Genomic DNA, 127937 nt, shown 5'->3' on the forward strand with positions numbered 1-127937 from the left:
ATGGTGGCACGGCTGGGAACTTTATATCATCCACTGCACCAAAGGTTTTATTTGATGTAGCTGGCATTTTTAGTCTGTAGTCATTGTGGGTAGTACGAAATTCAAAACCATTTAAAATGGCAACAAACTCACCCATACCAACTGTTCTTATGTGATTAGCATGATCATGTATGTTGGCAATATTCAATCCATTATGAGTATTAGAAAAATAATTTTTAGCTCCGGCTAAAAAATTGAAATAATAAACTGATAATTGAAATAATTTATGCTACAAAACTATTCATGTTAAATAACAATAGGTAACGCATATATTAAATAACAATAGAATATATTACATAGAATAACAAAGGGTCATGCATAGAATTAACAAGAAAAGAAACACAAAGCTCTTAAAAACACAAAAGGAAAAACTGCTTATCACAAAAATACAAATTAATCTTAAACAACTAACTATGTATTGAGCGAATTTGCTTGATTCCAGAAATGCCGTCTGAACGTGTTTTTTCCTCTTCGTTAAACTGTTGAAGCTGTACTTGTCTTTCAATCATATTTAGGTCTCCTTTGAGGCGTCCAACGATTCGGTCGTTTACAGTTAGATCTGTATAGTTGTTTGTTGCATTATCAACCCAATTAGATAAGCCGTCAATAAAGTTAGCCTTCATACCGATGTTGTCTACAAAATTGTTTAAATAAAGTTCTTCATTCTTCAAGTAGTCCACAAAACTAGAGAAATTTTTCAGAAAACCGTCCTTGTTTTTCTGTTCCGTCACTCTGACAGATTTAGTTTTCCAGATTTCATTTTCTGCGGGCTGCTGTGTGTTTTTGTTGTCTTTAATATTTTTATCGAAGTCAGTTGTCTTGTTACGTTCCCTAACGTTTAAGTTGTCGTAAAACGGTCTTATCTTTTGGTTGTAGTAATTTAAAACGTCATATCTGATAGAAACAAGATCTGAAAATTGTTTTTTGGTATCATTTTCAAGACGACTAAGAGACTCAATTAACACATCCAACTGTTTTCCTAGATCCTCCACTTCATCAGCATTTGCCCCATATATCAATAAGGTGAGTATGATTACAAGCATCTGAAGATAATAGGGTATAAATAAAATTTAAAAAAAATTTAAGTTGTACCTCAAAAAAAGCTGTTTTACTTCCTATATATTTATAAACCTTCTTATATATTTATAAACCTTCCTATATATTTATAAACCTTCCTATATATTTATAAACCTTCCTATATATTTATAAACCTTCCTATATATTTATAAACCTTCCTATATATTTATAAACCTTCCTATATATTTATAAACCTTCGTACATCGTGATACCTTTTTTTAAATCTTCCTACACATAAGAAATTTTTTTATGTAGAAATTGAACTTAAAATACTTAATACATTAAAATAGATGAGCTGTCTGTTTATATCAACTTCAAAAAATTTATGAATGATTCTCTTTGCTCATAAAATATATTTAAAGGGTTTATTTTCAATAGCAAGATTAAAGAGCGATGATAGAAAGACATTTAATGTCTAAATGTGATTATTAAATCAAAAAGTGGCCTATTCTTTAAAATCCTGTAATGGTTTAGAAGCAGAATATAATAAGATTAATCTCTTTATTGTCTGAATTCAACACCTTCATTGGAATGAAGGAGAGTTTTTTAGTGTGACAATCTGTCATCATTCTTTAACTCCCGCTGTTAAGTTAGGTATATTGCATAAGATTGCAAATCGTAATTTTTAAGAACTCCAAGATAAAAACGTATTTTTCATTTTGTTAAAAAAAAAAATAAAGATAAAATAATAATAATAACAAACGGGAAAAACCAACAAACTTTGGTAATAAATAATAATTAAGTTATAACTAAATATATTATGTCATTTAACTGCAAAAAAAGTCTTTCCGAATGTAAAAACGTTTTTCCTATGAGCCTATAGTAAAATTATAAATTAGTATTCAGCTTGATGCGACTGTTAGTTAACAGCATCTTATTCAGGCGAAGATTATTATTGCAATGCGGACCGTTCCTCGCCACATTTTTGTTTCATGAAAAAACAAATCTTAAGTTATGTCCGCAAGCACGTACGGCAAGATAAATACGCACGAGTTAAAATTTGTTAAATCTCTGTTAAGTGACGTTCACTTTTCCATATTTGGCAGTTAAAATTTTTTTTTAACCAGGATTTTAAAAAAGTTAAATTTAAAAAAAAAAAAGTCTTTTTATCAACCTAAGAGTTTTATACAACTTCTTAGAGGTTTTCAAGAGTTATGTGAAACTCTCAATGATTTCCAAAAATTTCCATTACTGTTAAGGTTTAATTGATGATTCCCTTTTGTTTTGTCAGAGAAGCAATCGATTGCAGTTACGTTTTTTCAAGCATATGACATTTTAAACTCATGCTTAACACATAAATCTTGAGATATATTTTATCTTGATACAAGGACCATTTTTTGATTTATCCATCAAAGAAAAAGAAGCAACCATGTGCACAGCTCAACTATAAGAAAATCTCTATCCAGACCATTTAATTGAAGAATTTAAGAATTTAAGAATTTAAGAAGTAGTTCTCTTTCAGAGTTGCATAATCTCTACTTAAAAATTTTTTTAAATGATTTAGAAATCTTTTTGAATAATAATTTAATAACTTAACAGGGTTTATTTTTTTTAAATTTTTGAAAATGAGTTTAAAAAAAGATTTTATTGAAAAGCGATTCTTTAAACTCATTTCTCATATCACATATATAATATCTTATATTATTCTTTATTTACTTTTCTTCCTATCTTTGATAGCATTACAGTTGCGACTCATTCCGAGGGGCTATTAATATCAACAATCTACAACTATACATTTATTCTTAAATTAAAGATGTTTGGCTTTGATCAAGTAATATAAGGTTACATACTTGCATGTAAGAATGACAACTGAGCAATTTCGCTGGTAACTTTTATTCTAACATGAAGGAAAATCAAAATCATTGACCGTCGAAAATGGAGTTTAAGCGGATTTAATCAGCGATGAGAAAAATTTCTTACAATAAATTGACATTTGTGGCATGCAAAACTTTAAAATTAATTTAAAAAGAATCTATAGGCTGTATTTTGCTTTGCATTATTTCTCTTATACTTTTATTGATATCGGAACTATTTTTTTTTTCAACCGCTTTAAAACTTTCATTTTTATATTTAATTTGAACATGTTCCAGTCGATTACTTTTATTTTGATTTGTATACAAACAGTTCAATGTATCCACGGCTTTAAAAATAAATGCAGATATAAATTTTGTAATAAAAGGAAGAATATACGAAGGTCTGAAAAAGAAAGTTCCTCGAGTTTTATTCAAATGACTACAAAGTAATAATTTCTAAATTTGGTTAGTTACACGTCTCAGTATGTATATGTACTATAAAGAACTGATATAAGCTATCAATTTCTATAAAACATCTTATAATGGAAGGCCAGATGCATTATTCTAATGAACAATATAAACATAAAAATGACTTTTTTTAAATGTGAGGTATTTAGTATCAAGAAAAGATATTTATAAATTCTTTATAACATTTAATAATACCTATTTTAGCTATCTAGATAAATGATAAGGAAAATAACGGTTAGTAAATAAATATATTCCCGTCCATAAATTTTTAAGCTAAAAATTTGATTGTTGGTAGATATCCATGTCAGTACATGTTAAATTTTTTTCCAATCATATCTTCCACCCATAATAAGTACAAATCAGGATGTTAATTTCTAGTTGTTTACAAATTAGGACACATGAATATGTTAAACAAGTGCTTTATGTGATTGATAAAATTTTATCTGTAAACTTTTTATGTTTATATGTAATTTGTACCTGTATTCTTTTGGTCATAAAACTGTTTTAAAATATAAAATGTTATTTAGAAATTAGAAAAGTTACTTAGAAAAATATGATTTTCCTGCCATGAGTTTGAGTACTTCAATTCAATCCCAACGCAGCTATGGATCAACCTCTGGTAGAGGTGTTATGCTGTCTGTAAATAATTCAGATTTGTTTGTTCATAAGGTTGAATCTTCTGATACACTACAAGGATTAGCTATTAAGTATGGCGTAAAAGTGAGTAATATTTTTGTTTTATATCCTCTTTTGCATAAAATTTTTTGCTTTAATAAAGTATAATTGATTTAAAAGAAAAATTTTTTTACTTTACACATGCAAACCAGTAATTCTTGTTTAATTATAAAATTAATGTGTAAAAAATTTATTTTAGTTCATAAGTAAACCTCCCCCCCCCCCCCTCAGTTGGGATTTAAGGTGCTATTACACCAGCTCTCTTTACATGAATACTTCTTTTTGTCATGTATGTATCTATCTATTAAATATTTATGTATGCATTTATGATGTATATATGTGTGTAATACATAGTTTCTTTGGATTTTCATTTATCCACAGCTGCTTCATCTTTATTTTATCAAAAGTGCAAAAAGTTGTTTTCAATTTTTGCATTACTTATCTGTTCAGTTGTTTAAAATAAAATAGATAATAAAAAAATAAAAAAAGTTTTAGCAATTGTTAAAAATACCATGTTCCTAAAATTTTATTATTACATAATTTTGTTACTATATGTATGTTTTTAGATGTAATATTATATTTTTGCTTTTTCGACTAATTCTTCTTTAGATAGAAGAGTTAAAAAGAGTGAACAAGCTTTGGACAAATGAGTTTCTGCATCTTAAAGAAACTTTGGTCATTCCCTGTTCATCATCCTTAAAATGTAAATATGCAAGAGAATTATCTTTAAACAATGACTCTTTGTGCCAAGGTACTTCTAATAAAAATGAACTTAATCATAACAATATGCAGAGTGGCAATGTTAGCCACAATCAGTTGGAGTTTACCAATTCTAATCAAAGTTCTGATTTTAAATCTTTTGTTGGAATGTTATCAAAGATTGATGATCAAATAAATTTGCACAAGAAAAAGTAAGTAAATTTAGTTCTTTACATCATTAAAAAAATTATGGTTCATAACAAAACTAATTTAAACACGTCATTTTCTAAAAAACAAAAGATTGTTAAAATTAAAGTATAATTAGATAGTTCCAATGCAAATGTAATAAAATTTCTAAAGGTCCTACTTGGACAAATTTTACTAAAACTTTGACTAAATGTTGTTGTCTGAATACTCTCAAGATGCCTAATTCACTTGGTATGGAATGACCCATTAAGCTGTTAGTATCATCATAATCCATGCTTTTTTTTTATGCAGCTATATTGCTTATAATTTGTTTTCTTTTTTATGGAAACAGTACTACTCATTTAAATATTTTAGTTCTCTTATCCTCATATAACTAAGATTGTCTATTTAAAGAGCTGCATCTGAAAGTGCAGGTGAAATTTCCAGATTTAACTAAATGGAGGAAACAATCAATTGTCAAATAATTTTTCCCAATAAAAAAATGTAAGTAGAAATTCTCATAAAAAGCTATAATAAAAAAATCCACAATATCATTATTGTTAGGAATGTGTCATTGTTTATAAATGCTATTGTTAAGAATGTGTTGTTGTTTGCATGCAGTTTAGTATTGCTTTATGGCCTGGTATATGCACCTTGTATTATTTACTAAAAAAAATATTTATAGCTATTGCATTAAGATGGTTTTCCTTTTGTAGAAAATTTTCTAAACAAAGAAAAAGAATTTTATTATATTTTGTTTATTTTTCAATTGCACTGGAAATAAGATCTGTAACTGAAAGTTCAATGCTTTTAAAACTTTCTTGATTTCTTGTTAACACATTTAAACTAAGCTACCGTGCTGAAGTTTACAAGATGGAATGACTGAAAAAGTGATTTCAGTAGTGTGTATGAACTTATCACCTAGAAGTTGATAGGTTTTCTTTTGAATTATATTGGTAACTGAATCATATCAGGAAAAACCATACCTAACATTGAAAATGATTGCAAACTAAACAATCCTGTTAATAACTCATTTTTTTCATAACACTAGAATTAACTTTTCATTAAATTTCTCATCACCAGGTTGTCCTAGAATCTAAAGCTTTAGTTACTGTCCACTTAGACAGTAAAACCATTACTGGTCATCACATTGGAATTATTACAACTTACATACAAAAAATTATAATAGTTTAATGTTACAATTTACTGCCATAGTTTCTTTAATTTTAAAATGTAAAGCCTTTAAAATGCTGCAGTCATTTCTGGATGGGACATATTGTTTACCTAATTGGCTCCTGTAAAAAGTGTCTCAAAAGACCAATTTTTTATGAGATGTAAAATATAGAAATTTAAGTTTAATGTTTCTTAGCAAGATTCGCTATTATTTTGACTTATTGCAAGATTTATGTTTACTTTATCATTGTTAATGCAAGCAAATACATAGCCGTCCAGACTCTGACTAACATCATTTATTTCATTAGGTAGATATATTCCTATTTCTCTGCACTAGCTCTAGTTGCAATCTTTTTGCATTCCATTTTCAAAAATCTTCAAGTAGTAAACTAGTATTTAATTTTATTAGTTAATAAAAATAGCTAATAATTAGTGTGTAGCATACCCAAAAAATGAAAAATAGTATAGCGGTAAGTTATACTTATGTGTAAACATATTGCAATATTTATATAGATGTGCATACACACACACACACACACACACACACACACGCACACACACACATATTTGAGTCCCTTTACTGTGTTCAACTAATTTTATTTTAATTATTGTGTTATAGGATAGTATAAATTTTTAGTCTAATTAAATAACAATTGCTATTTGGTTCATTTCTCAACAAAAGTGCTTTCTTTTAAACCACTCAATGTTTCAAATAAAGCAAAAAGCCATGATGAAAACAGAAAAGCATGCTGTCTGTGTTTTTAAAAGGGTAACACAGAAATAACTGACTTTTTGATGGAGTGTTGTCAAAAAGTGGAACAAGAAGAAACAAAGAAAAAAATGCCCCTCTTTTCCTCATGTCTGATTACCAAATGACAAAAGTTCATCCAACAGCAAGACAGTCAACATGAATGCTTGATTTGTTGTGTGGAAAAGATTAAACTGAACAGAACTATTCTAGTTAGTATAAAACAAGTGGTTCAGCCAAAAGAACAAGGACTTTTTGAGAAATGGTGTACAATATGCTTTTCAATAATTGGTAAAGGCCTTCACTTTTGCAACAAAGGAAGGGTTTGACAGAATTTGCTTCAAGTAGATATGTTACAGCTAAAAGGATGCTTTAGTGGTTTTACTGCTTTAGTGATTTTAAACAATGCTTCATCAACTCATTAAACAGATTTGTCTTAATCAATTGTAAGGAAGATATTTTCTAGTAGCTGCTGGTAATCTTTTTTTTTTTTTAATTGGAATTTTTGTAAAATTTGTGAAAGGTTAAATTTGACTTTCAATATAAAGTTGTATTCATCAAGAACTTGACAAAAGTATAAAATTTCAACCTTATAAAAATATAAAATTGCCATTTCATTTTTTAAAGAGACTTCAAAAGTTTGGGAGCTATTCTCTGCTACACTGGTGTAGTGCAGCACCCGCCTCAACTGCTCAACCTCTTATCCATATTTAAAGACATACTAAATTGTCAAATTGTGTTGTGAATTAGCAGGTATTGATGGATTCTTAACTTAGATTGCATAATGACTTCATTTATGTAGCCTCAATTTTCTACCAAATATTTCTAAATTAAGAACCAAATGAAGATTAAAAAGAAAATGTCAAACCAAGTGCTTGAAAAGTTAAATGTAGAAAAATTCATTGTCATGTGACATGAAGTTTCCCAAAACTATTTGTGTAATTATTAATAAAGTTATTAATAAAAATAATTATTTGTCTCCTTGAACTTTGTGTACTGTAGAGTCAAAAAATTTTCATCAGAGTGGCTTTCAAGCAGAATTTAAGGCTACAGGAGCCACGCTCATTTTCCAAATTTCCAAAGCCAGATTTCCAAGGCTCATTGCTTCAGCTATATCCCTGAGCCTATTGCTTTAGCTATTAGTAAAAAGATATGCTTGTTTCGGAAGAAATTTTTATATCTGTCAGCATTTTCAATATAAGAATGATTGTGTAAATGCTAAAAGAAAATCAAGGGGTCTCATGAATTGTGTACAGTTAGTAAAGATTAATAAAGAAAAAGGGTGTCATTCAAAAGCACTAAACAAACCTGCACATCAAAATGCACCATTAACAGACAACAACAGTGTGGGTTTTTCATAACACATTTACCAATCAATTCTTCCGGTGATTTTAGAATAAAGTGTGATGTACTGTCTTTGGTTGTAAAGTACATAAAGCATAAAAATTATTAAACATTTAATAGTCATCCACAAAAATATTTAGAGAAATGTGAATGCGTTTTCTACATAAGTTTTCATATATAATTATCTATTTTTTTAATAATATTCCTATTTAAAGAAAAAATTTGAACAGTGTCTTTCAGTTCATTCTCAAGAGTTCACCCATCACCCGGATATTCGAGTGTATCTGAAGTATCTCTAAAAAAGTTGTTTGCCAGCAATCTTTGTTTTTTTTTTTCAAATTGCTTATTATATGATCGAAACCAATGAAAGAATCTGATTTTTTTATTTTTTTTTAATGGAAAAAATGAACATAAACAAGTTTTATAGACCAGGCTCTGATTCTAGTGATGTTTTAGTACTAAGGCTGTATTAATTTAATTTTTTGTTGTTTTGTGATGAAAATGAATTATTGGTTTACTTTATTTGTTGTGGTTTTTTTATACCTTTTTGTTTAATATATATATTTATTTTTCTAATTATAGCAAACAATAAAGGTTTTTTTTTTTTTTACCTAGATACCAATCATCAACTCTTGACCATCTCCCTTCTGTCACATTTGATAGTTATCAACATTTGCAAGCTCATATGTCACCTACAAGATCAATGTCGCCTCTCGAGCAAGGCATTTGAAGGTTAAGAGAGCATTTTCGAACTCTTGTAAATCCTTTTCCCCTTGTAATATTTCTGTACATTTTCTTTAATTGAAATCCTTTTTTCTTTAAACTTTTCTTTAAAAAATTGGGTGAATTTACAGAGTTTGTAGTTGGCCATTTTTTTATGCAAAAAAAAGGTTTCTTTTTTTTTTACAATAACAAAATCTCATGTATTTTTAATATTTATTTTAAAATATTTTGTTTTGAGCTTTTTTTGAATTCTAAATTAAAGTTGCTGGTTTCTAAAATCATTATTTTTTATTTACATAATTTGTAAGTTTCTCATAAATTAGATAAATACTATATATAAATAGTTATGATGAAATGTTTATTGTGTATAAAATAACTGTCAATTTTCCAAATTGATGCCATTGGCATTTTTTATTGAAAATGTGAGCAGTTATTTAAAAATGCTGTAAAATTAGAATTTTTTTCAAAGGCATGTAAAGTAAATGACAAGAATTAATATATTTCATCTTTGTTATCTTTTTTTTTTGGTACTAAAAAGATTTTGGCCTCAAATTTAGCATTATCTATATTATTTTCAATTTACTTCTATAATTATCTTTTTTTTATACCTCTTTTTTGTATGCATCTTTACCAGAAACAGATTGTTTCAAAGAAAAACCTAAAATACTTTGAATATGTTTGGTGAAAAAGCCTTTGAACTTATAAAAGAACTTAAAAGAGCAGCTAATGGCAATTTATCAATGTATAATGTAAGTTTTAGTGCACCCATGCAGTAGTTTAATGGATTGGTATGTTATTGGTATTTATGTTCTATGGTTTACTTTATGTAAGTTTTATGTACAGTATTAAGATCAGTTAAAGCGTTTATATATATATATATATATATATATATATATATATATATATATATATATATATATATATATATATATATATATATATATATGTATGTATGTGTATATGTATATATACATATATATATATATACATGCATATATATTCACACACACACACATTTCACTGGCCTTCATTTAGTTTATTTAGTATATTTTACTTTTTATAGGAGTTTTTTTCTTTTCTCTTTAGAAGAGGAAAAAAAAAGAAAACTCCTATAAAAAGTATGGTTGTGGTTGCTGAGTTTTCTATATTCTTTTTTCAGCTTTATCTGGTTTACTTATTTATGATTGAGCAACCACCCTAAAATTCCCACTAGTCTTGATGCTGTATAGTAGACAATATATATATATATATATCTGTATTCTATTTGATTTTAACAGCTTTTTTAAATTTTATTAATTTTCCAACTTTGGTTAATAATTGTTTAGAAAATTTGAACTTATAAATAAGTTGTTTTTTTTAAATTTATTTGGGTAACATTCCTATTTGCTGAATAATTCATTTTAATGTTTTTGATTCTTACAGGAAGATGTGGTGAGACAAGTGTTAAATGAAATGAGAGTGCTGTTTGAAGAGAATCAAAAAGAAGTGTATATGACTTTTTTTTTCAAATACCATTTTATTGTGTTGTTAGGATGTTTTTTCAAATTTCTGTGTCAAGGTGAAGAATTCAAAAATGTAATGCCATAAGAATTGCCATCCCATGATTCACAGCTAAAAATACTGGTTATTATTTTCTAGATATTTCCAAGATTTTTGCAAGTTTTTCTTATGTTAGTAGTTCACATTTCGGAGGAAAAAATATTTCATAAATAAATACATATTTATCCTTGCTTTTCTATACTTACAAAGCATTGAACTTACCTCATGTAATTTGAAAAAATTGAATTTTTTGCACTAACAACTAGATTGTAAAAATAAACCTACCAGAAATTTGCTATTAAACAAATTTAATGATAGAATAAAAATCTAGTATCACACAGCTGTGTTTTTCTCATATTAAAATTTATTGGAAATAAATTTTTTTTTTTTTTTTTTTTTTTTTTGCTATTTATGTTTGTATTGATAAAGTAGTCAAAAAAATATTTGTACAGTTCTCGATACTCTACTCAACTTCCATAAAACTAATTGAAAGTTTGACAATTCATTTTACCAATGACATAGCAGTTTAATCTACTTTGTAACACTTGATAACTAATTTTTTTGCTTAATTATCACTTTAATTGATAAATACTACTGAGTATTCATGATGCTTAACTAAAAAAACGGTTTTAATATTTAGAAATAGTATTTTAGTTGCTAAAAATCATCAAATTTTAACTTAAACTATTTCAAATTTCAATTCCCATGTAAATGGGTCAAAGAGCAGTGTCAGAAAGTATCAAATGGCAAATTGTTGAACTGGTCAAATCATAGAACCCAAGCAAAATAGACAACTTGTGAAAGATAGTGCAAAAAACATTGAAAAATCTGGTAGCTGACAGGTGAAGTCCTCAACATGCTTTGTTGTGAAAAACCATTGAAGCTTATAAAAGTAGTATATTTAGAACTAGCAGAGAAAATCCTAAGATCAGCAAAAAAAAAAGCAGCTCAAATATTCAACAAATCCTTTTCTTATCAAAAGACTAGCAGAGAACTCATAAAAAGAAGGTTAGCAAAAAAAGTATTGCATCTTACATTGCAAGAAGAAAGCCTATCTTGTCAATCATGAGTTAATTCAAAAAACAATTGTGCAAACAGTAATTGCATTGGGAAGCAGAAGGTTGTTGAAAAAGTGATTAGAAACAATGAGTCAAGTTTTCAGGTCATAAACTGCAAAGGAAGAATCTACATTAAAAGATTTGCAACTGAGAAATATTGCAAGTACTATTTACAAGCAAGGCAACATGATAGTGGAGACTCATTAGGCATATTGGGATGATTTTCCTACAAGGGCCTTGGTGTGTGATGTGTGTGAGGTAGTATGTGTGAGGTGTATAATAGCCTGATCAACCAATATACCTACAAAAAAGCACTAGAATCCTGTTTGATCCCATCAATAAGGTAATTTTATAGCAGAAGCAAGCAATACATCTTCACATACACAGCACATAATAAAACACACTGGTTAAACACAAAGAAGATCAATTTGTTGTTTTGGTATCCTAGATCACCAGATCTCAACCCAATCAAAAGTATTTGGTCATTGATTAGCACTCAATTGAAAAACCGTAAAATTAATCAACTGAGCATTTGAAGCAACTTTTAAATGAGTATTGGTTAAAGGTGCAATGTAAGATTTGCATGAAGTTGGTTGAATCAATGCAGAACAGAGTTCTTCTTTCCTATTAAGAAAAAGGAGGACACTAAGTATTTGTTTGTTTTTTGTTAACTTTTTGTTTTTAACCTTAACTCTATTAAACTTTTATGCAATTCATTTTTTGATTATATAATTAGCTTTTTGTAATTACTTTTTTTTAACTATTATATCTTATTAGTATTAATTGTATACCTAAGTGATTTCTCTTTTAAAAATTAAAAAAAAAATGAATTAAATTCTTTTTTCCTGAATTTTTTAAATCAAAAAAAATAATAATAATAATAATAACATTAGGATAAAACTTTTATACATTTCTGCATCTCAATTTAAATTTATTAAATATCTAATTTGAACAACCAAAAAATCTGAATGTCACTCTGTTCATGAATGTCAAGCTAGGATATTGGCTCCTATGAAGAGAGTGATGTTCTTCTGGTCTGGTACTCATGAACCAAAATTGTTTTTTTTTTTTTTTTACTTTGCAAACTTGTTTTACATGCTCTTTTTCATTTGCTGCTGCTATATTTTTGAGGTGGTTTCTATGGAACTTTATTTTTAATGACCTTTTTAGAGCAGCATCAGTGGAAGGTGAGGAAGGTTTGTTTTCAGGCGTACAATTGCGTCATGCTTGTCTTGAACGAAACAAAAGATGCTTATTAGCCTACATGTAAAGTTCAGTTTCCTTTTACATTTATCATTTAGGCAATTATATTTTAACAGTCTGTTGAACAAGTTTATGAATGTTTTTGCAACAAAATCTAGATTTTACTTACAAGCTTTTAGCACAAATTTTGTTAGGGACTAAACAATTATTAGTATTGGATAAAAATACCATAGTTTGATAATTATTAGTTATGCAAGTAAATTTCTAGACCAAAAAGACTTATGCAAGTAAAAAATGTAAGAAAATAATTAGACGGGTTTATTTGGTTTAGTTACAATCGCATGATGCAGTTGAAAACAATGAGGTGGGAAATTGGTAGCGTGCTTCCAGCAGAAGTCAAAATGAACTTGTGTGAGCAAGAGGTTCACAGTTATTATTATTCATATTTTTAGAAACAAAATATTTTAATAATTATTTCTTTTTTTATTTTCATTATTTGACTGTTAAAGTGTTTGATTTGAAAAAAGTAGTTTATTCTTTTCTTCAGTGAAATTCCATCAGTAAAAGGAATTTTTTTTTTATAACAAGTTCACCAGAAAAAATGGCAGGGTGACAAGTTTTCACTTTTGAGATATATCATTTTTTAAGTTTAAAGCCAAGAAAATGTTGAATACTTAAGCAAAAAAAGTAGATCATATATATGTAATGTAATTTAATGTAATGTAATGTATGCATTTACTTACATCATGACTTTAGTCCAAAATTAAGGTTTCATTCAAATGATAAAATCTTATTTCTCTAATAATAAGTGACACCTTAAAAACACACTACTTTTGAAATTCTCTTTGTTTTAAACATAAAACATAAAATCATTTAACTTTTTAGTCCTTAACATCAATATCAAAATTTTATTTTTATATATAACATCATTTGTCCTGACTTTGTGTCCAGTTGTTGGAAATTTGACAAGGGCCAGTTGTTGTTATAAACTTATCTCTTATATTCTGATGGCAGATTGTTAGCTTTTTTTAAAACAATTTTTTTCTTTTCTTTTAAAAGAAGGATATCATGGCTTTTGAGTAAAGCAAAAACGCTTGGTCTGAATAGAATTTTGATATTGACCATCAAAATGATACGCTTTCTATTGCAACTCATCACAACATAAGAAAATGTATTTATGATAAATTTTATTGCAGCTAAAGGAAAATACTACTTTCTTTTATTGTAATTATAAAATTTTTGTTGCCAAATTGAAATTACAGATTAACTAGTAATTTTTCTGTGAACTCTGCAAAGCTTATACTTTTAGAGTATTGTGTTGCAACTTACCCCGTTCACTGTTGCAACCTGTCCCAATACGGGGTAAGTTGCAACATCTTTTTTTTCATTTTTATTTCACTATTGCGGAATAACTAAGTTTTATATTATATTTATCAATGATGGGTTAATATGTCACTAAGATCTATTTTATAACCCTGAAAACAAAATTTCAAAAATATTAAAGTACAATAAATTTCAAAAATATAAATGTACTCCTACTGCACAAGTGTACAAAGTTGAAAAAAATACTTTGGTGTGTCCTGAGAAAGCCATTTATATGGGGTGAAAGAACAATGCTATCAAGTTCCCAAGAAAAAATTGAAATTAGACATCTGTGAAAGTAGTTTCAATTTTAAGTTTATTCATTTTTACACACAAATTTTTTTCGATTTTTCGAAAAAATAAGTTTTTTAAAATTTTGCATCTTCACAACATACAGTAACATAATCTTATCATTATAAATAACACATATTCTGGATAAGCATACAATTGCATAATATGAAATATTTTTCTTCTTTTTGAAATTGATTTTTGTAGCATTAACTTATTGTTTTTGAAAATGCTTTTGAAAGCAATTAAACTTCTCAGCTGCTTACATCTGAAACTTGGTCATAACAATTAATAATTTTCTTGAGGCACCTAGTTTCTTTCTCTTTTTTTTTTTTTTTTTTCTTTTTTTTTTTCACTTTTTTAAGAAAAACGGCCACTACTTTTAATTTATTTTTCGCAAGCTATTTATTTATTTGGATTCTTTCAATAACTTTTGATGTGATGTGACCCCCTGAATCTTTACCTTACAAATTCTAGTTTTTTTAAAACGATTTTTTTATTGTTTCAAATCTTAACATTAAATCTTTTAGTGAATAGGTTCGTACCTGTATCAGTTTAAAACAACAAATAGTGTAAAGTTTTGAGGCATAATTTCTGAACAATTAAAAGAGTATGTAACTTTTTGCCTGGACTCACCCACCCAGTCTGGTCCAGAAGTAGGTCAACCAGGGTTGTAAAAAAAAAAAAAAAAAAAAAAAAATGGGTGAGATGCAAATTTATTTTAAGATGTTTTGAAAAACTTTAGTGTTTTTTAGAAAAAATTTTTTTGTTAAAAAGCTTTAAATTTTTTAAATCCTCTCGGAAAAATATTTTCTTTAACATAGTGTCACTGCCAACATTCAGTTATCAGGTACTTTAGTAATTGGTTTTATAGCGTTTAATGTTTGCTGAGTCATTTGTTTGCAGGGTTTTTATTTAAAAAAAAAAAGAACCTTTACAAAAACTCTCGAAGAGAAATTTGAGCACTAAAAGATTTTAAAAAGTACCTAAAACCTCACCTACCAAATATGTTAATTTAGATTCAATGGTTTTCAACTTACAGCAAATTGTTCACAAACTACATGATGACAGTTGCTGGTACTGGCATCGACCTTACACAGGTTGGCTATCGATTGTTTTCTGGAGATAATTTCTTACAAGTTTAACTTAAGTCATAATTGTATACGCAAAATGAATAAAAAATTAAAAGGTTTTTTTTAATTAATTTTGGTTACCGTTGTCTTATATCATTCCATAAAGTTCACATGCAGTTCGTAAGTATTACAAACTGTTTGTGATTCCCCCTCAAACCCCCCCCCCCCCCCTTATTTAAAGTCACGGTCAGCAGTTTTTTATGTGAAATCGTAGAGATGGAGATCTCTACGATTTCACATAAAAAATCGGTTTTTTTGTTATTACTGTTGTTGCTTTTATAAATCTTTATTTTAGAACATGGTTCCTCCTAAATCATTATTTATAGAGGTATGGCCGATCTTTTTGCGTTCATTTTTGCTGCACTCTTTAATCCTCTGATTAACTTTTTCTTTAAATTCTTAACCTTAAGGTGCGTTGTCTAACGGATTACGGTGAATTGGTTACTGAAGATGGCACTGTGGTGCTTCTTAAAAAAAATAGCCAGGTAAAAGTTTTCGCGGTAAATATCTTGAAAATATTACCTCTGTAATACCACTGTATTACCACTTGAAATTATTTACATTTTCTAAATGAAAGTTAACACATGTTAGTAATTTCTTATCATTATTTTACTCATGTGTATAGATATATTTATGTATGTATTTATATTTATGTATGTTATAATAGCACTTTCTGCCGACATCTCAGTGTGAACATCTTATACGTCAAGGAATATTGGAGCACATAATGTCGTGATAAACATTTGTCTACACATTTGAATGCAAAAACAAATGGCTCCATTTTTATTGAACGCATCCAATGTTTACGCAGTTTTTTAGCATATAGGTTCTTTAAATTGAATATCTAACGAAAAATGAAGTGGCTAATAATACAAAAACATAACTTGGCTGCAGTGTGAAATAAATGCATTTGAAATAAGCATGGAGGTAAATCATTTGGGGGACGGGTTCAGAGGGTATAAACCCCTCCGCTCGCACACACTTTTATAGGTGGGGCGGTCACATGTAAAGTGTTGTGTGCTATTTTATTCTGTGAATTGTTTGATGTTTAAAATGATGTTCAAGAACTTTTTTTTTTTAATTCTTATTAGAATCCCTTCTTAGTAACTTGTTGACTAATTTTTCAATCCAACTGAGTCAGTACATCAATACAAAACATACGTCTTTGTACTTTTCTCGAATGAAGCTACAACTGATTCCCGCCATCTTTGAAATAAGGTTTATTACTTTGCAGATGCCAAACTCAAGATTTCTATATCTAATATAACCTGAAAAAACGAAGTTCGGCGCTTGTTTTTTTCGTTTTTTGACTAATAAAGCACCAGCAACTATATCAGCCATTTGAAATAAATCGAGTTTAGAATAAGTTATGTTTAGATATACAAAGTTACAAAATTCAAGTAAAAAAAAAATTACGGTAGCTCACATATACCTTATGCTATTTTGTTTTAACCTTTCAAAAACATTCCGCAGAACTGCTATTCGACGAGAGTCTCTAAATTTAGTATTATTAGTTTTAAATAACAAATTTATGTATAAAAATAGAATTGTCATACCAAACGTCATGCTGATTTAAAAGCATAGTGTTTTATCTTGATAAACTTCAGAAAATTCTATTTATTTTAAAATTGGTGCAGAAATTGGTATTATTTGTTAAAAAAAAAAAGAAAAAAAAAAATGAATTTTTTTGTTTAAAACTGAAAAGCCAGACGCCAATTTTCTATTTTGAATACAGAGTGATTCACACAGTCACTTACTACGACATTCACACACACTAGTATTTTATTTTAAATATAGTTAACACGAATTGTTGGTTACTTGGTAAATCAGCTCAATGTCCAAATGAGTACACCAGGTGTAGTCATCAATAGGCTTATCGATAACTCAATCAAAGTGATTATTACCGTTAATTTAATCGATGTAATTATTATTCGTTGATTTCATCGAATAATAATTACATCGATTAAATTAACGGTAATTTCATTTTTTTTTTAATTAATTTAATACTGACTTCTTACCGCTCTTTAAAAGTTGGCCTTAATTATCTTTTAAGTAGAATCGTTTAAATTCAAAGTGATGACCAGGTAGTTAACGATATTCAAAGTGATGACCAGGTAGTTAACGATATTCAAAGTGATGACCAGATTTGTTAAACAATTTTTATGTTACATTTAATGGAAATATTTAATCCAGTCTTTAAACATTTTTGTTTATTTAAATCTTTTTTGATTCTGGGCCACTGAAATTCTTAAAAACCATCGTCTCGGTAAAATACATACAAATTTTTCATTATGGATAATAGTTTATCTAACAGGATTATACCCAGTTAGGGCCCCATCAAATATCTCCACGGAGATCTCCATCTCTACAATTTCACATAAAAAAAACTGCTGTCCGTGGCTTTAAATAAGGGGGCTTGAGTCACAAAACGGTCCAATTTAATTGAAAAAAATATAATTTATTAATTATAAAAAATTTTATATAATTATTTATAATTTAATAATAATAAGTAGCTTCCCATATAGCCGTGTGTATTCGTTAATATTGTAGCTTACCATACATTCATGGTAAGCTACAATATTATTGAATTATAGATTACCTGGTTAGACTAAAATAATCTTTTTGAGTAGAGACGTTAATTTAAACTAGAATTTCTACCCCCTGTTAAGACGACTTAATACAAAATGCAAATTATCCTTAAGATTCAGATATTTGTATAAAACGAGTTCAAAGTTACTAAAAACATATTTTGGCCTCATTAAAATCGCCATTTGGCCCTTCATCGAGTCATAAAACAGAGAATGATAAACTACAACCCGTTATAAACCTGTTATAAATTGCTGCAAAATATCACATCAACGTTCTTATTTCGAATTTTTTTACTTTATATACAATGTCGTGTTTAAAGCCACAGTAAGTATAAAATAATGTCATATTTAATAATTTAATATTACAAAACTTTTAACACCATTATGACAAAGATTTATAAAAATAGAATAATGTATATATAATATCGAATTTGAAAACTTTTAATGCTATATCGGGTGCTTTTTTTTTTTTGAAGACCGTGACGTATTCAGAGGAAAGCAACAAACTTGCTCGCTCAAAAAAACTGTTAAATACGCTTAAAATAAGGTTCTTGATGTCTAATGCAAAGAGGATATGCTAAAGCAAAGAGGATATGCTTTCTCACAAAAAGAAAAATTTCTTGCTAGAACGCGAAAGAACTTTAACTATGACAAGTTATAAAGATGAAGTGCATTAGAATTTGAGTAACGCTTTTAACCGCAATTGTTTGCTTTATCAGAGTTTAATTGCTCGTTTGTTTCAACCGTTAGCAGATCTTAAATTTCCAGAGCCTAATTTCCACTATAAGTATCACCTCAACGAGCTAAAAAAAGAAATTAGAAAACGAATTAAATTATAAAATATTTTAAAACGGTAAGGCTGTTTTGAATTACGAAATAATAAAAATTACCCAGGAACGATAGACTGACGTTCAAATTCATCCAGCGGGAGTTCGATATCAAAGGTCGTCTTAACAGAGTTGTTTATATCGCCGCTACTTGGATTAACTAAAAGAAACTTTTCGTCTGAAAAATTGGCAAGCGATTCGCAAATTTAAATATTCAAGGTAAAAAAAAAAGAACTTCGGACTTTTCGAATTTTTTTTTCACAAGAAAAATAAACTCAAAAAAAAATTATAAAATTGAAATAACGAACCTTTAAGAGGCAGATCACAAGTCTCACTTGAAATTTTTGTCGAAGGAGAAAGAACTGACACAGAACAAGCATCTTCGAAGGAAGCCATTTGCTCTAGATTGCATGTAATGGATACTGGATCATCGTCACGTTTTTCACACAAATTATTACAGTTACTTTGTAGTAAAACCGGGCTTATAGTGCTTATTTTATATTCAAAATCGTTACATGTCATATCCGTTGTTTGATTTAATAAGTCTGTATTTATCATTGCATTTTCCAGCGATAATTCACTTGTTGAGGTGAACTTCTCTTCTAAAGAAGATAAATCCCCAGGATTTTTTATTTCAGCAGAAAAACTACAAACTTCTAGTTGCAGAGATGAAGAAAGAGTTTTCTCTAAAGCATTGTTGTGACCAACACTTCTCATATAAATAAAATCATCTTCTAATTGGCTACCGTTTTCTAAACTATAATTTCCGTTGGTAAAAGATGAACTGAGCCTTTCCTCCGCTGAGAGTTGGATACTCTCGTGTGAAGTATTTGTGACTAATGATACTTGCGTTTGATTAAGATCTTCGGCCTTTGTGTTATCAAAAACAGCATGCATTTCGGTACTTTTAATTTCCAGTTGCTCTTTAGAGTTGTTTCGTTTTAATTGCAGATCGATGCTGGCAACGTTGGTTGCAATTTTGTTGGCCACACCTGCAGCATGATTACCCAGTGTATCTAGTATCTTTGTAACTGAAAATCTTGACTCTCGTTTTGCAACCTGGTCATATGGCTTTGTTGATACAGAGTTAGTTTGTACTTTTGAAACTGGATTTATAACTGCAGAAGAGTTAGCTTGCGTCAAACTTACAGGTATTTCCAGAGAAGGCGTTAATGGATGGTTAAGCTGTTCATCAAAGATATCTTCTTTAACAACAGGACTAAAAGGTATAATAGGTTGTTTTAATTCTTCTGGGTGGAAAATATCTTTACCTAGAATATTGGTCAGACTATAATTGGAGTCTGAAGACTGAAGATCAACTGACGATGACACTACTAAAGGTGAACAAAGTTGCTTGTTGCGATGACAATAGTTATAAATATCAACCAATACTGTTTGAATTACTGACTCCATTCCCTAAACACAATAAATGAAATATCAAACACGTAAATGTAATTGAAAAATAATAATAAAAAACTTAATTGAATAAGAAAACTCAGAAAAAAAAAAAAGAATTGCAACTATAAATTAATAAAGTTTTACAAGAAAAAAAAAAGGGATTTATTTTTGTTATAATTACAACTAAAGAATTACACAAATACAAACCGGTTCTTTCTTTATAGCTTTATCAAGGTCAAGCTTAATTAGAGATTGATTGACTTTTAGTGCCATTGAGAATGCCATTAAACCTGCCACTTGCAACTCATTACCTCTCAGATCAATTCTAGTCAAAGTTAAACTATCAGCCAAGACTTCAGCTAATGCAACTGCACCTTTAGTTGTAAAAAAATGTTTTTATTATTTACACATTAAACTTTTTGAATACAAAGTGTGTAGAATACTGGTGACTACAGTGTAGAATGAAAATCTATTCACATAAACAGTTTAAAACAGAGCCTAAACACTTCAGTATAAATTAAATGATACTTTAAAGTTACATTTAAAGTTAAAATATTTTTGAATAATCAAACTGAACAAACAAATAATTTTGATTAATTTCAACGTGTTTACACGAGACTGCCTAAACTTTCTACTTGATAGATCACCATTAAGAGAATCTGCAGCATCCAAGTTCTCAAACTAAGTTTCTATGAAGAGTATATTTAAATCTTTTTGAAATCACCATTAAAATACATAAACAACAACTTTTTATTACCTTCACTTCCAATTTTAGTATTTAAGAGTCCAACTTTTCTAAGTGATTTATTTTTGATTAAACCATGCTTCAGCTTTTGCATTCCAAGATCACCTATACGATTTTGCCCAAGATTCAAAGCTTTCAATGATCTTGTTTTGATCTAACAAAAACAAAAAATAAAAAATAAAAAAATAAATTGTATGTGTAAATATAAGTTGATTTTTCATTGATTTTATTTCCTTTGTAACTAGTTTTTTTGTGTTTTATTAAACAGCCTTTAAAGTATTGAATACCTGGATATATTTTCTACCATTTTTTATGTAAAGTAAAAGAAATTTGTTTAAACAAATACATTTAAAAAATTTATAACATTTTCCGTTTTTAGCCATAAGCTTTTTCTGTCTTTTAGTTGACAAATGAATTCCCCTAAGGGAGAAATCAATTTTGCACAGGTAAAGATGTTTCTTTTGAAGTATCCATTAATCCACCCCTTCTTTGATGTCTTCATAAAGATTGAAGTGATTAAGAATCTATTGAAATAAATAGTAGTCTGATAGCACAATTTTCAGTGAATATGATGGGTAAGGTGACACATCCAACTTAAGCAGTTATACTTGTTCTTTAACCCACCAATTTGTGCTCTAGCATTAAGTTGAAAGATCACCTTGTCATGTCTGTTGACGTATTCAAGACATTTTTCTTTTAATACTTGGCTTAAATTGACTAACTGTTCTTGATGTTTCGATGTTTAAGTAGCTCATAATACACCACCCCTTTTTTGATCTTATGATGTAAACAGCATAACCTTACACACATGAACATTCCTTTACCATTGATAAGGATGGCTGACCAGGTTTTCTTTTTTTTTAGGGTCATCACAATGAAGCCATTTCTCAAGACTTCCTTTCATGTCTTTAAAGAAAGAATTTGTACACTGAAACTGCTTTTGAATGTCTCTTTCTTTCGAGTCAATTTCCAAGCTTCAGTTTACAATACTTGCTTACAGTTGACTCTTCAACACTTAAAGACTTTGACTGCTTTTTAAGTTTTTGGAAGGATCTTCAACATGTATTGATTCCAATTTTTCATCTTCAAACATTTTTGGTGCCCCAGTGCATTATTTTTCTTTTTCAAAATCGGGAGTCAAAAAATCGTAAAAAGATTGTTTCTGAACCGTTGGACCCTTTCTCTACAACTTCTTTAGGATGAAGTACATGATAGGTTCCATTTGTTTGCTTTAAACCTTGTTACTATTACAAAACATTTTAATGAAAACTCTTTTTTTATTAAAAGGGTTTATAAAAGGTTTTTTCTTCATATCAATTTATAAAATCAGTAATAATATACTTTTTTTGTGGATATCTTACATGCACATACAAGTTAATTATAAAGTTTGAATCCAATATATTAACAAATTCTTCCCTAAAAAGGGTGGCACAAAAGTTTCTACACAATAAAAAACTCAGCTGCATTTCATTAACCAAAACATCTCTGTAAACAGTGATTATTATATTAAAAGTATTTTACTAGTTTATAAACAAGCTATGAATTATAAAAGTTATTTCTAGTGCATAAAAATGCAACTTGACACAAGACGGTAGAAAGTGCCATTCATCAAAGACTGCAATGGTACTGATTAATGAGAATCTCACAAATGTTTGGACAGATTGGCCAAGAAACTCTCGAGACCTAAATCCTCTGGAAAATTGCTGGTCTTATTTAAAGGATAAGGTATATAAAGAACCTTGAGTTCTAACAAAGGACCAGCTAATTTCCAGGATTAAAAATGAATGGGAGTACATATTGGCTTGATATATCCAAATTTTGTGTGAATGTTTTTGTCATAGAACTTTGACTGCTGAACAAATAATGGCTATCATACAGGTTGTTAACATACTCAAGACTTTGTTTTATTATGATCATGAAAGCAGATTAAATTTTACTGTTTCATAATTTTCAAAAATATCTGAATTTTAAGTTCTAGACGTAAGTGTGTAGAAACTTTTGGGTCACCCTGCATTTTTATTATCAAGACACTATTCATAGCTGAGCACTTTAATCTTTTTTTAAATCCCATTTTCATTTTGGCTTTTCAATGGTTATTTTCATTTATCATATTTTTTTAATGATGATATCTTAATTTACTAAGACTACTTCAGTAAATCTACTGAGTCAGTCAACTTTTTGATCAATACAAACAGTTGTTGTAATAACGGTTCTGCTGTTCCTTTTAACAAAAATAAATTTTAAAAATTCACCAAGCCTTCTGAAAGATAACTCATAGCTTCATGAGTTAATCCAGTGTTCCAAATGATTAACGAACACAACCCACCACCAAAAGGTTGATCAGCTTGATCTGATAGCCCATTGCTAATATGTGCCAGACCAATATCCTAAGCAAGAATAATATGAATAAAGAACAACATTTTTAAATATTTGATGACTATAACTAAATATAAAACATAATGATTGTAAGTAAAAACGGAAAAATAAAAGAAATACATTTTACTTTAAAAATCAGTTAAAATACTTTCTTCAAACAAAATTACGCCTTTTTAAAGAAATCCCTAACAAATTTATTCAAAAAGAAGAGAACTCTAAATTTTGTATACACTCTTAGACTTTGCATACACTCTTAGACTTTTTACACACTCTTAGACTTGGCTGAATGGGGTAAAACAGAAACTACTTTCTGAAATAAAATTCTTCTCCGTAATAAAACTATTACTAATTACTTATTCTAAACATGCATTCTTAGTAGTGCAATCTGAGTATTAGACTACTTGTCCAATAGAGTGAGTTGATATATTTTTAGAGAGTATATGGCTGGTCCTCTTCCATTTTAACTTAAATAAACAGCAAACGGAGGCCTTCTCTTGAATTTTTCTTCGTTTCCACCAATACTAATTCAGTTGCTTAGCTTTAAAAAATTATTAAATATTCTGATTTTTTTTACATATTCTGGTAAAATCTTTACACTTTATTACCATGTCAAGCTAATGTTGTTAATGATGTTATTGACGCTTCTTTCAAGAAGAAAAAAAAAAATATCACTGTTGGACTATCATAATACTACAACAGACTCTATAAACAATATTCAGCTTCTTTTAATTTCAATGTAACTTCTTTTTTGTAATTTTTTTCAAATTCAAAAAAACAAAAAAAAAAAACACAGTGAAACAGAAAGCTTAACAGAAAGTTAAAAAATATCGCTCTAATGTATTTTAACAATAATTTTGTCACTATTTTTTTCACTTCTATAGAAATGTAAAACAATAAAATTATTACAATTAGATTTTAAGATATAATATACTTTTTAGCATATTTATATGTGATGTTTGTATTATCCTTAGAACAATTGATTTCTTCTTTAATAAATGGTTGATCATTAGTTAAAAGTATTTATTTACTTTTAAAATATCTTACTCTTATTTGATTATTTCGAATATCTAACAACTGTAAGGTAGTATTATATGTAAGCATGGCACCAAGTGGAGGACCATCACTTGAAGTTAAATCATTATCACCAATGTATAACTCCTCCAATATGTGATTGTACTTCATAGCAGTAGCTAAATAATCATTAATTTGTTGAGAGGTATTAATGCCAGAAACTACAAATTAAAGACTTAAAAAACAAAGCACTTACATTTGTAAATATAAAAAAAATTCACATAACATTTCCTATAAACATAGGACCAGAAGTATAAAATACTAACTCAGAATAAGTAGAGGCCTTCCAGAAAGAAACACCCCTTCCAAATGTAAAACTTTAAGGTAAGGATCAGCTTTAAGACATCTACCAAAACATGCCATAGTTACATCTGTCAGTAATGTCCTTCTAGCATCTAAATATGTTAAGCATGGTGTCTTCCTTAACATACGACACAATGTTTGCCAACCCCGAACTCCAATTTTAGGGTTACAGGCTATGTTTAGTTTACAAGTGGAGCGGTAGAACTCAATCATTTCAATTAATGCAGAAGCTCCCTTAAAATTAAAAATATTTAATCTATACAACTTTCATAACATGAATTTATAAAACTTGAAAAAACATAAATTAAATTTTTTTACTCAATTTAAAGTCTTTAGGAGAAAAAAAGAAAAATATTTAACTAAACTTTTTACTTTATTCAACCAAAATTCAAAGTTTCAGAAAATTAAATGCAACTTAAATCACCAAGAAAAAATATAAGATGAAGTCTTCGTGACTTAAAAAGATAAAACTTTAACTGTTACCTCTGGTTATGAGCAAGATGGATATGAATTTTTAAAAATTACCCAATTTTTTTAGAATTCACATCCAGAATTCTTTTTTTTAGTAAAATTTACTTCTAGACCAATTGACACATGCATTAAGCATTCTATATTTTTTAGGGACATTTATTTCTAGACTAATTGACACATGCATTAAGCATTCCATTTTAGATGTTATGTATCTTACATAAATTGCAATATTAATTTGAAAAAAGTCTATCATTTCTGTAGAGACCACTTCAAATTTCATTGCTAATATGGCAAATACTAATGCAAATGTAGTTATTGCATTTTTTGGTAACAATAATTACATGAATATTAAAATAATTAAAGTAAAAAAAGACATTTGATGGAATATGAAAAGTTAGCAGGAAGTTAGTACCTCTTCTTCAAGACCGCAATTCTCAATATCTAAGTTTTCATACTGCACTCTTCGAAATATTGATTCTAGTGCTTCACACGATTTACTATCTAGCCGAGAACCTGAATAAATTAAAAGCTCTAAAAATGTTATTTACACATACAATTAAACATTTATAGCATTAAATCAATAACTAAAATTGGTAAAATAAGAAATATTTAATATAAATAAGAAATTTGAAATTAAAAGAGATTTCACAAAAGTATGACTGTGGCTTATTGTAGCAGATGCTCAATTTATAAAATCAAATGGCAGATTAATGGAGTATTTACTTGCTGACAATAGTATAATACCTTCTTCAAAATAAAAATTTACAAACTGAATATACAAGCCAAAGAAAAAGTTTAGGAGTAATTAAAAATACAAAACTGATAAAATTTTGCAATAAACTGTGATTTTACTAAAAAGAAGAGTTGATTCAGGATTACAGTCAACACAAAGATCTTTTATGAAGGCTTAAAAATTGTATTAACTCTAGTACTGCTAAAGTTAAGTGCAAGCTATTTTTATAACTTTGTTAGTTAAAGACTTTGACAAGTAAATCCACAATTGTTCCAAAGGTCCTTACAATAAAATTATTACTATAAAAACTTAATATCTATAGGCAGTTTAGACAAGTTAATAATCTATAGGTAGTTTAGACAAGTTAGCTTGAATGTTTGTGCAATGGTAGTAAGATTTAAATGCAATAAAATTTTTTAAAAAAAGATTTTTTTTTTTGGAAAATAAAAAAAAAAAAAAAGCTCTAATATAGAAACAACAAAAAAAACAAAAAAAACAAACCGAGCAGTTAAAATATTGTTTTTTTAAAGATTTATAGAACTCATAGGGGCAAACATTTTGGTTTGACTGTTTTAGCCAAATTTAGCTTCTTGAATAAAGAAGATGCTGATAGAAAGATGTTGCTGAAATATGAAAGACGTGAATTTTCTAAGGATATATAAAATGTAAAGGTGCATAATAAATTTTGCACCTTTACATTTAATAAATTCTTGGATACACATGAAACAAACATTTTTTAAAAAACTTAATTTTTTAAAAGGTTTTTATCCTGAACTTCTTTTATTTATGAAGTTTACTTTGAATTTTATTAAGCAATAATTTTAGAATAACAAAGTGTAAAACAAACCTCTAAGTACTAATGTTCCAGCTCGCTGTGAAAGATCAGGAATATCCTACATTAGAATAACAGATCCATTTAACATAACACTATGATGAAAATCACTATGATAAAAATCAATATGATAAAAATCAATATGATAAAAATCAATATGATAAAAATCAATATGATAAAAATCAATATGATAAAAATCAATATGATAAAAATCAATATGATAAAAATCAATATGATAAAAATCAATATGATAAAAATCAATATGATAAAAATCAATATGATAAAAATCAATATGATAAAAATCACTATGATAAAAATCAATATGATAAAAATACACAACATCCAACATTTCAAAGGATGCAAGGGAAAATTACTTTTTACAGATATTTCTATGTTGTTGACTGCATATAATAAAAGTTCACAAACACTAAACATTGTATACCTTCTTTAGCAAAAGCTAGTAATCAGAAAAAAAAGACAGTTGACTGAGGCACCAATTAGAATTATCAGATAGTTGCTGCCTGAATTCAAGGTCAATAAAATTTTTCAGTTTATTTCAATCTTATGGATACTTTTATCTTAAATATAAACAAGACCAAGCTACTGTCTGCATAACAGAAGGATGGCAAAATTTTATATATATATATATATATATATATATATATATATATATATATATATATATATATATATATATATATATATATATATATATATATATATATATATATATATATGTTTCCCAGAATCCTGGTAGAACTTTTTGTAAAAACTTACAAGTTTTGGAAAATTTTTAATTCAAAATAGAAATTTTTCTCAATTATAATTATTAATAATTGTCTTACATAAAATAAATGTTATAGATCTTTGATGAACTTCCTTTATTACTCGAAAATATGTGATTAATTTAACAATCAAATTTATTTTATCTAGCACAATTAATTTTGTGGATGTCTGAACCTGGTCACAATGTCATTCAAATACAATGTTTTACAGACACTCTGTACCTGTTGGGCTGTCTTCATCTCACTGATAATGATGTAAGCAATCAGAAGAAATCATTAACAAGCTATTAAAACATTAATATCTAGATGATGTCTTACTTTGAAGTGAAGAAATCAATAATGATATGACAACAAGAACACACACCTTCATGAGAGGGGAATATTGGTCCTTTTTTTTTATCCTGAAAATCAAAGGGGAGTTGGTAGGAAGATATTCTGCTGGAATATTTATGAATTTTCCTCCCAGCATCAGATTTTTCCATTTGATTTGTCTGCAAAATCAAATGCATAAATGACTACTCTGAAAAAAGTATGAATCTTGACCAGGACTTCTTACTGTGCATTTAAATTGAAAGCCCCCCTGGCAAATCATCATGGTGGTGGCTAAGAAGAGCAGGAAGCAGACAGTTGAAGAACCATATAAATAAGTTATGAATCTCTGTGTATTGATTGGAGTGTTAAATCTCAATTTACAATAATGCCAAAAAATATAAAAGTTTTTTTCAAACTTTTATGTATGAAATTTTGTAATACCAGATAGTCAAACAAATACTGCTCCATTTAATCTTTATGATTAAACAAAAGTTTTTATTTTAAAACATTGTTTTTTTCAAATTTTATTTCAAACTTACTTGGAAAATAATTATAAAAAATGGAAACCTAGATGAAGCTCTTCCCAAAAGTTTAGACATCTAAAATTGTGTTAACTATACATATCAATAGAATTGATTGCATAACCAGAAAAAAAACCTAATTCATTTGCTGAAAAAGCAACTATTTACCCAAGTTCAATAAACCTATAAAAAAATACATAATAACTATCATTATTTACTAAAAGAAAATAGTTACATGAAAGCTGTAGAAAAACTTATTAAAAAGTTATTTTGATTGGTTAGAAAAAGGGCTATAAGTATGTAAACATTATTTTTTGTTAATATATCTTTGTTAATAACAAAAATAAAGAAAAAAGGTATTAATTTAGGGTTTTTTATTTTTTAATAGTGAATTTCATAAAGATATTAAATTTTAAAAAATTTACAAAATACTATAAACATTAAAAATACATAGACTCAATAAAATGGTTACACATCTCAACTGGTACTCTATACTAGATTTCCTTTGCCAATTTTTTGAGGCTGTAATTTGAACCATTTACCAATTCAGTCTATTCATCCCCAGATGTTATCTATAGGGTTCAAATCAGGTGAATATGGTGGTCAAGTCATTGCTACAATATTGTTTTCTTCAAACCATTCCTTTGTGTAATATGCAGTATGATCTGTAGCACCATCTTGCTGAAACTTCTAACATATAATCTAGAGCTGATTCTACTGGAATATGTTAGGCACATACCAATACCTTTGTAATTAAAACATAACCAGATACCAATAGAGCCTCTCCCTTTATATGTTATATGAATGGCTCATGAAAAGTACCACTCCAGGTATGTCTAACATACCTGGAGTGGTACTTTTCATGAGCCATTCTTTTAACTGAAAAATTAAATTTAAGGTTATCAAGCTCAAAATTACTTTCATCACTTCAAATTACTTTTTTTCATTCTTCAATCATCCAATACCTTATCCATCGTTTCTTATTTCTTATCCATCGTTTCTTATTTCTTATCCATCGTTTCTTATTTCACAACACCATTTGAATCTTCTTTTATTTACCATATGACCTTAGCAATGGTTTTTTGAAAGCAGAATAAACATTTGACATATTCTAGCTTGTATTGAATTAAGTGGTGATTTTTTTTGTAAGTTTGTTTAGGATCCTTTCTAACTGATGTAAAAATGAAACTGTCATCTTGCCTACTTGTTGCCAAAGGTCTAGCCAAACCTTGACTTTTCTCTGGCACCATGAAAAACCTCATAAATTAACCTTGGTGGTTCTAATGTATTTTTTTGAAACTCAAATAAGTTCAGCTATTTTTTGATTGCTCTTGGTACCTTCTTTTAGATGAGCAATTATTTTCTATCTTTGTTCCTCAGTTATTTGTTTTTTAACCATTTTAGTACTTTTTAACAGCAAAACTAACTTACCTTTTGTTAAATATTTGAAAAATGATAAAATAACTCAAATAATTTGATTGTTATACCTAGGTTTAGTTTTCATTTATAAATACATCAAAAATCATATCATTTAATTAATTTAAAAAAAAAGTGTGAAAAGATTGAAAGTAATGGAGACATGAGGTTTTTTAGAAAGTGTACCTTAACTTTTGAACAATGTAGGAAGCAGATTATTTAACAACATTATTTTGTTAAATTAGTATAGGAAAACACATAAGATATAGCTTGTTAAGTCTCTAAAAAATATTTAAACTTCCTTAATTAACTATAATTTAAATTGACTGATTACTTAAATGATTTAACTAAATTTACTTTAATTAACTCTTATTGAAAATAATGAGTGTGCCTAAACTTTTGAAAACTACTGTAGTATTTTTAACAGCTTTTAACTGGCAATGATAAAAAAGGTCTGTATAACTTTAGCTATTTTAAGGGTATGAAACATCTAAATCAAAAAAAAAAAAGGTACCTGAATCTGTTTTAATACTTTATCTAGTGGTTTGCACCGTAGTTTTTGACAAGTGTTGCGATAGAATGATACAACTTCAGTATGAGAAGGTGTACGTACTATAAAGAAAAAATTTACTAAACTAATTGACTAACAAAAATATTTTCAATGTTACAACTTAGTCCAAACAGCTTAAAGCTGAACCCAATAAAATAATAACAAGAAAATAAATGTATATATTTTTTAAATAGTTAAATGTTTTCGAACAAAGTGTTATGATTCATTTTGGTTAGAGAAATAGGACATGCTCCCCACAATAGTTTGCTTTGCCATTCAAAAAAAAAGATATTGAAATTTTGCAGTAATAATTAAAAACCAAACATTTTCTAAATATTTCCAAATATAAAGCTGAGTTTCATTAAAAATTCTTTTAATTTTCACAAAGTAAACTTGCTTTGTAAAATTTTTAACAGAAAATTATATTCACTACCGTAGACTTCTTTACAAAGTTAGGAAAATTATAAAATCAATAATTGTAATTTAAAAAAATTCTTAAAAAGACCTAACTAGCTGTAATAAAATTTGTAAACAACATTTTATATTTTTAATATAGTCTGAGTTTTTTTGTCAACATAAAAGTAGATATTATTTTTATATTTCTTCAATTTAACCCATCTGAAATAATTTAAAAACTACAAACATAATACTATGAATAAAATTCTATTCAAAGTTCAAGAAGAAATGTTATTGAAAAGAACATATACTAAACACTAAATAATTTTAAAAATCGTCTATTTTATGTCTTAAAATTAGTTTACAGAAAACTTTTTTCTTTAATATTTTGTTGTACTTGATAAAAATGTTGTCTATACTTCATTTATTATTTATCATTTTTAAGATAACTAAGAAATCATAAGAAAAAGATGATTTACCTTAGATTTGTAGACCTGCTGGCAGTATTTGAATATTAGGTAATTTTACTTTGATGGTATAGCATCAAATAGTTAAAACTGTATCATCAAAGTGATGGTACAATATTTACCCTTTTTAGGTCAGTTGATTAGTTTTCACTATAATCTAAGGTTAAATACTTAGTTTTACGTATCTATATATATATATATATATATTATTTACATGCATTTTTTAAGTATTTTGAGCTTAAGTTTTTTTATTATATATAAATTAAATTTGTTTTACATAATTGCAATTTTCTTACCATTAAGCCATGGATCATAAGGTTCAATATATTCTGATACAAGTTTTTCTCCTTCTAAAAAAACTATTTTTTTTGTTTTACTTCCAAGATTATTTTTTTCAATTTCATCACCATTATTTTCCCAGTTATGAGATTTTGTTGACTTTAAACAAGAAACTAATCTATGCTTTCCACTTTTTTTTTCAGTTATATTTTTAAATTGCTGCAAATTTGTATTGCTGCAATTTGGCATAGTTTTTACAGTTACATTTTCTGCTGAAGTCAGTGTAGTTGATACTTCATTTTCAACTGGATTCATATCATTGCATATTGAATTAAACATCTCACTATGGTCTTGGCTATTACATGAGCTTTGAAGTTTATCAACTTTATCATTATCGTTACTTGTTAATTCTTCTAAACTAACATGATTTTCATGACTTTCAGGAAAATAACTAACTTCATCCGTATCAAAACTAGTACTATCATCTTCAGTGAATGGATGTTTCTTAGTCAAGCCATTTGAATTATCACATTCTCCAACTTTCTTCGTAATAGAAACCCCACTGTCGGATACATCATTTCCTAAAAACTCGCTATTTTTTTTGCTACAACACGGAGGACGATCCAATGCTAATTCCTCTTTACCAGCTTCTAATGCAAGGTCGAAGTTTTCCATTTAAAAAATATACAAAACGAACTCTATATATTTAAGATTAGGATACCCATTTTAATACAACTCCTTGTAATTGCGAAGTAATTTCTACATATATATATAGCGTTACATATATATTTACGAGGATATGTAACAGCTAGGCTGTCATGTTATTCTTTAACTGAGTTATGAGAAGAACTGGGTTCTACATCAAGACCGTCGGCAATCGCTCAAAGAGGAAAAAGGTAAGCATTAATTTCTTTTGTGTAAATTGTTTTTCATACCAAAATGTTATTTTTTGATATTATTTTACACGTTTATTTTCCTATAGTTACGCATTCTTTAATGCAACAATAAAAACGTTAAATTATATTAAAGTTAATTAAAATTTTATCCAGATTTTTCCAAGTGCAGTATTTTTGAAAGATTTTGTTTTATTCATGACAGTTCAGTGCTTTTTTTTGATACATAGTGTTCGGTCGGTTTTTTTCTCTACCCATAATCATAATTTCAGTGATATATACTGAATACAATCAATATTATCATATAGCGCAAATCACGTCAAAATTACATCATAAGCTACAAATCACATCAAAAATAAGAAGAAAAAAAATCAAAAAAGCTTTTAAAAAGACATACAAAAAAAGGCATCGCTTTATGAGCGTAGGAAGTTTTTTGAGCACTAAATGTCTGTATCGGCCATTCCGCTTTACTTTTAATATGCATGTACGAAATTGCAGCAAAAGATTGGAAAACTAAACTCAAATAAAAATGATCAAGTTCTTGTTTTAAGGCTGATGGCATTTTTCTTAAACAAGTTATTCAGTAAATAAAATCGAAAGCTCACACCACAGAAATTACCACTCCAGCGGAACGTTTACATGTAAAAAAATTCTGTCGGAAATAAATACTGTGGACCAACTAGTGCAAGAATATTTTTCAAGGTTAAAAAATTCATTTATAAACTTAAAATTTTCATCTTATATCTGTCTAATTTAAAATTACCGAATCTGTAAAACTAAAAAAGTTTAAAAAAAAAACTGTAAAACTAAAAAAGTTTAAAAAAAAAAACAACACCAACCACCCCATTCCTGCCCCATTCTCTATTTCCTCTTTAAATGTTAGCTAAATTTAGTAATGTTGAGAATTCAAGCTTTATATATATATACGAAAGCTTCAGGGGAAAAACGATGACCTTCCAAATTTCCCTGAGAAAAATTGCACTTGTCCCATCTAGTAGAATTTTTTGTCGCCTTTCAGAGTATCGTATTGCGAAAGGGAAAAAACAATGGCAGTCCCACAAAAAATGCGTTTTAAAATTGCCCATCTCATCCCTTTACAGCGTGGCGTCATACGTTGTCACTCTTTAATTTTTTTTACTGTAAGTTATTGTTTAAATTAGTATTAATTGAACGTTAATATATATTATTTTGAATTTTATTGATTAAAAGAAATTTAAGAATGATAAATACACGTTATTACCGTTTAAAATGAACTAGTGGACCTTATTCTACAAAGTCTATATCTCGGAGTAGTTATTTTATACGCACTTAACATACGCACACGTTTTTATCAGTTGTGAAAGTTTCTTTTGCTCATATCTTGAAATGAGATTTTTCGTTAACTCGTCGTTTTTCCCCTGGACCCTTCATATATATATATATATATATATATATATATATATATATATATATATATATATATATATATATATATATATATATATATATATAAAATATTATTTCTCTTTGCGAGGAAATAGAGCAAGAATTACATTTGGTAATGTTTTATATTCTGTACGTAACCACAAAGTGTTTATGTTTGTAAAAGATAACGCAGCAGAAATTTTAATTTAGGTTTTTTTACTGTTTACATTTAGTTTTCCTCTTATTATTTGGGATTAAGAAGATTTTGTTGAGACAAATGTTTATATAAATTACTGTTCTTGTGCCAAACTAAAAATATTTCTGACCCCCGTATTTTTCGTGCTCCTTGTATCAACTGCATTCTTGCAAGAATAAATTTAAAGTTGTTTTTTTTTCAAACAACATGTTATTCTAATAACCTTTTTGTGTTCAATTTAAACATTAGATATGTACATTATATATTCTGTATGTTTTACTTTTATGCACTTTGGTATAAATTAAGATGACCATCAACAAAGAATATTGATGAAAAGGAGCCCGGTACACATATGCAAAAAAAATACTGAACGTCATACTCACCATCTCAGTGTTAAAAGCTATCACTGTTAACAATATTATTCAACGATCTTGTAACAGAATTTTTTTATGCATGCTTTTGAAGAAATTATCTCTAATAATAACAGTATAGGACAAGGGTTGCGTCAGTCTTACAGTAAGTATTTACATTGCGTTATGCGAGTTTTGGACCTGTGAACTTTTATTTTTAATAACCGTAAAATTATGTTGCTGGAATAGATATCAATGTGGAGTTTGTCTCACTTCGTTTATTTTTCATCAAAATTTTTCCATGACTTAGCATTGAAAGTAATTATGCTATAGCTGTGTGAATAAGTACTATAATTATGTTTTTTTATAACTTTATGAAATTGTTAAGTAAACTTTTTTCTTTCTTCAAAACTAGAATAAAAAAAAATAATTTTAAAGTAACTTTTGCCTCAAATTTTTCATTACTTAGTAAATCTTTCATGATATCAAGCCATAGTGTACAGGCCTGTCCACCGTGCGGATAAACTCATAAACTGGAAGCGAGTTTTTTAAATAGAAAAAAATAAATTTATCAAAAATATGCACAATATATATATATATATATATATATATCGCTAAACAATGTAGTAATCAAATTAAATACCCCAGAAACCAGAAACAAATATTTGTTGTTTTCAGGTCTCGAAGAACACAAATTACAATAGTTTTTAAAGAATATATTTAACTATATGGTTTCTGTTCTTATTTAGTTGGTATGATTCAGATGTAAGCATCAGCAGATTTCATAAAGAAGAAATGGACATATTTTCAGCTACTTTACGAAACATAATACAGCAACATATTACCCATTGATTTACCGAACAACCAGGCACTGTTAATCCCCTACAATTCATTTCCTCAGTAAAATCTCTGAGTTTTGTATAAAAAATGTTCTAGCCGTTTGAATCTTCATCATTTTAAACGATATATCCAGCTAATCATAGTCGTTTTAAAATCTATAGAAAATATACTTTCCAATTCTGGTAGGTTATTAAATATAACACTTTTCTTCATTTAAGTAAAAACAATGATTCTGGTTTGAGTTTTCTAAACTGCTTCTCTAAAGAATCGGTTGTAAATGTTCCAAGCAAAACATATTTATGATTTGTAGAGAAGAGGAACTTTGACAACTATAACAAGTTTTAAGGAATATCTTTGTGAAACATTTAAAGCGAACTTTTTTTGGTCCTCTAAACAAAGTTGCCATCATAAAAACTCAAAAAACAGTATTAACAAGAACACTTAGATTTTTAACTACTTCTCCAAAACTTTTTCCCCCATACAACAGCAATATAGCCTTAAAAAAAAAAAAAAGAATGCAATTTTTATGTCTTTTTATCCTCATGAACAGATTTCAATTTTGTTGTTAGTCTTGTTCATGTTGTAATGCAAGGAAGTTATATGTTTTCTCTGAGACAATTGGATTTAGCACGTGAAATTGAAGTACTCAAATTCTTTTGCCATTGTTTCAACAGAATACTTTTTATCGATCAGAAGAGAATCTTTTGTTGAAACGTCTCCAACAGGCCAGTGCCTTTCACAAATATTGTCTCTATAACTGCCAACCACTATTTTCTTTCTTCTAGTGTTCAATGAAAACGAAAAGTTTGGAAATAAGGCTTTGAAAAAAAAAATCAACGGCTTGATACTTCATAAAAGTGTTATAAGCATAAGGGCAGTTTTTTTAATCAAGGAAATCAGGCTTTAATAAGAAAACTATAGATATTTAAACTATAGATATTTAGATACCTTCTCCTCCTCAATGAAGTAAAAACTAAGTTTGTGTAAAAAGTTGTGTTTGTGTTTTTTTTATTTACACTTTTTTTAAAAAACTTAAAAACCTTTTTTTTTTATAATGTCTTAAGGACCTCAAGTTGATGCACGACTTCTAAGTAGACACCCGTAGAGAAATGAAATTTAAAAGAGGAGTGTTTGGGGATCAATTTAAAAAAGTCTCTTTTTTTAAATGATGTTAAACCATCAGTTTTTCCCATCTTTCTAACTTCCAGCACTGTAAAAGTATCTTACAATTATTTTAGCGCCCTACAAATTTTGATTCGTATTTCATTAAATCTGCAAAAATCTTCATCAAATCTAAATGATGAAGATTTGTCTTTAGTTTGTAAATCTACTGTCCAAAGTAAATAAACATGAAACAAAAATTACGTGCAACAATTTATTAAAAAAAAAGTTATACTTTAGTTTATGCATGGTTTATGGCATAAATTATAGTATAATTTTAGGTGTAGCATAACTTATTGTATAACTTTTAAAGTATCATAGTTCTTAAATGTAAAAAAGAAATTTTAATATGATGGTATACATACAAATATATTCTACCTGCTTTTGCAATACAAATCTATTATCAAACCCGTATAATAATGAATAAACAGCAGTCATTTCTGGTATATACACGAACAAAAGTTATTATTTTGTAACATTCATAGCGAAAATAATCACCTGACCCCTAACGGAGGATTCTAACCTTTTTGTTAAATAGTTAGAATTGATTGCATGTTAGATATTAAAAAATATATTTGAGTTAAACAAATAGATTATATATTGAGAACTTTAAAGAAAAGACCATATTATATATATTTTGTATCAGAAGTTAGCATATTGTTATTATTAGCATTTAGAATTTATCATTAAAGCTGTAAACATAGTTACTGATACATACACCAAACTGATCCACAAAATAAATAGTTACACCAATACACTCCCTCCCCCCTCCCAACACACACCCCCATACTCACTCACACATACACACACACAATAAGATCAAAAAAAAAACAAACATAAATAAATGCACACACACTACTTCCCACACATAAAAGAAAAATATAAATAAACAACAACCACGAAATTGTGCAGGCACGAGGAGAAGATCAATTTGTAATCTTTTAATATAGAACAATTTTTTTTTAAATTTTTTATGATTTTAAGATTTTTCTTTAGTTTTTAACAATTCAAGGTATCATTTCATTTCGTTAACTTTTTGAAGTTGATTAGAGCTTTTCGAAAGTAAAACACCAAGTAGAAAAAAAACTGAAAAATTATTTGTAATTTAACAACAGTTATTAAACGACACTTATTAGCCAAGTAATTTGATTTATTCAAAGCTTGCGCATCATTGTATCAAAAATTAGCTTATTAAAAAGATCAATCAGATCATAAAAAACGCAAAGTTCCAAAATTTCAAAAACTAAGTTAAAGTTTCTACTCTGCTTTTCCTTTTTGGGCAAGTTATTTGGAGGACCTCTACTTTAACTAAGCCCAACACGTAGCAGCCAAGCAGGGTACATTCTGGTATGCTAGCGGACCACAAGTTAGGTAACCAGTGGAATGGCATACTTTTCTTAAGCCAGGCCTTAATGTTATTTTGGGTAGTGGGCGGGTGCTTAGTCCAGTCGGAATGCATAATATTTTTCTTATGCCTAGAAGTCCATCCGGAGTTTGTTGCTGTTTGTGTTCACCCCAAGTCCCATTTTAAAGAAGTGTGGTGACATGGCATTAGCCTCACTGTTAACACCCAGGAGTTCAAAAACGGGGAACTTAGTGTCCATAACTATGTCTACATCTTCTGGTCTTCTACATACTAAGTGGTCAATTCTCCTGTTCAACTTCTAATGCTGGCCGAAGTTCTTCTCAAAGAACTTGATCAAGCCTGATCAAGTTTCTTGCTTGAAGTTGTTTAGCACTGCGGTGGCTTTTAACTTGCGTGTCTCCTTCATAACTTCTGTCAGGAGGTGACCAGTTCAACGGAATAGGACTTCAATCCCAAGTCTTTTGTGACTGTTTTGGGGTAGGATTTAAAATAAAGATTCATTTATTTAGCAATGGCGCGCATGAACTTGGCTGGATTTTGGTTAATTTGTTCAGCGTCTATGATGACACGTATCATTTCTTTTCAACATGAGTCCTCTTGTCTAGTAACAGTTCAGGCAGGCTAGTATTCAAATTTTACTTAATGTAAAATGTTACTTAATTCAAAGTTTACTTAATGTAAAACCAAACGTGTCGAAATTTTATATCCGTGAACATAAAATTAGTATCTGTAATTTTGAAATAGTCTAAAATGTATATATCAAACTAATAGGAGTAGTTTTTAATTTTCAAGATAAAAAAAATCGGCATTTATTTTGATTTTTGAGTTTATTTTTTTAGAAGTTGATCGTTTAATGCAAGTGCGGGGGAAGATAGTGCAAAACTATCTTCTTAATAGCAAATTATAAATATAATCCAAACGAAAAGTAATATCAATGTCAAAATACCCAGAAATTAATATCCACTCTCTGACTATATTCTACTTTTTCAAATTGATAGATTACAATACATACAAATAACTTAATTTACAAAAATATAAATTACAATGCATGTAAATAACTTAATTTTTAAAAAAATAAATAACAATGCATGTAAAATAACATTAATAATGACTAAAGAACGTAAGAAAGTTTTTAAAACGAAAAAAAAAGAAAAAAAGTAAAACGATCGCTATTAAATTTTTTGGAAATATTTACTATAATAACACAAAAATTACAAACTTAAAGTTCTGCGAACATTAAGTATAAATTAAACGCTGATACGCAATGATCACAATTAAAGTTGTCAGTCATTTTCCTCAACACTAGTACATTCGCCTGGTTTCTCCATGTCCCCAACGCCATTTCTCTAACCCAATTTATGCAATTAACGCTGATTTGAAATTATTATAAAGCGCGCCAAATTAATTTCTTTGTAAAACATAGAGTAGCTGTTATTTTAGTACAGAACTTATAAATAAGTAATGTAACAATACTGTAAACATATAGTTGCATAAATTGTAACTTAATGCGTAAAAAATTTAAATAGATACAACAAATTTACGTATTGAACTTAAGAGAACGCAGAGTATCGAGCCAGAAAATTAAAATGTTCATAAAGTTTTAATTTTACCGTGAGCTATTTTTCGTGCCAATGACACGTTTTTTTGACTACATAGCCTCACCAAAAAATATTAGGTTTTTAATATTCTGTACGTGAAAGTAGATAAAGTATCTCAAATATTGTATAAATAAGCATTAAAGTTGTTATCAGATGTCAGTTTATTACTATATTTGGTTGTATTCAGTTGCGATAAAGACCATGTTGAATCAACAAAAAAGAAAAAGGTGCTCATGTGCAGCATCATTCAAATTAAAAGTGATTCAAAGAGCTGAGGAAAACAACAACAGATCTGCTGGAAGAGAATTTGATGTGGATGAACGACAAGTCAGGGATTGGAGGAAGCAAAAACACATCCTTGAAGACATTCCGAGAACAAAAAAAGCTTGCCGACCAAAAGAGATCAAGTTAACTGATCTCGAAAAAGACTTCAATGACTGAGATAGTCAAGAAATCATTCCAAAAATGTGGCATCAGAAATGCAATGGTTGGAACTGAGGATGATTTCATCTATGAATATGATGTTGACACCAAGGAGCCAAGTGATGACAAGAATGATGCTGATAAGAATGATTTGTATGCTGATGATATTGACAACTTTGGATTTAAACTTCTACTTGGTTCTGATAAATAAAATATGTTCAAATGTTTTTTTTTATTTTTATACCTCTGACTAAACTCATACTGCGGTTCATGTAACGGTCACTCAAAAAATTAACTTTTTTAACCAAAACTTTGGGGTGCGGTTAATACATGAGTATATACGTTAGCATTAAATCTAGAGTTCCAGGACTTAACAGCAGTACAGTAAGTGTAGCTTAACGCGTAAAGTTTTCAAATTCGTTTTTTTTTTTTTTTTTTTTTTTACCATTTCAAAGTTTAGGAGTATGTGAAAGCAAAGTTGATTATTGCTTTGTACTGTACTATTAAGGCCTGGAACTCTAAAAATGATTCCCTAACGAATTAGCTTTATGACAGTTTCGCTAGATGGCAGAACTAGTAACGTTTTAAATGCATGGGATCGTTCTACCCTAAAGGTTCGTTTTACACTATACTTGCCCGCTTGATTTGTCAATTGGTTCCAAACAAACTTTTAAATTCAAAACCTCTTTTTTTTTGTCAGGTTCATACATCTGAGCGCTGGAGCGCTCAGATGTATAAACCTAAATCCGGACAGCGCGCTGTCCGGATTAAACCAAAAAGAGTAACTAAGAAAATCACGATCCGGAATTTCACACTAATCACAATAACAAAAGAAAGAATTTGCAGGAAAACAAACTCGCAATTTTTTTTTTACATATCAATAAGCGGTCAGTCACCCCCACTTATTGATATGTAAAAAAAAATAAACTATGATCTGGCTCACTGTAATAGAAAACGGAATGAGATCCTGTCCTTCGTTTCCAGGAACCGTTTTCCGTTTTGCGAATTTAATTGCTTTCGCTCCATTTGGATTCTTTAAAGGAGAAAAAACATAACTATAAACAACTGTAAAATCACTATGTTAAACGAATCAAGGAAATTACAAAAATTTGCGGTGGTCAAACTCTTCAATTATATCTGGAGTTTAATGGCTGCTAAACCAAATCTAATAATTAATTATTTAAATTTTCATTAAAATTTATCTTTAAATATTTGAATCGCAAATGATTTGGGGTAAAGTGAGTAAAGTATAGAGATCTTATAAAATCCGAGAATACTTGGTTCCCTAAATTGGATCTGATGTTTTGATGTAACTATTAACTTGATCTGGTATCAGTCATGCCTAACTCTGAGATCTGTCTTTTTTTTTCTAACAATCTTTAATATGGGTTATGTATAAAATGTCATATTACTCATGAATATATTAGGCTTAATATTCTAAATGCTTTTCAGAAATTAACACATTTTGTAAAATACCAATTTTTATGATTTTTTTTTTTGTTTTTGCATAAATAATATTAGATAGCATATATAAAAATGGTATCAAACTCAGCTACTAAAGTGACTTCAACTTCAAGTACTAAACGAAAGCGCCCAAAAAAAACTGAGATGTCTGTCAAAAGACGTCGCATTACTTTTAAGGATTATACTAGCAGTGATAACAGTGCTGGTGATGGTGATGAAAGTGACATGTCTGATGAGTTTGAAATTGATTGGGAAAAATTGGAGGAAGTGTTAGAAGAAAATGCTGCCAAGGCTAATTTAACTGCTATTAATGTTAAAAGTATTCTACGTGTAAGCTTATCCATTTGCTATAATTATCTTTTCTTAATTTTAAAAAAATATAAAAATGTTTATAATAATTTAGCAAAAGTTGAAACTAATCACTATATTGAGCTATGGTTTATTTTCTACATAATTTTAAAATTAAACCTTTTTACCAAGTTAAAGTCTATAGCCCAATTTTTTAAATTAACTGCCAGGCTATTATTTTTATATAAGTTTGTCAATAATAAATTAAAACAAAAAATGAATGAAGTTTTACATAACACATTTAAAAAAGAGTAATAAATACCTATTTTAGATATTTTCTAATAAAGATAAAAATATCTTCACTATCATTAGCTTTACTAGCTTGTTTAGCATTTAAAATACCTCTTTTAAACCTTTACAAATTGTAAGTTATACAATTAGTTAACTTTATAAGTTTTTGGGTTACTTTTAGCATGTTTTATCTGATAAGAGGGTTATTGAGTATGCACAAAATGCAGCAGAAAACACATCCAATGAATTTGTAAGTAAAACAAAGCTGACTCGGTCTAAGGCAAAGCTAATTGGTCAAAGCCCACTTTGTTTACCTGGTATGCAAGTAAATGAACCAACAGTGAGTAATTATTTAGGTTTTTGTTTGAATTAAGCATTTTAATAATTTTGAAGTTTATCTTTGTTTTGAATCATAGCTACACTTTAGCATCTTGCTAAATAGTTTTTGAAAATACAATTTAGTTTTTGGACTTAAAGTTCCCAGAAACATCTTCATCCGATGAAGAATATAAACCTCAAGATGATGGTGATGATAACTTATCTCAAGCTAGTGAAGAAGAGTCGCTCTATAGTGATGCCACTTTAGATTCATGCTCTCCACGCCATAAAGCATCTACACCACTCCCAATTGTAAATGAAGAAATCTTAGATAATGGTAATGTGATTGATAGTTCTGAGATCATAAAAGATTGTCTAAAAAAAGATGAAAAGAATGTTTTTAAAATTCCTGCAGTCCCTATTCAATCTGCAATGCATTCTTCAAATTTTGAGCAACAGATTGCACTAAGAACACGCTCAAAATGTCCAATGCCAGATATTGAGGTTCAAGAGATTGAAGCAATGTTTCAGCCTCCAGATTCTGATGTCTTAGATTTTTCTCCACAAGACAAAGATGATCCTGATGAAATTATTTGGAAAAATTGGCTTGCAGATTTTATGAAGCCATTAAAAGCCTTAAATGATACAAATGATGAACAAGATGAAGATTTTAATTACATGGCTGCTGATGCTGATAATGAAGATAATGAGGTATGAACTTAAAAAATTACCTGTTTATATGTTAAACACATTCTTTCAAAATAATCTTTTAATTATAAATGAGTACCACTGCATCAGGATCTAATACTCTTTTCCCTTTTGAATTGTTATGCAAAGTTTAAATAAACAATATTTTAGATGGAGGAAGAAATGCGCAATGATAAAGCCACTCGTGTTACTCAAAAAGAACTACAAGAGCTCTTTAATGAATTATTGCTGGGATATTCTCAACAAAATTTGAAAGATGATTTTAACTCTGAAGAGACTCTCAATTCCAATAAGTTGTTGTGAGTCTGTAACTAAAGTCTAAAATTATTTTTTTCTTGTGTGTTTATATAAACTATAAAAATGATTAATGTTTTAGAGAAAATGATATGGCTCCCATTTCAATAACAGAAGCCACAGAAGTTTTGTATATAACATTTGAACAGCGACAACATATACTTGCTCAAATGCAACAGGTATTTTTAAAAAAGGTTAATATGGTATATTTTTCAGATATATTTAAAGTCGATAAATATAAGCATGTTTTTTTAATTATTTCTCAATAAAAAATCAAATGAACTGAAAGAATTTTTTCAGGACAAAATTTCTTCAGAAATCTGGCAAAATTTCTATAGAAATTTAGGATTATATATTATTTTAGAGAGATTAAGATTCATAGAATTCATGTTTTTTTGAAATATTACAGAACTTCTTGTTCTGATATAGTATACTTTATGTTGATTAATTTATAAATCAATATAGGATGTTTTGTATCTAGAGACTCAATAAATGCTTTGAAATTTAGTTGACTTTATATACTTAGGGGTAAATCATAATAAAAAATGTCCAATACGTTAAAGAATCTTTATATAGAATTTTTTTACTATAAAGTAATGATCAGTTTTTAATTTCATAAATTTTTCTTTTTTATGAACTTTTTTTTTTCTTTTTCTAAGCATGTTCAATTATTGACTCAGATCTACATGCTCTCTTGCACGCGCGATTCCTTAAGAAATGAAACTCTAATTTGCAAACAATATATTGAAGAATTGGCTTTATTTCATGAAAAGGCTGTTGAGAATTCAAAAAACAATGTGGGTCATGTTCGTGCAGATTTATCATCCTTTTGTGCCCCTGGCATTCTTGATGCTTATAGGTTAACTTTTATTTCTATCTTTTTCTAAAAAGCATTGACTGTTTAGTATTAACTGTTTTTGAAATTAGGATCATAAAGACTAAGTTACTTTTGTAGTATTTTTAACAGTTTTCATAATAGTTTGTTAAACTTTTTACACAGATAAAGCCTGTTTTTCATACTCAGAACAAATTTTCATTAAAAATTTTTTTTTTTGCAGACTGAAAGAAATAAACTTTTCAAAAGAAATTAGAACATTTTGTTAGAAATACTTATAAGTTGTATTTTGACCTGCTCTATGAAGTTTTGGATTTTTATAAATCATTTTTAAACAGTTTGTTGAAAGTGTATTTTTAATGGAAACTGTGTGAGATATTTTACATATAAATATTATTTATTACTTTAGAATCATAGCAAGTTTAGATATATCAACAATTGAACCACCAGAAATTTATCCAAAATCAAAGCATACTCGCTGTCAGATCAGTAGAACAATTGCTGGAATACTTTGCAAGGAACCTTATTTTGCTACTTTTGTTGAACTTCTACCTGCAATAGGTATGTGTGAACGAAAGAGGCAAAAGAATCATTTTGGATTTCCATCAAACCGCCTAAAGTTTTCCAAGTTTGAAGATCATCTTTTAGCTTTGGGTCTAGAGCAATTTAAACAGCGTGGTAAATATGAATTAATAGCAGAGCATCTATTACCTACAAAGACACCTGGTCAGTTAAGATGTCGTGTGAAAAATCTTTTAAGTAGAAATGAAATTTCTAATCCAGTTGCAGTTCTCTATCGGGATGACTATTTGCCAGATTTGAAAGTAAAAGACTCAATCAAAGTACCAAGAGGTTGATATTTCTTTTATTAAATTTTTTAATTTAACAAATAAGTTTTTGTATTTTTTTCACCTAGAGCAAGTATGCAAAATGTTTATCTTTTCAGAAATATCAACAATAGCTCTTGTAAAACTTCCCAGAAGAATATGGGAGGGAAGATTAGTACCACGATGGTTTAATAGTAATTGGCGTAAGTTTTACTTGGATATGGTAGAGGATGAAAAGAAAAAAGAAGTTATTGAAACAGAAAATGGGTATAGAAAAATTCTTCCAAAAGTCCCAATTGGTTCACAGGTAGTTCAGATTTGTACCAAGGTTTAACAATTTTTGTTAAGTCACCAAGTTCTTTTATATTAATTCCAGTTTGAAGGTTATGTGTTCATAGTGTGAATTTGAAGTCATTAAAAAAGTTTAAATGATTCTTTAGTCTATCTAAATATTGTTATTAATTCAAATTCTGCAAAAGATCAACTACATTAGTTTAATTGTACAACTAGAACAACAAAGGCTGAAATTATTTTCCGGATTTAATAAACTACAAGAAATAAATGGTTACATTTTTATTTTGTTTTATTTTTAAGTAGTTTTTTTTTTATAGTTTTAGTTTGTTGTTTAGAATACATTTAACAAAGTTACCTCATTCAATCTGGTAAAACCTTTAACTAATTCATGCGATGCAAGCTTGTTTGCTAAAAATGTTGTAAATGACAATAATGGTTCTTATATCTTGGGTTTTATAAAAGCTTCACCACAAAGAGATGATCCAAAAGCAGGTAAAAGTCTCGTAAATGGTGAACCTGAATCCCTTATTTCTTCTGTTTCTACATGTTTGAAATCATGCTTAAATTCTCCCTCTGATTTGATTAAAACTAATATTAGTACAAGACTCAGTTTGGATCAATCTAAATCAAAAGATGATTCTAAAACTTGCAATCATTTAAATATTGTAAGTGAGCCTTCACAAATTAGAGAATTGTTGCCATCAAAATCGTCAAATACCCGAACTTGTTTGAAGACACCAGAAAAAAAATGTTCAGACAATAATTTACAAACTCCAGAAAAGTTTGGAGATAATTCTGGAAAAGTCTGTTTTAAAAAGCATCCACTAGCCTACCCAGATTTCAGCTTACAAACTCCACAAAAATGTGACATATTTACTCCTCAAAAAGTTATAAATTTTAATTCGGAAAATTCTGATTTATCACAGTTCTACCTTGATTCTGAAACTTCAATGAAAGTTGATAATGAATCTCCAGCAAAAATCAATAAAACTTTCGAAGAAAAATTAGATGTTGAAGTAAGTAGTAGAAAAACAAGTTCTGATTCTATATTTACTAATAGTGCACAACCTATAGATTTAAATTGTCCTCAAAGTAATATGTCAACTCCAGATAATAGTACACACAGTCCATGTTATGGTACATACACTCCTAGTTGCAATGTGCATATTTCAATTAATGAAGTAAATCATCCAGCTAACAGTTTGTTCACTCAAGAAAATGATCCGTATGATCCTGATAACAGTACATCTTGTATAAACAATCAAGCAGAACATGATGGTGTTAATTTAAACACAAATAATAGTACCCATTTTGAAATTTCAAAAAATGAACCAGACAAAGCTTTTCCAAAAAATGCTGCTTCATCTGTTAATACTTGTTCTTTACAAAATGCTGATAAAGTCTATCCACAGTTTGTAAAAGAGTCAGAGAATGGTAATGTAGGACTTTCACCTATCAACACATGCTCCTCTAGTAGCTCTGTTAGTCTAAATGATAAAGAAGTAGCTGATATTTTACAAACTGCAAATTTGTGTGTAAAACAGAGTGTTTCTCAAAACAAACAAAAGGATGTAAAAGAAAAACCAAGAAAACGTAAGTTAAAGGAAGTATTCAATTTTAATGAAAAACTTAGTGAAAAAGCAAAAGATTTGGCATATATATATTTCAAAAGAGTGAAAGAAACTTTAATAGGAAAACCTGATATCGTGTCAGAGTTTTACCTTGTAATGCATAAGCTAGATACCAAGGAGTTAAACAGACTAGATGCATATTATCGTATTTCTGAACTCTTTGTTGACTATCCTGAGTTAGTTGACAATTTCACAGGATTTCTTGAACAACATGAAGCACGCCATGTTGGAAAGGTATTTTCTAGATTTTTTACTTTATTATCAAAAAATAAAAAAGATTTTTGGTATTAAAATGATGTGTTTTTCTATGAATGTAAAACTTAATAAATTCAATCACTGTTTATATTTATTTAACAAAATATTTTTTTTAAGTACAGCATTTTGGAATAGTAGAATTGCTTTAGTTTTAGTATTTTTATATCTATTTTAAATGATTTTAGTTTTTGGAATGGCTCTCATTTGAACGAGTACTTCGATTTCAGCTATGTTGTGAACAAGCTTTTGTTAGCCAACCAGGTTGGTATAATAAAATCATTCAAAAAATTGTTGATGTCACTGAAATTTCTGGAAATTCAAAATATATAGTTGAAACAGTTACTCCCATGTTTAAAGGAAATACAACTCTTATTCATCAGTTTATAAAGATGTTCCCAGATCTTTCACCACCGCCTTTGTAAGTTGACTTTTTAAACTTTTTAATGAAAAAAACTATTTTTATCTCAAAACAAAGGCTAGGTTTTTTAGGAGCCTAGAAAAAGATTAGTTTTTAAAAAAAGTTTATATTTAGTGAGATTATTTCATTTTGTATATGTATGTATGTATGTATGTATGTATGTATGTATGTATGTATGTATGTATGTATGTATGTATGTATGTATGTATGTATGTATGTATGTATGTATGTATGTATGCATGTATGTATGTATGTATGTATTATATACTTATTAAGCATGGAGTTAAACAGATTTTGACAACCTAATAGAATGTTTTTCTAAGTATTCTGGATGACATTCCATAACTCTTTCTAATTTTTTAGTTTTTCTAATTTTTTAGTACTATAAACAGTTTCTTTTACATTCTTTTTACATTCTTTCTTATTAACAGCTTCTTGTCCTAAAAGTTTTCCAATTAGATTGAAATCAGGTTGCTGTGCAGGCCACCAATCCATAACTATGATCCTTTTCTCCACAATTCAACTTTCACTCTGCAGTTGATATGCTTTGGGTCATTGTTCTGCATATAAACCCATTAAGTGGCACATCTTCTGCATAGGCCATGATGTTGTTTGTAATATTTTGAGATAAATTTTTTGAGATAAGTTTTTGATCCATAACTCCATCAACTAAATAGATCAGTCCTATGCCATAAGAAAAGCAAGCCCAAATATTTACTTTTGCTACACCATTTTTAACAGTTTTTTAGAATGTATTGCAGTTGCTAAGAGTTAAGTGGTTTACATATATCCTTACATATATCCTATATCCACTTGACCCAAATAAAAATATTTTGCTCTCATCACACCACAAAATATTGTCATTTTCAAGCAGGGAAATCACATAACTTTTTACAAAATGAAATCTTGCTACCACATGCCTTTTTTTCAAAAGGGGAACTTTTCGTGATCTTCTGGTAACAATTTTACTTTTTACCAACCACCTACGTTCTGTTCTTGAAGAAATATTTAAATAAAATCTTAAATTTTTTTTAACATGGTGGAAAGTTACAAAAGGGTTGACAACAGCAGCACATTTTATTAATCTGTCTTTATGTTCACTCATTTTTCTTTTTCAGCCTCTTGTTTTAGCTACAATTTTCCATTTTAAAGCATTTTTAATCATTGGTGAACAACCCAATCTCTCATGAATAAATGCATATGCTTTTTCTTTTTGTTTTATAGCACTAAAATTAATCTTACCTTTAACTAATACTGCTAAAAACAAATAAACAGCTAATGTAAACACAATAGGAAATAACAGATATATCATAACCAGGAAAACTAAATTTGTTCATATGTAAAATTTGGGACTTCCCCGAAGAAAAATTTTTTCTCAAAAAAAAAGTTTGAACAGTGTTATAAATGGTTTTTGTTCCTAATATTTGTATTACTTTTACACCTAAATCTCAGAAATTTAAATAAAATTGTCATAAATAATTATTTTACTAGTCACAAAATTTTGACCTCAACTACACACACACAGATATATATATATATATATATATATATATATATATATATATATATATATATATATATATATATATATATATATATATATATATATATATATGTATATATATGTATATATATGTGTGTGTATGTGTGTATGTAAATATTTTATATATATATAATGTTTTATTTATTCAGTTATGATGATGATTTTGAAGTCATTGACTTTGCTGCTGTGGCAAGTGGCGCAAAAGATATAGATGATTTTGAAGAGATTTTATATCATCCTGAGGTGGAGGAAAATGTCGTATTGCAAGATGATGTTAAGTGCAAAAAAAGAAATAAAAAAAGTTTGTCTAAATTTTTAAATAATAAATCAAATATCAATGTTACTGCTCGGAAACTGAGTCAACTTGCAAGGAAAAAGAAAAATGAACGTAATCATGAAAGAAAAAAAGTTGAAAAAATGAATTCTTTAAATGAAATCAATCTTGAAGAAAATATTGTATCTGAGGAAGATGTTGTTGAACAAAAATCACAAGCAACAACACCATCAAAATGTAAATCACCAAATTGCAAAGAAATGGGAATAGATATTCAAAGTTGTGAAAACTTGCACCATCAAACCAGTAACAAGTATGAAAACAAAAATCAACAGATTTCAAATGAACTATGCTCAAACCTATCTCCTCAAGATGTTCACTTTGAAATTATATCATCTGTGATTAATGAGGTTATTGAGATTTCATCTGATGATATCTTACAACATTCACCTAGTCCTGTGATGGAAAATGATGCACTTGAAAAAGCTACTTTGCAAAGGACAGATAGTCCAATACCAACTTGTCAGCTAAATAAATGTGAAAAATTTTCTCAAAAGCCAAAATCAGTTAAAAGAAGACTTAATAAAAGTGAGCTTATTACTCTTAGTAATGAAACTGACTTGAAGAAAACTGACTTACATGTTCCCAATACACAGTCTCCAATATCTGAAAATATTGTAGACAAAGATTTGGTGACTCAAAGACTTTTGAAAACAGATGATGAAGAGAAAACCTCTGTTGCTCAAAACAAGCTGACGTTTGAGAACAAAGAACGAATACCAATGCTTCCAAATGTCTTCAATGAAAATAGAAGTTCAGTTGTTCCATGTCTCTTAACAGTTGGTAGTGACATTAAAAACCCATCAGCTCTAAATTTCTTGACAATAATTGATGAAAAGAAAAATGAAGTAGTTAAAAGCTTTGCAGAAGTTGATAATGGCAGCTTTGATTGTGAATCGTGTGAATTAACCTTTCCAGATCCTTTACATTGTGAAACAAAGTCATATGATGATCTGACTTTTGATGGAAAAATTACACCCTTAAGAAGATTAGGAAAGTTTGATTTAGTGACTCTTGAGACTGGTAGAAATGAAGAAAGTTTTGAGAAGTCATCAAATGAGTTGATTAGCTACTCAATTCCAATGCATACTGAAAATAATAATACTGTTCTTCCAATAAAACTTTCTCAGGAGTTATGTAAAGATGCTTACAATCCTACAAGCAATTTAGACTCCCTCTCTTCTGAGAAAAAATCTTCTCTGCAAAATGTTTCAGAAAATAAACCTATCGCTGATGAAAGTCATCAAGTCACAATTGATAGTCAATATTCTCACAGCATACCTGATAGTGTAGCAAAAGAATGCATTGGTTGGAATAAGTAGGGTGAAATTTATTTTAATATTTTGTTTTCAGCATTAGGTACTTGAAGTTAATTTAACTATTAAAAAAAGGCAGCTTGGTTCACAAATGTTAGTTAATGTAAATGATTAGGCAACTTAAATCGGGCATTTGTTGACATAATCAGCTATTTACCTAGAAATTGTGAATTTTATATTAGTTATTTCTTTTGCTGTAAAATTCAATTTACTGTTTTAACAAAATCATATCTAGAGAAGAAGACATGGTTATCTTAACCACATTAAGGATGCTAGGAAACAATGAAGATGCCTTTAGAAAAATTACTCAAGATTTACAGTCAAAAACAGATAAACAAGTATATCAAGATTCTCTTAATTATTTGTTTTTAATTTTATATTCATGTGTGCATATTAATATATACACACATGCACATATTATTTATATTAATTTGTTTTCTTTTATCAACTATAAAGCGTAAGTGAAAAAATCACTTTTAACAAATTTATAACAACAATTGTTGAAAAGTTTACAAAATAAACAACAAGTTATGATCATAGAAATAGTACATCAAACAAAAAAATAGTGCTGTATAAAAATCTACATCAAAACATAATTGACATTAATATTTTGTTGGGTAGTCCTTATTCTTTATTACTTCAGCACAACTTAATGGCATACTGTTAACAAGTCTTTGACATTAATTGACGGTATTGGCACTCCAGACTCAGACTTAGAGGATTTTTTATCTAGTAAAGCCACCTCAATATCTATATTTTTGTTTTAAAAGGTTATGTCATCAGTTTTTTAGCTTACTTTGAGTAAAACAATATTTACAAGAGAAGAAAAGAAAAAAAAACGAAAATTTTATGTTATACAAGAGTTTAAGTAAATCGGTTAATTATGATCAAAAGTTCATTTAAAATGCCATTTAAAATGCCTTAAGACTATAAAGACATAATATTATATACTATTATTATGGATAATTTTAACTTAAAAGAGTACACACATTAGACGGTTCTCGCCAGTTTCTCCAAACTCTTGCACTGTAAACTTTATTTTTCTGTCCCTAAGAATTTTTATGTTATCTTATTTTTAAATAATTTGTGTATTTACTTGATTGTTATTTGTAATGAAATTATGTAGGAATGTGTAATAATATTTAAGGAATGTTGCAGCTTTCATATTAACCATTGAGTATTCAACTTGTGGTTGTTTTTTCCTAAAGGTTATATCAAAAGATCAACTAACTGATCTAAGCAAAGTCTTAATACACAATAAATTCAGTTGATTTTTGTAGCGTATTGGAATAAAATTTCAATTATTATATCTGAAGGTAGTTAGGAGATGTATTTCCATCATTAAGTACCACGTAAAATCATGCGCTCAAGGCTAAACTCCTGAAAAAAATGAAAGCAATTGAGCTTTAACTAGATTACTGTAGTTTTTGTGAATAATTCTTTTCTAATATATTTTTTAATTATCTAATTTATAACTTATTATAGATTATTTGATCTAAATGGATTAAATATAAAAGGGAAATAGAAATTGTGGAAGATAAAAAGAAATGAAAAGTCTTCAGATCAAAGAAAAGCAAACTTTTTATGATAAATAAAGTTAAAACAGTTGTTACAGATAAATATTCCATTGAAAGTATACAAATTGCTTTGAATTTTGAATTTTAATTTTCTATTCAAGCCCTCAACTCCCTATGGAAATGGATAGTCTTTAACACATAATACTGAAAAGTCTGCAATTCTTTCATGCCCTCTTAACAAGATTCAATATAAGGAGAGTTGTGAAGAGGGAACCTTTGAATGCATTTTAAGTTTTGTCAAAACACCTTGGATCAAAGGAGAATTTCAAGTAACATCAGATAAAAATATTTTCAAGAACTTCATGAAGATGGACAAGAAGTATTCAGATTTGAATAGAAAAAAATACAGCTAAAATACAAAGCAAATGAAGAGGATTTTACTGCTTTTTTGAAAAGCTGTTTTGAATTGGTTTTCATATGCTGGAATTTTTTTAAACATAGAAACAAAGATCAGTGAGATATGATCTGTGTAAATGAAGACACCAACTCTCACTCCTTTAGTTGATGAATTTTCTTATCTAATGTTCTCAATGATAGGGTTGGATGATAAGAGAGTGAGAGATTGGTTATTATTTCCATCTCACAGTATTTATTGGTACTCGCAGTCCATCAATTTAAAATTTTCAACACTTTGTGCATAGATGTTAAAAAGAAAGTGAAAAGCAGAACCGACTACTAACTGTAGACAAAGGTTAACTCTCAGAGTTCCAGGTGAAAGAAGAAATAGGATTACCAAAAAAAAAACTATAAAAAAACGTGATGTCACTCAGCAAACTGAAAAAATAGAAGTTTTGGACTAAGGATTAAATGAAGTTTTTACTCTTTTAAATTGTACTTTTGAAAATTTTCTTAAATGGTAAATTTCTTGAGTTCAATACGTTGTCTTTTACTTTGTTTACAGTAACTGTGATAGCTCTTATATGTTTGATAGGTTATTTGAAAACCTAACATTTTTACAACTAAATGAATTTTGACTATGTAAAAAAATTAAGCAATTTATTTAACCTTTTTTGCATAACATAAAATTTACTTATTTTTCCTCTTGTAAATATTTTTTTATTCAAAGTAAGTTAAAATTCTGAAGACGTACCCTTTTAAAATAAAAATATTGATAAGAAATGACCAAGGAATAAAAAAAAAATGTTTTCATTTCAACTCCCCTCAAACTACCTAAATTCACTGTATTTTTGCAATTTTGAAGTACAAAATTTTAACATTATTGCTCTTGAGGGGGGCATAAAAGTCATTAAATCGATCTGAAAAAAATTATAAGTTTTAAGATATTTGCTCTCACTTAAGCTGAGTATGTGCTAGAATTTTTAAAACTTATTTGACTCCTCCTCAGCATGCTTTTGTACACCACTCAAATCCATGTTAGTGACACAGAAAATTATTTTATTTTTTTTAGTATTTGTCATCAAGAACAAAATCGAGGTCTCAATAATTCTCAGGGAGCTTTTTACACTTTGGTTGGGGTGCTCTTCTCTGTGGTTCATATAAAAAAAAGCCTCTTAGATTTTTTGTAACATCTAAGTTGGTATGTTTTTAAAAATAGCACTGATGTATTGATGGGTGCAACCAAATGATCTGGTGACGCGTTTTTAAGAACAATTGGAATGATGATAGAATTTATTTTTTAACTTTGATATGTACCTTTGTTTGCTATTTTAACTATCAGTTCCTGGTTTCCTCTTACGATTACCATTTTCTCTAAGAATCCTAATTGAATGAAAAACAGACTTTTCATTGTATCTGATTGCTACAAAATGGCCACAAATTTGCTTGCTAGATAAATGAGAATTACTTTGATAAAACTTGTACAACTCCTCTTTAACATTATCAAATTTTGCCATTATAAAATAAAAGAACCAAAATAGATTATATTTTTTTTTTTTTTTATCAAAATTTTATAAAATCAAATTTTCAACAAAAAAAAATTTAAAAAAAGATATAGAATTTATTAATAAATTTATTTTAACATTTGTTTTAGATTAAAACCCGAATAGATTTTCTTATGCAAATGTTAAATGAACTTGCTTCCAACCAAGAAGATTCCTGTCAAGAAGATTCCAGTCGAGAAGATTCTAGTCAATCATTGAGTGTAGATAGTGATAATTCTAATTCAAGCTGACAATATCCATTTTTTCTAATGTTTTTTTTCTACATTAAATAAAAAACGAAAATTATAACCTATATATATATTGTATATATAACATATATGTACAAATCTTGTTTGAATATTTTTTAGTTATATTATTTATTAATGTAAATATAAGTTGTTTTTTTTTGACCTTTGCAATCTTTATTACCGTTTTCAATTTTTGGTTTCAAATTTATGGTTTTTTAAACTGTTTCAGACTAAAAGCTGTTTTAAAAATCATATTTCTAGATCAAATCAATATTTCATAATCTAGCTTTATGGCTGTATGTAGAGCAAGGCAGTTTTTGCCTCAATCTAAGAACATGAACAGACATTTTTATGCCTGGCTTATTGAAGTTTTTAACAGGTATGTGAATTATTACTGGATATTAATTTTAATAAATTTTTTATCTAAAAATACCCAGTACTTTGAAAATACCGCCTTTTAAATTGGGAGCAAACAAACATTGACGGAATCCAGTTCAAACTTTTAACATTGCATGAATGTGTTGTCGTATTTAAAAAAAGACTTCATGTAACGCTGCTATTTTGAATCATTTATCAATAAAAAAAAAATCCTAGAAAAAAAGTGTAAATCCAAAAATATATATTATAATAAGTATTTCCTAAAAGTTTTTATTGAGAGCCTAAAGAAATATTTGTTTATGCTCGACATCGATTTCCTTTACCTAAGTAGCCCCAAACTAGACCCTTGAACATTAAAATCGGCCTATAAATACTATTTTTAAGACAAATTAAATATAAATTTTTATATTGAAGGTTTGGTGTCTATACTCATACACTAATTTTGTTTTTTTTCGTATTGTTTTTGAATTTTTTTTTTCGTTTTGTCTTTGTTCTTCATGAATTTTGTACAGTTGTGGTACGCATGTGTAACATAAATATCAGGTAATAAACAATCGCAACTGTAAGATCTCATAGTAATGTGAGTAATTTAATAAAGAAGTAGAAATATTATCATTTCACTAATCAGTAATTTAATTGGTGAAATGATAACGATTCTACTTCTTGTTAAAAAGAATTTTTCGCTGGTTTTAAAAAAATTTTTACCAACTAAAAGTTTTATATTTTGCCAGCAAATTTTTGATATTCACTTTTAGCTATCCTTCTCAAAATTGTTTTAAAGTGAATTTACAAAAGACCTAAGTTAAGACCCAAGTTACACAAGACCTAGTTTACGGGATTGAGAACTTTTTCATAAAACCACGCCACATATATACATATTTGTCTTGTAGTATACATATGTATACTACAAGACAAATACGTATATTAAAAGCAGTTATCGCCAAACACTCCTTAGCACACGAAGTGTTTATGAAAACACCTTAGTGTTGAAGAAAGAAAAAATAGTGTCGCGTTTGAACAAATACAAAGAAGAGAGCAATAAATAAAACTAAAAATAATAGTAAAAAAAATAAACAAACCAAGATGAAACATCGAATGGGCTCAAAATTTTCAGGCCGGATATAAAATTAGCAATAACTCGAGAAATATTTCACAAATTAATTCCAAATTTTTTCATGTTGAAGTTTATTGTGTCATTTAAAGTTTTTAATCAGTTTGTACAGATTTCAAAGGAGGCTCAGAAGGTAATCGAGTTTTTTTGAGAGTAGGTGCCATCATGGCCTGGATCTTGCTTTCAGTGATCTTTTTTTATGTTGCTGTACATTTTTGCTTAAATTCTTAGTCATTTTTCGCTGATTTGTTGCTTTTCAACAAGATTTCTTTTACAAGTGCCCAGTAACTCTTGATTACGCGCTGTTCAGGGCAGTTTGGAGGATTGGCATCTTTCGGGACAATTTCGATGTCATTTTGATTGTGCGAATTGCTTTTAGTTCTCCATCAATTAATCGCTTTAGAATTTTTTTCTTGCTGTAAATCTTTAAACTCTTGAGTGCTTTTCTAACAAGGAAACGACTGCATTCGAACTTATTGGCGAGACCTTTTTTTGGATGGCATGGATTTCTTTTATTGAGCGGGTGATCGAATTCACTTTGTTTTTGTCAACAAAGCCTTTCTTTCTTCAACAAAGCGTCTCTTTTTTGTTTGAGCCTCCTTGTATCTGCTCAATGTCTCCAACTGAAGATTTAGCGGGTTTTGACAATTTTGCAATTTTTGAATGTGAGTAGTTTGGTTTTGAAGAAAAGTTTTCAAAAGTTTTACTCATTTAGGACTAATGAAATGAGAGTATAAGTAAAACACCAATACAATTAAATATATGTATATAGAGCGTCATTATAGGAAAAATTTGAAGTTAATTCGTTAAGTATTTCTCCAGTTATTGCTAATTACATCCAACCAGAATGTTTTGAGCCTAATCGATATTAACAAATTTTAGAAGAAAAAAAATCCACAAAGTGAAATTACTTTGGTTTTGTAAAACTTGTCTTTTTTAAAACACGCCATGTTGTTGTCATCCATAAAAAAAAAAAATTTTGCCTCGATTTTATAAGTTCTTAAATAGAATATAAAATTTGTTTCCGATAAGGGCTTCTAATAATCTCTCGTCGTTTCTCCCAAACATCACGTGATCAATAAGCATGTTTAAAATCTCTATATCTGAAACCAAGTTTAAACCTAGTTTACACCATACTACAAGAGTAGCTGAAAATTTACCCTTTCAATTCTACTTTTACATTAAAACACAAAATCTTTACAATTTTCTCAGAAAATTATAAGCATCGACTTACAGCCTAATGAAATGAACAAAGTTCTAAACTGATTCTCTCGTTTCTAAGAACTAATATTCGTGCGTGTTTAATGGAAAAGGAAATTGACATTTTTATCTTTAAATTTCAGTTGTTGAATGGATGGCATATATTTTAATCTGTTGAATGGCATATATTTTAAGCTGTTGAATGGCATATACTTTAAGCTGTTTCTGCCATTTGTTTTCTAAGGTCTCTTAAAACTTTCGTCACACAAAAGGATATTTAAAAGCTCAAGTTTTTTTTTTCTTATTTGCAAAACAAAGGCATCCACGTTTCGGTAGCTACTTGTCTTTTTATTTTAGTCCTGATGAGGAAAGAATTAAGCAGTTTGGTCCTGACAGGTTAGGCTTGCATAAAACAATCTTCTCACATTTTTGAAATGCGTAATTCATATTTCTAAAGAGAAAGCAAACGTTTAGAGTTGCTGCAGAATGGATCATTCGTAATGGTGGCAGGGTGAAGTTTGAATCAAGTATCACCTGGTCGACAAGCTATTCAACTCTGCCAAACAGTTTCAATAAATTAGTTGCCATCGATGGAAGTAATATAGCACTCACCTCAAACGGCTTAAATCACCTTAGTAAGGATCTTCTAGATTTGTATCCAAATCATTTGAAAGAAATTAAAATTCAGTGAAAGAAAATTTTTATAATATAAAAAAATAAAAAAATTATGATACAAAGCATGCCAATTTACATATTACTGTATATAAACTTTCTAGAAGGTCTTAAGCGTTTGAGCGAACTGCTGTTGAAAAATTGCCGCCATATAACGGACATTGAAAATCTTGAAGAAATTTCTGACAGCTTAAGGCACCTGGACATAAGTTATTGCGAGAACATTTGTGACATAACTCCAATTACAAAGCTCAGGTATCGCCTGAAATCATAAATTGAGTTTAAAATTCTTCAAAAGCGTAAAAAAAATTTTTATTTGATTTTTAATATCACTTCAATTTTAGTTATATGAAAATATCAAGAGAGAAATGAAATCTTATTTCGATTTTTTTTATTTAGAAACCTGGAGTTTTTAGATATTTCTCAAACCTTAACTGGTTCAAAGAGAAATGAGGCCATCAATCGACTGAAGTTAGAACTACCATTGTGTAAAATTATTTATTAATTATTTATCTTATTAAACGATATTTCTTATGTTAACCAGAGTTATATATCGAAAACTTGTATAGATAAAGCCAGGTTATGGCGTTTGCATAATCAGTAGGGGTGGGAGTTAGGGTTAGTTTTAGTCTGACTAAAATTAGCCGACTAACTTTTTAGTGTAACTAAATTTAGTCGACTAACAATTTAGTCTAACTAAATTTAGTCGACTAACATTTTAGTCTAACTAAAATTAGTTGACTAAAACATGATTTAGTGCTAAAAAAGACTGAATAACCTATGCCATGTAATTATATGAACATAATATGAATTATGACAAATAAATCAATTTAAAGACATTTATCAAAATTTATTGTTTCTAAGAAATTTAAAATACGAAATATAATTTGTGACAATTAGGTAATAAAAATGTTTTGTTTGTACCTAATATTGCCCCAAATTTTCTTTTATTGAATTAAATAAAAATTGGTTTGTTAGCAGAACAACTCCGTCAAAAACAGCTGACATTTTATACCGAAAGCATGATAAGTTATTATCATTTTAGTAACAATTTTTAAAAGAAAAACAAAATTGAAAGTTGAACAAGATATATATTTAATTACACAATATAGAAATAATAAAAAAAACATTAATTGCCTAACTGTTTCAAACTTATTGTTGTCACTGTAAATATCTGCGCTTTTATGAATGTAGAACGAAATAAATTACGTATTGTTTCCTCAAAAAATCATTGCAGGTGTTGTATAAAAAAATCATTGCAGGTGTTGTATAAAGGAAATTCGAAAAAATACTTCTGCACGTTACACACCTTTCAAAAACGTGGCATTATCTTTTTTTATAAATTGATTTCACGTGTGTTTTATAATTAGAAATTGAAAAAATCCAGATCTGAACTGCTTTTCATTGAAATTTTAAACAAGTACTTAATAAAAAGGGGGAACTAATTAGATAAGTTTAATTACAAAATTCCAAGTGTATATGTCGCAAACCTTTCTCCAAAAACCTGAAAAACTATGAAAATCGACGCTTGAAATAGAAGCCTTGCAGATAAAAATTGTAACTTACAGTAATTTGTAATTAAAAAACATGGCGCTCAAACCACTTCACAAGTAACGCATAATAAGATTTTTAAAAAAGCATTTTTTGGATAATAGTAACAATATATTTTTCGCAAATTTAAAATTTAGTCGACTAAATTTAGTTTGACTAAAAAGTTAGTCGAGTAATTTTAGTTAGACTAAAAAGTTAGTCGGCTAATTTTAGTTACACTAAAAGTTAGTCGACTAATTTTAGTTTGACTGAAATGTTAGTCGACTAAATTTAGTAACAGTTTTTTTAGTTAAGTTAGTTACAGTTTTTAGTTTTGGTCACAGCACTAATAATCAGTTAAAATTTACCGAAGTACACATCAATGAACACAGAGAATTGGTGAAATATTCTGTGCACTGATGAAAATATTTAAAAAACATCTAAAAATAAGTGATCCACAAGCTTTTTTTATCACTGCTACAAATACGGTAGGAAAGAAGCCCAGAGTAAATCTAGTTTTATAATTGTTCAGAAACTTGCAATATTTTAAATTTTTCATTTACACAGTTTCTTCTATGGAAAGCAAAATATATCAGTAGAATTGGAAGTTTATTCTGCACAAAATAGTATTTGAACATTTTTTCTCTAAAACTTTACAATACCTAAGATAAGAACCCAAAAATTCTAAAGTATTTTTAAACTGTTTTTCACAACTTATCTATTCAAGAAAAAATAGAAAGTAAATTAAACATTTTTTTTTTTTTTTTGCTTTTTCTTTGAAAAAAATTCTAATCATATTTAGATTTTTTTTACTTTGACATATGCTTCGATTTATTAGTTCGATTTATTAGTTCGCTTTTTCTAAGAGTGACTCAAATTAACACGGATTCTCTCTATATATAGCTTCTAGTTTGAACATAATATGTTAAAGTTTATGTCTAGCCTGAACATAATATGTTTAAACTATAATATGTCTAGTTTGATGTTGATATGTCTAGTTTGAACATAATATGTTCAAACCGGAAGCCATATGTAAAAGTTTGAACGCTTGGCTTGAAAATTATTCAAGCCAAACATTTTAATTTCTGACAGTTTTTGGTTCAAACTCGATTTTTTTTCTCTCTAAGAGTTCGAATTTAATGCAAGTATTAAAACTAACATTTTTAATAGTTTAAAGCAAAAAGCAATAATTAAACTTAAATATTTTTTAAATTGTGACTTTTTTAGACAGTTTTTGGTCCTATTGATTTTTTCACTGTGCTCTCCTGAGACCGCCGGGGTAAATTTTGGTTTACTCTAATTTTTTTAATTTAATTATTAATATTGGGTTTAGATAAGTATTTTAAAGTAATTTTTAAAATCTAAACTAACTTTTAAACATAATTTTTTTGCAAAATTAGTTTTTACCTAAAATAACATATGGAGGGGGAGGGGGTTATATGAGGAGGGCGGGGATTTTTTTCAAAATTTATAGGGGTATTACACTTCTAAAACAATTTTTGTTACAAAAAATACAACTTTAAAATGAAAAAATGAGATCTTTTATGATAAAATTAAGATAAATTCTAGATTAACAATATAACATCAAGGTAATAAATGTAGCAGTTTAACATGAAATACTGAAATTCCTTATAAAATAATTCAATCATTTCAAAGTTCACAATAATTAAAAATTTTAAAAAATGAGAGAAAAGGACTACTTGAAACTGTTTATACCAAACTCAATCACACTTTTCTTAAGCTGTTTTGCATAATCATTGTGTTCCAAACGACGCTTGTATCGCTTCCATACTTGATAGCGATAGTGGTGAGCACTTTCTCCTGCCTGCTCGGCATATACACCAAGCCCAAACTGACTATGCTGAAGAAAAGGAACAAGATGACATACTAAAATATGAACTTTCCAGCTAATATTTAATTGGTAGTTAAACTTTTCCAGAAGATGAAGCTGCAGATTTTTGAAAGCTTTTTTAAAATCTAAAACTGATTCAGCAATAGATTCTCCAATAAACATGCTAAAACCTTTTGTTTTAATAATTGAAAACTTTCTAAGACAGTTAACTACAGGTTGGAGAAATATCATATTTGGTAATATAGAGGCTGCACTTAAAAGGTCAACTTCTAAATTATCTAATTTATCTAAAAGTCTCTGTGAATTATTATCATCCAAACCAGTTCCGTGGTAACCTCTAAAGATTATATAATTCGACTTAAGCCACGAATCAAAATCAGGCCACAATGTAATTAACATTTTTACAAACATAGAAGTAATACCAATTAGAATGTGTAACTCTGGTGGAGGAATGAGATGTTCTACTAAAGTTTCTAGAGGTTCATCAAGATACACAACTCTAGGAGAAATACAGTTTTAAAATTCCATCATGTGATTCTTTTTACATCCATCTTCAATGAACTTGTTGTAGTTGGTATCAATTGAACCTAAGGTTCTTTTTTTTCCGCTCTCAAGAGTACTTTCCCCTTCACACCAGAGACATCCATACTTGCCGCTGTGACTGCTTAAACCAAATAAAGAGTTACCACATTTTAGATCAAATGCTATTGAATATTTTACATCACTCAGAGCTAGTGGTTTCAATAGTTTGCTAAGATTACCATTATGCTTTGAAACATCTTCAACTAAAGCCAAAACCAATGATTTTTTTACACCACAATCATCAAGACTTTCTGAAGTTGTATATTTACATAGTGGGTCAAAAACATTTATAACGCATTTAAGAAAACCTTGTCCACCATCAATGGAAATCCTAGCAATAGTGCTATAAGGATTCAAACTTCTTTCATTAATCATATAAAGAATTAAATCAGAAGTATCTTTTAAAAATACCAAACTCCGACTTATCTCTTCATCCCCTGAAATAAATGATTCAGTTTTGACATCATAAAAATCTGAAAATACATTATGCAGCTCCTCTATCTGAGTTGATATATTAGGTTCTAACATTTTCTTCCCTAAATTTTGTCGCATATGTTTACAAAGTAGTTTAGTCTTTCTTTTACTCAGGTTTAGAGTATTAGAGATTTCCATTATAGTTTCAAGACATAACTTTTTAGCGGATGCTCTGCTGCATTTATTATCAGGTGTGCCAACAACAACAAGAAGATTGTTTCCAAAGGTTTTTTAAGGAAACTTGTCTCCAGATTTAATATGGTCTCTTTTCATTTTTATTTTGAGAATCCCAGAAGCAACTTGTTCACTGGATACATTTCCAAGACCTTCAAGCCAACATAATTAGGTTTTTTACAGCTTCACTTTTAAAGCAAAAGTGAGAAATTCCTTTGCCTAAATAGAAATTTAAAGTAGAAACAACTCTGATATTATTATATTTGTAAAACATAAAAATAATACACTAATATTTAATAAGTCTATCATAGACTATGCCTTGACTAGCATAGACTCTATGCTAAATTAAATTTTTTTTTTTAATAATTGAAGAAATAGTTTATTAACTAAAATATATAAGTTATACAATATTTTTAATTTGTTTAAAGAAATCATACCTATTGTAGAAAAGCAAGAAGGACATATCTTTTTAACAATTTTATCAATGATATCTTGATTATTTGTTGTGATCTGCTCAGATATTTCACTAATATTAGATGATCTTCTGAGTTTTTGTCTGTTTATTTGAGATATTTTCTCAATCCAATCATTTAATTTTGATGTTTCACCCCTGTTCAATGCATATAAATTCGTTTTGCAAGAATTAAAAATGTTTTTTGGACAACACTCTTTTTCTACATTATATTCTCTCCAAATCAAATTTTGAATGTGAAGTTGTAATGCGGGAGTTACTTTAATAAGTTTATGTGATCCTTTTCCAAAGGAAATAAAGCAACATGCACAAATTAGACATTTTTCGTCGGCCATTTTGACAAAAAAATGCAAGTTTTATATGATCCCTTTTAACTGTAATAATAATTTTTTTCATCTGTATTGCAACATTTTGTACCAAATAGAATAGATAACACAATCATAAAATGACGCAATTTATTTTAGACATTTTAATTAATTAAATCTAAAATTTCTATGTTTAAAAGTTAGTTTAGATTTTAAAAATTATTTCAAAATACTTTGTTTAACCCATTAATAGTAAATAAACAAAAAAATTTAGAGTAAACCAAAATTTACCCTGGCGGTCTCAGGAATGCACAGTGTTTTTCATTAATCAAGTAAAACTTAAAATTTAAACAACAAACCGAAAATGGTGACAAATGTTTTTTTTATCGTTGTTGGTTACTTTTAATTTGCTTCAATCATTAAAATAAAAAAATAACCCGAGTTATGTAGCTTTTTTAAATGTGTTAAACACATAATTATAACCTTGCTGATGGTGATTAAAGAAATTTAAATCAGAGATTCGAAATTTTATACAACGTTTTAATGTTTTAAAATCGCGTGTTTTCATAGCACAAAGCATTTATGTTTTTAAACAAGAGCAAGATGTCGGTAGCCGGACAAAAAATTTTTATAAAAAGATAATATATATTTACATAATTTTATTGTACGAGTTTTTTTTCTTTTTATTTTAGTTTTTCACTAGTTTATTTTACGAGAATTTTACGAGCTGATGATTCTGGTGACCATAGCGAAAAGTTTTTATGATAAATTATTGCTTGTATTAAAAGAGTTCGTATTATTTGATGTTTTCTTATTAATATAACATGCACTTTTATACACCATATCAACTTTCAAGTTTTATATAATTTATAGTCATCAAGCGAATTGAAAAAATACTGGCCCAGTGAACAGTTCAGTTTTTCGTTGTAGACAAAAAATCAAAAAGCTTTTAACGAAATAAATTAAAAGGTATCACGTGAATAATAATCAATAAAAAAAGTAACTCGGTTTGGTTATATAAGCGAAATACGTTTTAATATTTGGTATTTTTTTTTTTTTTTTAATTTCTAGCGATGTACTTGTTTCATTTAAATGTACGTTTACCCACGAATTTGAAATACAAAAAGTTGCCCTACTCTCCATCAGAGGATTATTGTTCAAGAAAAGAAACCAATGAAAAGAAACCAATGTAAATAAAACCATTTTCGATATATCGTTAAACCCGCCAGGTGTGAAAAGTTTTGTGTTCATTCACACGTTTAATTTTTGCAGCAGAGTAAAAAGAGTTGGAGAAGACTTGGTGCATAAAAGTAATGGGGGCAGTCGCGTAACTTTAATTGTTATTATCAATTAAAGGTACGTGAAATTAAATTTCACGTACCTTTAATTGATAATAACAGTGGTGTTTATATTAGAGTATTTTGGATGCAGTTGGTGGGTAACTATACCATGAGTATAATGCTAGAGTCTAGCAACTTAAACGGATTGAAGGACCCTCCAAAAGATTTTTTCAAGTAAGGCAGTTTAATCTTAAGTTTTTACAAGTTTTCTTGTGTTTAGGTGCGATAACTGCTGCAAGTTATATACTACACATTTACATTTTGTATTTTAACGATAGCGGTGTTTGTTATCAAAGTAATTCCATGTCATTTAAGGTTTGCTAGAAAAGCTCCGCTTAATTTAAAAGAATTTACGTTTTGCACGATTATTATTATTTTATCAGCAGACGAAAACATAACATTAATTAACAAACGATTGAAAGATTTAAACATTGGAATTAACGAGGGATTGCCATTTCGAAATTAGGCAGAATTAAACCCTGGTATTGACTTTAGCTAATCCCAGAATCCCGGATTAAATTTCAGGACTTTGGTATTTTCGATTAATAATAAATATGATAGTAAAGTTATGTTAAAAAATTATAAAATTAAAGATAAATGAAAAAAAATACAGCTAAGGATTCAGAAGTTGTTTAATAACGGAATTAGATGTCTTAGGTTTAGGTCTTCATCGTAAAAATGGTCAACTAAATCAACTTTAAAAGGCCAAACAAGCTTAAATAAGCTTAAATGTATTTTTTTAACTTCATTAGGCCATGCCCTTTTACCATTTTGGGTACTGGTCGCAAATTCTTTTTTGACAGTATGCTGTTCAAAGAGACTTTGGAAATGGTTTTTATGATTTTATTCTCTAAAAATTCAGATTTTATTTGCAAGGTGACTTACACATGTATATACCCGTTTAAAAGTTTTGATGATCAACGATTTTATGATAAAGATTTTAATCAAACTGAGTTTCTTAATTACATTAAAGATGTCATTTTAAAACCTTCAATGAGAAATAACGACAGTGTATTGCATATTAACTTTGGATTACACATAATAAAAAGTATTAGCATGAGTCAAGCGGAAGTGTTGTTGGATGTGTTCACTTTTTATTAGAAGGGTTTCCTAAGAATATATGGAAAACTACAACTCCAACATATTTAGAAAAATTAATTCATGAGTTAAAAGGATTTATTTAGAACAATATCTGATAAAGGAGAAGATATTTTAAAACTATTTTATAGAACATTAAAATTTTGATAAGTTAATCTGAATTAATTGTAACCTACTTCATATACTTCAATGGTGACTTTTTATAGAAGGCGATACAATAGAACTCTTAGTGCGTAAAAAAATGAGCGAAGCACATGTTCCTGTCCTGGATGTCTATTGGATGGCTACATTCTTATCCTAACGGGCCTAATGATGCAGTGAATTATCTTAATCGTGTATTTTCTGCTGCTGAAGACTTTTTATTAGAATTTTTTTCCTAATTTTTTGTACAAGTATTTAGATTATATACAATATGTTATGTATAATTGATAATTTACTTAAACTACGTGTAATCACCATTCATGGTCTGCAAAAAATACAAAAAACTGCTTAATTTTTTCATAAGGCTAAAAATATTTTGTACACATTCAGCAGTTTTACGCAGCCAAGTATATCAATATTGAACTTAATTCAAAATAATTACAACCGTGCGTTATTTTAAGTATAGAATATATAATTGCTTTAGTAGGGACTGTGCGCTCTAACAGGATCGCTGGATGCAAAATGTTAACTGAAAAACATATGAAAAATAAAGGAAAAGGCTCAATTGGAATAAGAACTTGTCAAAATAATGGGGTTGAGCTTCGTGCAATTAAGAAGTTTGATAACAGATCTATTAATATCCTAATTACCTATGAATCAGCAGTTTGGACAACTTAAGTAAAAAGATGGGATAAAAAAAAAAGGAGATCTTTGCTGATTGCCCCTCTACTATTGTCATAGATAACAAATGCATGGGAGGCATCTATCTCTTAGATGGATTATTGAGCTACTATCGTATTGCTGTTCCTTCAAAAAAAGTGGTATCATCGGCTATCTAGCATTTCCTTGATGCTTCAGTAGTCCATGCATGGATTTTGTATAGAAAAAAATTAGCAAACGATAAAAAGAAAATATCATTAAAATCTTTCAAATTATCAATTGCTGAATCCATGATAATGCAAGGGAAAAAGTCTATTAGAAAGGACGACCTTCAACATCAGTAGATCTGAAATATAATGCGAAAAAAAAAGAGGTCCTGCAAAGCCAATTCCAAACAAATTTATTCAAAATGATGCGTACGAACATCGGCCAGAGCTTACAGATAAGAAAGAGAAACGTAGGTATCCTGGTTGTAATGGCTTCCCTAAGGTAAAGTGCCCCAAGTGTGATGTCCGTCTCTGTTTTACGCCAACATCCAACTGTTGTAAGACTTTTCATGAACCCTAGATTTTTAATAGATTTCTCTAAATTAAAATAAAATCAGAAAGAATAAAAAAATCAGTTTTTCATGTAAAACAATTTTATTTCAGAGAAAAAAAAAATTTGTTTTTGTACTTTATGCCGTTGTTAAGCAACAAAAACCCAAATCGGACAAAAAAAAAGATAAAACAAATGATTTTTTTTAATTTCATTTTTATATTAGGATCATAAGTGACTAAAGTTCACAAAAGATTTTTTTTTACACAACAGGAAATTAAAATGGGCTGTAAGAGGTTAAAATGCCAAAAATACTTGGCAAAGATTCTTCAGATTAGTTTAGAAATGCAAAGAACTTTTCCTGCGTGTTTAAATTCAATACAAATAAAGTCTGTTTACGTTTACGTGGTATTCACTTTGGGTATTTTTTTTTTCATTTAGAAATTATTAGAAATCGGATTAGAACACCTTTTTATTCATCTGTCTTCAAATTGTGCGTACACTTTCAAGAATCATTTATCATTCTAGTTGTCATCGACAGAATGGCAGATAACCCTCGCTTCTAAAACATGCTGGAGTAAGTACTTCGGGGTTCTATTGTCTATATAAAGGACTGTAGATCAGTTTAAATACATTAAAATAGTAGTGGTTTTTAAAAGCTTTCTGGTCTGTTTTTTTGATTCAATAAGTTGGTTCGAAAATACCTTAAGATAAGTTTCACTATTTCTCTGGCGGATTGGAGTCCGTGGAAAAAATCTTTGCCTTTTAATTCGATTTATTTTTCTAGATGTTTGTAAGACTGATAGTTCTGATCAGTACCTTCATAGTTTCGTTCATCAGTTTTGCAAGAGGTAAACAAGCGTTGTCGTGCTAAAAAATCGCATTTTCGTGCTGTGAACCTTAACAATTTCATTTGAGAAGCTTTTAAAAAATTAAATGCGTTAGTTTTGGCTGCCAAAACTATAGAAATTGACGCGGTTTGAAATTGAAGCAAATTTTATGCAGTATATTCAAAATTTTATCTAATCCTATTTATTGAAAGAAGACCTGCTGCTAACTAAAGTTTTATTTCCTATTTATTTTTACATAAGTTTAGAAGCTAGGTAAAACCTTATATTTTTGGAACATTCAAATTATAAGATTTGCCTGAAAATTATAGAACAAATGTAATTGCATTCGCAATATACACTAGCGTACAAAATTTTTTCGGTTTTTCCACACTTTAATAATTTTTGGTATTTCAATCCATTTATTCATTAATATTAACTATTTCACTTAACAGAATGATTTTTTCGTGTTATTTATTTTTTGATATATTGAGTTTTATAATAACTCGAACTTCAGTTCACTGCAGATGAATTGAAGTTCGAGTTATTTGGTGTTAAAAGGTGTCTAAATATCCAATGAATGGTCGGAAAACTTGTGAAAAATAACTTTGAATTATACGGTGAAAGATGGTGGAATTCATGTGACAATTCGCACTGATTTTGAGGAAGGAAAGGTCCGCTACCTTTCCTTCCAATTTTGTAAAAGTAACATCAATAGTGGAAAAAAATTCGTATCATAGTATTTTAACTTAAACCAAACAGACCCAAAAAGCCCTCAAAATGTATTATCTTTATAGTACATTTTATCTTTTATTAATACCCTTAACAAAAAATTTATGCACGTGTATAGCTTTATTTCATAAAAGTATATATTGGTTTTGTGAAAAAGGAAATATTGCATCTTCTAAAAAGTCTAGAAATACTATTTTAATTGATACATTCAAAAAAACTAAGAAATTTCTAAAATGAACATGAAACTCATTTTACCTGAACAGTACTCAGTTGTAGTTAGACCAAATTCTGGTAATGACTTCCCAAAAACTTTTTCACAGAGGTAAACTGAATTAAATCCATGTTTTTCTCGCGAAGAAAAAGAATCTTTGGAAAGTTGTAAAGAATGGAAAATGTTTAAAAGAAAACATTTAGAATTTTTTTTTTTTTAATATACATTTCAATGTTAACTAGCAATCAGCCATTTTATACCACTCATAAGAAATAAAACACTAACAAATACTGAAAGATACTAATAATGGATTAAGAAAACTAATTATGGATCAAGAAAATATAATAACTGTTTAAGTTATGCAGTCAAACATGGTGGAGGTCATGTGGCAATTCGTGGTGATTTTGAGGAAAGAAAGGTAGCGGATTTCGTAAAAATAAATCAACAGTGGAAAAGAACAGTTCTTGTTTATAAAAAGCAATTCTTTATTAAAACAGAAAACAAAGGCAACTGTTTACTAAAAAACACGTTGAAGGCTGCATTTAATTTACGTTTTTGTATTAGCTCAAGCATTTTCTCAAACTAGCTGAGTAAAGTAAAACAGGTGAATGCGAATCGCTCTTGTGAGAGTGATTTAGCCGTACATAAGTTCTCATTTGTTGTAGAAAAGTCGGACCATATGAAGTTACTTAATCATCGTGCAGTTTCTAATATTTGCATACTTTGGTGTGGCAATCAACATTTAACTATACAACTAATGCAGTTAGGCATTCTAAAACTAAATATAGTAAGATGCACTCCTAAAAAGGTTTATCAGTGTAGCTAGTGCAATATTACTATTTTTTAAAACTCCATATACTTTTTAAAAATGTTTGTAAACAAAAAAAAAAAAAAAAAAAACTGAACTGATCGTTTATTAACTTAATTAAATCTACTTGTGTTGATACAAAATTAATTTTTTCTTCAGTATTTTATTTTATTATCATATTAACTATGGATATGGGCCGCTGGAAGAAAAAATCAGAAATCAAAAACTCAGATAAAGTGGGGAGCAGTTATTTTTTTCGTGTATCGTTTTTTCATTATTTATGTGTCATTCTTGGTTTCATATTATTTGGCTTCGTATGTTTTAATACTGATGATAAACTTTTGAGAAGATTCGGAGGTCCAGGTGAAAGGTTGCTATATTTACGTGAAAATTTTTTAATTCAGCTTAGAATTGGCTTTTTTTTTGCCATTTTCCTGCATATTATTGAAGCTCTCTATGTTATAAAAGTTTGTGGTGATCTAAAAATGAATCAGGATGCAGTTCAAAAGTGGGTTGTTCAAACTTTTATTTGTGGTTATAGTTCTTTGCGCCACTTACTGGATTTCCAAGAAAAACAAAATTCTAAAAAAGTCAAATAATTATGTCTAAACTAAATCATTTGTTTTATATTTTTGTTATGCAATGTAGCCTACCTTTTTACAGCTTTTAAAGTTTCTTATTGTATATTTGTATTATGTCTCATATTTACTTACTTTATTTAAAGTATTATATCACTTAAGCCTTTACATGGTCAAGTTATCGAAGTGGTTTTTAAAGAAGAATGTTTTTGTTTTTGATCAGTAACAGAAAATTTTGCTATTTGTTCTGGTATCCCATAAATATTTTTATAGTTTATGCTGTTTCTCTGGTGGATTTTTGTAGTTCATGTTGTTTCTCTAGTGGATTTTTAAATACTTTTTAAAATCTCTAAGTAGCTTAGTGCTTGAGTTTTTGTTCTGTGCTAAGTTACCAAACTTTGATTGGAGCTCTTTGAAATGGAATAGCTATAGGTATTAGATTTTTTAGCAATATGTTATTTATGCAATTGACTTTAGTGTACTTTTGGATTTTTTCTATTTCTGAAAAGACATTAGTTTTTTTTTTCAGTTCATTTAAAAAACTGTATTCTTACATTAAATGAAAAGTAGATTAATATGGTTATAGAAAATTTGTAATGTGCACATATAAAGTTGTCACCCTATTTGGTTGTTGTTTTTTTCTTACTCAAAGTATAAGGAAAGAAATAAATAATCATAATAGATACTTATTTTTAAAAATTTACTATTCAGTATAATTCTTAAAAATTATATTTATTTTTTTAAGTATTATTTTTAAGTAATAATTAAAAGAAATATTATTTTACTGATTGAGTTATTATATTTTTATAAAACTTATAATTTTACTTGTAATTTATATAGTATATATTTAGAATAAATATAAAGCTGAAATCATGAAAGATTAAAAATGAAAGACTGTGAAAATGAAAGTAAGTCAGCTAACATAGATGCTGAAGAAGTTTGGCTTTTGATGGGAAGGGATTACCGTATTTCAAGAAGTATTAGGTTGCAGTGGTTTTTTGAACACTTGAATATATCTGTTTCCCCAAAGTCAGATGAAGAGTTGGTAAGTTTGTTAACTGAAGCAAATTCAAAGTTTTATGTAGTGCAGTAATAAAAAAAGAAATGTGATCTATTGAATTTTTTCAATAAATAAAAACACGTACCATAGTTGTCGTACTTTTTTTTTTTTTTCAAAATATAGGTTAATTCAAATGAGGAACTAGAAGTGATCTCTGTGCTTCCTGCAGTATTAGGTCAACAGACAGTTATTGTACCAACAACAAAATTATCATTTGTGGGGCGACAATATCGTTTTGTTTTTTGTATTGATATGAGCCCTTCTTTGGCCTCAGTGGTAATTGTTTAGTGTTTATTCAATGTTAAAAACAATCCAGTTTTATGTTTTTTTATGTTAAAAATAATACAGTTGTGTTGATCTTGGATTTTAAAAACAATAAATGGAGTTTTGTTTATTTATGCGTTGTTTTTAGGATACTGAAACTGGAAATGTTCTGATAGACGATTTGTTTGGGAACATGAAAAATACACTAGTTGGACTAGTTCAACCAGTATTTTTTTTACAACTAAGTTTTAAATATTACTATTGTGAAGCTTTTTGATATTTTATTATTGTGAAGTTTGTTGATATTATTTTTACAAGTGTTATTATCAACTTTGACTAAAGCAACTAAAAGTTGACTAGTCCAAAGTCAAAATTAGATGACTTTGTAAAATAAAATAGTCGATTTAATCAACTATGGGTTTTTTTACTAATAGACTAAAAGTCAATTTAATTGGATAATCATCCTGACATCCTTATTTCTATTTTTTCACTTGATTTAATTTTATCAACCTTTAATATTGTTATGATGCTGACCAATTGATAAAGAGAAATCTTTATAAGTAGTTGATGCATAAGAATATCATTCATAGGTGTCTAATAAATTAGATTAATTAAAATTTAAAAAGAAAATGCTCTTGCTATAACAACATGTGTTATTATAACAGTATTACATACCACCTAGTTTTTTTGTTTACTCTCTTAAAGTTCTATTTGTTTCATAGCATCTAAAAAATAAAATGTCAAGCAACATAAAAGTATATGATCATAATAAAATTTTTATTCAAATATTTTGACTAGTTTGACTTTTAGTCAACTAAGTCAATTTTAAAAATGTATTATTTGATCTTGGTTGACTTAGAAAAATATATCAATTGATTTAGTTGATAGTCAAATAATTTCAAGCTCGTAACCACTAATTTAATGAAGTAGTAGCTACTAAAGATAAAGTAGTAAGCTACTAGGAGATATATGCTAATGTTAGTTTTTTAAATGTTTTTATTTTTCAAATAGATAATAAAAGGTCTATATTAACTTAATGATTCAAATATCTTTAATTTCAAATTAATAAGTTTGATTACAAAAGTGTCAGAGTTTAAGAAGTTAATTTTAAAAATATGAGATGCTAGAGATATGGTTTGAAAATTGACTCAGCCTTGATCTTTTGTTTATATGTTTCACATTAAATGAGCATTTTAAAGTTTTTAGTACAGTATCATCATTTTAGTAGTATCTTTAACCTTATTCAACTTTTGACTACTCAAATGTTTTTTATTGGAGATCTTTTAGTGATATATGTTGACCAAGTATTATTTCTCAAATATCATAAAATCGATCATTTCTCAAATATCATAAAACTAAGAAAAATCTGAGAAGCTCAATTTTACATAATTAACTTAAAAATAACATTTTGCTTCCAAGTTAAAAAAAAAAAATTAAAATGTAATTTATTACTAATAATCATTTCTCATAAAACCTAAGTTATTTAATATATTTATTTAACTTACATCAAGTTAAAATTTTTTTATTCCAAAGTTGAAAATGCAGCTTTTTAGTACTCTTTAATGGTAATAATGGTCAGAAAACCTGATATATTGTATCCTGTTACTTTAAACACTTTATGAATGCTGTCTGAAAATTGACTCAGCCTTGATCTTTTGTCTAAACAAAATGATGCAGCATGGCATACAGTTTCCAATGCTGCCTGAAATTCTACCAAATAACTGACTTAAAGAGTATTTCAATATAATTTTCCACAGTTTTTGGCAAAAAGATATTTTTTTAACAATTGCTTTTTGGTCACTAAAATGTTTTGCAATAATATTTTGAGCAATTAAAAGTTGAATTAGGTAGTCAAATTAGAAGACAGCCTCAGAAAGATCAAATTAGGAAAAATTAGGAGATAGCATACAGCAGAGTTGTATCAGTAATGAATATAAAAATGTGACTATAAATTTGGATTATATAGGATAATTCCATTATGTAAATGCCAGATAATAAAGAGATTGGAATTTGAATTAAAATAATTACTATAAGTTGTTTGTTTGACATAAACTTCTTTACGCTATTTGTGCAATTTTTAGAAAGTAAGAGGATGGTGCTGAGTATTATTGAGAAAGATCTTTGCCAAGTTACAGCAATCAAAAAAATTTTGCAGAGTATATGTATTATATAGTTTTGGGGTGTATTATGCTTTGTTTGTATGAGTAACATCATCAATTATTGAGGATTTTTCAGTATTTAGAAAGCTTCTAATTGTAAAACCCAATAAATATTAATGAACTCTTTGTTAGGCATTTACATATATTTTGAGAATTTAAACCTGGTGTATTTTATGCTTCTTACTTATTATACTAGTATCATTCTATTTGCTAAATCTAATGCTGTATTGTCATAGTAGGCCACGAAATTAATCTAGATTAAGCATTAAAACCATGCAGGAAGTATCTCTATCTTCCACTTAAAAACTGTTATACACATAATAAAAGAAAAATTAAATTTTAATTTTATTACTTTTTTTATAGTTTTGCATCCCTGGAAGTTCCCTAGTTTTAAAACCTCGCTTACATTTAACTGTGCTTGCTCATACTTTTATCAATGTTCGAGAGTGTCAGGTGAATTTTTATTCATATTATTTATTGATTTTATAAGAACATTTTTGATATCATTAACAACAAAATTGAAAATAAATTGTTTTTTATGATAGGTATTAGTACAAGGTTATTGTGTCAATACAGAAAATGTAAAGTATTTGTTATGTCAACTAAAAAGGAAGCTACAGATTCTTGAAAATGCTATGGCAGAGGAGCTCCGTAAGCAAAATCAAGGGGTAAAAATTTCTCTTTAGTTTATAATTCAATTTGTTGTTGATGCTAGTCTTTTTTTTTTGCTACTGTAACTACACTGAACTGTGAAATTATTGCACCACTTATACATTTTGATTTTTTCAAATTGTTGTCAATATTATCATATATTTTGACAAACATATTAAGAATAGAACACATGAATATAATTATTTCGATGATAATAATAAAATTGACTTTGAAGATGGTGAAAAAAAGAACTAAAACCAAAAATATGGTTTGTTTAACAAATTAAAGTAAAATGATTATTATTGTCATGCACACTAATGCAGCTTAAGTTGAAACATTTTTGACTTATCAATAACTAGTGTTACTACCTATTGATGCTATGACCTGACAGTGGTGTGGCATACTTTCAATTAGAGATTTAAGCATTTCTTGAAGGATATCTTCCCATACGCGGTTAAGACTTTGTTGCAGCTTGTCTAGACTGTTAGGTGGTGGATGTTGGTTTCTAGCATGACTTCCCATTATGTCCCAAAGATGCTCTACTGGGTTCATATCTGGACTACAAGCTCCTAAACTTGAATATTAACATTATTTAAGTATTCAGTAACAATATGTGCTGTATGTGGTCTAGCATTATCCTGCATAAGAAGGAATCCATCTCAAATGTATGGTACAAAAGGTACCACAAAAAGTTCTAAAATGTCTGCAATTTATCAGTGAGAAGTCAGACATCCACCATCAACAAAAAAAAAAGCCCTGTGCAAGCTGTTTAAGATATTCTGCCCCATACTATCAATGAGCCACCTCCATATAAAGTGCTTTCTCAAATGTTACAAGTAAAACATCTTTCATTTGGTCTTCTGTACACTCTTGGGTGACAATCAGTACAAGGCAAAACCTTGACTCATCTGTAAATAAAACCTGTTCCCAATCATGTATTTCCTAATTCATATGTCTTCTTGCAAAAGCAAGTGTGTCTACAGACAATCTGGAACCAGTAGCTGCTGCCCGAGGTAATAAATTTAAAGCACAAAGTCTTCTTCTTATGGTATCTTGGCTAACAGCAGTTTCATTAAACTCAGCAAGTTGTATTTGGAGACTGATTCTCCACGGCATTGGTAGCTCATGGTCTGCTTTGGCCAAGTTGTTTAGCATGATCATTGGTCTCTACAAACCTTGCACCATAATCATCATGACTTAACTTTTGTCTTCATTGCTAACAGATGTGCTGCTCAAATGACAATTAACATCATCTTTGTAAATGATAAATCTGGGAAATACATAATATTTTTGAAAGTGGTATATTAATTTTTTGGTTAAGTGTATTATTACTTGTAAAATAAAAAATTGCTCATGTGGTTGCTAATTTGTTATTAGGTATCTCACATTTTACTTAAGCCATTAAGTCCCCAATTTTTTTTTTCAATTTTCCATTTTTGTGTGTTTATTTTACTTAAAAAAAATAATTTGTTAATTTCTTATCAAATTATGAGTTTTGTTTTATATTTTCCAACAGATTGCAAGTGGGAAGGAGCAAACAAAACCTATTGAAACAGGTCTGTTTTATATCATTCGTGATGGATTAGTTGCTCTCCAGCTTCTTCCTGACAACGCAAGTGCTGGTATGTTTTTTTGTTGTTGATTTTTTTCTAATTTATTTTCAATAATGATATTATGACATTTTCCAGTCTTTCAATTTTAACTTTCTACAATTTTAACTTTCTAGCTATTGTTGTAATCACTGATGGAGTTTTTAATATGGAGAATGCTCATGTAGCAGATGCTCTTCTATCACAGGTCCGTAATTCAGCTGCAGTTTGTTCTTTTATCCAAGTTGGAAGTGGTTATAAGTGTGCTGCTGTAGGGTAAGTTATAATAAGAGGTTTCAAATTATGATTTAAATGTCTAATGATTTAATTGTTTATGGTTAGAAACAAGATTTAATTAATTGGTTTAAGATTCAAGAAATTGAGTTTGAATACACCAGTGAACTCAATATCAATCTAGAATTAAAAACACAGAATACAGTTATTTCAGGAAGAAGCAACAAGCTATGAGAAAAACATTTGAATGTTGCAAAGATGCACTTTCAATTGATGCATTGCATGTTACTATAAACTACCTCCAAAGTTTTAGAAACGTAAAGGAAAAACATTTCTAAAATTGGAATGTTTTTTGGTGCTGTTTTTTCAATTCATTTTAATTGTTTATTTAATGTTTATACTATATAATTAGTGCTTTTAATAAAAAGTTAGATCACACAAAGGTATGTAGTGCAACCATAATAATGGCTTGCGTGTTAAAAGAATCCATGTTAACTGGTAAAACTGTTCATTACATTCCCTAACTTTTAAAATAACAATGATCTCATAACATATGTAAGAAAGCCGCTAAGCAAATAAAACATCAGGAAACAACCAAATCTCTTGTATATTGAGGTGGAAAGAAGGTAATAGATATCTCAGGTTGTGCAATTCTAATTTTTCATTTGCCTGTCCTAGTTATGCCTGCTGCAGTTGGTAAACTGAAACTTCTTAGAGTGTCTGTATTAATTTTTTGGACTAGGTGAGGTACAGCGGATGTCGTTCTATTTCAATTCAACTCTTAGCATTTTGAATCTTTTGTTATAGCAGTTTGCTTTGATACCACAGCAAATACTGGAACTTGTTAACTGTTGAAGAATGTACTGTTTATAGCTTAGATTATTTTAAGAGCTGTACATACGAATGACCTCGTATCCTGTTTGTTTGATAAAAAGATTGAAATATAAAAAAATGGGGAATTCTAAATATTCATTATAGTATTTCAAAATAATGATGATATATTTCAAAATAATAATATAAAATAATATTAAAAAATTGGGTTTTCATTCATGTATTTCTTTCAGATTTGGTTATGTTCCTCACTGCACTCTAATGCAATTCATTGCAACTGCAACTTCAGGAGCATATCTTGTAAAGTGTCCTCCTATTAGAAAAATAGACAGTAAGTATGAGATTATTTCATTTTAATGTTTTTAATGAAATGAGTTAGTTTTTACTATTTATATAAGTTATTTTCTATCATCAGATTTAGAGATGAATATTTACCACAATGCTCTATTTTGCTGGAACTTTCAAAGAGATATTGATACATATAAAATTGATTCATGGAATAAAGAATTCAATTTTCTAACAAAGGAATCCAAACCAATGTTGTCACCTCAGACCCAGCAAACCATTCGCTATATGGAGTTTGAATTGCAAACTAAAATATCAAGGCAAAACTTCTCTTAAAATTGGTTAAAATGTGCCATTCAATTGAATTGTGCCGTTAAATCTGTTAAAAAAAGTGAATATTGCTGTTAACTGATTGTCATCAGATTGTTTCTTTTTTTTTTGTGTAGTGTTCTAACAGTCCGCTCCAGGGAAGGTTATGTTACAGATGGAATAAGAATTACTAAGGGTCAGTTTGTTTGCTTTATTTGTAATATTTTGGCTGAAGATATTGTGTTTCAAACTTTAGTTAATAAAATTTTGTCTTGCTATAATTTAAGGATAAACTTTCTTCAAAGTTAAATCTTCGAAATATTATTGTTGTGATGTTTTAAGAAAACAAGCATACTGCAAGTGCTGATTTTCTATTCAAACCCCACCTTACATTAACTTACTACCAAAGCTTTTTTGTTAAACTGTTATGACTGTTTCTGTGACCGATTACTACCCAAATTTATCCAAAGAATAATTTTTTAACTATTTATGTTCTAATATCTCATTCCACTGCAATAATTTCTTTGTTTTTAAGAAATTTAAGAAATATTATCTGAACAATTATAACAATTAGATTTGTTTTACAGAACTTGATAAACCTTAAATTATTTTCCCTCCTTTTTATTAGACAATAAGTTCATTGAAGTTAAGCTTGTGCGACCATGGAAAGAGTTTGTTACAATTGAATATATTGCAAAAGCTGTAAGTATTACCAAAACTGTCATCAAAACATTTTTTGCTTGTGATTTTTTAACTTTATTCCAATACAAAGTCATTTAAAAATTATTTTGATTTGATTTTGAGGCGAAGTTATCTAAAAATTATTTTGATTTGATTTTGAGTCTCATTCTTTCTTATGCATTGACTCTAATTACAATTACTTTTATAGAAAAATTTATCTTTTTGAAAATAATTTCGAAAAAATAGACAAAACAAAAAATGCCAAGAATTGAATAATGGAAAGAACTTTTAAATATAACTTGGTTCTCTAGTTGTTGTTAAGAATGCTGATGTTAAAGTCATATTGACTTAAATATTTTAGAATTAGGTAATTGATTATTGGATCTTCACAGATTAAATATACTTCACATAATCTGTTTACATTAAATTTGCTTTAAGTTACTCATCATTTAAAGTCTGAAACAAAAAAATGGAAAGAACATTTTATACAATTTTTTTTACCAGGGTTTTTATTTCTTCATTCTGAGCAACTTTTACAAATTATTAATGTTGAATCTTATCATTTAAAAAATTTGATTTAAAAAATATTTCAATAATTTCAAAAATAAAAAAAGATGTTTCAACGTGTTCTAAATAAATAGTAGCAAAAAAGAGTACATAAAAACTGCAAACCTTTTATAGAACTTTAGTTGTGTTAAAAAATTTTTAACATTTGATGGTCGATATTTGATTTGGATAAATAGTTTATACTATTTTAGTTAGAATTCATTTTAAAATGTTTTTTTTGTGTCATTAATTATCAATAAATTATTGTGTTCACATGAAATTATAGAAACAAATTTCTCTTGCTGATGCGAGAATTGTTTACTAAATTTTCTGATTTTATTTTTATTTTATTTTTATTTTAGCCTTGGCCTTTTGAATCCATGCCATATAAAACAGAAGTAATAGTAAGTGTCAGTGGGCCATATGAGTTTCTTGTGGACATCACAAGCACAAAGCAAACAAATCACCCTTACTTCAGGTTTTTTTTTTTTTTTTTCTTATTTGGTAGTTTGCTTTTACTTTTTCAAATTTTTACAAAACATGATTTGTAGGGAAATTGAAAAAAAAACTCTTATGTTTGATTATGTATAGCTTATGTTGAATATGCTATATCTGAATTAAGGCGCAGAATGTGGTTTCAATATTCCAAAAATGTTGTTTTTTTATATTTTTATATTGTAGTTTTTCACCTAAACATGGGGGTGATAAAGGTCAAATAGTAAAACTGACCGAAAATCCAAATATTTTTATCAATAATAAATATTGATTGATTCACAGAAAGAAGGCTCTGCTATGTATATGATGGGACTACAAGGGGATTGTATAAAACATTGGAAGCACTTGGATGGGATGTATCTATCATATTTAACAAATGTTTCTCCATCAGTTTACCATTGTTTAGACTAATCATACATCTCTTACAGAAATACTCCATGTGAATTCAATGGATAACCCGTAGATTTTAATTGAAATCCCATGAAATTCTATGGGAACCCTATGGTTAAAATACGAATTTTAAGGTTACCCCATGGGTCCCAATTTTTACCATAGATCAAAAAAATATTTGATGTTCAAGAAAATATCTGATGATATTTTACCTTGTATGTTATGTCATAAAACTTATGCGGGTTGGGTTTGCATGTTTATATGCCAATTAAAATAATATGGGATTTCAATGACCTAAACAATCCCATGAAGAGCTGTGAAAAGAACACATGGTATTTCAATTGCTTTTTGGTCACCATTTGGTAAACCATGGATCATGGGTTATCCATAGGAAAACCATGAAAAAAACATGGTATTTTAATTGATATTTGAAGATCATAAGAAGTCAATGGGTCATGGAATAGCCATGACCTATGGTGATCTAAATGCCAATTGAAATATGATTTTTCATGGTTCTCCTATGTTTATTTTATATATAAGGACAGGTTTTCCTATGTTTATTTTACTATAAGGGACATGTATCTAAACAGCATTTGCTCCACAACTATGAAGGTGTTGAAAAATAGTTCAATTCTTGGATCAAACCAAAAAATGAGACATTTTGTTTCTATTTAAAAGTCACCATAAAAATTTGGTATTTTTTTTAACAGAAAACCAAGAATCTGATGCTTAATGGTAATTTGATTAAATAAGAAATTATAAATCAGTATTTACAAAATGAATTTCTTTTCCTTTTAAAAAAAAAGGTTGGTATGTACTTGTAGAAAGCTACATAGAAAATAGGTTTCAAGATTATTTTTTAATTTGTTTAATACTATTTTTAGAAAATTGGTACTTCAAAAGTTTGAGCAAAGTATGAAAAAGTAAGTATAAAAAAAAGGTTTTAAAAAAGAATTTTCTAAACCAAATTTTTTAGTTTTCAAATCTTAATTTGGTTAGTAAAAATTTTTATTCTTAATTTATTTTGATGTATTACTTTTTTTTTACTTTTTTTTTTTAATGTATTTAATAGTTATAAGATATGTAAACTATGTTTAAAATACTCAGTTTTGACTGTGTATGTACAAAATTTGTATATGCACAAGGGCATATAAATATATGCACTTTTACTTCTATGACAAACTTTTATTATGAAATTTTATACTATAAAAAAAAATTTATTTTGACATTATTTTATGAATCTAGAGAATAAAAGTTTTTTTTATCATTACCTCTTCAGTATGTTCAGTCTTTCCTAGCCTTAAATTGTTTGTAACTAATATTGCTTTTGTTTGTAACTGAAATGTTTTTATCTACAGGAAGTGCTAGCATTTATTCCAATAATTGCTATAATTGCTAAACCAAGTGGTTACAGAGATATGATTTTACAACTTCTCTGCAATCATTAAAAATGGCTGCTTAAATAATTGACCTTTTGTTATGTTTTCCCTATATTTTACTTTTTTTTAGTCTTGAAGCATCAGACCAATTAATTGTTCAACTACATCTATTTCCTACTCAGTCAACTGCTGTGCTTGTTCCTGATGCTGTTGCTCAAGGATCACCTTTGTTTTTCATGCCTCCTAATTCTGACACACCAGTAGGAGTTTTTGTTTATTTTAGATTCAGTATTAGTTTTAAAGTACTGTTTAATAAAATATTTTGATAATAGTGCTATAAGACTTAAGAATTTGTCTTTTTACATAGATCTTGGCATTACAGTATGGCAACAGCAAGTGAGAATTATTTCATATTTGATGTTATTTTTTTTGGAATATAAGTATTTTTTGGGTAAATAAATAAAGGAAAACTTTTTTAGAAAATCAAAACCAGCTGAAATACAGTTTGCAAACTTTTGGAAGCCAGTTGTCAGTATGGACACAAGGACATGGTAACCATGGTTATAATTTCTTTGATTCAGAAGAATATTGTTTTTTTTATTTCATGATTTAATATGTGAACTTTTGTGAAATTAGTTTTAACAAAAGAAAAAATTTCAGGTCTAAATGGTTGCATTGTCACAGGATTAGCATTCTGCTCCAACATGATAGGTGATGTATTTCCTCTGAAAGTATGCTGTCTTTTCTTTCACTATTTACTCTGATTTTAATCATTTTTAAGTTTTTAAGAGTTTTGTTGCAATTTTGTGCAATTTTTAAAATTGTCAGTCTGGAAGAGAATTAAATTTATACATAAAATTTTTATAAAGTTGAAAAAAAGTTAACCCAAAGGCAGGTTTGTGTTTATTACAAAGTAGTTATAATATTTAGATATTAATTATTGTATATATTGAATACATTAGACCTATTACAAAGGATCTTTTTATGCCAATGTCAAATAAAAATTATCCTTCTGTTCATTGTCGGGCTGCTGTAACTGCATTCAATGGTCTGTTAAAAAGTTGGTGCTCATTTACTCTTCTAGAGAATCACTCTTACATAAAGTTTATTGCCAGGTTATTTTTATTTTTATTATTGTAACTAGTTGCCTGACTTTATAATGTATGATAAATTTTATAGATCAGAGAATTTTGTTTACCTAAATTTTTGTTTAATTAACCTTATCATCCTTTAGGAACTCTGAAGATAAGCCTTCATCATTTTGTGTACTTCGATTAAAACACAAAGGCCTGTGTATTGTTATTAGGCTTGGTTTCCTTGCTGGTACACCTGGGAAAGATCGCATCAAGGTGAATAGTTATTGACAAAATTTGCAAAATCTTGTTTTTAAATTATTATTAGTTTTTTAAATTATCAATTAGTCATTTACTTTATATTTGCATTATTTAAACTTTGCACTATGGATCAATGTGGATCAGAAAATTGTCTAGGTTTGATGCAGTGCCACCTGAGATTTTTTTTTTTTAGGTTGTAAGAATTTAAAAAAGTAGTTCACTTTTAACATTCCTTTTAAGTTTATCAGTATTTTTTAAAATTATAGCTACATTTTTGACATATCAATCTGGTCAATTTATGCTCTTTCTATTTTTCAAACCCATTCCATTCAGTCAAGAGAAACCATGTTGCTTTTTCAACTGCACTAATGAGATATTTGTTTTGAATAGCTAACAGCTGCCTAAATTACCATTAGTTCTGTGGTTTCTGGTTTCTAGTGTATTCATGAAACTGCATCATTGATTATCATGAATTTCTCTTCCTGCATTTGAAGACCAAGTACTTCCACATTTCAGATCAAATGCAACATTTTCTAATTTCATTTTTCAGATCTTTTGTGATGTGAATGAAGAAGGGTTTACATATATTATATTCCCTAGTAATTGATTCATGATGCTGCATGAAGTAAATTTAGCCTGCTCCTCACTATGAAACTCTTTGAAATTACTTAACTTCTAAAATATGTCTCCTTCTGCATGTTTCCACATAAAACTCTAATATACCAACTCTTAATATTTGAAGAAAAAAAAAAATATAGCACTTTTGTTTGTTTAGTTTTAAAAACCAATGCAAAAAATTTAATAAAAGCCTCAAACTCCTTTCCCTTTTGTTATTGAGAAAATATTTATTCCCAACGAAGCAACACCGAAATAGACAAACAAATAAAAAGCTCTTGAAAAATTCCTCTCTCCAGTGCATTTTTAGAAACATTTTATAGTAAGGAAAACTCAATATAGTTTATTTACATAAGTATTTTAAAGTACTAAATGTATAATACATTTTTAAACCTCAAAAAAAAAAAGTGCTTTATATAGACTTTTAGTGTGTCCACTAAGACAAAAAAATATGAATGGGTTCTTTTTATTTGTCTTTTTATTAACTATTACTTAAAATGTTTTTTTATTTCATTTTATTTTTCTTTTATTTTCTTATTTTATGTGTTTTTTTTGTTTGTTTACAGGAAGTTGAAAGTTTGAAAGAACAGTTGACAAATTTGCATGCACCAATTTTAAAACCAACAGTGGTGAATTCTTCTTTGCAAACAAAATCACAAATAGAACATCCATGTATAATATTTCTAACAAAGCAATTTGAACGTATCCTTGTCAAGTATGTACTGGTTTTATAATATTTAAGTTGTTACTGATGTTGTTATGGTATTTATGTAATCTGTTGTTTCTGTTTTTAACGACTGTTGGACAAATTTTAACTTAATTACTCTAGCTAATTAAACAATCAAGTGGTTTGATGCAAATGCAAATGCAAAAAAAAAAAATCTATAAAATGTTTACTTTGTTATTTAAAACACATTTATTTAAAGTTAAGTGCAACAGAATGAGAATCTTTTTGAAAATGTCTTAAAACATTTTCTTGTAAAAAAAACCCTAATATAAAAATAGTCAAGTTGTAAATTGTTTCAAAAAAGAAGAAATAGCTCAAAATACAATCTGTGATAACTTAAAAAGGCTTGAAATTGGTTAGGCTTTTTCTGATAAAAAGCACTCTGGTTGTCTGACATCCTGGACTAGGAAAAAGATCGCCAAACTAAAGAGACTTATCAACAATTGAAAAGGGGCCAGTCGAAGAAATTTGGGTCTTAAATTTGGTATAAAAATATGAATATTCAATACAGAAATTATGAAAAAATAAATACAGTGTACATACAGTGAACAACAAATAAAAGAAGCATAAAACTTGTTAACAACTCTATTAAAAAATCACTTCTGGTCATCAATAATGAAAAATACTTTTGCTTTGCGGGTGATAACATGTCTGGAAATTCTGGATACTGGACAAACACAAAAGAAATGCCCAGAAAGTGTTCACTTTGTAAGAAAAAACAAATTTCTAAAAAATTTATTAAAATGGGTAGCCCTATTTGATCATAGTATGTTTAAGCCATTTTTTTGTAGTTCCAAGGCTATAGCATTCAATACATCAATCTGCATCAATCAATGTTTAGAAAAACAGCTTCTTCCATTCATTCATCAAGCTCTCATTATTCTAAAGATTATCTAAATTGGATGGACAAATATCGCAATTTTAATGATAAGAAATTCAACCCCCCAAATGTGCCTCAAGCAAAACCAATTGAGAGCTTTTAGGAACATTTGACTCAAAAAGTTTACAAGGAAGGTTGGTATGCTTCAACTAGCAAGTCTTGATTGATTGCATCAAATTTAAACTAAAAGAAATTAATTTGATTTTTTACAGTGATTTTATTAAAATTATTTAAAGCAAAATTATGATCATTTCCAGGTGATTGAGTTTTTTTATATAAGAAAGAACTGATTTTTATCCAAAAAATACCTTATTTTAGCTAGACTTGATAAAAGTTTTTATTTATTTACAAAAAAAGATATTAAAGTTGTTTTTTTTTATTCAATAACTCATGCATTACCCATTATAGTAATCGCTTATAATTATAAAAACGACTAATAATTATTGGGCTGTCCAACAAGTTTGTGCCACAAAAGCATTCAATTCCAGAAAACTACAAATTACCATGTTGTTAATTTAGCACAAAGACATATTTAGTACAGCTAATCAATTATATATTCCCCTTCATTATTTATAGTGGTAAAAAGTAGTATTGTTTGAACCAAACCAATTTTCAGGCTAATTACGCAGTTCTTTATCAATCTCAAATGTAACACCATGTAGAGCATTCAAGTGAGCAAAATAAATGGAAATCAGAAGGCGCAATGTCAGGTGACTAGAATGCCTGACATTGCATCTTCTAAAGAACTTCTCATTGGAGTTCCTAAATGGCTGTTTTCATGAGATTTGCAATATGAGGTCTGGTGTTGTCATGTTGCAGGATCAGTTCATGAGAATAATTTGGTCATTTTTGCTGGGCAACTGTAGTTAGTCATTTGAGCAGTTAGCTTTAGACTTCCACGTTAATTGTTTGGTTTCTATTAAACAATTCTTAAAAAACAATTCCCTCCATTTCCCAAAATACACAGAGCATAGTTTTTGCATAAATGTAGATTTTCCTTGACAATTGGTGTCTCTTGCTCATTTTTGTTCACCTATCCTTTTTGTGGCTTCGTGTTTATGTAAAAGCACTATTTTTCATCTCCAGTGACAATTAGAATTAAAAATGGCTGATTTTGTTTTGAAGCCAATAGATGCCTAGCAAGCAGTGAAGCAGCAACATCAGCGCTCTAATTTTTGTCGCAAAAAGGTGTCAGAGATGTTGGCTTTTGTTGATTTGAAGTTCCATAAATCTGGATCTATAAAAGAAATTTTTTGGAAGCAGAAATATCAGGTCTCCAAAAAGTATGAAAAAACAAAAAGAAATGCTAAAAAATACTATACTACCAGAATTGTAAGCTAGTTGTTGTAAAAAAATTTACATACAGTATCATTGCATAAATAAAAGAATGACACGATTTATTGGACAACCCAATATAATAATCATTTATAACCATGATCATTTATAACTATTATATAATTTTAAATTATATAATTTTATTATACAATTTTTTGTAATTACAAAAACTATATATGATTATAGCATTTTTTTATAGTTTCAAAAGTTGTTTATAATTATGACAATTTCTAATTAGAGTAATTATTTATATTTATAATAATTAGTAAAAAAAATTTATTGTAGGTATGATGTAATACCTGATGAAGTTCGCAAAAGTGTGCAGTTATTGATGAACAAAAATATTGTTAAGCGACTTTCTGCAGATTTTTCTAGTGATTTTCATGAACAGAGCAGGTTGTTGCAGGAGCAGCAACGTATACCTGGTTCAATACTTTTAGAATACCTCTTTAATCAGCGATGGGTTTGGACTATGTATGACTATGAGCATGTTGTGTTAGAAGATAGAAATGTGGCCCAAATTTTAGATGCATTATCAAAGTTAGAAAAATGCTCTTTAATTTGCTTTTCTCATAATAATTTTTTCCATTATATATTTTATATTTTTCTAATTTTTTTTTTTGATATTATGATTGTTTATTTTTGTTTACTTTTTCTTTGTTTTTTGTTTAAAGAGTTCTTTAAAAAAACTTTTTTTTCATTCTTTTTTTTCTTCATTGTTTTGTCTTTTTTCTTTTCTTTTTTTGTTGTTGATTTTTTTTTGTTTTATAGTTTAGTTTTCTGTACTGATTATAGTATCTTGTTTTAAAGTGTTTAGTTTTTTGTTTGCAGACAACGTCTCCATGAAGGTTTCCACTTTTGTAGCAGTAGTAATAAAGGGATTATTAGTATGGTGAAAGAAGTGCATGTTATTGTAAGCTTTCTAATTGTTGCTCTATAATAATAGTATTGTTTAAAGTTTGTGTTTTTATTGCTGCTGCCAAAAGTGGAGAGAAAAATCGGTGAATGGTTTTTACTTTAAAAAATTGGAGAATGGTTTTTCTATTAAAGCTTTCTTTATGTTTTACAAATTTTAATGCTAAAAAAACTGTTTTAAAGTTTTACGTTTTAAAAAAGTTTAAACTTACAAAATTATTATATTTAGGTTGATTCAACAGAAGACAATTTGTCTAACTGCTGCGTGATTCAGTATGTAATTTTTCCTCCCCACTCTCAAATTTTGAAAGGTTCTGATGAAAAGATTGTTCAAGATGACTCGACAGAATGTTTGATTGTAAATGATGTTGAAGGAAATACTCAACTAGTTACTGAAATCTGGGTTGAGCCACAACTTGGCACAATGGATACTTCAAAGACTCCATTAGAATACATACATGGGATGGAGTATAAAAATATACCTTCAAAGGTAAAAACATTAAGTTTTACAGAATTTTGAAAAACATTTTTATATTTATAAAAAAGCTTAGCATTTTTATTTTTATTCTCTACTAATTAGATATTTGCAGTAGATGCCCAAATCATTACTGAAATGAGTACCTACATGTTTCTTCATTTGTCCTGCCAAAGCAAAATATTATCTTCGCCTATCAAAAACTGTGAGCTCCCAATTATTCCAACAGATCAATTTCAATCATCTTCCATGATAAAAGTTCCTTTTTTATTTGATGTTCTTCCTTTGTTAAAGAGATCAAGACTAATTCTAAGTTTATATCCATTGATGACAGTTCATTCTAACAAAGGTAACTTAAGTGGATTATGTGTGATTTTATACCTGTGGGTATAAAATCACACATATATATATGTGTGGGTATATATGTGTGGGTAATTGATGTTTTATTTATAATAAATTATCATTGTTTAGATCCGAATGATATCTTACTAATGCATTTGTCAAATACACTTAAAAACTTGACAGACTATGTGGTACCTTTAAGTACTAGCTCAATCAATACAATTGTAGCCTATCTTTGTCAGAGATGTATTGACAACAACATGAGTGTTTGGTGTGAAGATTTAAATGCACCAATTATGAGAGAAGATTACAAAAACTTAGAAGTTAATTTTATTTGCTATGCTAAGTCATTTGGGTCAAGGATCATTATTATCTTCGTTCCAAAAACAATCCAAGATTTAGACGCAGTTGTTAAACATGAAGATATTGTCAAAAGTAAGCTTTTTTTTACTTCTAAGATTTATTAATGGCTGCTCATAATGATTTACATAGATAAGTAAGGCATCAGTATGGAAAATTAGAGTTATTAAGATGTAATTATGGATAAGTAAGGTATCAGTATGGTAAGATATAGTCAGTAAAGGTGTAGTTATTATAGTTAGTTAAGTAAGTTAAGGTATGGATATTAATGTATCAGTGTGGTAAGTTATGGATATTAAGGTATCAGTATGGTGAGGTATGGATTAATAAAATTGTAATAGTTGTGAAATTTATAATAAAGGATAAAAAAATTTTTTAAAGCTGACAAATATATTTTTTAAATAAAGGCATGGTAGACACAAAAAGAGAGAAAGGGTTATTGAAGGATCATCAACACACAAATCGAAGAAATCTCCCTATATTTATCTTCGAATGTGAATATGATACTATTAATGCAGTTCCATCAACATTTCCTTCGTTTGAACAAGATGTTATTCAAGATTACTCAGCTGCATTGTCTGAAAGTGCACTTACACCACGGCATCTTAATCAAAAACTACCTGAAAACCGCTCAAAAGAGATTGCTTTTGTATGTCAAGCAGTTTATGATCATTATTTTTGGGCACTAGTTACCTCAGTTTATTATTGTCTTCAGAATGGCTATGCTCTTGATTCTGATGATGTTGAATTATCCATAGAACTAGTTTGTGAAGAATTTACAGAAGAGATTGATATAACACGTTTCATTAAAACCATATGCGGTTACTTTGAAGCTGATAACGCTACATCTAGTACTATTGAAGACATCGTGTTTCCTGAAACAGCTGATCAGCTTCAAATTTTCAACAAAAAACAGTTAAAAGAAAAAAAGTGCAGTTCAAGTGGATCAAGCTCTTTCATGAGTAGTTATGGTTCGCTAAGATCAAAAACAGTTGATTGTGATAATCTTGTGTTAAAAAATGAAATAAAAAACTTTTTTATGAAGATATTGGCAAAATATTTCACTCCTGTCCCAAATAACCCATACTTTATGTTTTTCTCTTCACAGCAAGAAGAAACATGCAATGATACTGTATGTAAATAATGTTTTTCTATTTTATTAAAAGTCTACAGGCTTAAATTATCATACTCTTATTTATTTTACTCTTATTACTTGGTTATCTAGTTAAAACATTTTTGGAGTATTTTAAAATATTTATTCATAAATTATCATACTCTTATAATTCTTGTTAAAACATTTTTGGAATAATTTAAAATATTTGTTCATAAATTAGGCACTAGTATAGAGTGTTTAGGCATAATATAGATCATTAACAATAATAATATAATTAGATCTGATAAATATATTAACAATATTAATAATTATTTTAATAATAATTACATTAATAATATTAGATCTAATGTTAGATCTAATATAGAGTGTTAAAAATTTCATTAATCCAAGGAAAATAAATACGAAGTTTCACATACAACTATTTAATATATTTTCTATAAATGTTAAGATAATTCTTACTAATTTAAAATCAATGTAATTATAATTAATTGTAACTAAATATTTACATAATTAGTATAATTACAAATAAGTCAATTGTAACTTTTTTTGAGTTATTAAAATGTTAACAACAACTATAATTTGTAAATTAACTAGTTTAATTTGTTAATAATTAATTAGTTAAAGTAGAATTTTCTTTTTCACTTGTTGCATTATAATTAGAACTTACTTAAAAAAAGTCAATGCTAAATAACTTTAAATTACTAAGAATCTTAATATTTATAACAAAAGAAATAGGAAACTTGTAGCCTTTTTGCTTTTAAAACAAAGTTACAATAAAAGAATAAATATTTCAAAGGAGTTTTATTCCTTGCCAAAGTGATAAAAATTTTATCTCAAAAGCTTTTTTCAAGTTTAACAACACAACTTTTGTTTTATATATGTAAAAGAAATGTATTTTATTTCAAGGAATTGCTGAGCTCCCAAAGTTCTTATTCAAGTCATGAAGAAGATCAGCTCTTAACATCTGGACCAGAAAGCGATAATCAAACAGAGGAAACAGATGAACCTGGTATCAGCTTTCCAAAAAAAGAGATTCCTCTTTTCCTTCATTTGACATCCTCTTGTCATTACAAAAGCTCAAATGATGGCTACACAATGAGACCAGTATCTGTAATGTCATTACCTACCTGCATTGGTGAAATTTATTTTTATTTAATTTTTAAAAGCAATAGATTAAAAATTCTCTGTGTTTGAATAATTTGATTTCTTTTTCTAGAGGAGATTTTAAACAAATTGGAAGACCATGGAAGAGATATAGATCTAAATGATAAAAGTTTTAAAATCACATTAGACTTAGTATGTCTCACACAGCCAAATGAACCTGAGGAAGGAGATGAATGGAATGCTCCCCATGATTTTTTAAATAGACAAAATTCGTCAGATAGTTTTTATTCCACACAATCACAAGAGCTCTTCCCCTCTAATAGAAAGCGATTGTTGACTGACATTTCAAAAGATGAAAGGTGTTTTTTTTAAGTGTAATTTTAGTTATTACTTTTTTAATATTCAAATATATAGAGCTTTTAAAGGAGAGAAAAAAAAAAGAATTAAAACCAAGTAAAGTTAATTTTAATTATTTTTTTTTTGTTAATGTAACTAAATATTTTTAGCTTCAAAAAAAAAAAGCTTTTGTTTAATGTTATAGTTATATGAAGCAGGATATTGGCTTGAATGGACTCCCTCATTCCCAAAAAAATGCAGTTTGTAAAATCATAGAGGAAATTAATTGGTTGATTAAAGATGAAATTGCTTCAGCACTCCGCGTGCGCGGACCTGTTGTTCCATCAAGCTTAGATGTTGTTGCTGAACACGTGAAAAATTCTGAAAGGGCAGAGAATTGTATCTTTACAAAGCATTTTTTTAAGTTTGTCACAGGCATTGAAAAAGCAAATGCAAATCTATCTTTACCTTTTTTTTTTTTTGAACTTGAAAGTCTCAATCTAAATGGATATATTTTAAAGAGAGTTCATAAATACTATTGTGTTGTTGTTGACAATATAGAGGCAGATCGCGAGAGTATAAAACTTGAACAAGAAAAAGAACAATCTAATAATCTATGGAAGAAAAAAGGGCATAGAAGAAGTCGATCAGATGATACTTTTCAAAGTTTCACCCAAAAACAGCCTTCTACAAATGAATCGGTTATGTCACGCAGTCATAGCGACACCTCAATCTTTTTAGATAGCTTGCGTCTACCTGCTTTGTTAAAGCATGTTGATCAATCTTCTACAGGTCACTTTTTAGAGAAAAAAGAGACAGATACTGCAAGTAATGTCTCTTCTAAAAACCAATCCATGCAGAGTTTAACAACAACAGATAATTTTTCTGTTAAGTTTCGAAGTAATAGTAACATAAAATTTTCACCAAATTGGATGGAAACAAGGCAAAAAATCAGCCATGAGCATATTCACAGTACACATACTATTCTGATAACAGTTATTTTGTTGGCAATATATATTTTTGTTTAATTTTTTTTTTTACACCTAAATATTCTTGTTTAACTAATTATCCTAAATTTTCTGGTAAATTCATAATATTTACCATAAAAATAGATGCTTCAGTTTCTGTCTACTTTTTTCATAGATAGTTCTGATGATGATCACTATGAAGAAGTAGATAACCTGGAACAGCATCTGCAGCCTTCTCCAGATTTCTGGTTATTTATGCGGTTTTCTGAAGAATCAGTTGATATTTATTTGCATCGAAGGTAATATTACTGAGAATCACAATGAAATCAAATAATATTTTTTATTCTTATTTCCTTCAAAGTTTTTGTAAAAAAAATATTTTGTTGTCAGATGTTATTCTTATTGTAATATTTATATTGTTATATTTGTATTATAAACTTATTTGTTTTTATTGCTGCTACATTATTATCAGTATTTTTTATTATTTTTACAATTTTTTAAATATTTTTTATTAGTAGATTTACTACTTCCATTTAGACGATCTGAAAACTCAAGAAATATATCTCATCAACGAGCTATTTACAACAAGTTAATTGACACTCTTGATCATATCTGCAAAGTTGTCAACCAAGTTTGTTTTTTACTTCCTTTTTTTAATAATATTAGTAACTAAGTTTTTAACTTATAAACTCTGTGTAAAATTTGATTAATTTAAAACAGTATTTTAAAACTTTGTTCTTCATTTACAGAGAATTCTACTAGAAAATCTTTACAACACAAACCAGTGCCATAATTTGCTGATTGCTGATGATGATGTTGACAGAGTGTGGGATGAAACAGCAGAAAACACAGATGTTGTTTTTGTTAAAAAGCATAATTCAAGCAACCAACCATTTAGTTCTGTTATGCATGCTGACTTCTTTTTTAAACCTGGTCATTTTGAATGCAATTTGGTTTGGCAAAAAAATATTCCTATTCACAAGAGACTTAGGACTACTACTCAGGTTGGGGGAAAATCACGTGGATTAATGGCAATTCAGAGAGAACTTTTCAAATTTCGAATCAGTAACAGGAAAAACTTTTTCGTAATCAAAGATAAATCCAACAATGTTTTTTATTTCAAGTAAAGTTTTTTTGTTAATTGTTTTTTTAAATCTTTTTTCCCAGTGTTAATTAGTGTTAGTTAGCTGCTAATAAGGAAAATTACAAAATTCCAACAATTTTCATATACAACTCCTTTTCCTTTGCCATGAGTTGCTCTTTTTTCTGTAGAATTAATGAAGCGAATTGTAGTAGCAGTCGGTCGACAATAATTTTGGATGAGGAATTTAATAGCTTTAAACCTGTTTTGAACCAAGTATCACCAACATCTTCATATACCTCACTTCCAAAGTTTGAAGATCAAAATGAAAAATATGATCTTTTTGAGGTTAGTTTTATTTTTTAAATAATTTTTATATTGATTTATAATTTCTTGAAAATTTACTTTGATATTTTTTTGTAATAGAGGCAGGAGAGTGACCAATCAGCTTTGATAAGCAACAGGACAGATGAAAAAGGATCAATTACTGACAATTCTACTGAACAGCAAGAATGTCTTCAGTTTTCAGTCTATGGTATAAGAGATCCTGACCAAACTATAAAGTATGAAATGATTCAGATGATTTTAAATAAGTTGGACAGTGCAAATCTAGAACTTATCAATGTGTCTTTAGCTCGCAACCCAAAATGTAAACTGGCTCCTGAGGATGTAGAGGTTGTTTTGTTTTACATTTAAGTTTATTATAAATACAAATAAAAAAATATTTTGATATTAACTTGTAAAAAAAGATTTTAAGTTATTTTTTAAATGTTTAAAAATAAAGAAATTATTGAAGTTTTGCAGGCAGTTAGGGTGTTACATAAAGTGTAAATAGCTGTTGTTAAAAAATAAAGAAATTATTGAAGTTTTGCAGGCAGTTAGGGTGTTACATAAAGTGTAAATAACTGTTGTTAATACTTAGGCTGTTTTCTTGTTACTTTCTGTATATGTTTTTTTTATTATTTTTTTCTTTTTTGTAATAACTGTTTGTTTTAGTTTATACAAGCACCTGGAAAACCTTTGGTATGCAACCTGGTGTTATGTGTGTCTAACATAGCTGCATATTTTATGCATGCTATTATTTTCTATCTCCATCAGCACTTGCTGTTGCAGTATAATACTCCCAGGTACACAACAACTAACACAGACTATCATTTCAAGAATTACACTGAATTTAATAGCTCTTGGCCAACAGTACCATCCATCCCTTCAAGTGACTTATTTTTATACAATCGATATATTTTAAGAGAAGATTCTAATAATGGTGTGTTGTGTAATATGTTAGATTTTTTCAAAAAAAATTTGTTTTCACGTTTTGTGTAAATAAAATGAAATTTTTTCTATCTTTATAGTAATTAACAAATAATCTAGAAGAAAAATGTTAAAGATTTTGCTAACCTGGTTCCAGTGTTTTGAAATGAATAAAAAATAATCTTCATTTATTTTATAAAGCATTCTTTTCGATAAACAAAAATATTGAAAAAAAATTTCAGATAACGGAAAAAGTTTACGGTGAAGAAATATTAACTAAAAACTATTTATAATAGGTATTGGTGTTATCTATTTGAGCTTGGTTGATCTTGATGGTCATACAGTTGTTGCTCAACCATGTTACCCTTCAATTAAGTATGATTCTATCAGGCTTAATGAGCAAAAAGAACGTCTCAATGAAATGCTATTATTAAAACCATTAGATTCATTAACTGATGAAGACACCTGTATGAGTGAGTCCATTTTTAGTTAATTTGAGTAGTTACGACTGCATATTTGTCTAGTATCAGTTTTAGCTATTAAGTTAAATTCAATTTTTTGTTTTTATTAAAAAGTTTGTTTTATTTCAAATTGAATAATCTCCATTTTTATTTTGTTAAGTTCTTTATACTACAGTTTTACAACTCAAATCTTAAATAATTACAGTTTCATTTGGTTCAAAAACAGTTAACTTAAACATGTGCTCTCGCATAGATTTGACAACCTTTCATACTAAAGGACAATTAAATTATATACTCACATACTAAATCACAATTAAAACATATACTCACATGTTGAGACAAGTGAAACCATAATTTTATCTGATGTTGTGCAACAGAATAATAAAAATTAATTACCAAGCTGTAATGAAGAAAGTGTAAATTATAGCTGATGTGGAAATGTTGATTATAATATTATAATGGAAACAGAACCAAAAACAGCTTCAGTTTAAAAACAACTTCAGTTTAAAAACAGCTTTAGTTTGAAACCAGTAATGCTTTACATTATAGTCTCTTTAAATCTTTAAATTAACTTAAGCTTTTTTTTAACTTAATTTTTTCTTCTACAAAGCAATCAAGTACCCAACATTGCTTTATGTCGGTGGATCTATTAACCAAATATTGACTTGACTCCTTGTCGCACAAGTGATTTTGTTTTAAACTTGGTCATAGTTTTTGTACTTATCTGTAAATTGAAAGATGTAAGTAATATTAAGCATTAAAATGCACAAATTTTTATAGAAGCCAAAAAAATGTTTTAATAATGTGGCAGTAAATTGTCTTATTTGTACCATTACAGAGTGATGAACAACCTAAAATCCAAAAACAGAGATTTATGATTTGAATAAGTCATTAAGCATCTCAATTTAATTGGCTTTTAAAGTATAAATTGTTTCAGTGGTCTGTATATGTTTTATTGGTTTATAACTTACAATATTTTATAAAATAAAGTTTTATAAAATCAGAGCCCAGTATGCCCAATAGCAAGTTAAAAAAGATAGTTGCTATTAAAAAGTTATTTCTAATATTAGCTATGTCTTAAGTGCACTATGTGCACTTAAGATATAGCTAATATTAGAAATAACTTTTTACCCAGCAGTTAGAAACTGCTGGGTTTTTCAATAATGATTAATTAGGTGTAAGAAGCTGCATACAATGCAATTTCATCAAATTAAAGGAGGTAGTTTTTTTTTCTCTTGTTTTGTGTAAATAGAATTAAAGTTTTAAATCAGTGGCAATGCACAATTTGCAATTGCTTTATCCCTCTGATGTTTGATGGTGTACTATTAATTGCTAGTCTAATTGCTTAGTTCCTGTTGTAAGATGTCTGGTTTAATCTACATTCCATCAAAAAACTTATGATATTTTGCAAAATAAAACTGAAAAACACTTTATCAAGTGACTTGAGTTGAGGTGAAGGATTGTCATTACTTTTTTTTTTTTTTTGATAAAGCTACTCTCATTAAGCATGCTCCAGCTTTACTCCTAATGTTGCTGGGGATGGTATCAAAACACAAACTGAAATATACCTTCAGACCCCAGTCAACAATGAGATGAAAAGCAATTGACTGTGTTTCACTTATAAGAATTAGTTTTAATATAAGTTTTGAGTTTAATTTTGTCTGTTTCAACAGGTAAGACTGCCATGATTCAGTTCAGCATTTGGGAACGTGGCAACATTAACAAAGAAATGTTAGTTAAAAACCTGATTCTTCATACTCAATATGCATTAAGTGATGTTTTCTTAGAATATGATCTACTCTGTACCCCATTATGTTTTGTTCCATCATCTATTCAGCATTCTTTTCAATGTTCTCGACGTCATTCACTTATCCATCCTGAAACATGTCGGTCTCCTCAAGTAAAACAGGGAGGAAATAGTACTTCAACTACACCCCTATTAAATAAACAAATAACTTTGCGAAAATTCTACTCTGAACCTACAACACCTTGTGGAAATCAATCTGTAGTAAACAAAGATGAAATAAAGGATGTCCCTGAAATTTATGAAAGCTGTTGTTTTGAATTAAATGGCGGGGATATAGAGAAGAGAGGTTCTTCTTTTGTGAAAAAAATTTCAATGTGAGTTTATCCATTTCTTATTAGAAATGTATATTTTTTTAACATAATTTATTTTACAAGTGATATTTATATGTGAATATTTTTGTTAAAGTTTATTGAAAATAATTTGGCATCTTTTTTTTTTTTTTTTTTTTTTTATAGAGAAAGTAGTCCAATTACAAATAAGAGACCCACATTAAGCAGACACAGCACATACTCAGAGAATGATTTTCAAGAAGTACTACCTGGAACTGGGGTTAATGATTGGAATCAAGCTTACCATGTTCTAACAGATGCTGAATTCACTGAATCATTAAAGGCAACTGACTCCAGCAATAAAACATGGCAAGAAATTGAGATTCAAAGAAGAATGGAACTTGGTATTCGCAAAGAAAGGCGTAAGTTTGAAAATGGATTGTCAGGTGACCTGCATTTTAAGTAAGCTTTTCATTTTAGTTTTTTTTTTTTTTTTTTTTACTGCAATTAGGATTTACTTTGTCTCTTGTCTATACAGTTGTATTTTGAAGATTATTATATTTGTTTGAGATATTTACTTTAATTTTCAATAAATTTTTAATTTTTTTTTAATTTTTTTATGATTAGTAGAAATGTTTTTATTTTCTTTTTTCTGTAATACAAGTAAAAACAGATTGGTTGTAACTAATATTACAATAGTAGTTTGTTTATTTTTTTCTTCTGATTTTTTGCTTTTGCTATTTAAAACAGTCCAATATTTTTACATTTTAGTTACTCAGATTGTGCTTCTCATCTATTTGATGAGTTAATCAATGTAGGTAATGCAAGTGTACAAAAACATGTTGGTTTTTTAACTCACCAATATACAATGGAGACTGTCATGAGCGAGGTTGTCAATGAACTAGTAAAGCATTCTCCTGATATAAAGCCAAAAGTGTTCAAAGGCATACAGATGTTCGCATTTTTAGAAAACCTTTTTTAAATATTTGATTTTTGTTTGAGGCAAAGCTTCTTGTGTAAGAAAAAAATTTTTTTTTTTAAATTTGCAGGGCCAGGAATGGTGATTTCATTTATTCACAAGTAAAAGATCACAACGAAAGCAAGGTAATTTGTTTATATGAGTTTTAGTAAATCATATTGTGGTTATAAAATTTATTCACACTAATACAATAACACGATATGAGTTTAATTTTGTAAATTTTACCTACAGCTGACAGCTGATAATATCAAAACTACTACTAACTATGAATCTCTAATTCCTGGATGTTGGTGCAAATACATTATAATTGGACGAAATGCACACAAATGGCTTCAAAGCATGGGAACAGATGAATCTGGTACTTTTACTATTTATATGAAAGATTTTTTTTTCTTTTTTCATTTTTTACATTTTATTAAAATACACTACCATTGGAAGGTTTGTTAACAAGTGTAAATATTACAGAAAACTTGTTTTACGTTTCTTATTAAACACATAAACTTTTTATAAATTTAACTTACATTCTTTGGCAAGTTATTTAAAACCCAGTTTCAAAAATCAATTTGTAAAACTCTAATATATCTTGGAATATGTGAAACTGCTATACTTATTTAACACCTGTTAATCTCCACTTCATAATGCCTGTTTATTTCTGAAATAAATGTTCTCAATAATGTGTGTAATGTTTTGAGAAAACTATCAGTGACAAGAACAAAAATAAGAATAAAACTGATAAAGATTGTTGTCTCTAGAACAAAAAAATATGTTGCTTTAAAATATAATCAATTAGTAAACAATGCATATCAGCCAAAGTGAAGCATGGAGCATCAAGTTTGGGGATGTTTTGCCAGAGAAATCGTTTATAAGCCAGTGATAGTTTATGGAAAATATCTGTTGGTCAAATTTCAATTTTTTGTTGGTCAAATTCAACACCCTTTTTTTTTTGTTAATAACTCAAAAACTATTTAAAAGACTTTTCTAATTTTTTTGCAGAAAGAAGCTTAAGGGTTTTTCTTTGATTTTATTGGTTTTAAGCAATAATATTTAAATGCACCCAAGCTTTGATTTGAAGAGTACTTAAATCTAATGAATGTAAAGCATATCATAAAAAGAAAACTCCAAAGTAATCAACTGGTTGAGAAATTAAGCAATTCTTTGTTCAAAAAAGCTACATAAACTTTTAAGCAGAGAAAACTTGTGCGTATTTGAAAATGATTAAACCTATTGCAAAAAAGACTTTTCAAAATTGCCAGGCCAGCAATATTTCTATCAGTCAAAAATGCTGCCAACAAGTTCAAGTACATTAAATTTAAAAATTTGCTCCTAAGTTCCTTATATGGCAAGCAACCTGCTCTTTTTCCATCAATTAAAAAGCATGATATGCTCACAATATTTTAACTTGATTTGGCTATAATCCACTACTTCAAGAAGTCTCTAGAGTAGTATGAAAAAAATGGTGTTGAATTGGTACCTATGAAACCTAATTCTCCTGAGCAGTGAGTTATTGAAAGTTATTGGTCAATTATAAAAGGAATCTTATTGAAAAGCAAAAAACCAGCTTTAGATGAAGATGATTTTAAGAAAAAGTGGATAGCAGCTTCAAAAAGAGTAACTCAAAGCAAAATCCAGAAAATGATGTCAAGTGCTTGCAAAAATAGTTTGAAATGGTTCTATCTAAGATTCCAGTTATAAATGTAAAAAAAGGTTGACAAATAAATAATTTAATTAGCTTCATTGTGTAAAAAAATTACAAAAGTTTGCTGCTAAGTAGTTTTCAAGTAATTAATTATTAAAGTTTGCTGAATTTCATCATGTTCAGTCAATAATATGAGAAAAAAGAATATTCCAAAGTTATATTAAATAAGTATTAAATAAGATACTGAACTTAAGCATATATCCAAGCTATGGTAGAATTTCCTCTTCTAGAGGAGAAAAATGAAATCCAAGTAATGACCCGGCCACCTAAATTGCCTGACTTATATTCTATAGAGCATTTTTTGGATTATTTGGGCCAGAAAGCCAAATGTAAGCAACCACAAAGCAGATAGCAAATATGGGAATATGAGAATAATCAGAAGCATGGGAAGAAGTAAATAATTTTAAAAATTAGTTGATAGAATGCCAAAACTATGCAATACAGTAATCAAGGAACATGAAGGATCAACAAAAATAAATTCATGTATTAAGTTTACTTTTATTGGGTCATAAATTTATGTTTTACACCTCAGAAATTAAAACATAACATAAAAAATTTCTCACTTTAAACTTAAGGAAAATTCAACTAGTTTCAAACTTCACAATAGTAGTGTAATTTTTGCATATTTAGTTTCATGTTTTTATTTATAAGTTTTGTGTTTTATTAGGCTTTTTTATTTATTTATTTATTTTTTCCAGAAGTGTCTGATGATGAAGAAGGAAAAATATTTAGTCAAGGTTGCTTTTTTATAATTTTAGTGTCGTGCAATAAATTTAAAGAAATATTAATACTTTAAGTATTATTTTATAAAATGTTTTTTTCCTCTATCAATTTTTCTAAAAATTACTTATCAGTTCTTGTAACTTAGGTATGTATATAAATGTATAATTTAAATTTTGTCATATGTAAAACTTCCAAATGGTTAAAGATTTTTTCTTTTGAATTTGTTTTTTCCAGAAGACCAGTGTAAACAGAAATTTAAACCGCTTTGTTTCAATAACACGGGTGTAAACCAAGAGCGAAAGTATTTGAATGAATCTCAACCTCCATCTTGTATCACTCCTGCATTTGTTCCCAGGCAAAAGTTTTTTGTGGCATTTTTTGAAGAGAAAAAGGTAAACATGATTATTTTATTTTTTTTGTTATCATTTTTTTTTTAGTTTTTATTATTATTATCTTTATTATTGTCATCATCTTTATTACTATTGTTATTGTTGTTGTTATCATCATCATTTATCACTAAAATTATTGTAATAAATGAGAGTTGCAACTTGATTTGAAATTCCACAAAATTGCTCTAACTATTATTGTTCATAACAAGATAATATTTAATAAAGTAATGAAAGGGCCTGATGCAACTTTTTATTTTAACTTTCCTTATGTTAAACAGTAAAAAAATGTAATAATAATGGAATGATGATGTAATGATGATGTATTAAGAGATTTGTTAAGTTTAAATGCAATAAAATATTTTTTATTTAGTTTTGTAAAAAACCTAAGCTACATTTTGTTCACGGTTTTTTTGTGAAAATGTTCTACATCTGCATTGTTCTTGAAGCAGTTTTAATTGATTTTAGATAACACTGTACACATATAACTTTTCTAATGAAGTCAATACTGCCCTTGAAAAACAATTAAAGAGACTCTATGCCTGGAATAATGTGAGATCTCATCTTAACAACTGCCTGTTTATTCAGAAGATTGGTTTGTTTCATCATAAGCATTTTGTAAGGGATTGTCCAGGAAAATCAGATCCAGTGAGTAATTTCTTCTGACATTCATTTTGTTATAAAGTTATTGGTCATTAGTCTTGGTTAAAATAAATGATGGCCTTGCAATATTTAAAAGACAAAATTTAAGTCCAAAAATATTTATTTTAAGTTTTAGCTTTAATAGATATTAAACATCATTTACAAATAATTTACATTATTTATTCATAATTTACAAGCATTAAATGCTGGGAAAATTTTTTTTTTGTGTTTTTTGTTTTCCGTTAAAGAAAAAATTTATATCAGGAAAACAGTTGAATTGTAAGCTTGTGAATGGCTGTTAAAAGTTTTTGGCATTTTTTGCTTTTTAATTAATAATCAGAGCAGGTCAATAAAAAAATTATAGTTCTTGAAAAATATACTTTTAAATTTTTTCTTATTACTCTTAGGATGTGCTTGCTTTTTCCAGATCTTCAGACAAATCTTACATAATACCTCTAATGAGAGATGTAGCTCCACTTCCAAGAGAGGTTTTTTTAGAAATGTTTTGCTCTCAGTTTGTATTCTTGTTAATATTGTAAATATTTTGTTGTTCAGTGAGATTCATTAAAAATTATGTTTTATTTTAATGCAGGTATCTAAACGAACTGACCCTCCAGATCTAAAACGTCTAGATTTTGATAATGTCTTTCGTGATGTCTATCCTACTCAAAGACTTCATTTTTCAGATTATTTTTATAAAAAAGATTTAGTCAAAAGACAAGCTTTACAGTACTTGGTATCTGGTTTATCTTTTGGTTTTAAATTTGACTAAACTTTTAATACAGTATTTGCAACTAGTTTCTAATAACTTTTTCTATAAATACGTTTTTTTTTTAATTTTGAAACAATGTAATATTGTTTATTTTATTTTAGCAGTTAAGTGTTATTTATTTTTAGGATGTTAAAAAGAAAAAAGAAAATCGTAAGTAAAAATCTTTTAGGTTTGATTGATTGAGTTGTTTGAAATTTAGTGTTTGTATTTTATGTGTTTAGTTGGTCATCAGCAAGTTGTTTTGAAGGAGATTTATAACTCTTGGAAACAAGAGGGGGCTCATGTACCTATAGCTGTATGAGTTTTTTTTAATGGCTATTGTATTTTTTTTGATCATTTTTTCACCTTTTTAGTTTGAAGGTCATAAAATATGAGTAATTTCAGTTTAAAATTGGGTTTATAATTTTTTGAACTTTTTTTAAATTTTTACATAATTTTTTTTAAAAAGGTTTAAAGATCCAGATCAATTTGTTTTAAATTCAGGTTTTTATTCTTTCAGGAAGACAGACTTCAGACTTTGAAAAAATATAGTCGATTATTACATTATTGTAATGCATCATTGCTTTTTGATATTGAGGAAGATAAAAAAGAAAATGAATCTGAGGTAATATTGAAAAGTTAAAATAAGATTATAAGACATTTGGAAAAATACTTCATATAAGCTAAATGTTTTATCAGTTTGGCGTTTAAGTTATAATAATTGAGGATACCTTTTTGCCATAAGGAAAACGCAGTAGTAGCTATTAATTTTTTATTTAACATAAAAAAATGAGATATTATGTTTTCATTATCATCTTACAATTGCAACTCTGAAAATTAAATTTTACACTGCTATGAATGCATAAATATGTAGCTATTTATTCCATATTTATTCCAAATTTATTCCATATTTATTCCTTGTGCAGTGTTTAATTAAAAGTTGATTTGTTAAACAATAGAATGAATTCCGATTCCAAGTTTTGCTATATCTTTTTTTAATAATTTGTAATTACTTTTTGTTATCATTTATGAACTTGCTTATCAACTTTCTATTTTCTAGAATAAGAATCTGGAATCTGAGAATATTTCAAATACTTCAAATACTTCAAATGTTCAGAAAGATTGGTATGAAGAGCTTAAATGGACTCTTGTTCAACAATATATACAATATTTACAAACACTTGGACTTTGCTTGATCCAAGTTTTGAATAAAAAGTAAGTACTATATTTCTATTCATAGTTTTGCTGCTTAATACAAGTTATTGTGGTTGTGGCTGTTGTTGATATTTAATAGTAGCTTTACTTGTTTCCCCCCCCCCCCCCCCCTAATTCCCCAGAGTTTCATCACAAATCATGGTGGCGAATTTATAAATTTAATAAAAAATCTAAATATGACAAATCTAACAAAAAAATTTGAATGTAAAAGTATTTTCTAATAGGTTCTTTTTAATTATTTTGTAGAAAAATTTGTATTTTTATATAGGGTGTAAAACATGATTTATTAACAAGAAATATAAATAAAAACACACAAAATATTGTCTCAAAATTTATCCTGATTCAATATGATCTTTAAAAGTAAGATCCATTAAACATCTTTTCTTTATTATTTACATTATTTACAAAATATTCATGAATTTTATTTTAATTTAATTAACATTAAACCAACTTAATGCCAGTTAAAATATTAATAACCAAGATCAGCTGCAAATCTAAAAATCAAATTAAACCCATTTGTATTAAATAGCAGATACACACAATGTATCGACTTATATATTTCTATTAATTTGGTTGACTTACGACTTATATTAGCATATAAAATTCTTCAAATGAAAAGCGACACACCAACTTATTCTCAGTTATGTGTAAAGAAAAGCTAATTGCTCAGAAAACAGATAGTAAGCCCTAATAAATCCACTCAGCCAACCATAGATTAAAGATTTTTTCCAGACAACTTCTTGAATAAAGCTTAACTCTTATTCATAAGAATTTAGCTTATTTGGAATATGTTGATAATTTATTCATAAGAATTTAGCTTAATTCAAATATTTTGATGATGTTAGTAGTAATACTACTAGAGCTATAAAAGGGAATCCATTGCTGAATTTCATTTGTCATAATAGATGTTTTATTTTGTTAAATTCTTGATCTAGCAACCTAATAAAAAGAACTTGCAAAGTTAGTAAATTTATGCAGACTTCTATCCTTATGTGTGTGTCATTGGATTAGTTGTGTTTTGATGCAATTCATTTCTACAACTTTCAATATGGAAACTTTTAATTAGTCTTTTTAAATCTTACTTACATATCATAGTTGCAATTATAAAGCTGCATTTTATAGTTGTAAAGCAGTAATTGTATTTTAAAGACCAAACATTATACTAAGTAAACCCAAAAATATTATTTCTTTAAGAAAGAAACTTGTTCATCCTTGGTTGCATTTCTCATTCATATGGTATAGTTTTTCGTTTTTATCAACTAAGTATAAAAGTTGGGTGCACCACTATCTGTATCAAAAGAATTATCCAATGTTGTTGCTGTACCTTTTCAGCTAATGTTTGAATAAAATCAGATAAAAATAATAGTAACTTTTTAACATTTTTTGTGTAAATTAAACATCAAATGGAGAAATAGAATTTTAAGTTAAATTTTAAATACTTTAAATTCTGAATACTTTAAATTCTGTTAGGGTAAAATGTAAATGAAACTCCCATTCTTATCTCAAAATGAAGTTTCAAAATATGTGCCAATGCCTCATGTTATGAAAGACTGACATTTTAATTTTTAATGTTGCTCATAGATTATCAGATAAATAGGTCAAGCTTTTTTCAGTTCAAGTTCATCGTTTGGCTAAAAAAAATTTAAGTATCATGAAATTAAATGGAGTTAATAGAGTAATTTAAACTAAAAAAACCATATTTAGTTTTGAAGTTGTATTTCTTGTTTGTACTTTTTGTTTCTTTAAAGTGTTAAATCATAGAAAGTTTTTTTTCTTTTCTAAAGTTCACAGAAAGCGAAACCAAACGTTACAGTTCACAATCCAAAATCCTCTGGGAAAGATGTGAGTTTTGAGCTATTATTTTATCTCAATTTAAAATTTTTTATGAAAAAAACTCATTTTGACTGAATTTTTATAGGTGTCTTTAGTGGAAGAGAGACCTACCAGCTATAACTTACAGAAAACATCAGCAGGAGGAATAATGGTTATGGAGGTGTTCTTGGAGGTTCAACTTTTGTTAATTTATTTACCAACAATATATTAGCATAAGTTGGGCAACTAAAAATATACTCTTAAAAAACCATTTCAAGAGTATGCTTAAAAACTTATTTTACACACTTAAATATAACAATATGTTTTTTAAATCTGTTAAAAACTAATATAAAAGGATTTAATTCAACTATTATTTTTGCCAATGCATCACAAAGTAACTCAAACTCCATTTATACATTTTCTATCTCATAATTCTACTGACACAGAAAGCACTTGTTTTATTTCCCAAAAGTTGCTTGCATAGTAGTTAATGGGTGCTAGCCAAATTCCCCACTGTGTAAATATTTACAATCAACATTATAAATGCTTTTTTATTTGCTTGCATAGTTTGTGTAAACCATGAAAAATACAAGTTAAATGCAGAAGAAGATTTCAATAGTAATATAGTAGTAATATAGTAGCAGCATTTTTGGGTTAAATATTTTATTGCTCATAGTGCTTTTACCATATATAGAGATTCTGAAGTAAACAGCAAAATTTGAGTCAACTTAAAGCCTGCACAAGTTCAGGCTTTAATTTGACTCAAACTTTGTAGTGCTATGGTTAGTCTTGTCAAGTTGTGCAGTGCTCGATAATTTGCTTTGCAAGCTCTTTGTTAGGATCTAATACTTCTATATTAATAATTGCTACATATCTTCATGCCGCATCATTAGTACAGTCTCATTAGTAGTCTCGTTAATCTGCAAATAATTTTATTGTTACCAGTTTTTTAAAATAATGTTATCATTAGCAGTTTTTTAAAAGGTTTTGACAGTAAATTTTTTTCTCTTTTGAACAGATTTATTGCACCGTTTGCAAAAACAAAATTTTATTGTTAGTTCTAAAATCTGGATATTATGTCACAAGTTACCTCAATTTGGTTGAGAAAAATTTACTTTTGGCATTTCTAAAAAACACATTTAGCTACACTTTAATATTTTTAAGTTGCTACTTAAATATTCAAACAGCAATTCATTGGTGTTTAATTGATTTAAATTTATACAATTTTTTAGTTTTAATTAATATTGAATATTGTTATTTTTACTAATAAATGTATATTGCTACAGTAATTATATTGTTATAATACTGTACATTTGAAAAATGTTCACACAAATTAAAAAAAGTAAAAATCATGAGCTTTTTTCCTAAAAGTTAAAAGGAGAAGAATGAATTATTTTTAAAATTTGTTAAAAAAGTCTTAACATATGATAAAATTATCAAATTAAATAGATAGTTATTAGTTTTTTTTTTAGTATGCTAGGAAAATATAAAAATAAGCACCTAAGGGCAAAGTATTCAAAAATATGCTGCAACCAGTAGATCTCTAAAATGCATCTTTTTTAATGTAACAGACAAAAATCTTATTAAAAATGTTACAGGAAAAAATAGTTTCATGCTTTTGGTTGCCCTAAATAAACAATTCTTAAAATAATTTGAAAGTTCATTAAAAAATTCTTATCATTTTATGTTACTTGTTCTATTTTTTAAACCAGAATACTATTTATATTGTTTTTAGGGAAATCAATTGTGCTACAGTTTATTGGCATTTTCCTCTGTATTTCTAAAAGATATAAAGCAATATGTCAGCCCAAAGGTTCTTTTTGTTTGTTTGTCTTACTTATTCGTAAATGCTTTTTAAAATTGCTCTTAAAACAAATGACGTACAACCAGAAGAATAAAATATGGAGTCTTTTTGTTTTATCATTTTATTTTACCAAATTCCTTCATGGCTATGCATGAAGCGAACCCATCACGCTGCTCATATAAATACTCGTTTAACAATTCTATTTTTTGCGGATTGTAGTATTCAAAAAACATGATGAAGTTTTTAGATTAACGATTGTTTAGCCAATGATTGTTTGACGAATGATTCAATTTTGTATGAGTTACTTATTGATTTAGGACGCATGTAACTTTTACAGAAACTGTTATGAGTTCAAGGATCTCACCCATTTGCAGTCCTTCTCCTATGATTTTCATATACGCATGTGCCAACTTCATTTGTCAGGTCGACCGTCGGTATTTCCAAAGTTTTATCGTATTCATAAACTCATGGAAAGAATATTACAGCAGTATCCAAAACCTCCGCGTTTTTCAAGACTTCTTCTTTCGAACGGTTGCATATTTTTCAAAAATTTGCTTTTGTTACAAAAAATTCTCAAATAATACTAATAAAAATATTAAGCATTAAAAGTTTTATATGAGTTTGTGTTTTTTTTTTAAAAAAAAAGGAATACTAAACACGCGTTGCACATCTGGCTTGAACTCAAGTACAGTGTATAGATACTTCATTACAAAGGCTACTAATTTCGCGTTTTCAAAACTGGAAATGAGTTGCGTCAAGTCTTCAGAAGGTTTCGATCCAAGTGATTATTTATTATTTTACACGTACACAACAGAAAAACAACCTGTACAGTTTTCAGAGGGCTGGAGAACAAGACGCGATACCACCGATTTTGATGGATTTGTTGCTGTCCATTTTAGCGTCAGCAGTAAAAGCGATACGCTCAGTATTCCGTTCCACCTTATACTCGCAAACAAAAAAGAGTTCTATCCTCGGCCTCACTTATTAACAAGTATTAGTTCTGCTTTAAGAGGAAGGCATAAAGCTAACTCTGGAATGGATTCGGCAGTGTTTCATGAAAATGTTGAATGTGGTAATAGTTTTTTTTATAACTTCTTCTATTTCAAAAAAAAAAGAAAAATTGACTTGATGTATTATTTTTAGCATGGAAAAACGTTTTGTTTTGATTTTTTAATGTCAGTAAAACGAAACCGTGTTCGGTTTTGCACTGAAGCAACTAACGAGGGAGTGTTAAACCAGATGCATAGTACTGAGAGTCTGAAGTATACTCCAGCGTGGTCGCAGAATTTATCGGATTGCGATAGGGAGCAGTTATTGGCTATGCATTTTTCAGATTCAACGTTAAGTTCAATGGGTGGAAAACCGTTTTTCCAGACGTCTGCTCGCTCCTCGCTGTCAAATATCTCTCTCGACAGTCGCCATTCAGATTCAACCGACTCTGATATTTCTATTCCAGAATCGTTCACTAAAATTACTTCATCGACATTAGAAACATTCCTAAGAAATGAAAGTAAATTTGTTCAACAGGAACTAAGTCGGGTTTTTGATAAGTTGAACGAAAAGTTTGACGAAGCGCTTTGTAATTGCTGGAGGGACTTGTGTTGGTATGAAATTCTTGCCAATGAAAAAACACTTGATGAAGAATTTATGCAGAGAAAAAATAAGAAAAAAATTAATGCAGATGATTCAGGAGTCCACGCTTATTTTAAAATAATATCTCAATGGAGAAATGAAAATTTGTTCCACGATGTTTGCGATACCTACATTGTAAGTTTTATTGATTTTTTATTTCTTTTTAATCTGAAAAGTTTCGTTTTTTAAATTCTCAAAAGTTTCAAAAATTACCAACGATGCAATTTTTTTTTTTGTACTCGTTTGATGTAAAATCGTTTTTAATCGCCAAATGTCGTCAGTTTATAAGACGTTACTTTAAGTTATGTTCAGCCTCATAATTTTCGTTTACTATTCTTAGACCATTTTTTAAATTAACAATTTTGAAGAACGGTTTTCGTTCTTAGGATGTAGGATACGATGAAGTTGCAAGATTGCTTGAATTGGTGTCACTTTACCATATTCGCTTGATTGATAAGAGATTGTTTGACACGTTGAATTCAGTCTCTCTCAACAAATCTGGGGTTTTATTGCATCTATTAAGGTGACTTTGGTGTATTTTAAGGTCTATTTTTTGTCGTGTTATTGAAAAAAGTAGGTAATGATGCCATTATTGAGCAATCTAGGTAATGTCGTCATATTATTGATGTAACAACGTAGATAATGGCATTTTGTTTTTCCAAATTAATATTTTCTTTCTTATGTGTTGTCGTTATTCTTTAGGTTAATTGCAACGAAGTATGATGCGCTATGTCGAAAGTTTGTTTCTCGGGATGACCACGTATTTATTTGCATCTTAAACCCAGAGAATCTAGATATGTTTGTTTTGATAGATGTTAAGGATGGAAATATGGTAGGGAAAGTGTGATCAGCGATCTGTAGAAATTTTTGTTTACATTTAGTTACGTTCTTCAAGCTTTTCTATCAAAATTGTTTTTTTTCTTTTTTTTCTTTACCATTACAAAGCTTTGTCATGAAAATCATCTAAAAATCTTTTATAAGGAACGTGTGATTATTTTTGTATTTGTTTTGTATATAGGATTTATCAGCGGTGTACCGTTTAAAGCCTCGCTTTACGCCACTAGAGAACCTCTTGGAAGAAAATTTACCAGAGCTTGAAAAAAATTCTCGCTCACACATCGAAAGCGTCATTACTTGTGTTCTTAGCAACCTGTTTCAAACGATATTCTGCAGTTGATTCATCGAGGATTCCTTGCAAAATTTAAGTTATAAAAACTTTTTGTAAACTTTTCATCTCTTTTAATTCTTTTTTATTTTTGTAATAATAATAAAAATAATAATTATTATTTTTATTGTTATTTTTTATTATTATCATTATTATTGTTAGTGTTTTTATTATTACATTGAAGTCTTCTATGAATCCTTCTAAAAAATCTAAAATTTTACGTTTTTTGTTTGTTTAACGAACTTATTTTATATATATATATATTTTTAAATATAATAATAAAAGGATTTAGAGAGAGTTTAGATGTGTATTTGTTGCTACGAATTAGAATTTTGTAATAATACGTTTGGATATTTTTGCCAATATCATAGAACATTTTTACGATTGACTATTTACGCCAAAAAAATTTCGTCGACACTAAAGAAGTAATATGAATAAAATTAATGACGACCTAATAGAAGATAAAATAGAGAGATAAAAATTGATTGATGTAAATAGAGATTTGCATTTGTCTTGAGAGTAAGAATTCTATTGACTTAGAAATTCTCTAGTTTTGATTTTGGTATAGCGTTTAAGTAAAAGTCCAAATGGCTATAGCAAACTCCTGACTTAAATCCGATAAAGCTCTTATGGGAATATTTGGATCGTCAATTGATATGTTAAAATCAGCAAACAAGATTTATCTACAATTAAATAAACAAAAGTTGCTCTTAAACCTTTTGCGCTACTGAAGATTTTCACACAAAGTACTTCTAAGTCAATTTTAAGAAGTTTGCAGTCAGCTCCTAACTCTTGACCAAAAGTCATTTTACTTTCAAATTTGGCATCGTGTGCCTACAACCCATAGCTCGTATCGAATTTTTCACCTTCCTCGATTCCAAGCTATTCAAACACTTTGACAATTCCAAGCTAACCCTTGTTGAATTGAAGGATAGCACTGTTCACACTTAACTTAAGCCGCTGTAAAAGAAAAATTTCTGGAGCATTTCATCAAGATTTTATTATTCAGTGACACATTGGCATTTTGCGTTTTCCCGAAGATGCATTTGAGCGGTTAATATAGAGAAAAACAAAATTATCTATGTGTTATATATCAAGCACATGCTAAGTACATCAGAAAATCCTTCAGTTCTGAAGTAATACTAATACAATGCTATGTAATCTATACATTCCGATGAATACCTGCAATTTTGCGTACAACTTAAATACTTTACAGTTTAAGTCACGTGGTAAAACTTTTTAAACACTGTTTTGCATTACTATTGGCTTAGAAGTTTAAGCTATAGCAATTGCCGTAACTTTTGCATTTCAGATTAGCCAATTGCAAGCATACAATCTAGCATGAAGACTGTTTCTCTTCACAATCGCAATCTATATTCATGTGCCTCTCGCTTATTCTGTCAAGAAGAAAGAAATTCCATATCTGCTATAGCGAAAAGAAATTTGCTATCTGTGTGGGACTTCAAAGTTATTGCCATTTTGACGGAAATACAGTTAAGAAATGTAAATATTTTTGCTTCCTTTGCCTATGGAATAGCACAAATCATGCTAAAGCTATACACGGAAGATTGACCACTGAGCAACGTAGATATTCCTATTATTATTTACATCATCAACCTCTCTTAGTTGAAAGCCAAATTGAAGGGCAATTTTTTTGGAACGTGGCATAACGAAGCCTTTTAGTAATTATTGGTTTAAACAGACCATGGGTTATCTTCGAAAAGTTATTTGCAAATAATTTGTCGGCAACCGCCGTTCTCTCATTTATTTGGATGACATTCAACAGTTATTTCACTCATATGAAGCTCTGGGATACAATATTGTGACATTTAATGTTAGCAGAATAATGCTGGATGTTACAATGCGATTCCACAGGCTTGCCTTATAAACGGAAAGCAAAAACCAAACACCAAACCTTTGTAATAAAAAGTTTCAATAAGAATAAGACTTATTGAAACTTTTTATTACAAAGGTTTAGTTTTATAATCATCTTTTTTTTTGATGTTTGAATACTGTGACGAAATACTTTAAAGGTATTGAATATATTATGAAGAAAAAATTTTTTTCAAAAAAATATATATAAATCACAATAGATAAATCACGATTTTTCAAAAAAAGTGGTGAGTGACGTAACGGACTTCAAATTTGAATTCAGCACAAGATTAATTGTTTGCAATATTTCCAGAATTTCTACAACCACAACCACCACAACAACAACTTTTGTTTTTTGTTTTTTTTTTGTTAATTCCAAGGTTTATAAAAATATAACTATAAATAGAAAATAAGCTTGAAGAAACTCATAAGATTACAGAAGGAAATATTGTCATTAAGCAAATCGCTCTGCTGTATAGAAATCTTTAATAACTCTTAAATAATCGGACCACCTAGGCACCAAGATTAAAGCAAAATACTTAAGATGCCTCGGAGTTAGTGTTTGTCGATGATTTATTTATATTTGCATATCTAACCCCCGTATACAGGTAAGCAGCACTTTGGTATTCAATCAAAATTGTAAACCATTGTATGAAACCTGTCTTGACTAATAACTTAGCTCTGTTATTTCATATGGCCTTCTGACAGTGTTCCATCATTAGCGCCAAAACCCTGTTAAGGCATCAACTACAAAATCCTGTTCAGGCACATCAACTATAAGGGTTAGCTCCTCTTTAAACCTCTGTTGAATAATCTTTTTTTTTATTTTTTACTGATGCTTTTTCAGCAGGGGACTTGGAAAAATATGCTTTAATTTCCATCTTGTATTCCAAATTTAAAATATACTTCAAAAATCTGAATCAGCAAATGCAGAGCTAAAATCCTTTTCATTGACTGGCTTAGATCTGATTAATAGTGGATTGTTATATACATTGGGCTGTCAGAAAAAGACTTAGATCGTTAACATGAATCTTGCCAATATTTGTATCAGTGTTTTTTTTTTGTTTTTTTTACAAACACTTTGACTAGAGTACACCATGAAACTTTCCAAACACTTTATGCTTGTATTATCACAGAAATTTTCCGCTCAGTAAACGTTATCCTTTTCAAGGCAAAGTTTTCACCCTGAGAATAACAATTCTGCTTTTCATTCTTAATTTCTGAAGTAAAGAATAAGTATCTATTCATCCATAATACAAAAATATGGATGAATTCCTGATAATCCAATACTGTTTATCAGAAAGATCGCACTGAGTTTTTAAGCTCAATGCATCTTTTTTATTTTATCAATTTTCACTTTTATCTGAAAACTAAATCCATGCCTTTTTCCAATACCTTGGGAAAATCTAAAATCACAACGCAGAGTCAAAAATATTTTTTAATCTTCAAAGTTTTTATACAAAAGTTTTCAGCAAATATTTATATTTTATCAGTTTTATACTTAGGCCTTTCTTATATTCGAATGTTTTTTACTGTGTTTTCATTATATCACCACTTCCAACGTCCTATTTTAAACTTAATCGTTGCCATCGTGAAAACCATGTCATTTTTTTTTTTTTATGTTACTTGAAATAAAACTTTATGGATGTTGAGAAAATAACGAATATTAGCGTTTTGCAAGGGCTTCAATTTAACTTCGAGTCTAAGTTAGTACTAAGCGTTAGTCAAAAAACAAAAATGGATACCAATTTTCTTCATTTTAAATACCGATCTTTCTTAATCTACAACGGGGGCTCGAAAGTGCGCTACATATCAGATCTCGGATAAGATTTTTGACAACTTAAACGCACGTCGTTTTTGCTTTGCTGAAGTGCAGATATTTCAATTTACTTTTGATTTTAAAAGTTAAAGAAAAAAAAAAAACGCTAAGATGACGTACCTTTAAAAATAGAGCTCTTTTGAATGAATCGGTTTAAACTTAGTTTAAATCCAAATCCTTCAAAACAACTTAATTCTTGCATGAAGATCATCGCTTAATTTGTCAAAGTATTTTGAAAATTTTTCATCAAAAAGAGAAATCAGAAAACTTTAACGTGTTAAGAACTTTATTCATAATAATTTACATGTAAAAGTTTATTTTACAGAGTTTAAGATTTTATTGAAAAAGAATTATAAAAAATGTTAGTTGTACGAAAGAAATATTTGAAACTTTTCAAAATCACAATTTGCTGTTTGTAGGAGGCGAAGTTTTCACGATTATTGACACTCAAGGATAATTAGAGGATTCAAGATGGGCAGATGTTGAAAGTTCAGGTTCTGAAGCAGTTGTAGTTTCCGAAATTGTCGTTGAGGATTCGACACTTGTCGTAGTAACTGAAGTCGATACTTCAGTACTGCGCTCTTCTGTTTTAGGTATCATTGTTTCACTTGTTACCACTGTTGTAGGTTCAGCAGTTGTTGATAATTCAGGGGTTGTAATTGGTTCCGTGTTTGTATTTGTAGAGCTCACCGTAGATTGTTCGACACTCGATGTAGATGGTCCTGAAGTAGTTATCAAGGTTTCAGAACTTGTTTCAGTTGGACTTGTTGATGGCGAAGGTTGGTTTGACGACGTTGATACGGCTTCTGTTGAGGATTCCGTCGATTCACTAATAGTTAATGTAGTTGTTGCTGATTCGGAACTCGTCGCTATATTTCCAGTTGCGACTGTGGTTGACTCCGTATTTGTTATTGACGTTGATTGTTCAATAGGGGAGGTGACTGATTCTGAGGTTATGGTACTTGATTCAGTATTTGAAATTGAACTTATCGTGCTAATCGTTGACTGTGGAAGTTCTGTAGTTGTAGTCGAAAGGTCAACACTGGTAGACTTATCATTAGTTGTAGATGTTATGGGTTCGCTTGTTGTACCAGGCTCAACGGTGGAAATGTTTTCTTCGGTATTCGTTTCCTTTATATCAACACAACTTGGATTTCGATAATCGCGGGTAAAATGGCAAGGTACGGTACAATAATCTGCAAGGATTAAGGTTTTGTAAGGACCGCTCTCTATATACATTGCATTTGGACCAGTCCATCCCCACCAACATCTACATTGGCCAGAAGGTAAACATGTTCCGACTGCATGCCAAAACAGGTAACCACATTTGTGATGACACTTCCTTGCAGGTATAGCGCCAACTTGACTGACTACTATTAACGCGAATAAAAAAAGTTTTTTCTCCATTTTAATTTTCAATATTTGAGATACAGTGATCTTATGTCTGAACGTGACGATGTCTGAAAGTTACGAAGCAGAAAAGACTTTTACATATAATAATTTAGGCTTGGACCCAAGTAATCATGATTGACGTCTTGCGGTTTAATGAGATCTTATATAATTTTAACTTTAGATGAGTACGTCGACCGCGAGACTCGCTTTAATGTTAGTCATCGTTCAGTTAAAAATCCGCTAAATAAACTCAAACTTAAGAACCAAAGCCATACCATCAAACTTGAATTAAATTGTGAGTTCAAAAAGAATTCTTTTGAATTCTTTCTCACTTCAGTAAATAAAACTAAAAACCTGTTCGTTTTCTGCATGTCCAACTCTATTATTCTAGCTTTTTTTAAACAAAATAGAGAAAAAAATGTGAACAAAATTCATCGAAGCTAAACTCCAATTGAAAGCGTAAAAAAATGGATGATCGAGAGTAGGTTCTTGAAGTTTTAGACCACATAGAAGAAAAACCACTGCTGCCTTGGTTTATTAAAGTTGTAAAACTCGTTTATTGCGTATAAGTGGTCTATTGTTTTAACGTGCATTTTTTACAGTTGGTTTTAAACTCTCGAAGAATCCAAACATTAGAATTTTATTGACATCAACAACTGTCTTTTCTACAAACAAAGTATACAACGCATTCAAATCCCCCTCGTTAAAAAACTTTTATTTCATTTTAAGAACATAAAATTTTTTAACATGAAATTAGCAATTTAAATATTGGGTTATTTGATCAATTTCATGCAAATTAATTATGCAATTTTGTGTAAATTATGATGCAATTTCAATTCTTATATTTCCTAAAGACACATGCTCTGTGGTCCCCATAGAGTTTTGTGGTGGAAATAAAAATAGTTTTTTCAAGAGAACTCTTCATCGTGAATGTCGCTTGTAATACCAAGACTTCTGCAACTTGTTGATAAAGTTTTGTATGGAGTGTAAGTGTTTGGAGGTCTAATGAGTCTTAGAGCATAATAATATCTTGATTATGCCTTGATTTACCTTGATTTTGTTAACATAGCAGACCTTTATTAAATGCATAAGTTCTTTTTTTCTTTTGGTTAAATTGCTGAAAAAAAAACTATTTTACCAATAATTTTTTGCCTCCTTTCAGGACCGTAAGCTACTTCTTTTTACTTTTTTAAGTCAATTTTTACCACAAGTTCAATATTTACCACAAGTTCTGGAAAGAATATTTAGGCATAAAATCTATTTGATTGTTTTTTTAAAGCTGAAAGATATTTCGCGAGACAGATTTTTTTTCAGTGTTCATAGTGAAAAAGACTGTAGGAGGTTTAGCGTCCTTGTAAAAGTGGATTTTACAGAGGTTTAATGTGAGTACAACGAATACAGAAAAAAATAATTGCTATAAATGTATATACAAGAAATTTTTCAGCTCAAAGTCGATAGCTTTTAAATAAAGGTTACTAAGTAAATTAAAAAATGAAGTTGTGACGCAGCAAAAGTGCGGCTAACATCTGAGATGGAGTGTTGCTAACAAAACTCGTTATGTTTTAAAGTTGTTTTCAACCTCCATCCTAAATATTTTTTTCACGTGTGTGGGTGTGTCACTGAAACGAAGTCTGTAACTGGGTAATTCTGGGTAATTCCATTTCAATGTCTTTGTAAAACCTATGAAACTGATTTTGCTGATTTTTACACCATTAACATGTGAAAACATGAAATCTTTTAAAATTTGACATTTCTATTCAAAGCTGTGACCGATTTATGACTGCTTTTGGTTAAGCTCAAGATATTTAAAATCCACCATTTTTAATTGCGTTTTATGCATTTATTTACTCCTGTTCGATAAAAGATATTTTTACGAATATTGGCATATAGATACTTTTTAACTTGCTAAATATGAATAACAAGTTTATAAATTTGCTGGATTAAAAAAAAATTATCTAAAGCTTTTTCTGAGGGGCAAAGTTCACAGGATTTACAAACATGTATTTAAAAAATAGTAAAAAAGCGTTGTGTTTATTTAATTTTTACAAATTTAGCATAATTTTTATTTCTGTTACATAAAATAAATTCTGTTGCAGTAATTAATTACATTGTAAACTGAAAACCAACACCAGTCATCTTTCTGGCCAAGAAAACGTTTTGGATGGTCCATGAGGATGCTTAAACTTTATTTTCAAACAAAGTTTTCCAGTAGTTAAATTAAAATAATTAACGTCTTTACTCGTTCTTTTTAAAAAATGTTGTTGTTTTAGATGTTGTTGTTCCCGGCAAATTTAAAAAAAGCCTTAAAAAATATGACATTTCTTCTTGAAAAAATGAAGTACCGTAAACACGCTGTTAAAAAGTTTGTGGCAATTTTTTAGTTGGTCTTTTTAAATAAAAAAAAATCAATTTCTCAAATAACTATGCATCACCGAGCCAAAAAGCCTTTTTTGGTCGTTTTTTTTTTTTGAAATAAAGAATCCATGGTGAAAAGAAAAGGAAACAAAATTTTAGTTGTAAAAAATAATTTACATTCCACTGTCTATAAAAAAAAACAAAAGCAAGCATTTCTTTTTTCAACCAATAGAATTTATGGAAGCAAGATGTAGAACAATTTCCACAAAAATAAAGTCAGCACGTTCAGCAGATATTCCTTTGAATTCAGATTTGTTGCGAGGATTTGTCTGAACACGTAGACGCTAAATATTTGCACTTTTACTTGGATTACAGCTTGGTTATACAAATTATTGCTATTTCATTTGTGATTGGAACAGTAAAGGCAGAAAAAGTCACTATGTAAAGAAAGTGTGGCTTAAGCAAGAATCACTTACTCCAGGCCATAAAAATGTTAAAAATTAGTGAACCCTGATGATATACTTTTAACATCGTCACAAATAAAAAGCTTCGCCTGATAAAATGTTTTGTAAAAGCTATAGATGACGGTGGATTTTTTTTTTATCTGAAAGAGAAATTCTCCAAACTCAGCTAGACAAAAATTAAAGGGGAAGTACTTGTAAGTCCGCAAAAACAGGAACTGATAAAGAATAAAAGCTTTGAAGAAAAAACTGAATCATTAGAAAAAACTCGCCTGAAAATTTTTTATGAATGTTGATAGTGTTGATAGTTATCAGCAATTAACGGTGTTGAAACTATCAGCAACTATTTAATCAGTGATAAAATTGAGTTTCATAAGATTAATATTTACTGATATCCTGAATTATTTATGATTTAGTTACTAACAAAAATCACTGGATACACTTTTTTTTAAAGATTTTTCTCAAAATTGATCAATGTGCCACATTTTTATTATAATTTTGGTTGAATGGTTTTTTATCTTGAATTTTTTCAAATTAAATTGAAAGTATCACATACCATCAACAAAAAAACTTCATATTTTCTTTAGACCCATCTTTGTGAGCTATGATACCCAACCAAATAACCTGCAATTATTAACGAATCAGATTAAGTATTTCAGCAACCCTGCATTAGAAACAATAAAACAGAGTTGTTAAAATACTTATTCTGAAACACCACAAACATAATACTTTATCTTTTTAGTTTAAAGGTTTAGTTAACTTCTGTCATCCAATAACAAAAAAAATGGTGGTACAATTGATAGCAAAATAGACCCTTAAATTAGACAATGAACCAAACGACGTCAGATCTGTGAGTGCATCATTTGAAAGTACTTTTTCAAAATCTCCTTATTTCTGCCATTGATAGCAACTGATAAACTGTTTTTTTATGTCTGCTGTTTAGCATTGTTGTTTAACATTAAAATGTAGACTTGATGGGTGTATAGGCTAGATTATTATATGATGACGACATAAATTATGTCATTCCGATTTAAATCAAATTATTTCATTGGCTGCACTCACTTAACAATAGCACGTAAACACTTAATTGACAATGCGCCATTTTGGCACGGACATTTTTACCAAGAGATTTAAATGTTACATTACAAAATAATAAAATATACTTTTAATATTTTTGAAAATACTTTAGAAAACGTAAGCTTACAACGAAGTTTTGAAAAATACTAAGGCCTCATTTATTTAAAAAAATTTAACTTCGCCAAATCATTGAAAAATTGAGACTTTAAAATGAATTTCATTCAGGCCAGTTTTGATGGCGTCAAAGTTGTTTAAATTGAAATTCTCGTATTTCTCACATGGCAATTTTTGCAGGATTGGTGGTATTCATTTAATTCATTTCCAAAAGATTATATCCAGCAAAGATGAGAACAATAGAACTTAACAACTCACAAATAGTTTTCTTTTCATGATTTTTTTAAATAAAGTCTTTCCTAATGCTGGATGAATTACAATTGTTCAGCATAATAGTAAAGTTACAATAGTATAATACCTTAATATTAGCATAATTATAATAGGGTAATATATTATAATAGAGAATAAAATACCCTTATGCGTTTTTATAAAAGTTTTGCAGAGATTAGCTACGATATTTGTCAACAAGTTTTATAACAGATTGTTGTAAACTATCATAAATGGCTGATCAGGTAACACTGCATTTAATTTTTTACTTTTTTCACAATTTACCACGATTTTTACATAAGATAGATACATGCAAGTTCAAGTTCGAATCTTGAGTAAACTTGAACTATTTGACTATCAATTTCTGAACTATTTGAACTCGCAAAGCTTGAACAAAAAATTTGACTGGCTTCAATGAACTTGATAAATTTGATTCTCAAGTTTATCGCATTTGGATTCTCAAGTTTATCGCATTTGTTTTTATCAAGTTTATGGAGCTTTTCATTTTTATCAGTTTTTTTTTTTATATGTTTTCTGGTTAATAAATTTAGTTTTTCTACTTTTTAATTTTTACTCCCACAAGAAAAAGTTTCACAAATTTAATTTTTTTCTTTCTCCAAATGTTAATAAAAAAAACAAAAAAATTAATAAAAAAATTAATAAAAAAATTAATAAAAAAATTAATAAAAAAATTAATAAAAAAATTAATAAAAAACATTAATAAAAAAGTTAATAAAAAAATTCAAGAAAATTTAATTACTCATATTTCATTTGTTTTTAAACAAATCCGATTTTTTTTTTTAAAATTTAATACACAATTAACTTTTTAAGTCGTCATGTTATTAAACACGATGCAAATGAATTGTTAAAATTATGTTAATAACACGACGATTCCGTATTGGATCGATTGGTGTTCTCAAATAATTATTGTATTTGTTAAATAACTTTGTTAAAATTTATAAACGTAATAAATTTGTGAAACTCGATCGAAATATTTGAATAAAAATAAAACTTGACAAACTTGAACTCGAATTATTTGAAAAACTTTACCACTTGACAAAACTTGTACCGAAAAACTTGAACAAAATTTTTAAACTAAAAAAAAAATTGAACTCGCATGTGGCTAACATGTGCTTAACATAAGACGGAGTTTACTTTTAGTTTTGAACGTAAAGTACTGCACTTAACCTTATTATGATGCGCATGTGTCAGAAAACCGAAAATAATGTTAAGGTAATTTAGAAAAAATAAACATCATTTATCTTGTATTTGCATACACTGGTTAAGACCAAGCAGTGAATGCCTCAAGGAAGAAATAGCATCAGCTTTTAGATTAGGAAAATCAAAACATGTTTGGACGTCTAAGCCTTTCTACGCACATCAGTTGCAGTATTCAGCTTGTCTACATTATCAATATCTACAGAAAGCTGAAGTGCGCGATTCAAAGAATTAAAAATCTAAACAATCCAAAAAAAAGTTTTTTAATGGCTCGCTTCGAACTTATATTGTGTTTTAGGTATTTGATCTTTTCCATTATGCTAACACATTATGTGTGTGTGTGTGTGTGTGTGTGTGTGTGTGTGTGTGTGTGTGTGTGTCTGTGGTCTGTGTGTGAATAAACTTTTCTATAAAAAGCTCCTTTAATATTATACTGTTAATGAACTGATCTAGATTGAACTGGTTTTGTTCCCGTTACTAGTGTAGTGGTTAAAGCAACAATCTCATCAGGGTCATGATTTTGTTACCGTGGTGTTTCAAAAAGACTAATACGCTATGCCTCATGACCTACACTGCCATTAACGCCCACAAAAAAATAAGTGGTGATGCTTTATACTATTCTTTAAATGTTTGCATCAGCGACGGTACTTCGCGAGGTTAGAATTATTTTGTTCTACCTCCGAGTTTAAACGTTGGGAGAAAGTTTTTTAAGTTTGAATGCTTCGTTTAGTTTTAGGAAAAGAAAGTTAATTTAAAGTAATTTTGTTGTTGTTATCTAAAACCCCGATTACACTTGCTTTCAGAATAATCATAAAGGTTTTCTTCAAAAACTTACTACCTCCGTTTCACAATAGTTGTCGCATATGGATACTTTTGGCTAAAATGAGCAAGTGGTAAAATTTAGAGGGCATTAATATTTTTGAAGTAATGAGACATTTTTGAGATTTTTGAGATTTGAGTAGAAGATTTTCTCAGTGCTTTAACAAAGTTGTACAATCAAGATTCCTTCGTTGTACAATCTCAAAGTTGTACAATCGAGAAGTCCTTTCCATTTCTGACAATAAATACAACGCTGGTCAAGAGGTTGAGCACGCAGCGGAATTAAATTTACTTTTTTTTCTTAAGAACTTAAAAAGTAGAAGAAAAGATAAAATTTTTTAGTTCAAATAAAAAATTTACTTTTTAGAATATTTAGTATATATTAAAAAAAAAAACAATTTTAAAAAAGCTACCAAATTTTTTGGAAGATATAAGTGATATATTAAGAAAAAAAACCCGCTCATATGTTTAGCACGCTGACTCTCCTTAAAGCTTTTATGGAGAGCTTTTATCTTTTATTGCGGAGAAAGTTCATCAAAGTAAAATTAAACTCTCCTTTTTAATGAAATAATGAAAAAAAAAAAAAAAAAAAAAACATGTATTATTTTAAAAGTTCGTTTTAAGTTAATTAATCATTTTTGCTAATATTTTGTCTGAAAATTTGCCATGGAAAAACAATAAGTCAAGTACTCAAACGGCGTACTAGCCTTAATACGAATTACTTAATACGTATTAGCCTTTATACTTAATACGTATTAGCCTTAATACGAAAGGCCAGTCTAATGTTAAAAAGTCTCGAATTTTAAAGCGTGTATCACCTTCATTTGTTAGTAGAATTAATGCCAAATTTAATGAAACTGGTAACAAAACTGGTTGTACTGCTGACAAAATACGTTCTGGACGACCAACAATGACAAGTATCACTGATGGTAATTTTATTTATAGAATCGCAGGGCGCGGATCCAGGAATTTGTAACTTGTGTGGCCAAATTTTATTTTCACGGTTGAAACTTCGATAAAAGATCGATACCTTAATATTTTAATATTACATAATATTTATTGATTGAATAAAATGTCGATAACGTATAATAAGAACCGTTGTGGCCATGGCAGGAGTCTCTATAGCCAAAATCCGTAAATTACGGCAGACAAATTAAAATTTTTAGAGATATTCCTTAAGCGAAAAAACCCATAACTAACGTGGCTGCTGTTAAATTTAAAATATGTGGCCATTGCCATAATGGCAACCCATGATCGTCAAAAAAGATCATAAACAATAGACCAACGTAGATACATTGAAACCCTTGAAAAATATTTAATGGTTACCAAAGACATTTTTTTGGTAACGAGGCCGAGTGGATTTTTCAACAAGTCAACGCTCAGAGTATTTTTAAAGTCGTTTAACGGTTTTTTTAGAGTCGTTTAACGGTTTAATAGTTGAATATTGTCGTAAACTTTTTGATTTTTTTAAGAAGAAGATGTACATTATGCATAAAAAGTAGATGTGGTCACCTTCATATTAAGCTTGGCCTAAAAACCACTTTAAAACCAAGTGTGCTAAACTGGAAGCGTGCTAAGCAGCTCTTTTACATCATTCTGGAAGCAGCTCTTACATCATCATAGATAATAATAATAATAATAATAATAATAATAATAATAATAATAATAATAATAATAATAATAATAATAATAATAATAATAATAATAATAATAATAATAATAATAATAATAATAATAATAATAATAATAATAATAATAATAATAATAATAATAATAATAGTAATAATAATAATAATAGTAATAATAATAATAATAATGATGTTAATAATAACAGTAATAATTGTGACGATAATCTTATATCTTATATTTTAGAAATTACATAAGTAGGTTTTAATATTGCATTAAAGAAAAAAGCAAATTGTTACTGGAAAAACGAAATTATTTATTTCTTTCCAAATAAACTTATTAATATTTTCGGTGAATAAATCAGTCTCGTCCTTATAAAACGTCCTCAAGAAAACTTCAAAAAAATTGTAATTTTAATTTAAAAATTGAAAAAGAATTTTTTTTCGGTGGTCTTTACTTTCCTTTAGTCTTTTTTGAATCTAACTGTAGGTCACCTGGTACAAAAACTTGCAACCATCTTTTTTATTGTCTAGGAAGTCTTGTCGGTTTTAGTAGATAAACTTTAATATTGAATAACTTTAGTAAATATTTGCTCAAATCAGTTGAAGTAAGAACCATTTGAATCAGCACACTTTTGCCAACAAGAAACAAGATTTATTACATCAGCAAAAAAAGTCTGGTGCTCGAGATTCGATGAGTCGACGAAGGCCGTTTTTATCTGGTCCTGATTGCCAATGGTTCTACCAGTGAGAAAGTTATCGAAGTGCTTGAAAAGATGGTAGTCGGTTGTTGCAACTTCTTGGGAGTATGATGGGTGAGGGGGAACTTCGACGCTCAACTCATTTGATTCTCGAACGTTGGTCTGTGAAATGTGTGACGGAGCGTTGTCATGTAGTAGGATCGGACCACGCCTGTTGACCAACCTCGGTTGCTTTCTGGCGTAGTTTCACATACATTTCGTTGATTTCAGCACAATAGGACTCTGCAGTGATGGTTCAGCCTGGTTCCAAGAAGTTATAGTGGATCACACCGGCAGCAGACCACCATACTGTAACCATAGTCTTTTTTTCGTAGGTTTTCGCCTTAAGTAAGTGCCTGGGGGGCTCATTGGCGTCTAACCACTGTCCTGAATGTCTCCAGTTATTGTACAGAATCCAGTTCTCATCAGTTGTTACGAATCGATCCAAGAAAGGATTGTTTTGGTTGCGCAGAAGAAAGAAAAAACAAACCTCAAAATGTGACAATTTCTGTCGATCTTTCAAATTGTGGGGCACCCATTTTTCGAGTTTTTTCACCTTTCCAATGCGTTTTAAGCCATCCAAAACAGCTCGGTAATTATTTGTAATGCCTTATAACCAATTGCAATTCTGCATCAAACTCATATCAATTCTGCATCGAACACACATATTGCTAAATACTGCAATTGATGTACGTAGAAAGGCTTAGACTTCCAAACATATTTTAATTCTCCTGATCTAAAAGCTGATGCCATTTCTTCCTTGAGGCATTCACTGCTTGGTCTTAACCAGTGTATGCAAATACAAGATAAACGATGCAAGATAAACGATGCAAGATAAACGATGCAAGATGAACGATGCAAGATGAACGATGCAAGATGAACGATGCAAGATGAACGATGCAAGATGAACGATGCAAGATGAACGATGCCAACAAGATGAACGATGTTTTATTTTTTTCCAAATTACCTTCACAATTGCAAAAAGTTTATTCATTTTAAATAAAACAAGAAGTTAAAAACTGTAAATAATGAAATTAATTCCAAATTTAAATCAAATAATGAAATAAATTCTAAATATAAATTTTTAAAAAAGTTTCACTCGAAAAAAAAATACGGTTAAAAATAGTCTTAAAAATAAAGTTACAAAGTGGTTCTCTAACGACATAAGTCTCCACCTTAGGGCATCTCTTTCTTCTCATCACCAATTTCGCGATTGGAATATACAGTAGCGTGCAAAAGTTTGTAAACAGCTAAAGTTTTCGTGTTTTTTCGTCATAACATTTTGCCTTTTCACTAAAATGAAGTAATTAACAATTGTTTCTCTAATGTGATTACATAGGATAATTTACTTTATGCATAATTTACTTAAAAAAATGACAACTTGTGAAAAATTTTATAAACAAATAAAAAAATCCAAAAAGGAGATATTATCTCTAATTCCCTCACATTTTTCATCTCGGCACATCGAATTTTCGTAATATGTTTTGGATAGACATTATTCACAGTGTTAATAACATCAAGGTATTTCATATCACCCCCATATCATATTACCCATCTTTGCTATACTTCTAGCATGACATTTTTATTTCCTAATTTTAATTTCATTTTGTACAGAAACAGCAATCTTTTGTGCGACAAACTTTTGACGATTGAGTTCTTTTTTGAAAGAAGATTTACGTTTAGTAAACTCACGTGACTTTACACACGTGACTGTGTTTTTGAAAACATTTTAGCAAATTTAAAACATATAAGAAGAAGAAATTATGTTTTCAGATAAAAATTAAGAATATTTACTCGAATTAACTAAAATTACAATTTTCTCCGCTTGGATGATTGAATAACAGAGAATTATACTTTGAAAATTATTTGAAACCGGCGTTCAACCTGTTAATGGCATCAAACTTCAAAATCTTAGCCTGTTTTAAAGAACAATTTACTAATGGCGATGAACTATTTTTTTTTTTTAGGAACCCACAGAATCGAATGACAGAAGAGGTAAGCATTGTTGAATTTTTTAATGGAAAACAAATATTTGATGAAATAAATATTGTACTTTGTTTTTGATTATGTTAAAGATTTGTTATCCGGTATTCAGTCGGGAACAACAAAAGTACTGGGTACTACTGGCGCACTTTGTAAGTTATTTTATAAAACTAAACGAAGTTTTTTTCTTACGTGCAAATAAACTTCCGAAAAAGCATTTAAATTTACACGTCGCTATTTCTTTTTGCATTATTACCTTCATTGCACATATACCTTAAATTCAATAAGAAAAGCAGCGTGCAAGCTTAAATGCTTTTTCAAAAAGTAAATCCCAGATTGGAAAGTTATCTTCTAGTAAAGAAGAAGAATGTTTTTTTTTTTTTTGAAAGACAAATTGTAGGAGTTATAATAGAAGAACTTTGTTCAACAAAAAAATTGATTCACAATTTTTTAAACACAAGTTGAATGTTTGCAAATAACCATCTGTAACAAATGTTTAAATCAAACAACTCAATATTTTATGTCACTTTTTTATTTCATTTTAGTTTTTGCCTTGGCAGTCATACTTCTAACAATTATCGTACCAATTGCGATGCTTGTTATAGGTTTGTACGAAACGTATAACGTCATTCCGTTGTCATTAAACTTAAAGCCCTCTAAAACTATAAGTCCTTTAATCTTGAAAGATTTGTTAGACGTTTTTCTTATTTTATAGGAGCTCTGAAAAAAGATAAATGCCCTTTGGAGCCAATGATTCCGATATATTTAATTGTCACCGGAGCAACAAGTGTTACAGTAATATCTCTCACAATAATATCAAGTTTGTGCTCAAAACTAGCTTCTAACAATCAACTTGGGTTGAAATGTTTCGTGAATAGTATCAAAATATTACTATTCTTAATTCCTATATTTGCCTTTTGCTGGTTTATTGCAGGAAACGTCTGGGTGTTCAGAAACTATAAAAACAGGTGGTTTTGTGACGCGACTGCATACTACTTTGCTTTTTGGTCAATTATTACAGCTTACATAATATCTTTTATAAGTTGTTGTTGCGTACCATTGATTAAGAAGATAACATCTTCTTACGAGGAAATTTAAATAAGAGTTTTTATTTCTTACTTGTGTGTATTTTTTTTGTTTTGAGCAGTGGCGCATGAGGGGTGCGCCTTGGTAAAATCATTTAAGATATTAGGCCGGGTGAATAAAAATAAGCAATTGCTTTTACTCAGTAATTGGTCAGCTTTACGTGAATAAAAACTTCAGCAGTTTTCCTCATATTTTTATTCACGTTAAGGTAAGCAATTTACTCAGTAATTGCTCAATTTTACGTGAATAAAAACTTAAGAAAAGTTGTTGATGTTTTTATTTACGTAAAGCTGACCAATTACTGAGTAAAAGCAATTGCTCATTTTTATTCACCCTGCCTATTGTCACATTTACTAAAATAGAAAAGAATGAGAAAAAATTTATATGCACTTCCGTAAGAAGTAGTCACAGTTACTCAAAATGAGAAAAATTTGAAATGCACTTCTTCCTTTAAGAGACAACGGGATTATCAAACCCAAGTTATATGATTGTACTATTGTTATTCTCTGCTATAACTTTCTCTGTTCAGAAAACAATTATGAAAATATTGTTTTCTGAACGCCAGAGAAAGTCATCAGAGCAAATATTTTTTTAAGTGACATGATGTTACTCATAATAAAGGTTTTTTCTGATATTCTTTTGCACACTTTACACCAACAACGATGCCTAGAATCTAAAGCACCTATCAAAATGACGTGACTCCGTTTCTCCGGCAGAGTTAAGTGATCTTAGTTGATATTTTTTCTTTTTAACTAAAGTTTTTAATGTGACAACCATACCTCTGTCCGATAATCAGTTTAATGTGACAACCATACCTCTGTCTGATAATCATATACGCTAAGTTGTGCACTGACTTAGCAACCTAAATATCTTTATTGCATTAAGAAACTCTTTGATAAAGGAAAGCCTTTCTGAAAAGTAAGTTTCAACTACATTAAATGGAAGGGAATCCCCATTTCACAGTCCTATTCAAAAGACTCCCGAATGTCGCCGCTATCATAAAAAACAACATGCGTCAAACAAAAACTTCTTGTAGAACTTGAACACAACACTCTAGAAACTTACCATAATGTCAAAATCATTTTTTAAATTGTAAAAAGGTAAGAGAAATACTTCACTGATTCTTTGATTATTTCTTGTGACTTAAAGGTTCCCAACATGTTTTCTGGCAAGCTTTTAGTTACAAGAAATAATTTTGTGACTAAAATCTCGCCAGCATGTTTGCAACTAACATGTTTGCTGCGACATATTTCTTGTGAATTAAAGCTTGCCAACATGTTTACTGCTGTGTTTTTATTGAATGCTACAGTTTGTTTTAAATTCAGAATAATAAGAAAAAATGCCTCTAACAATGTGTTTTCTTCCCCATATTTTATGCAAACTGGGACAAAAAAAGCACTCTTTTTGCAGACAAAGTACACACAAATGTGAAGTCTAACAACCATAGAATCCACTAGTCACATGGTGTTGTTACTAAATTAGTTATTTGATGCAACTTTGAATCTTTAAAAAGCATAAAAACCACAAAAAAAGCTGCTACATTTTGGCCGTTTTTTCAAAGGCGAGATTCCTACTTTAAGAGCTATATCTTTGCACAGATAAAAGATAACTTGCTTCTATTTTTTTTTGCCTGAAAGATAAATGCCAAGGCTTCGTTCTATTAAATTTTGAAACTTCAATAGTCGATGATAAGGTTAGAATAAAAACGTAAAGCATCCGTTGTCTCTTTTTAAAGAGGCTTTTAGTGTTTTACCCTATACTTAGGTCCCTGTACACAAACCACAAGTGTTAGAGAGCTGATTTTTTGTCAGATTATAGCCAACACATATATGTTAAGAGTTTTTGATATTTTTAAAAAACTTCAAAACCCAAAAGTGAAAAAAAAACAAAATAGATTTACAACGGGGCTGCAAGTGCGATCAGTAGCGCAAAGTGCTATAAAATATTAAATGTGTTTTTCTCCTTTGGGTATAGAGATTAGATTTTAATTTTTACACCTGGTGATATCTGAGACCTTGCAGATTAATGCCCCATCGGTCGTTCTT

At 28.5% G+C, this 127937-nt stretch overlaps 8 protein-coding genes, 1 long non-coding RNA gene and 1 pseudogene across 12 annotated transcripts in view; 7 read left to right on the plus strand and 3 right to left on the minus strand.

Moving 5' to 3' along the window:
• LOC149890215 (uncharacterized) overlaps positions 1-1084 on the minus strand; it is a 3465-nt gene extending 2381 nt beyond the window's left edge. Inside the window, exons 1-2 of the mRNA XM_090086237.1 lie at positions 452-1084; positions 1-225 (exon numbers count right to left, since the gene is read on the minus strand). The exon at positions 1-225 is cut by the window's left edge and continues 230 nt beyond it. Coding sequence (XP_089942363.1) covers positions 1-225; positions 452-1082 — 856 coding nt within the window. The 5' untranslated portion in view covers positions 1083-1084. The remainder of the gene's footprint in view (positions 226-451) is intronic.
• A 2813-nt stretch (positions 1085-3897) lies between these two features.
• LOC149890216 (uncharacterized) lies at positions 3898-9081 on the plus strand. Its single transcript, XM_090086070.1, has 3 exons — positions 3898-4097; positions 4662-4963; positions 8818-9081. Exons 1-3 carry the CDS (start codon positions 3945-3947, stop codon positions 8930-8932), a joined length of 570 nt encoding a protein of 189 aa, XP_089942196.1. The 5' UTR covers positions 3898-3944; the 3' UTR covers positions 8933-9081.
• A 451-nt stretch (positions 9082-9532) lies between these two features.
• Positions 9533-16575, plus strand: LOC145182836 (DNA replication complex GINS protein PSF1-like). Of its 2 annotated transcripts, XM_090086068.1 has the most exons (8): positions 9533-9674; positions 10348-10412; positions 12693-12788; positions 13057-13147; positions 15395-15475; positions 15804-15836; positions 15919-15993; positions 16176-16575. In XM_090086068.1, the coding sequence occupies exons 1-8, from the start codon at positions 9600-9602 to the stop codon at positions 16242-16244; spliced, it is 585 nt and encodes a 194-aa protein (XP_089942194.1). In that variant the 5' UTR covers positions 9533-9599; the 3' UTR covers positions 16245-16575. The 2 variants fall into 2 exon arrangements, with proteins under 2 accessions (XP_089942194.1, XP_089942195.1); XM_090086069.1 differs by lacking the exon at positions 9533-9674 and having other exon boundaries at positions 12693-12793.
• Positions 16576-18330: 1755 nt separating this feature from the next.
• LOC145182488 (uncharacterized) lies at positions 18331-32429 on the minus strand. The gene is made up of 12 exons (XM_090085541.1): positions 31596-32429; positions 30401-30498; positions 26868-26913; positions 25700-25800; positions 24780-25050; positions 24487-24632; positions 23319-23453; positions 21079-21220; positions 20529-20695; positions 19232-20339; positions 18987-19083; positions 18331-18899 (listed from the first exon to the last, which is right to left on the minus strand). Exons 1-12 carry the CDS (start codon positions 32251-32253, stop codon positions 18887-18889), a joined length of 2982 nt encoding a protein of 993 aa, XP_089941667.1. The 5' UTR covers positions 32254-32429; the 3' UTR covers positions 18331-18886.
• Positions 32430-41297: 8868 nt separating this feature from the next.
• LOC145183378 (uncharacterized) lies at positions 41298-54459 on the plus strand. Of its 2 annotated transcripts, XM_090085611.1 has the most exons (13): positions 41298-41603; positions 42034-42192; positions 42315-42881; positions 43029-43177; positions 43255-43351; positions 43832-44031; positions 44417-44859; positions 44954-45141; positions 45464-46993; positions 47200-47432; positions 49125-50627; positions 50861-50963; positions 54193-54459. In XM_090085611.1, the coding sequence occupies exons 1-13, from the start codon at positions 41346-41348 to the stop codon at positions 54331-54333; spliced, it is 5571 nt and encodes a 1856-aa protein (XP_089941737.1). In that variant the 5' UTR covers positions 41298-41345; the 3' UTR covers positions 54334-54459. The 2 variants fall into 2 exon arrangements, 1 of the variants encoding a protein (XP_089941737.1); XR_016451917.1 differs by lacking the exons at positions 50861-50963; positions 54193-54459 and having other exon boundaries at positions 45464-45620; positions 45727-46993; positions 49125-49358.
• A 41-nt stretch (positions 54460-54500) lies between these two features.
• On the plus strand, positions 54501-58237 carry LOC145197289 (ATP synthase subunit s, mitochondrial-like). Its single transcript, XM_090085612.1, has 5 exons — positions 54501-54709; positions 57377-57415; positions 57494-57654; positions 57796-57946; positions 58091-58237. Exons 1-5 carry the CDS (start codon positions 54621-54623, stop codon positions 58194-58196), a joined length of 546 nt encoding a protein of 181 aa, XP_089941738.1. The 5' UTR covers positions 54501-54620; the 3' UTR covers positions 58197-58237.
• A 2622-nt stretch (positions 58238-60859) lies between these two features.
• LOC149890217 (uncharacterized) lies at positions 60860-63252 on the minus strand (annotated as a pseudogene).
• A 716-nt stretch (positions 63253-63968) lies between these two features.
• LOC149890218 (uncharacterized) lies at positions 63969-67850 on the plus strand. Its single transcript, XR_016452015.1, has 4 exons — positions 63969-64049; positions 64152-64594; positions 67298-67433; positions 67644-67850. It is a non-coding gene; the product is annotated as an uncharacterized LOC149890218 (long non-coding RNA).
• Positions 67851-70841: 2991 nt separating this feature from the next.
• Positions 70842-109151, plus strand: LOC145182463 (KICSTOR complex protein SZT2-like). 2 transcript variants are annotated; one of them, XM_090084472.1, is made up of 59 exons: positions 70842-71057; positions 71196-71348; positions 71485-71562; positions 73859-73948; positions 74041-74163; positions 75663-75768; positions 75873-76011; positions 77034-77131; positions 77216-77405; positions 77532-77590; positions 78023-78096; positions 78984-79099; positions 80391-80429; positions 81016-81145; positions 81253-81281; positions 81365-81436; positions 81546-81596; positions 81848-82000; positions 82120-82234; positions 83401-83549; positions 86062-86316; positions 86608-86689; positions 86921-87181; positions 87272-87515; positions 87638-87943; positions 88276-89000; positions 89889-90117; positions 90199-90445; positions 90628-91394; positions 91566-91689; positions 91928-92021; positions 92140-92513; positions 92663-92819; positions 92898-93146; positions 93468-93735; positions 94019-94195; positions 95857-96304; positions 96446-96721; positions 97031-97213; positions 97309-97363; positions 97470-97596; positions 99633-99671; positions 99892-100049; positions 100512-100691; positions 101093-101173; positions 101278-101421; positions 101583-101607; positions 101679-101752; positions 101957-102061; positions 102497-102651; positions 104436-104493; positions 104570-104656; positions 106199-106276; positions 106585-106798; positions 106914-107339; positions 107448-108034; positions 108286-108422; positions 108602-108731; positions 108918-109151. In XM_090084472.1, exons 1-59 carry the CDS (start codon positions 70899-70901, stop codon positions 109074-109076), a joined length of 10608 nt encoding a protein of 3535 aa, XP_089940598.1. In that variant the 5' UTR covers positions 70842-70898; the 3' UTR covers positions 109077-109151. The 2 variants fall into 2 exon arrangements, with proteins under 2 accessions (XP_089940598.1, XP_089940599.1); XM_090084473.1 differs by lacking the exons at positions 108286-108422; positions 108602-108731; positions 108918-109151 and having other exon boundaries at positions 107411-107939.
• Positions 109152-118545: 9394 nt separating this feature from the next.
• Positions 118546-125924, plus strand: LOC149890219 (transmembrane protein 272-like). Its single transcript, XM_090085658.1, has 5 exons — positions 118546-118666; positions 124791-124818; positions 124899-124958; positions 125352-125411; positions 125522-125924. Exons 1-5 carry the CDS (start codon positions 118655-118657, stop codon positions 125902-125904), a joined length of 543 nt encoding a protein of 180 aa, XP_089941784.1. The 5' UTR covers positions 118546-118654; the 3' UTR covers positions 125905-125924.
• Positions 125925-127937: the final 2013 nt, after the last annotated feature.

This window comes from Hydra viridissima, unplaced genomic scaffold, assembly GCF_058129835.1.
Source record: "Hydra viridissima isolate aposymbiotic clone 2 unplaced genomic scaffold, HvirCarnegie_v1 scaffold_4, whole genome shotgun sequence".
NCBI classification, from domain to species: Eukaryota; Metazoa; Cnidaria; class Hydrozoa; order Anthoathecata; family Hydridae; genus Hydra; species Hydra viridissima.

Excerpts from the sequence above, each read along its gene's own strand:
- LOC145182836 (XM_090086068.1), top strand. The coding sequence starts at position 9,600 with ATGTTTGGTGAAAAAGCCTTTGAACTTATAAAAGAACTTAAAAGAGCA. Across the intron at positions 10,413-12,692 it reads GAAGAGAATCAAAAAGAAGT|AGCAGCATCAGTGGAAGGTG; the intron begins GTATATGACTTT and ends TGACCTTTTTAG. Across the intron at positions 15,476-15,803 it reads CTGGCATCGACCTTACACAG|AACATGGTTCCTCCTAAATC; the intron begins GTTGGCTATCGA and ends TCTTTATTTTAG.
- LOC149890216 (XM_090086070.1), top strand. The coding sequence starts at position 3,945 with ATGAGTTTGAGTACTTCAATTCAATCCCAACGCAGCTATGGATCAACC. Across the intron at positions 4,098-4,661 it reads CTATTAAGTATGGCGTAAAA|ATAGAAGAGTTAAAAAGAGT; the intron begins GTGAGTAATATT and ends ATTCTTCTTTAG. Across the intron at positions 4,964-8,817 it reads ATAAATTTGCACAAGAAAAA|ATACCAATCATCAACTCTTG; the intron begins GTAAGTAAATTT and ends TTTTTTACCTAG.
- LOC145182463 (XM_090084472.1), top strand. The coding sequence starts at position 70,899 with ATGAAAGACTGTGAAAATGAAAGTAAGTCAGCTAACATAGATGCTGAA. Across the intron at positions 75,769-75,872 it reads TCCTGACAACGCAAGTGCTG|CTATTGTTGTAATCACTGAT; the intron begins GTATGTTTTTTT and ends TTAACTTTCTAG. Across the intron at positions 96,305-96,445 it reads TTTGTGAAAAAAATTTCAAT|AGAAAGTAGTCCAATTACAA; the intron begins GTGAGTTTATCC and ends TTTTTTTTATAG.
- LOC149890219 (XM_090085658.1), top strand. Across the intron at positions 124,959-125,351 it reads GGGTACTACTGGCGCACTTT|TTTTTGCCTTGGCAGTCATA; the intron begins GTAAGTTATTTT and ends ATTTCATTTTAG. Across the intron at positions 125,412-125,521 it reads AATTGCGATGCTTGTTATAG|GAGCTCTGAAAAAAGATAAA; the intron begins GTTTGTACGAAA and ends CTTATTTTATAG.
- LOC145183378 (XM_090085611.1), top strand. The coding sequence starts at position 41,346 with ATGGTATCAAACTCAGCTACTAAAGTGACTTCAACTTCAAGTACTAAA. Across the intron at positions 42,193-42,314 it reads TGCAAGTAAATGAACCAACA|TTTTTGGACTTAAAGTTCCC; the intron begins GTGAGTAATTAT and ends AATACAATTTAG. Across the intron at positions 47,433-49,124 it reads GATCTTTCACCACCGCCTTT|TTATGATGATGATTTTGAAG; the intron begins GTAAGTTGACTT and ends TTATTTATTCAG.
- LOC145182488 (XM_090085541.1), bottom strand. The coding sequence starts at position 32,253 with ATGGAAAACTTCGACCTTGCATTAGAAGCTGGTAAAGAGGAATTAGCA. Across the intron at positions 25,801-26,867 it reads TGGAACATTAGTACTTAGAG|GTTCTCGGCTAGATAGTAAA; the intron begins GTTTGTTTTACA and ends TAATTTATTCAG. Across the intron at positions 20,340-20,528 it reads AAGCTATAAAGAAAGAACCG|GGAATGGAGTCAGTAATTCA; the intron begins GTTTGTATTTGT and ends TATTGTGTTTAG.
- LOC145197289 (XM_090085612.1), top strand. The coding sequence starts at position 54,621 with ATGGCTGTATGTAGAGCAAGGCAGTTTTTGCCTCAATCTAAGAACATG. Across the intron at positions 54,710-57,376 it reads CTTATTGAAGTTTTTAACAG|TCCTGATGAGGAAAGAATTA; the intron begins GTATGTGAATTA and ends TTTTTATTTTAG. Across the intron at positions 57,655-57,795 it reads AAACGGCTTAAATCACCTTA|AAGGTCTTAAGCGTTTGAGC; the intron begins GTAAGGATCTTC and ends TAAACTTTCTAG.